Genomic DNA, 144179 nt, shown 5'->3' with positions numbered 1-144179 from the left:
CGCTGCTGAAAAATCAGCGATTAAATAAATTATATTTGAAAATATAAATAGAAAACTATATTCTTTCTATATTTTTCTTTTTCAAGAAACATTGTTATTATTGTTATTGAAATCATATTTTGTCAACAGCACATTTGAATGAAAATTGTTTAATTAACATTGCATTGGCCATTTTTCATCTCCTCTTCATTATTGTTGACAAAAATCCTAAAACTGTTTGTTAATGACTATATTTATCAAGACATTTACACTGGTTTGGGCCAATCTGTATATCTTGACATGTAATGTTGTCTCCCGTTACATTGGCATGACCAATAGAGGTGCAGATAAAACACTGTGCTTCTGAACAGTTCCCAAGTGAGTGTCCAAGTGATATCAAGCCACAGGACTAGTGCTGACAATTCCTGCAATCACTATATTTGTAGACAGTTAGCGTCTCAAGATGCCGTCAGGCTGAGGCGATAAGAGATTAACTGACCGACTGCATCTCTGTATGTGTGCGAGATACACAGGGTCACATGTAGCCCACAGACGCCCCAGCAGATGATAGCGGCATAGGATCAGAGACGGCTAACCGGTGGAAGGATGCTCTAACGGCCTGGGTCTCGCAGATTACAGGAGGAAATGGCCCCCAGGAGCTGTGGAGGCTCCTTGGCTCTCCTCCCCGCCTGTCAATGCCCTCCACGAATGATGGACTTTCTCCTCAATATTACAGTGCCTTTCTTATCCTGAAAGGTAATGAAATCAGGCCTGACAGCACACAGTGACATTATGCAGTGCTGCAGCATTATTGGCTAATAAACTCCCTCTTTTCTCTCTAGTCATGAGTCAGACAGGAAATACATTACGCCATGCTAATTTTATGAAAAGCACCGCCATAAAGTTTGAGCTTGCTGAATGGCCCGAAGGTAGAGAAATGACAACACTACAAATGGCTTGACCAGCACACAACCAGTGTATTACAGCGAAATACGGGAATAGGTCATGATAGTTGGTTAACCCATTTATCCGCAATCCCATTTCCTTTAAGTTAAACTCTCCTTTTTCCGTCATATAAGATGGATTTTGCACTTACGTTGTTAATTGATTTGGCTTCTGAGTGGATACATATTGTGCGAAAGTGAGCACTGATTTCCGAAACATTCTTAAAGGGATAGTCCACCCAGTTGTCATCCTTTTGCTCATATTATTCCAAACCCATATAACTTTCTATAAAAGAAGATATTGAATGACAACAGAATTTAAATTCTTGGGTGGACTATTTCTCTAATGTAATGTGAACTATAAGTGGACACTATGAAACGGGAACTTCTCTCTCACACTCCTGCTTTGTGTTATCAGTTTGTTTTTGGGATGGTGGGTGGGGGTGCTCAGGCCTGGTGTGGAGACGCTGTCGGCCCACTCCCCCCAAATGGAGCCAGGCTCGGTTGATAAGCCACGTCCCAGGCCTAGCAGGGAGCCAGGCCTATCTGAGCCCCCTGAGTGACTGGGTGACACGCTCTTCCTTGTTCCAGAGAGATAGACTGGCCAAAGGTACAGCACAGTGAGGAAGAGGAAGGAGGGGATAAGGATGGAGCCATCATCAATACCGCTGGAAATAATCTGCAGTTTTACCAATCTCTATGAACTTCTGGATTTGATTAGTCATGAAGGAGGGCAAATGGTCAGTCTTGGGTTGATAATTAAAGAGATTTGTTGTCATGATTTATTTACCCTTCTGCCATTCCAAACCTATGTGATTCTTTCCTGGAACACAAAAGGGTCCTACATTAGACTTTTTGACTTTTGTATAGTAAAACTTTTTTGTGTTTGTGAATTTCCCTTTTCTCCTTTTTTTATTTTTTTATCCACAGAAGAAAGTCAGAGTCAAAGTGGTTTGGAATGACATGTGACATTTTGTCAACTACCTGAGCAACCAGGCCAAAACACCAAACAATGATAATTTTCTAGTATATTGATTTTCAACCAAAGTGTATGATATTATAGATAGCACATCATATTGATTGTTCTGTATGATACTCTAGGTGTTCTCAAACTTTTTGAAGCCAAGGACCCCACATATGATGATCCCCTTATGAGGGATCCCTTCTTAACATATAAATCTATATATTTTCATTTATGCGTACCCATTTATCCATGTAGAAAATGGATATTATAAAGGAAACATGCTTTTTAAAAAGTTGCTTTATTTTGTTTTATAAATACATTTCAGTACATCAACAGAACAATTTACAAATATTACAATAATAGAATTTTCTGCATCATTACTTCAGTCTTCATTTGAAAATGATTCTTCAGAAATCATTCTAATATGATAGTTTTGACTGCTTAAAAACGGTTGTGCTTTTTAATATTTTTTGTGGAAGGAGTGATGCATTTTCAGTTCTTTGATGAATATATATTTCAAAAGAAAAGTGTGCATTTAAAATAAAAATATTTTGTAACATGAAAAGTTTTTTTTTACTGTCATTTGATCAGTTTAATACATCCCTGATGAATTTCTTTAAAAAAAATTTTTTTTACTGACCTCAAACTTTTGAACATTATTGTACATGTACTTACTGTTTTTATAGTATCACACAACTACTAACAGTATATATAAATATATATATATTTATATATATATGTGTGTGTGTAGTGTTTATATATATATATATATATATATATATATATATATATATATATACTGTTAGTAGTTGTGTGATACTATAAAAACAGTAAGTACATGTACTTAGTACATGTACTATATATATAGTACATGTACTATATATATATATATATAGTGCTGTGTTGATGGCATGCTACTACTACTACTACTGTATGTGATAGTGTATACAAGTTTAAAATAAAAAAGCAGTGTCTTAATCAACTATGATGATCTACAAATGTACAACAGATTAGTCTTCCCTTTAGGTTTGCTATACACTGCTGGCCGTATCTGAACAGAAGCAGGGTGGTCCGCAGACATGTACATCAGTTTGTTTCTCACACATTTGAAGTGCAGAGCAGAACAGAGCTCCCACACTTACAATGTGACGTAACACAGGAAGATGACAGCTCAGCGCTGACTGAGCCGTACATGGCAGCTCTTGTCTGTTGGCCGAGTTTGTGAAAGGGAGGGAATGTGGGTGGTCAGGGGACATTGTGTGTCCTTTTGTGTGTTATGTGTGTGTAAGCAAAACCAAACCAGACTGGGTGAAATTCGGTATCCGCGGTGGAAGACCACACATTTGTGTCAGAGTGACCAAAACTGTTTTGTCTGTTCAGTGACAAGAAGTGAGATTGTTTTGGATTGGTTACAGAGTACTGATAAAGTCTCCTGCTAATGTTTATGGGGACGAAACATGTATGTGTTAAATAATGCTACTGAACTAGTTTGTAAATGTTGTGGATAAGATGATATCCAGTGGTTTTAAAACTAGTTTGATGTTGCTTTTTGTTAGTATGTGTACTTGTATCATTATTTGTGACACACACTAACTTTTTTAAAACTTGTGGTTGGTAAAATGTTATTCAAATATCTATTCTGCTCAGCAAAGCTACATTGATCAAATATACAGTAAAAACAGTGATTTTGTGAAACATTAAAATAACAGTGTCTATTTTAATATATTTTATATGTAATTTATTCCTTTATGCAAAGCTGAATTTTCAGCATCATTTATCCAGTCTTCAGTGTCACATGATTTTTTATTTTATTTTTTACTTTAAAAGAACATAATTAATTTAAAATAGAAATATTTTTTTTAATGTCTTGTGCTGCTTAATGTTTTTGTGGAAAACAAAATTAATTTGAAATATATATATTTTTTCTAAGAGTGTAAAACTCTTTACTGTCACTTTTGCTCTTCTGCATCCTTGCTCAATAAAAGTATCTTTCAAAAAAATAAAAAAAGGAAAAGGAAAAACGCATACTGACCCCTTACTTTTAAATGAAAATACCACATAATAAGCACAATTTCCCCCTTTGTTATAGACAGAACAGAGAAGAGAAAGGAAATTGATACTAATGAAACAATTACTTTTAGCCAGTATTGTGTATGTATGTGTGTCTGTGCACACTATGAGCTCTGAGACACTGTGCAGAGCCGCAGCGCTCCCTCACACTCTGTCTGATAGTGTGCAAAGAACACCAGGCCAATCCCAAGAGAGTCTATGAAAAGCCAAAAAGAGGGCGAGTGCTTTACCGCAATGTTATGCTGGACTATAGTGGGGCAGCAGACAAAAGAAAGAGAAATAGTTCCAGAGAGAGAGAATGTGGAATGGTAGACGGTTAGAGAATGACTGGAGCAGAGTTTGATAGGAGCCGGCAGGGGGAGGTCTGCTCTGATAAGAGAGAGACAGGCAGGCTGGAGAGGGAAGCAGCAGCACTGATAGAACGAAGCCTCTCACACACAGGCCAGTGCTCCGTTTAGGACTTAGTTATGGTTAGAACTACAAACGAATTTTGATCTAATTTCCTTTCTCTTCTTTGTTCTCTCCAAAACAAAGGGGGGAGCTTTGCTCAATATGTTGTATTTTCTTGTTGAAACACTATCGCTTAAACATTTGGGTCAGTGTTTGTGTGTGTGTGTGTGTTTTAAAGAAATTAAAACTTTTACCCAGCAAGTAAAATGTATTTTACTTTAAGTTTAAAATATATCCAAATAGAAACATGTACACACACACACACACACACACACACTCACACATCATATAATTATCACATTAATATATCTGTGGCGTCAAGAATTAACATTTTTCCCATCTTAGGCTATATGACCTGTCTTGTGATGGTCTTGTTTGGCATACTATTATTATATTATATTATACTATGGTTTGCCATTTTTCTCAAATTCAAATAAATTCAAATTTATTTGTATAGTGCTTTTCATGATACAAATCGTTATATTAGCTATACTGAAAATTAAGTTTCTAGAATATATTTAGTTTATTATAGGTTTAAATCACGCTAAAAAAAATTTATTTTGGCAATATTTATAATGAAGCTCGCAGGCAGCTATGGCAAGGGGCATGACATTTCCTGCCAATCAAAACACACACTGGCCAAGCTAACCAATCACAGCACATTTCATATTTCAAAAGACGAGCCTTCATTTGATACAGGAACTATTCGAGCCGTTCTTGCCAGACTGGTGAGAGCGGTGTAATAATGTAAAATATGTGGAAAGTAATGTATTTTTCGAACAACCTAGTATGAGAGCCTGTTCTACTACACCCCCAAAACAAAATCAAGACTTTGTAAAAGAGCATAATAGGACCCCTTCAATATGTAGACAGTGCAGAGACTGTAAAATTGGGGTATCATGGTCATATTTTCTTGACCTGGCTAGGACTCTAGCCGCTGCCTTTTGGACTACCTGTAGCTTGTTTATTGAGGTTGCAGGACAACCACCTAGCAGTGCACTACAATCATCCAGTTTAGAGGTCATGAATGCATGAACTAGCTTTTCTGCATCAGAAAAAGTTAACATGTTTTGTAGCTTGGCAAAGTTTCTAAGATTGAAGAATGCTGTTTTTGTAACATGGGAAATAAGATTTTCGAAAGACTGTCTCTTGCTGTCTAATATAACACCCAGATATTTGATGTAGAGGAAGTAACAGTAGATCCGTCTAGTTGCAAATTGTAATCCAAGAGATTCTGTGTGCTTCTGTTGTTTTTTGGTCCAATAAGTAATATCTCTATCTTATCCAAATACAATAGGAGAAAATTATTGGTCATCCAATATTTTACATTTTCAACATGCTCTGTTAGTTTAGATAATTTAGAAGTTTAATTTGGTCTTGTTGAGATATATATTTGAGTATCATCAGCATAACAGTGGAAACTAATTCCATATTTTCTAATAATATTACAGTGGAGCAACATGTAAATTGAAAATAGCAGAGAACCTAGGACAGATCCTTGTGGCACTCCATTCATTACAGGTGATAACTGAAATGACTCCCCGTTTAAATAAAGAAAGTAGTAGTGATTGGACAGGTAGGATCTAAACCATTTTAAAGCCTGCCCTTGAATACCTGCAAAGTTTTGTAATCGATCTATGAGCATGTCATGATCTATAGATCTTTTTGCAAGAAGGAGCGTAATTGACAAGGAGCAGACACAACTTTTTCTAAAATTTTAATTGTTATTGTAATTATAATTTTGTGGTTTCTTAATACGAGGCTTAATAACCGCCAACTTGAATGATTTTGGGACTTGACCAATAGATAACAATGAGTTAATAATATTGAGCAGTTCTTCTGTTACAGGTAACAACTCTTGTAGTTATTTAGTGGGTACAGGATCTAATAGGCATGATGTTGGTTTAGATGCAGTGATAAGTTTATTTAGCTCTTCCTGTCCTATATTTTAAAAAGAGTTCAGTTTTTCTTTGGGTGCAATAAATGAAGCTGAAGTACTAGACGCTGTAGAATCTAAATTTGTTCTTGTATTTCTGATGTTAACTATTTTATCAGTGAAGAAATTCAGTCAAGTCATTACTATTAAACTGTGAGGGAATATTTAGATCAGGTCACACGTCCAGTGTTATCACAGTTATTGCTTTTTGGTGGGACTTATGTCCCTGTGCTTTTTAGAAAAAGTCATCTGGGTAACACATGTTGCTTGTAACAGGCTACAGCTAACACTGTATGATTGTGGCTTTTTCCACAAAGCTGGATTTCATGAGGCCGTGTGAAGTTCATTCACTTTTTGTCTCAGCTTGTCACATTCATCATCCTCTGGCATCTGTCAAGTCAGTCACATTTCACTTTATCTCCTCACATCATAGTGAAAGAGGCTTCAAGAGCTCCAATTCACCAAATTAGTCTACAACTACAGATAAGGAATATGATGTGCGTATATTTGTGTGGGAGCATTTGTGCACCATAATGATCAACATTATGTCTGTGATTAGTTTATAGATAGATACCTGATAGATAGATTAATTTTCTTTATTTCTGTGGGGAGTTTGTGGAGTGTTATTAAAGAGCTGTCATAGTCAATGAGGAGCCACCAATAAGAAATCTTAGACTGGCAAGTGAGGGGAAATCTGTAGTGGGAATTAGATTATAATGGCCGACAATGTTGACAATTAGTAATTTACTAGATTTATGCTTAGCTATAAACATGTTGGCTGTCATGAGCCTTTATTTTATCAAAGCTGCCAAGAGCATTATTGAATAAATTAAATTGATTTATTTAAATAAAAAAGTTTAGAGTTGTATTAGATTAAAAAGGAATTCTAAAAAAGATTTAAAGAAAAAAAATATATATATATAAAAACTAATCATATTTGAAGAAATGGGATATTGTCACACTATTTACTTGCATGACAGGAAGTGGGTATGCTATTTATTGTAAATTTATTGTAATGTAAATAAATCTGATGTTATAGTATAGTTGACTACTTGCATACAATACATATAAATATCAGTTCTTGCTTTATATCTTCTAATATGTTTATGATGGCATTTAAATGCTTAGCTTTATGATTAATGACTCTGTTGTTTAAATAGTGTGGGCAAAATAATTCATAAAATAAATACTTTCAGTGAGGTGTACAAATAAATGATCTTCAAAAGTCTGATGTGTCATATTTGACAATCACATTTTAACATGTTTTAAATGATGCACTGATAATCAAGTAAATCGAAGGTTTTTCAGTAGAGTAAGTGCTCATCTTGAAATATTACCAACGTAAGATTTACAGCAAAAGAAGCTGGTGTCTGGTATGGTTTAAGAATTACACTCAGTTTCATTTACAAAAAAAGTATAAACTGTTGGAATGCAGATTTTGTGCAACAGGTTTTTAATCAAAGTTTTGGTCATTTAGAGGCCTTAGAAATTTGTGTATCAGATATGATACAGTAGGATTAAATATGAAGTGTGCAATTTCATCTCCACAAGCAGCAACCCCACACCCCCACCACCACCCCCAGAGTTTTAGCTGCTGTGTCACATCACCTGTCTGATTTCTTGTTTTGCACATTTCCTATTAATAATACATGACTGTTTCCTTCGCTGGCCAAAACTGTTATCTCTTCTCTTTAACTGTTTAGCAATTAGTGAGTGGATAATGGGTGCACAGCCACACCAGACACTGCTGGTCCTCATACACACCAAGCCTGGTTCTGTCAATGACGCACAATCAGTAACCTCATCCTGTGTGTTTGGAGAGCAGGTGCAGCTGTCATGGAGAGAGTTCTGCAAGAACCGGGTCTGCAAGTTTGTTTTGGACAGAGAGAGTGTCACGGCCCTTAGGGCTTCACTGTCCAAAATCACAATCAACGGTGCTTTTGTTTAACCCAGGTCTGTTTTTAATGAAGATGTTGGGGGGGGGGGGGTATCTCTATAAAGAGCTGCAAATGCTTTGTGAATTAAGAAACCCTCAGTATATCACAACAAGTTGATGTTTCCGTGTTTAAATCAAACCCATGTGCTGGAATAAGCTGGTCTTTTTAGGAGGATTGCTCTTAAGCAGGGCTTTTCAAACTGGGTTCCAGAGCCAAGAAGAGGTGACCCTGTAAAAAAAATAAATAAATAAATAAAAAAATAAATAATAATAATAATAATAACAGATCATTATTATTAAAAGATTGGTTTAATTTTATTTATTTTATTTTATTTCAAGCCAAACTAAAAATCTTTCTAATTCATTCTGCTTTTTAAAGTTTTGGTTAGGAATCTTGAAATTGTGATCAATTTGTTCTGTTATTATTTGTTTTGGGGCTAGTGAAAATGTTGACTTGTAAAATGTTGAATTGTTAAAAATGTTGGATTTTAAATAATAATAAACTATTTAAAAAGTATAAATGCAAATATAAAATTACATTTTTTTTAAAGAATCATTTCTTTGAGTTAATTTTTTTTGTTTCAAAATAATATTTTAATAATTTACTTTAGTTAACTGTAAACATAAAAGACACCTTTAACAGAAAGTATTTTTTTCATTCTGAAAGCAATTATTTAATTTAGTTATTATTTAAATTTAGTTATTATTAATTTAGACGAATTAGAGCAATTCTGTTAATTTGTCTAATTCTAATTCTAAGTTCATAGTTTTGTTCTGTTGACAGCTGTGGATTTAACCATTATAAAGTCTGCATATCTAGCTTTTTCATAATATTGTTAAAACTAAACTTAATAAAAATGAAATTTCCCAGATAATATTAAACATTTTAAGTAAAATTACAATATAAAAGTTATTTAATTTTGAAAAATACTAAATACTAAATGTACAATATTACAGTATTTATCTCACAGAATCAATGTTTTAATATATTTAGGAAGGGGATCCCTTGCAAAGGGATTGTCATATTTGAGGGTCTTTGTTTGAAAGTTTTAAAACCCCAGTTTTAAAGAACATACAAATGTTGACAAAGGCAAGGATCACTGACAGCAGAAGAATGCATCGTCAGCTGTAATGATGGATAAAAGCCATCGTGATGATTTTTCTCTCTGCTCTGTGGTGCTACTGTGGTGAAAAGGCTTTGAGTTTGGAATGTCTTGTTTAGGTTTAGGGTGATTTAGGGCTATGGAGATGAGTGCTGAGGATGCTCTTTACTGCTCTGTCATATGTCAGTAGTAGAGGGAGAGAGAGAGAAGACCATGGTACATTAGCTCTACCCAGCTCAACTTTAGAGATCCTGATGAGAGCCAGGGATTAACTTTGGCTCCTGACTCCAGATTCCACTGGCTGGGGGTTTGGAGGTCTGGGGTCACTGACTGATTGGATGAGACGTGGTGTCTGCTCTTGACCCATCTCTGGCATGGTAACATTAAAGGGTAAATTCACAAAAAGGAGCCACTTTAAATGCATACTATTTCAATGCATAAACCAATGCCTCATTTATTAACCATCTGAAAGTAAGTTATTTTCTGTTCAGCACAGACACGTCTGCTTCTGAATGTAAATTAGGCCTGTTACTTGTGCCAGAAAGTGTTTATGGTTGTGTTTGGAGTTTTATGAACATAAATTGTAAATAAACATTTTAAGATTATGTAATCATTTTCCAGTATAAATAAAATTATACAGTTAAATTAATTGTAAAAAATTAAATGTATAATTTGTAGTTTTGGGGCTTTTAAAATAAAAAGTTGACAGGGACCGTATCTGAACAAGTTGAAAAAAAGAAATTTTATTAGTTTATTTTTATTAAGTTATGATTGTATTGTTTATAAGTATAAATGTAAATATAACCTCTTAAATTTAAGTGCAAAAAATGAATAGAAATCTAGCAGATTTTTTATTTGTTAAGCCCTCAAAATAATATCTGTACAAATATATACTTGGACTGTACATTTGTTATGCAGTTCATAAGTCATTTCGTTTGCAGATACCAGATTTTCCAAAACCAGCTGATCATGTCAGACTAAGTGGTGCGTTAAAAACATCTCTGTTCTTCTCTGACCTCTCTTTACGGGTCTCCATAATTTGCAGAAGCCCTCCTGACTCTGAACATCTTCCCGAACTATCACTCAGCAGTGAGATCAAAAGAGCGTGTGCTGGTCATGATGAATGTAGGAGCGCTGCAGACTCTAATCCTGTCCAGCCTCTCTGTCCCCACAATGAAGGAGGAAGAAAAGCACAGGAGATGGAGAAAGTGGAAACAGGCCTGCTTTCCCAGACTGTGGCGATAGACTTATCTGCTACAGGACAGTCAGGCTGGCCTGGCCAAGCTTATAGGTTCTCATCAGGAGCGGCCAGCCAATAAAAGATAAGTCTGAGAGGATCCAGCCAATAAAAGATAAGACTGTGAGCATATCTGTGACTGACTTTGCAGAGAGTAGACTAATGTTCTCGCTGCAGATATTATGTCACAACTGCTCTTGTGCCACTAGTATCGCCAAACAGACTTATCTCAGGTCCCATATACCTTCTTCCTTTTCCTAAAATACAGCTTGGAACCAAGAAGTGCTTAAAAAATGTTTGAACCTTTGTTCCTATAAAGCATTCTTGTGTGTGATGCAGAAAAATATACATCTAAAAAAAATCAATGCCAAATAAGTAATCACATTTATTTATAGTAATAATCAAAATATACTGTATATATAATTTATTTTTCTTTTTTTTCTGTGAAGCTATTGGTCTGTGGCAATTGATGTTGATATTAGTATTCAATTTTACAGTGACGTTGAATGTGCAAAGCATCCACCCTGCTTGTTTAACATCTTAGACCAGCCATAACTGGTTTCAATCAGCAAATCAGATTAAGTTGGTTGAAAAATGTCATTTTTTTCTCCCCTGCACATCATGTGCATGGCTCCATCGGTTCCCATTGACTTCCATTATATTGACAAAAATACCATGGAAGTCAAAGAGGACTGAAAACGTTTGTTTACTGACATTCTTCAAAATATCTTCTTTCATATTCCACAGAAGAAAGACAGTTTTGCAATGACATAATGGTGGGTAACTACTTCATGGACTTCATGGTACAACATTTTTTGTTTAGCATTTTTGTTTGGCATATATTTAATGTCAATACAGGTCCTTCTAAAAAATTAGCATATTGTGATAAAAGTTCATTATTTTCCATAATGTAATGATAAAAATTAAACTTTCATATATTTTAGATTCATTGCACACCAACTGAAATATTTCAGGTCTTTTATTGTTTTAATACTGATGATTTTGGCATACAGCTCATGATTTTTTAATACAAAAAAAGTCAACCTTCAAATAATTATGTTCAGTTATGCACTCAATACTTGGTCGGGAATCCCTTTGCGGAAATGACTGCTTCAATGCGGCGTGGCATGGAGGCAATCAGCCTGTGGCACTGCTGAGGTGTTATGGAGGCCCAGGATGCTTCGATAGCGCCTTAAGCTCATCCAGAGAGTTGGGTCTTGCGTCTCTCAACTTTCTCTTCACAATATCCCACAGATTCTTTATGGGGTTCAGGTCAGGAGAGTTGGCAGGCCAATTGAGCACAGTAATACCATGGTCCGTAAACCATTTACCAGTGGTTTTGGCACTGTGAGCAGGTGCCAGGTCGTGCTGAAAAACAAAATCTTCATCTCCATAGAGCTTTTCAGCAGATGGAAGCATGAAGTGCTCCAAAATCTCCTGATAGCTAGCTGCATTGACCCTGCCCTTGATAAAACACAGTGGACCAACACCAGCAGCTGACACGGCACCCCAGACCATCACTGACTGTGGGTACTTGACACTGGACTTCAGGCATTTTGGCATTTCCTTCTCCCCAGTCTTCCTCCAGACTCTGGCACCTTGATTTCCGAATGACATGCAAAATTTGCTTTCATCCGAAAAAAGTACTTTGGACCACTGAGCAACAGTCCAGTGCTGCTTCTCTGTAGCCCAGGTCAGGCGCTTCTGCCGCTGTTTCTGGTTCAAAAGTGGCTTGACCTGGGGAATGAGGCACCTGTAGCCCATTTCCTGCACACGCCTGTGCACGGTGGCTCTGGATGTTTCTACTCCAGACTCAGTCCACTGCTTCCGCAGGTCCCCCAAGGTCTGTAATCGGTCCTTCTCCACAATCTTCCTTAGGGTCCGGTCACCTCTTCTCGTTGTGCAGCATTTTTTGCCACACTTTTTCCTTCCCACAGACTTCCCACTGAGGTGCCTTGATACAGCACTCTGGGAACAGCCTATTCGTTCAGAAATTTCTTTCTGTAGCTTACCCTCTCGCTTGAGGGTGTCAATGATGGCCTTCTGGACAGCAGTCAGGTCAGCAGTCTTACCCATGATTGCGGTTTTGAGTAATGAACCAGGCTGGGAGTTTTTAAAAGCCTCAGGAATCTTTTGCAGGTGTTTAGAGTTAATTAGTTGATTCAGATGATTAGGTTAATAGCTCGTTTAGAGAACCTTCTCATGATATGCTAATTTTTTGAGATAGGAATTTTGGGTTTTCATGAGCTGTATGCCAAAGTCATCAGTATTAAAACAATAAAAGACCTGAAATATTTCACTTGGTGTGCAATAAATCTAAAATATATGAAAGTTAAATTTTTATCATTACATTATGGAAAATAATGAACTTTATCACAATATGCACATTTTTTGAGAAGGACCTGTATATATATAATGTTTAAAAAGGTAATTGTGACTTTTTATCTCACAAGTCAGACTTTTTCTAACAATTCTGAGTTCATGTCTCACAATTTGGACTTTTTTTCTCTAAATTCAAAATGTACATCTTGCAATCATGTTTTTTCTGCCGCAGAAAAAAATCTATTGTGACGTAAAGAGCAGAAGAGACATAAACTAGCAATTCTGAAAAAATAAATAATTAAATAAAAAACAGACCTGCTAGTTAAATTCTCTGAGAAAAAATGAAATGGGAAATGCGAAAACTGTTAGATAAAAAGTCGCAAACCCTTTTTATTTTTTACCCAGTGGTGGAAACAAGCTTCCATAATTACTGATATGCATATGTATATGCCGCCTCTAAAAAACCTGTGAAAAGTCAATGAAAAGTCAGTTTAAATTATGAATATATGATAAAAATAAAATGCACGGCTCTGTTAATTAGTCATTTTTATGATATTTTTCTTTAGAATTCCTGTCAAATTGTGTTGGGCTGATCCAGTCTTGTTAGTCACGTCCCCAGGGCAGGACCAATGCACTGGGAATAGTTATATCAGGTCACGGAGACTCAATCCTGTTACTGATGAAAATGTAGCTCTTATTGATCCTGCAGACTTGTATTGATTTCAGTCTTTTCTTGTTTCATCTTCCCCTCCTGCATGTTCTTCGCTTACCTTTTCCAATTTTTCCATTCTCCTGTCATTCGCTCTATTGTCTAACTGTTGTCTGCTCATTCGGTCTCTCTCTCTTTTTCTCTTTTGATTTTCCTGTATGGATTCCTCAGTCAATTTGTTTACTGACCACTGTAACTATATCCATTAGTCTGACCCTAAGAGCTTGAGGACAGCCCTGTGACAGCCATCCGACTAATGCAGCTCTGACACAATAATTACACAATGACCTAAAGAAAGGGCCCTGCTGTCCCGTTGTATGCGCGGCAAGCAAACCTGGTTACCACAGCATTTAAGGTTTTGACCACCGCCACCCCCATAACCCAGCAGCTCCAACAAAGCCGCCCGGAGACGCATGTGTTTGTGTGACAAAGGAGAAATGAGGCTGTATGATGATCACTTCTTGTTTTACTAAAAAGATTGATCATGGCCTGATTAGTTTTACTTAAAGTATTCACAGTTGTTTCCTCTGTCACTGTAAGTGACTGTAAGTTCAGTTCAGATTTAGCTAGGATCAGCCGAATTCAGGGACGCTGGATTCAAGTCTGTTATAATGAAGGCCTTGTGTTTCAGTGATTTTTAAAGAGATGTTTTTAAACACAACCCAAAACAAAATTACAAACGTACTGTACATAAAATATTTTCAACCCCAAAAATACACACAACAGTTGTAATGTATATCGTTGCATTCAATTCAGTGCAAGTAAGACTTTGCTATTTGTTTATTTATTCAAAACATTTACAGTTTCAATTATTAACCACACAAATGAGCCTCATTTTTTTTTACCGGTGCAAAACCCTGCATTCATTTGTTTTATTGCTTTTATTAAAAAATATATAATTAATTTGTTTTTATAAATGAGATATTAACAAATGTTTATTTATACAATAAAATTGTATGATATTAATCACAAAAATAAACAAGCCTTATTTTGTACAATTATTTTTTTATTGTGAATAGAATTCAATTATTGTTTAAATATTGCTTATATATATATATTGTTTAGTTTAACTGTGTTTATACTTTATATTATGGTGGATAAACGTTAATATTCAGTTGATGTACTGTCACAGGTTTGTTTATCAGCTATTTTACAGAGACTTTGAATATGCAACTCATCCACCCTGCTGTGAAAACATCTTGCTTAAGAACATGCTAGCCTTTAAATCAGGTTTTATATTGATTTCCATCTGTTTATAAGTGACTGTAAATAATCATGAAACTTAAATGGTTTCATCGTATTTTCCATCACTGAAAAATAGGGCACAATGTACTGTGTTAATATGAATACATTTTTTGTATTGATCTCTCACAGTTGTTTTACCTGTATTTTAATTTGCGCATTGCATTTTGTTTTAGGGTTCAAGGAAATGTCTTTAAACTTAATGGATCCTGTCCTGGCAGAAAACAGTGCACCGTATCCAAACATGTCCTTTGCGGTTCTATTTTCACCTGTGTGTCTCCTTGTTCTCTGATCTTTACCTCTGCTATGAGGTATGAGCCCCCTCTCAGCACTCGCTAATGACGGACAGCTGAAGGCACACTCTCAGGACTCCAATCAAATTTACAGCCTTCTAATTGGATTAGAGGAAGCCGGGGGGAGGGCTTTTATATCAGTGTCTCCCTCTCTCTTTTTGTCCTCTTGTTTGCGCTTTGGCCTGTGTGCCGGGGTGGCTTGCAGTAGTCTGAGTGATGCACAAAAGGAGGAGCTGTCAGCGTGCTGGGGGTTCGAGCCGAGCCAACGAGGGCCAGATCCGCAGAGGCATGGCTGCTACACTCAATTGTGATGGGTGACAATGTTTCGTCTGCAGGCTGGGGATCTGTCCACAGAGCAGCTGAATGAGAGGACACTTCCCACAGATGACACTGAGAGCGGAAAGCAAAAAGGCAGGGCAAAGAGTGAAACATCACTTAGCTCATTCCCGCACTGCCAGCGCATCCATTCTCCTGTAGCACGGGTTCAATGCCAGACAAAGCATGTCACTTCTTGTTTCTCTAGTGCAAACAGCAGAACTAAAAATAGAAACCAACATCAGCTGGGTAGAGATTGTACATTAAGGGCTGTTGTACAATAGAAACTTTAGTGTATTGAAAACAAGAAAGGATTTTACAGCCATTTCATTAAAAGTTGACAGTGCAAAATGTACTTTATGGTTCAAAAGTTTGGGGTCAGTGAGATTGAGTGAGTAATTAATACTTTTATTATATTCTGCAAGGACTAATTAAATGGATCAAAAAGTGATAGTGAAGTCATTTCTAATAAAAAAAAAACACACTTTTGAACTTTATCCTCGTATACAAAAATAAATAAATAAATAAATAAAGTAGCACAACTGTTTTCAACATTGATAATAACAATAATGAGAAGAAATGTTTCTTAAGTAGCAAATCAGGGCTGTGTCCAGCCCGACAAAATGATGCAAATCATTTTTTAAACGGAAACGGTGGTGTGTTGAACACCTTGTTCTGATGACGCAAGAGTTGCAACTGTGGCAGCTGAAAAGACCATTCATTGTGTTCTTTTTGAAGAATTTTCAGAGCCTGATGAAATCGTTATAAATACGTGTTTAATACTGCACAATGCGCTCAATGTTACTGTCACTGCCCTTGTACTCCAGAATAAAAGAGATCTCAGTCGAGTGAAGAGATTTGTGGAAACCGTGGTTTCTAATGATTGTGATGCAACATTTGCCTCCCATTTCAGGATTAAAAGACAAACATTTCAGATGAAGGATAATCCACTTCTTACCTCCGAGACTGTTATGATCTATATGACTTTGTTATTTTTATTGTGAGTATTATGCTTATCATTATTGCTGATCAATATAATATTTACCATTATATAATCAGAGGGGTATAGAAAAGTTTATGAAAGTGTCACTCCATAATACAATAGCAACATAGTATATTTGTTACATTAAATGTAATTATCAATGAAGATTCGGGAGGAGCGCGTCAGATACTTAGCCTAATCATCACAGGTGGACCACAATCAAGTAATGAATCCCACAGTATAAATATCGCTGACTTACCTCTATCCATTGACGGTTTATCAGCATGCTGGTTCGCTTCGTCAGTCACCTTATCACAGACCCAATTTTCGTACCAACGAAGAGCGCTAAACAGGGGATTTATAAGACCTGCTGCTTTTGCCGGACCCGAGATCATTTCTACCCAGCCAAACACGGCCGTCGAGCAGCATTAAGCGTCATCGCGACAGCTGCTATCCTCGCCAAGCCACACATCGTGGCCAATAGACCGTGCAACTCCGAGCTCGTCTTGCTCGATACACGATCGTGCCGCCCGAGACCGAGCTCTCGTCGAGCGCTGGATTGCAGCAGAAAGAATCCAACCACGGCTCAGTCTTTCACCACGGCGTTCCGGCCGAGTGGCAGTTTGAGGCCACTTCCTCTAGCGGCGCAGACTAATACATTTCCAGGCGAAGACGCTAAAAAACAGGTTCTTCTTTTTCTTCATTGGATTTTTACGGCAGTTCGCATTCAAAGTGTTGCATCTAAAAGCAGTTTTGCGGCTAAAGTTTTGTTAAACTACGTCTTGACGTAGTTCTGTCTTCTTCTAGTAGCGTTTTATGGCGGTTTTGGCAAACCAACGTAAAGGTGCATTACCGCCACCCGCTGATCCGGGGTGTGGATCCCGCATAGATTTGGACTACAGATCCACCGTTCCGTCGGATGATGACGCCACTTTTAACCACGAAGCCAAAGGCATTAGGTTAGATTATCGTAATGCCTCGTTCTCAGGCCTTCCAGCTAAATCGTTGAGCAAGCTTCAGTATTCTGCCGCACGCTTGTACTTCTCCTCGCGAACACATTACACCGGTTCTTTCACAATTACACGGGCTTCCCGTAAACGTGAGAATTGTTTTTAAAATTTCCATCTTAACATACTAGGCACTTCATGGGACTGCACCTGAGCATCTTTGTGAACTCATCAGTCCTTATATTCCATCACGCTCTCTTCGCTCTACTTACTCTCTTTCACTTCACCAGCCATGATGTGAGCTAAAGACCATGGGGCAAAGAGCCTTTTCATATGAAGCCCCTAAGCTATGGAATGTACTTCTTCTGCACGTCAGATATGCACCTATGTTGGACGATTTTAAAAAAAGTTGATTAAGTCACATTTATTCAAGACTGTCTGTCTTTAATGAATTGTTGTATTGCTTTTGGCGTTTGTTTCTACAAATAAAATGCATTCTTATTATTATTTATTATTATTATTGTTACATTCGCCTTACCGCGCACGTTTAAACCTCGCCGAAATGATACAGACATAAGTTCAAAAAAAAAAAAACCTTAAGTCTCTGGATAAAAGCGCCTGCTAAATGCTTAATTTAATTTTAAAATTTTAATTTCCATGCAAGTCTCCTGGTTGGACCAAATCATTTAGGGACCTATTTTACCATTCACTGGCGTGATCACTCAAAATTAATCTAAAACGCATCTGCCCTCGTGTTTAGATGCAGGATAGCAAGTGTGAGTAAAATTACCATCGCCTTTTAAGGACCGTAATACGAAAAAACCGGAAAGTAAATCTCTTTAGAAACCACTTGGAAGCGAATAGCACATAACTGCTGTTAACCCATTTGCTGGAAGCATCGCCAACGCCCCCAGCCTACGTTTCATTTTTACAGCACGTTAAACATCACTCTCTTACTTGATCTGGATAAACCGCGCATCAATTGAAGTCCAAAGACTTTGGCTTTTATATTTGACCAATATTTCGATAAAACATAATTCCAGTGATTAATTTTCCATCATGTCAGGAAAACTATTCCTATTCCTGAACGGTAAACGTCAAAGTGTTAGCTCATGGACAAATGTTGATCATGGATCTAGTCAGAAAGAATCATGAACAGAAACATCTTTATTTTGGGTATATAATTTCTGCCTCCATGCCAAAAATGGGGGGTGTCTGGTAAGGGGTTAACGTTACTGCTATAATCATGTCTTTCGGTACAACGCCTCAAAAAGACTAAACATGCTCAATCGTTTCCAAAAGCCTCTGTTTCCACAGTCCATAATACAACGTGAAAACAGCGTTCCAAACGTATCCGCTCGGGAGTCCGTCTAAAGAGCCCGAAGGCCAAATGAGAGGAAAGATGCTTTTCCAACAGGAACATAATAAGGTGGACAAGGCCTGAGGAATTGTCAAATCAGGCAACAAATTGCTAAGCTGGTAACACAGTAGGCTACCCATCCATTTTTAGCTTGCCCCATCAAATATTACTAACACTTTTTACTCTTCCCACAGCCAACATCTACAGCAGCCGAAGCAAGTAGCCTTTTATGTACCTCCTCACTGCCGCAGCAGTGTCTGCTCCCGCAGAAGCCTTTCCTGCATCTCCCCACCGCCGCTGCAGTGTCTGCTCCCGCAGGAGCCTTTCCTGTACCTCCCCACCACCACTGCAGTGTCTGCTCCCGCAGGAGCCTTTCCTGTATCTCCCCACCGCCGCTGCAGTGTCTGCTCCCGCAGGAGCCTTTCCTGTATCTCCCCACTGCCGCTGCAGTGTCTGCTCCCGCAGGAGCCTTTCCCGTATCTCCCCACTGCCGCAACAGTATCTGCTCCCGCAGGAGCCTTTCCCGTTCTCCCCACTGCCGCAGCAGTGTCTGCCCCCGCAGGAGCCTTTCCTATACCTCCTCACTGCCGCGCAGTGTCTGCTCCCGCAGGAGCCTTCCTACACCTCCTCACTGCCGCGCAGTATCTGCTCCCGCAGGAGCCTTTCCCGTTCTCCCCACTGCCGCAGCAGTGTCTGCCCCCGCAGGAGCCTTTCCTACACCTCCTCACTGCCGCGCAGTGTCTGCTCCCGCAGGAGCCTTCCTACACCTCCTCACTGCCGCGCAGTATCTGCCCCCGCAGGAGCCTTTCCTATACCTCCTCACTGCCGCGCAGTATCTGCCCCCGCAGGAGCCTTTCCTATACCTCCTCACTGCCGCGCAGTATCTGCCCCCGCAGGAGCCTTCCTACACCTCCTCACTGCCGCGCAGTGTCTGCTCCCGCAGGAGCCTTTCCTATACCTCCACACTGCCGTAGCAGTGTCTGCTCCCGCAGGAGCCTTTCCCGTTCTCCCCACTGCTGTAGCAGCGTCTGCTCCCGCAGGAGCCTTTCCTGTACCTCCCCACCACCACTGCAGTGTCTGCTCCCGCAGGAGCCTTTCCTGTATCTCCCCACCGCCGCTGCAGTGTCTGCTCCCGCAGGAGCCTTTCCTGTATCTCCCCACTGCCGCTGCAGTGTCTGCTCCCGCAGGAGCCTTTCCCGTATCTCCCCACTGCCGCAACAGTATCTGCTCCCGCAGGAGCCTTTCCCGTTCTCCCCACTGCCGCAGCAGTGTCTGCCCCCGCAGGAGCCTTTCCTATACCTCCTCACTGCCGCGCAGTGTCTGCTCCCGCAGGAGCCTTCCTACACCTCCTCACTGCCGCGCAGTATCTGCTCCCGCAGGAGCCTTTCCCGTTCTCCCCACTGCCGCAGCAGTGTCTGCCCCCGCAGGAGCCTTTCCTACACCTCCTCACTGCCGCGCAGTGTCTGCTCCCGCAGGAGCCTTCCTACACCTCCTCACTGCCGCGCAGTATCTGCCCCCGCAGGAGCCTTTCCTATACCTCCTCACTGCCGCGCAGTATCTGCCCCCGCAGGAGCCTTTCCTATACCTCCTCACTGCCGCGCAGTATCTGCCCCCGCAGGAGCCTTCCTACACCTCCTCACTGCCGCGCAGTGTCTGCTCCCGCAGGAGCCTTTCCTATACCTCCACACTGCCGTAGCAGTGTCTGCTCCCGCAGGAGCCTTTCCCGTTCTCCCCACTGCTGTAGCAGCGTCTGCTCCCGCAGGAGCCTTTCCTACACCTAAATATATATATAAAAAAAATAATAATAAATACCACACATCACCTCTGCCTAAAGGCATGCAATGCATCCGAGCTTGCGGTGATAGCATCATGTATCGACAATAGCCAAGACGATATTAGGCCCATTTTCCCACCAACGTTTTTTATAATAATCATTAGGCGGCCTACCTTAAATCGGCTATCAAACTGCTCCGTTTTCCCATCTCAGCACTGCATTTCCCGCTCGCCCGTGCTCTCAAAGGATGATGTGAGCCCATAGGTTTAAAAAAAAAAAAAAAAAAAAAAAAACCACTGGACAAGCGAGATGACCGTAGTGCCGACTACATGAACTAGCAGTATTTAAATATAGTACTTATACTTAATACCAGTGTATCAGTACGTCCGAAAGTATATATTTTTTTGACTATTGGTGATTCCATAGGCTCTTTTCGTGCACCTGCATGGTCAAAATGGTAAATAGTAAGCTCAGAAAGTATAAAGAATCTTTCTCTTACTCCACCCATGCACGATTACATCGTCGATATGTACCATCGATCTCACGTGCTGACAATGACCACATTGCCGATACATGGCACCTATTTGGGGTACACTGGCACAGGAAATCCAATTTATTTTTGCACTCTTAATTTCGGATACTATGACTGCACCAAGATTTTTTCGGACTCATTATCGGAAGCAGCTCATTGGATTTGCTAAACAATTATTCAAGTAAGCCTCACAGCGTCTACCCTCGTAGACAAATAAATCATCTTTAGTATCGAACTCCCTGCCAGGCCCTGCAAGAGGGCTCCCGGTTGAACCAACCTTTGCCTTCTCCATTCAACTATCAGCAAAGCTTACTCGTTTGACATCGCAAGTATTACAATCCTGCCAGATGCTTTCCCACTTAATCAATCTTGGACTTTCCATCCGACCACCAGCGAAGCTTACCCGATTAAAATAGGCCGATTAACAAAAAATAAAAAAAATAAAAAAAAAATAAATAACGACATTTACCTATCGAACACCAATGAGTACATTGCAGCCCAAACAAATTTTCCCTCCGATGGCAAGATGTACCCATCCAATACCGCAAGTTACGCTTTCGCCGAACACTAACGAGCTCTTCGCAGATAAAACAATCTCAATTTTCCCTCCGATGGCTGGAGAGACTACCCATCTGGTGTCGCAATTTTAATAAATATAATAAATAAAAATAAAAATAAATATAGAAAATAAATAAATAAATGATAAATAAAAAGACACCGGATGCTGGCCATAGCCTCCCGACCAGATAACCTTACCTTTTTCAATCCTATGGCCGGCAAGGCTTCTCTCTTCGATGCCAAGAGCTTGAGCTCCCATCGGATGCTGACGAGAGCCTCCCGGCCAGACAACCTCATCTTTTCCATTCTGCGGCCAGCAAGGCTTACCCGTTCGTTGCCAGGAGCTCACACTCCCTTCGGACGTAGGTGAAAGCCCCCGGCTACCTGCTTTGCCATTCTGTCTTACGTACGGAGAGGTTTACCCATCCAATGCACGGAGTCAGGGCTCCCATTGAATGTAGGTGAGAGCTTCCCGGCTAGACAACCTTACCTTTTCCGTCCTTTGGCCAGCGAGGCTTAACCGTTCTATCCGGGAGCTAAGCTCCTGTCGGACGAAGGTAAGAGCCTCCCGGCCGGACAACCTTTTCCGTCCTTCAGCCAGAGAGGTTTACCCGTTCGATTCCTGGAGCTAAGCTCCTATCGGACGTCGGTCCGAGCCTCCTGGCTAGACAACCTGACCTTTTCCACCCTTGGCCAGCGAGGCTTACCCGTCTGATGTGAGTGCTCCCATCGGACGCCGGCGACAGCCTCCTGGCCAGCCAACCACGACCCTACTGTGTGGTTCAGGTTACTAACCTACAAGCAAGCTGCTTAAATGCTGCAAGTACCTAACACACAATAAACTCTCCTTCCTTCCTATGGTCACCAAGGCTAAACCGTCTCTTGCCAGGAGTAGCAAACTCCCTTAAACGCCGACGACAGCCTAACGACCACGCAAACTTACCTTTTCCATCCTACGGCCTGCGAGGCTCACCCAGTTTGTCCCCGCCGGACGCTGGCAAGAGCCTCCTGGCCACCTATCGTTACCTTTTCTGTCCGCCATCCGGAGAGGCTTACCCGTTCGATGCGCGTGCTCCCTTCGGACGCCGGCGAGAGCCTCCCGGTTAGACAACCTTACCTTTTCCTTTTCTATGGTCAGCGAGGCTTACCCGTTCGATGTGTGTGCTCCCTTCGGACGCTGGCGAGAGCCTCCTGGACAGACTTGCTTTACGTTTCCACCCTACGGTCGGCGAGGCTTACCCGTTCGATGTGTGTGCTCCCTTCGAACGTCGGCAACAGTCTCTCGGCCACACAACTTACCTTTCCATTTGACGGTAGGCGAGGCTTAACCGTCCGACGCCACGAGTCTCGTCCTCTCGCCAAATCCTGCAAAAAAAAAAAAAGCTACCCTCAGCTACTCTCACATCTTTTAACCCCGTCTGGCGAGGCTTACCCGTTCGATGTTCTGAGTTTGAGGCCCCATCGGATGCTGCGAGAGTCCTCCCAGTCGGGTTTTCCTTTCCAACCCTCCCCGTCCGCCGAGGCTTACCCGTCTGTCGCGTGCGCTCCCTTCAGACGTCTGGCGAGAGTCTCCCGGACGGGCCTATGCTTGCCAGCCGCAAGTGAATCTCATCCAGCCGATGCCGTGAGTCGGGATCTCCCTTTGGATGTTGCCAGAGTCCTCCTTGTCGGCTGGCCCAAAAGCTTTTTATCTGCCTAACCGAGAGGACCCAGACGTCCGTCATCCTGAGTCTCAATCTCCTGTCGGAGGCTTCATGGGCCCTCTCGGTCAGCGTTAGGCCCTTCACCCACTGAATAGCAGGGGCTATCAGCCAGTAGGGCCCGTACGCCGACACCGTGACCTATTCCGGTCGAGGCAACTCGGGTCCTCCCGGTCGGGCACCACAAACACGCTGCTCCTCCTCATCGGCCGGTAGGGCTCACCGTTCCAACGCCAAAAAGCTCCAGTTGAGCATCGGCCCGAGCCCTACCGACCGGGCGCCAACAACCACGTAGTTCACTAGCTGCAGCCGGTAGGGCCTACTCTCCCAACTCCCATGTCGCTCCCTCCGGAGTACGTAGGCCCTTCCAGCCTGCCAACGAGATGACTTCTCAGAAACCAAATCAGCCCCCGCCAGTACTCTGCTTTTTTGGGGGGGCATTCTTTAAACTGGCGGCTGTCCTCTTGTACATTTGCCTTATTGGGGGGTACTCTAGGTTCGGGCAATTCCCGAGCTCGGAGCCCTTCCCCGGACAGCACGCCAAATACGCATACCATACCTCAGCTAATTATATGTAAGCGTGAACTAGTGAAATGTAATTATCAATGAAGATTCGGGAGGAGCGCGTCAGATACTTAGCCTAATCATCACAGGTGGACCACAATCAAGTAATGAATCCCACAGTATAAATATCGCTGACTTACCTCTATCCATTGACGGTTTATCAGCATCCCTCCTCCACCCCATCTCCTCACTTCAAGTTCACTTTACAATATACGGGGAAGGGGGGGTACTCTAGGTTCGGGCAATTCCCGAGCTCGGAGCCCTTCCCCGGACAGCACGCCAAATACGCATACCATACCTCAGCTAATTATATGTAAGCGTGAACTAGTGAATCAGTGTTTAGCACACCTTCCTAAGGAAATGATATGGACCAGAAGACATTGCAATTACTAAATGATATTTAGACAGACTTGAAGTTTCAGATCTAAATAATTTTATTTATTTTGCCTTTGATGTAAATGAACGTGTAAACAATACATTTGCTCTTGTGAATTTATTTTGATGTGAATTACATTGTCTCTTTAATACCGTGTGGTTTATACACATGTTGCTGCTGATTGGGCTGACATGTTTGACATCCATCAAACAAGAGAAAATGTATCTAAAGCCCCATTGCACACTGTTTCCAGGAATCATGTCGTTCAAACCGGAAACTGTAGCAAAACGGTGCACATCGGGTTGAGCTTGAACTTGCCCCAGTACTAAATGATTTCTGAAGGATCATGTGACACTGAAGACTGGAGAAATCATGCTGAAATATCAGGAATAAAATATATTATAATAGAATTTAAAAATATATTACAAAGAAATAGTTCATTTAAATGTTTGTTTAATAAAATCTTTAAAATACTTGAAAAGCCACTGTAGAATGGTTAGGTTTTATACTCTCTATATATTTTTTATACTCTTTTGTTAGTTTTGATTGCTTCTGTTTTTCTCACTTGTAAATGGCTTTGGATGACTACATTTTGACTAAATGACTACATTTTTTAAGTGACTATAAATAATAATGAAATTTGAATTTTTTCAGCACTGATAAAATAGCAGGTAACCCCTGTAAAAAAACTTTCATATCAACACTTACATTGTGAACTACTTTTGTGTAATATTTCCCAATATTACTGTTTTTACTGCATTTCTGATCAACTCAATTGTGAACATGAGACTAAAACTTTCTCAAACTTTTGAACAGTATTGTGTATTTGCAGAGTTCACTGGTGCTTATTCTCAAAATCAATGGCCTCTGGAAACACATACACATGAAGCAGTCGACTGACCTCATGGTGACTGTCTTCCTGTCAGTGATTTGTTCTGTTTCCTTCCAGGTTTTATGATCAAAGTGTGCAGAAAAGGCCATCAGCACCTCTATTAAATTAGTTTGAGAGGTTACATAGAACAGCCATTGGAGACCACAGCTACCGCGCGGCTGGGGTGTGTGTGCATGTAAACACACACGCGAGGGCCTTGCTTTGCCCCTGTAGAAAGGTGACAGCAAACACACTTGTCACTTTCTGCATTGTCAGCAGTGTTGCTGGCGTTCCTGACACTCTAGCGTATGTTTTTTGGGCTGGTCTGTGGGAATGAGCAGGAATAGCTTCCTCTATCAGTTAGTTCACACAGGATCCTGTCATCTTCCTCATCACACACCTTACTGCTGCCATTCTTATCCCAGCAGGGCCCATGCTGATCGCTGCATGCCACTATATGGACATTATCCATGCTGACCACAGGACCAGAAACCCAGAGCACTGTGAGGGCCACCATAGATAAGAAACTGCACTCTGCTGCCCGACAGCTTAAAATGAGGACTGCCTCAGTGTACATCAGTGAAAACTTTAACTCGTACTTTTGACAAACAGAATGTTTAAATGAATGTACGTGCATAAAATCAAGGTAAACCCATTTTATTTTACATCAGGGTAGTCCACCATGTCACATGACCAGCTGATTAAAGAACCAGCTGTGGAATTAATTATTAATTGACACGAAAATGAATACATTTGACAAACCCTACAGTGAATAAAAATATAATAATTTTACAAACAAAGTGGGGTTAATAAAATGCTAATCATTCATTATTTAATGATATATATAATTGAATAATATAAAAATAAAGTAGTAAATAATACAAATCATTTAATTAAATAAATTATAACATTTAATAATTTATATATTTATAAAATATATGAAATAATTTAAAATATTTTATTTGTTTATCTGCATGTCACATGACCAGATGATTAAATAAACAGCTGTGGAATAAACTAATAATAAATAATAATAAAAAAAAAATCCAAAAAAGTAAAAAGCAAATATTTAATTAGTAAATTATGAAAATGTATGAATTTATTGAAGATAAGTTAATAAAATAAATAACTAATATTAAAAATAATCAAAGTCTCTCTCTCTATCTATATATATATATATTATTATGATATTATTAGATACAATTATTGAAATATTAACTTAAAATATAAAATGGTACATCAAATAATTATAATAGGTCAGTGTCTAAAAAATCTAAAACCACTGTTTTATTGGTTGTTAAAAAAAGAATATATATATATATATATATATATATATATATATATATATATATATATATATATATATATATATATATATATATAGTCAACATTGTAATCCTGTTATGTGACTTTACCTGAAAAAATATATGTAGAGTTGGACTTGATCATGAAAAGTGTCCTCTATATGACAGGATTATTATTATTTTTTTAATGTCAGCAAAAATATTCTAATTTGTCAACAAAAAAAAACCTATATTGACACATTAACGGTAAGACTGATAAGAAAGTAAATATGATCAGTATTTATTGCATGTTGACCTAAGGCTGAATTGTACATCACATTTGAAGAGATATGAGTGTTTGAACCCTGAGCGTCTCTGCGTGTGAACCGCTGAGCTGTCTGCATACAGCTGAAAACAAACAGAGCGTCGGAGCAGGACTCCTGTTGATAAACACTTCAGCAGCTGCCATTCTGCCATGTAGACCCTCAGACAGACTCAAGACAGCTTAATCCCGTCCCACTTATCTTCATCCCTCGCTTTCAATCTCTCTCTCCATTTAACTCCACCCCTTTACCCTCCCGCTCTCCGTTCGTCTTCATGAAAATCACTCCAGGTAAGCTCTGGAAACCTCCGTGCCCTGACACCACAGCTAACGTGCCACAAAAACAGACTTACCTGCAGAGGTCAAATGACATCCGGACCGGTCCAATATGGCCGATTCAAAATACTACTGTAATCCTTGTAATATTTCGGACATCTCTTTATGCTCTAACGAATTCAGCTGAAGCTATCTTACAACTTACTGAATACTGCAAACTTTATACAGTTTACTGCATACTGTTTATTTTTAAAATAGCAAGTGAAATAGGAGTTATGTACATCATTGTCCATTATATATATATATATATATATATATATATATATATATATATATATATATATATATATATATATGTGTGTGTGTGTGTGTGTGTGTGTGTGTGTGTGTGTGTGTGTGTGTGTGTATAAAATTAAATAAATGTGGGTCATTGAGATTTTTGAAAATAAATTGCTACTTTTAATTTTTTACTTTCTGTTAATCTGAGAATCCTAAAAAACAACACAAAAATAGTAAGCAGCACAACTGTTTTTAAAATTGCTAATAGGCTTACAAGAAATGTTTGTTGAGCATCAAATCAGCGGTGACAGCAGCAGCAATCCACCTGTCACTCAAGTGGCCACGCCCTTGATCATGTAAGTTTTAAGGCTTAATATAATTTAAACGGATGAGTTATAAAGAAATTCACCCCCTCACAGTTGTCATGAAGGGCAAAATTATCTATATAGACCAAAATAATTTTTGGTACCAGGATGTAAATATGTTTTTTTCTGCTGTAAAGTTGGGCATTTTAACATGGGGAGTCTATGAGACTGACTCTCTTTTGCAGCCAGCTGACAAATTGAGTTTTAGTCACTTCCTTGTTGGCTTCACGAGAGAGAGTGGGAGGTTGCCGCTTGGTAATGATGCTGAAAATTCAGCTTTGCCATCACAGGAATAAATTGCATTTAAAAATATATTTCAGTAGAAAAAAAGTAATTTTAAATTATAAAAATATTTCCTTTTTTTACTGTATTGATTAAATACATGCAGCCTTGATGTGCACAGAAGACTTATTTCAAAAACGCGTATATTGCAGACATAGTAAGAATAATATGCTTGTATGCTGTTCCAAATGTAGCTCTCATCCCGATCCAGACCCTCTTATTCGATAGCAGAGCGGGATGCCTGAGGATTAGCGGCGAGTGCAGAGTGGCGGCTCTGTTTTCTGTCCTGATCTCCCACCATCCACAGACGTTTAAGTACCTGGGATCGTGCTGCTGGTAATAAATACGCGGAGGCTTTAGTGTAGTGTAAACACGTCCCTTGTACCAGAAGGTGTAAACCTCCACTCAGTTCGTTATGGGGTGGGGGGTGGGGGTTAAAAAGATGAAGTGTACTCGATGAGAAACCTGTCTCCACCTTGTTGCTTTACGGTGTGTTTGTTAACCTGTGACGTCCATGCGCTCACATGAGCACCTTGACCTCTCTCAGGTGTTTATGTCTCTGCATGGATGAATGTGAGTGTAAGCATTTCTGAGTGCACTTGAAAGTTTTTCCCACATAGATCTTTGTGATTTAGCATTAGCTCATTGGTACTGCAGACCATGGCGTGAGCAAAAGGCATTACGGGATGTAATAGGCCTTTTAACCCCTAACTTATCTCGTGCATAAATGCTGTGCATCACTCCACTGAATGTTGGTGATTGGAGGCCATGACCAAGAGCAATGGCCGTCCTTCTACTGGAATGTACCCTTGTCCTCATTCTACCCATTAGCCGGGAATCAGTAGTCTGGTGCCCCTAAAATATGCTTGGGATTTGGCCAGGATTAGTCCGTTACAGTTTGTGATTCTGACTGATTCTCATTAGGCTGCTAATGGAGACAGGAGTCGAGCCTTTAGCATGACACGTCTTTACTTTAGTAAAGTTACTGTCGCCATTAACGTTCTTCCAGAAAGCATAATGCTTTCAGAAAGAACACGGAATCAGGCAAACGTTACTATATTACTGTTGCACACGCTGGTGGTCAGTGTTGGGAAGGTTTCTTTGTAAATGTAATAGGATACCGTTTACAAGTTCTAAAATGTAATAAGTAGTGTAACTATTACAGTTACTTTTTTAAAGTAATGTAACTGATTACATTTGATTGCTTTGCTAAGTTTCTAAGGTTTTCAACTGTTAATCATTCTGAAACATTTAAAGCAGGCAGGGTTAACCTTAAAGTAGTATTCAACACTGATTACTGTCACTTTTGAAATCCTTCATCACTTGAATTAAGATTATTATAATTTAATTTTAAACCACAGCCACCACAAAATCAGGCTAACTTTGAGATCATTCTGAGGTATATTCAAATACAGATTCAAAACCATAACAAGATATAGTTATAGCTATAGTACTGTTTTTGAAATCAAATCTCTCCATATGTCAGGAAACACTGACAGTAGCTGTAACTGATTACAATTTATTTTGTAATTAAATTACGTAATTTTGTTTCATGTAACTAGTTAATTCCTACTTCCTATCATTGCTTATGGTTATGGATTTGAACAAACCCCTAATCCTAAGCATTAAACTTGGGCTCATATCTCAACCAGCCCTGTTTGTGCCATATTAATTTTTTTTTTTTTTTTTTTTGCGCATGACAGACAATAAAACGGGCAAAATATACATATAGTGTAACTGAAGGAAGGATTCAATCCATATCTAAAGAACAGAATGTCAACAGATCATGTTCCATGAAGATATTTTGTAAATTCCCTACTGTATTATAAAATATATGATAATATATTGATTAGTAATATATATATATATATATATATATATATATATATATATAAGGTTTTGTGGTCCTGAGTCACATACAGTATAATCTACTAACCACCCAGAACCCAAGTTTTTTTTTAATGTGTTTTGTCTTTACTAAAGCATAAAAATACCATAAAATATTTGCAGATATTTATGAAACATGCTAAGCTGGCATACTTATTTCTCTGAAAAACAAAGCTCAAAATGTACATTCCGTGTCTGAATATCTGTTTTTGTTTTTGGTCTGTGTGATTCTGCCCTCTGCCAATTTATCCACTTGTATTTCAACACCCCAGGTTGCCAGTTTGCAGAAAAACATCAGCATATTGCTGCCATGGAAGCATGCAAATGATCTGTCTCAGAGATTGCAGATTCTACCCGACCTAAAATGCCTTGCCATCCATCTAAAAACCACTATGAACAGAGGAATCTTAACGCGTGGTTAAATTAACTCATTAACTTCATCAATCTGGCAAGCCAGATATTAGTTCAAATGATTAATTATTAAAATATCAAATTATATATTACATTAATAATTAAATTGATTGTTTTTTTAAATTGACAGAACCGTAAAATGAAATTTCAAACCGTTTTTAAATATTAGGCAGAAGTTCTCAGCAGGTGTGACTCGACGTAATGCGTGTATACGTGATGCATACCCTCTACCTCCCCTCTGTGAATGACGTCTGTCCCATTAGCGGCTTTACTTTGTGCCATTTTAATCAGATGAAAGTAGCAGATAATGCCCCCCTCCACAGCTCCATCAGTCTTGCCTGCCGGGTGGGATTTTAATTGGCCACAACTGGTCCGAGATTAACAGAGGAGACCTGCAGTCGCACCCCTCTCTGATGGCTATCAGACGTTATTACCTCTCCTCATGCAACACACTCTTTCCATAATTTCCCATAATCTCCAGGTGTCAGCATTAAATCACCTGAGCTTCTCACACAGGTAAAATTCGGTTCTTGGCTTAAACACGAAGATCGGATACTCCTCACAACCTGAGGTGCAGTTTTAAAGTGAATGCTCACAATTACGAGACCAAAGTGTCCAGATGGATCATCTCAAAAGCGAAGTTTATTTGCCCTGTCCTGGGGGCCTTAGCGAGGAGAGGAAATTTAAACTGTGCTTTTGTGTGAGAAAGTGCAAAGAGAAGTGCAAAGTGCGCTTCATTATTGTCTCCAAATCCTCCCAAAGCTTCAGCTGTCATTACCCTGTTTCTTTCTGTGTAAATGGCATAATTCCATACATCAAAGACTTCGAATGGAAATGATGACAGTCGGAATCACGGGCAGCTTATGTTCTTACTGAAAGTGAACGTGACCCCTGAGGCACAGCAGAAATGTGATTCATATAAGGACATCTGAAGTCTAATCTTTTCTTCCAGTACAACAAAGATGAATATGAAAGCAAAAGTTCATCTATTGTAACCGTCAGAAATAAAATAAATGGGCTGCTTGTATCCATCAATTAACACTTATGATGAGAAGGATCTGTTAAAAGCAACTAACATCCTGTCAGGAATGACTTTTTTGTGGTTTGGTTTCAGAGGTGTGCCATATAAAACTGTATTCTTGTCAATACACAGATTTCTAAGTGCTCAGGGCAGTGTGGAAAGCCAAATGCTATAATTACTCAGCAGCTTTCACTTCTGTTATTCCGCAATTTAAAGACAATTTTCCCTCTATTCATTCAAACACTTTATTGTGGTGAGTTTAGACTTCATTTCATTGGAAAATAATTTCTTAAAGGAATAGCTGACCAAGGAAAATAAATTCCATTATTTACTAATCCTATTAGAGCATTTACGTGCATTGTAAAGGCAAAGTTGTAAATAAAATAAAGATCATTAGAGCAGGATTTACAGGAAAATGCTATTTCAGTATTTCTGATTCATCATTTCACATTCAATTCAATGTGTTACTTTACATTTCTTTGTAATTAGTTGTGAAATTTAGTCAATTATGAGTTTTTTTTTCAAAAGGAATATTTTTTAAAAACTTTTCCATACTCTTTTGCAGTTTTCATTACAATGCATGTGTATTTGAGCTTTCAAGCTTTTAAAAAAGAGCTGTAAAGTATCATTAAATTGCTCTAAATGAACCATGCATTATATTCCAAGTATGATGCCATATGATATATTTGTGTTAAAGTTCACAAAACCACTCTGAATGATTAGTTTAGGAATCAAACTGATCTGACTCAATATTAATATTATCAGTGAATAACAATTCGTCTGTTTCTCACACAAAGCTATACCAAATTATATTAGATGAACTACTTTTACACTTAGAATACTTTTATGGTGCTTTGCCGTCATTTTTTGAAGCTTGCAATCTTCAGCCCCCATTCATTGTAGTTGCATAGAAAAGGACAACCAGCATTCATAAGTTGTTATGAAATGAGGGTGAGTAGACAATGACAAAATGACATTTTTGCATAAATGCTTACTTAAAAAAAATGTATGCTTTCAGTGATTATCCTGCCAGAGGAAAGCAGCCTGCTCTTTTCCCATTGAGGAACAGCTAATTTTGCTCCTGGCCATTTAGTTAAGGAACTGTCAAGTTCAGAACAAAAGAGAGCATTAACAAGGTTATTGACACAGGGCACTTTCTGTTCCTTAGCAAAACAGTGTTGTTAAAAGGTTTAAGGCAACATTCACAAACATTAAGTAGCATGTAAAAGCAGCAGCCTTTTCATTCATACTCTGGGAAATCGGATGTTGTATTTTACTTCGAGGTTATTTTCATGTCAGCCTGGGTATTCACAGCGTTTTTCCTCCAGCCTGGCATGGGACTGTAAGTCATGAACTATTTTTGCCTATTGAGTGCACGAATGGCACATAAAACTCTCCTTTACACCACACTGTTATTTGTCATTCTTTTTTCTTGTCAAGGGATAGTTGTCAGAGCTTGAATGTTTTACAAATAAAATAAAGTGTTTTATTTGCACTAATGCTGAATTTATTTGGTCAAAAATACAGTAGAAACAGTAGAATATTGTGAAAGATTATTACAACGTAAAATGATGGTTTTCTATTATAATATATTTTCTAATTTGATGTATTTCTGTGTTGGCAAAGCTTTTAACTTTCAGCATCATTACTCCAGTCTTAAGTGTCACATGATCCTTCAGAAATCATTCTAAGCTTTGATTTTGAGCAGATTTGTTGCTCAAGAAACATTATTATCAATGTTGAAACCAGTGCCACTTAATATATATATTTTTTACATAAACTGAGATACATTCTTTGATCTAAAGAACAGCATTTATTTAAAATATGTAATATGTTATTTCAATGTCTTTTAATCAAGGAATTTTTTTAATTAATCATCTTTAAAAAAAAAAAAATCTTTAATATATGTACATTGGTGTGTAAATATGAAGGTTTTCTAAAATAAGTAACATGTACAGTTTGATTTTCATAGCCAACATTCGTAATTTATCTATAATGCTAAGATTGCTGTTTATATTCCACTGTCACCACTTACGAGCAAGAAACAATGGCTCAAAATGGAAAATGTAGATTTCACTACTGCCAGTCTTTGTAATGAATTAGTACTGTATGACTGTTGCATGTGTGTGTTGTAGCGTGAGTGTTTAAGCGTGGTAGGAGGCACTGAGAGATGTGAGGAATGCAAACAGACAGTCAGTTTTATAACTCTTTGGCTCCAGCTCTTATCTCCCTGCCTTTGAATTTACCCCAGTGTAGCAGGACCAGAGAAACACGCAGTCCGAGTATGTGAGCAGGGTTAGGGTTCATATTCTGACCATCAGCCTGATGATCTCCTTCTTCCAGAACAGTAGCACTTGTGTCTGGCTTTCGCACCCTTGCAGAGGTTCTTGGCCTGTAAAATGCTGAAGAACTCTGGATGACGTAACACAAGTTTCATCAAATGCATTACAATGCAACATTTCTCATGACTATAGGACCTGTTGCTGTGCCATAAATCGTAGAACTTGTTTTTTGCACCAGGACTGTTCTTTTCCCATGCAGATTCTTTGCATATGGACTATCACTCTTGTTCTGCTCAAGATGATGTCACCAGAGAAGGCCTTCCAGTGTGAGTCATCTGGGAGCGCCTGTTTGCTCCTCAGAAGGTGGATTTGGATCCCAGGTCCAGCTGACCTCTGGAGCTTCTCACCCAAACTGTTTGTGGAGCCAGACTTGAGATTAGAGCGGCTGCGTTTCTCTGCTCCCTTGACTTGCTTTCTTTTCTTTCTGCTGAACTTGTCCATCGCCCCTTCCTCCCTCCCACAGCTCATGCTTTCCAGACATGTCACTCCAGCAGGGATATAAAGTACATGAATAATTTTACTTTATTTTCTAGCTTATGTATTTTAGGGGGATTTGTACTTAGCTTGATTCCTATTGAAAGTGAATTATACTTCTGCTGAATCATATTTCTGTTTTTTTTTATATTTATTTATTTTATTTATTTTTTGATGCTTTCAGGTGCATCTTGGACACAGTGAACAAATAAATAATGGACAATGTGAATAATTGTTGTACCAGTGATCCAGTATACTGTTACAGTATATACATTTTATACCAATTTTACACTACATATAGGATTTATTGATGCATGGTATCTAACACATAATTTATTAAGTTACATAAGGAAGATATTATGAAGATATTAGACTCTATTTTGTTATAACAGTTCTGTTCTAACTTCTTATTTACTTATTTTTCTCTTTCTGATTAAATATATTTGAGTTTATTTCTGCTATCTTGCCATCAATCGGACACCACCCTTCCAATGTTACAATTCAACAACACAGATATATGCTTATTAATATAAAAATTGATCAATAATTATAAAAAAATATATAAAATATTTTATAAATCAATATATTTATTTGTAATAGTGTATTAATTTAAATATGTACTAATAGCATTATATAGAAATATTACATTTAAACATTTGCACATTTATTGATTTATTTATTTACCTACCAATGAAATCCATCTCAAAATTACAAAATGTATTTAATTTATGTGCTTTCACTCAAATATGTTTTTGGCTGGATATTTTACTTGCATTAATTTCTCGGTATTTTTTACTGACTTGTGTGCCAAGGACACAAAGGCTGTAGTAATTAGATTTTCCGTGACTCCAACCAAACTTATGTTTAAAAGAGAAAGTGTGTTTGTGTGTGTGTGTGTGTGTGTGTGTGTGTGTGCTGGCCTGTAAATGCATCTGTTGGCTTAATTAAAAGAAGTGAGATTTCTGTGGCATTAACTTGTGCGCACCTCTGTCCTCAAATAAGTGGCTGTGTTGATTTATACCATCATTTTTGTGTTAGATATTAGTGATCCTGCATGCCGGGTAACAAATAATATCTGCAGAGGCTAATGAGTATTTCCTATTAATTATCAAACACTGTTCCCAGCATTAAAACGTCTGTGTCCAGTGTTTGACTGTTACTGGTGCAAGAGAAAAGCGATATAGCTTTTGTGTGTATGAGATTGTGAGAGCGAATAACTAGGATAAGAAGAGGGTCTTGGCGCCGCTGTGTTGATCTTTTTGTTCAGTCTTTCCTGACACCCTTCCTTCTGTAATGCCAGTATCTAAGTACTGTACAACAGATCTTACAACTACTCATCATTCAGCTTCCCCATTTTTAGGGGGCACAGCTTCAAAGCTTTCCCATGCTGACATACCAGCTCAAGAGACCACATATCTTCAAACACACACACGAAAAAAAAAAAAAAACACTCACTCATGGCTGTCTTGATACGAGAGCTCGCAATGGTAACCTGGCAAGGAAGTTAATTTTCCCTAATACACCACACAAATCAACTTGTTGTTCATTAAAGCCCTAGACGCCACTGGATACCGGCCGTTTGAGAATCAACACAGATAATCACCACGACAGTGAGCACGTGTAGAGCCCAATCGATAGCCGGAGCTCACACCAAGGTCACACCGTGACATGCAAACAAGCCTCGGCATTCCCGTCTCGCATGCTAAGTAGCTGTGACTGCTACTTGGGAGATGTTTGTCTCTCGGGAAAGGCATTGCAGCGGCATTGTTTGTGAAATCTAATAGGCTTGTGTTGTGTTCGCTGGCTTTATGCTGAGCAGTGGGCTTTATTCCCTCGTCGCTTCAGCAGCCTGTTTGTCCATTAATGCTCCATTAGGGAAATTAGTGCTGTAATTGGGGAGGCGAGAAGAGATCGGGAGACTAAAGTGAAGGAGACGTGACTGTAAGTCTTAAACCGCTGCTGGATGTGGTGTGAGCAGAACCTGTGAGATTTTTGAGGGATCTAACAAAATTGATTTACTCTGAAGCTGACACTGAATGTTAGAGGAACGTTGAGGAAATGTAATAACAAAAGCTACATTATCTTAAGATCGCGTTTGATTTAAAAAAACTCTGCAATATACACAAAATATAAGATGCGAGTGGCCACAAAAAGAATTTGGACATGTAAGGCACATTTGAAATCTATGAATGTCATTGCTAACAATATCAAATCTAATAGTATTTAATTTAAAGAAAGATAACACGTGATTGAAGTTAGGTTTTAAAGAAAAAATATATAGTCTTTACGTTAATTTTGGTTAGCTTTGAAACATTTACATACTAGTGAAGTACTATTATTATTATTTTTTTGCAGATGAAAAAATACATTCTAAAAATGTATGAATTTTAAATATACAAGCTATTATCTAACTATTTTAAGGGGTTTCAGATGGATCAGAAAAATTGATGCCACGTAATATTTTGTCATCTAATTCAGTGAAATTCATACATTATTAAATTACTGTTCAAAGGTTTTGGGTCTGAATTTTTTAATACTATTATGTATCAGCATGATTAAAAGTGACTGTAAAGACAAAATTGTAAATTGCTTTTCTTTTAAATGTTCTATTCATCAAATAAACCAGAGAAATGTATTGGGTTCCATATATTCCCAGTAATTAAGTAGAACATCTGTTTTCAACATTGATAAAAAGAAACGTTTCTTGAGCGTATTAGACTGATTTCTGAAGAATGACACTGAAGACTGGAGTAATGATGCTGAAAATTCAGCTTTCCCATCACAGAAATCAATTACATTTTAAAATGTATTCAAATAGAAAACAATTGTTTTAAATGTAATTAATATTTCAATATATAACTGTTTTCCTATGCTTAATACCAAACCCAAACTTTTGAACGGTAGTGTAAGTCTCCAGTCATGAAGTAAATATTAATTTATGATATGTTTATTTAACAAAACAGAGGAGGCAGAGGGAAGGAGGGAGGATAGCGTGTATGTGTGTGTGTGTGTGTTTCAGGGTGTCTGTTTGTGTGAACTTGTCTGAAATTCTCCAGGTCTGACCTCTTTGTTATAAGTGTTCTTAAAGTAGCTGGCACAAAAGTGCTCTTTTCGATAAGCTGCACATTGAAAGCTATTTTATAGTAATCCCCACTTACAGATGCTGGGATTTGTTGCTGTAGTAACATCAATTCTGACCTGAAACCTGAGTTTGATCAATTTCAGCATTGGAAGAGCAACATCATTTTTAACATCACCTTTTTCTGTCTATTAATACAGCATACTCTCTTTAAAATAATGGTTCCAGATGTTTTTTTGTTTTTTTAGGAATGCAATAGAAGAGCCATTTTGGCTTTCACAAGCCAAACCTTTCAGAGAACCATTCGTAAAGAACGTTAGTATCTTAATAACTATTTTTTTGCACTAGGAAGAACATTTAATGGAAAAGCTCCAGTTTTCACATGGTTCTCCAGATTTTTTGTCTTATTCATTAGAGAACAGCAGAACAATTCTCCTTTTTGTATTCATGGAAGCAAATGGATGTCAGTGAATTATGAATTTTTCATCTCTGTGTGAACATTTTGGCTGCTAACCATGCGCTTATGAGGTAAATGAAGGTTATTGACTCTTTCAAATGTACTATCACTGATTCTCTCAGGTCACTGCTCGCTGCCCGGTAACCATTACTGTGTGAAAGGGAGTCGGACCCCCGTGGCTTCCTGACAGACTAATTTCCTCAGGCTCTTCCTGAACAAGACATTAATAGCAGATTTGAAATGAATTACAACCGCTTCTTCCTTTGCCTGGTGGTGGCATGCTTAAAATAGCACATCTGGTGTCACCAGTTTGTCCTGCCACCCTCGTGCATGGCCAGAACCCCCGTACATGATGATTCATGCTCTGTTTTCTCTCGAAACAGCTCAGCATCCTGGCATTGTGAGGACGGCCTGAACCTCGGCTCGACAGAAGCATGAAGACCGTGGATATGGATTTTCCCGGGTGGTCGTGGAGTCTGTCTGTCACCGTGCCAGAAAATGATTTCTACTCATGACAGCTCATTTCCATCCTGCTGTTTATTTGTTCTACTGTGGTTTTTTTTTTTTTTTTTTACCCCAGATCAGTGCTCCTAAAGTTAACTGAACCCCCTTTCACCTGTCTTGTCCCGGGGACTTTTAACACCTCACATTTGGAAGCTATTGATGAGCCACTAAAGGGATTAGTAGCATAAAGGGTAACTGTATTCACATATGATCATTCCCGAGCAGTACCTGCAGGATTGAGACGTGTCAAGTCACATCGTTCGATAAGGCCTCCGTTAATCCCCCTTCATAGACAGCAGCATAACAAGTCATCTGAATGCACATCTCCTCATCATCTTTCCTTTGTGAATAGATTCTGCACATACTATGACTTTATAATGACTTTTAATTCATTTCATTCATTTTTATTTTAATTAACAGGTTTACTATAGAATATGCACTCGAACATGTACAACTATATACAATAAATAAATTATAATAATAAATACATTTATTATAATAAATAATACATTTAATTGTAAATCACTTACAACGTAAATCTTAAAAATAAAAACATTAACTATTTTATTATTAATTTTTTTTTAAATCTGAATATAATATAAAGGAAATTCTATTTTATTATTGTGTTAAATAATATGCGGTTGCTTTTTGTCCCAATTCTCTTTAATATTCCGATCTCTACTTTTGGCTCTGGTCCCTCTTTCAGTGTAAGTTTATGGGAAATGGTCACATTGGTCTTTGCCGAGTAATGTTTTTAAAATGGAGAGGGGGAGTTTGGGTAAGGCCCTGCCACTTTGATTCCATTAGATGATGACAAAAGGGATTATGTGTTAAGAGGAGTGCCATTGGAAGGATATCAGCCATTAGACCCTTTTCACTTTTACTGTCCAGTTTGCTGATTCTGTGAAATGCTATTAGGGGGTTTGGTGGCAACACTCACCACACGGGTCTTCACTAAACTGTGTGAGGGCAACAGAGCTGTAATTACGGGTGTGAATAGGGAGATTATTCTATATCTGACCTTTTTGTGAGATGGGGTAAAAATTATAGGAGCCTTTCTGAGGTCAGAGTTTAGGTAAAGGATAAAGGATTCGTCTGATTTCTATGGAAGATTGTATTCAGCATGGAATTTAAAAATGTTGACGCTTTATATCGAAAGCTTCAGACTTTTTTTTTTTTTTTTACAAGGCTAAATGTATATATTAAAAAGTCTGAATTGTGCAATAAAAAGTTGCATTACCTTTTCAATTTTGTATTCCATGACAGAAGACTTTTTTCACAATTGCAAGTTTATATCTTACAGATTTCCAACTAACTTTTCTACTCAGAAAATCTACTTGAAATAAGACTTTCATGTTAACTCACAATTGTGACTTTTTACCTCATGACCAAAAGTTAAGGTCTCACAATTGCTACTTTTTTCTTAGAATTGTGGGGAAAAAATTAATTATGAGATAAATCCAGTATTTAAAGGAAAAAAGTCAAATTTGTGAGATTTTTTTTATGGCAGTAAAACGTTTCCATTGATTTCAGCATTATACATATTGTTATAAAAAAACTATTTATTCATACAATAGACAGATGCAATGTTCCACTAAATGTATGCACAGATCACCAGTGATTGTGATTAACCTTTTCTATTAATATTAGCAGCATGGTAAATATAAAAGTCTTCCTCTCTTTCAAGAGATCTTAAAGTCCATTTCGATTTAATGTTGACTTTTAAGACATGTAACATTTATCTTCATTTATCATCCAGATTCCCGTTTCATACACAACATCACCATTCCACTGCAGACAAATGGAGGATGGCTGTGATCCCAGATGTGCAGCCGTCATAAGGATAAAGGTGCAATTCTGCCATGCTCTTGTAATAGAATAACTCAATCCCTATAAAAGCAATTGTAAGGTTATTATCTTCTTAGGGTCCCATTTGGTAGTGAGTAGCACTTAGGGAAGGAGAACTGGAGTCTAATCTCATAGTTGGGTTTCTTAGTCATCAGATTTACCTTCTGCCAGCCACAGTGAATGTCACTGTGGTTCTCATCCGTCGCTAATTTTCGTGGAACGTTAGTGATAGTGGGAAGGTGAACAGTAGTGGATGATCCTGCCGAGGTGTGAAGGTGTGGTGTGTTGTATGTGGGAATTTCTTTCTGCTTATAATATTTTAAATTCATTAAGTTGCACCACTTTGCATTTCATTCTTTGTGAATTTCATCTTCTCACACAGTAATGTTTCAATGAGAGAATGAGAGAACTAAGGTTTAAGCTTTCTTTTAAAAATACAGAATGTGCTAGCTTGAGTGTACTAGCTTCCCTAATATCTAATGGTAATGTATTCCTTAATTTTGGAACATAATTTACAAAGGCTGCATCACCAATTATTTTTCCTTATAGAACTGGATACCTAAAACAAACCAGTATTAGATGATCATAAAGTTCTTGATGGAATATAATTAACAAGAGAACTAGTAATGTAATTAGGTCCTTGCCCATTACGTGCTTTAGATGTAATAAGAAGGACTTCATAATCTATTCTACATTTTATAGGAATCCAGTGCAGAGTAGCTTAAACAGGTGTAATATGCTCTCTTTTTTTAGTTGTAGTCAATAGCTGAGCTGCCAAATTTGGATAAGATGAAGTCTATTAATTGATTTTTGTGAAAGAGCAGTAAAAAGTGCATTGTAGTAGTCAAGTCTACTTGAGATGAAAGCATGAATTAATTTTTCTGCATCGTTTTGGTTTAAAAAAGGTTGGATTTTAGCAGTGTTTCTTAAATGAAAAATATTTGTTATCACCTTATTAACATGAGAATTAAAACTTAGATCTGAGTCAAGAGTTTCAACTAGACTTGTGACCTCTGGGCGAATGCAAGGAGTCAGTTTAACCAATTTCTTATACACCATTTCTCTTATAGGGCCAACCAATAGAATATCAGTTTTATCCTTATTTAATTTTACAAAATTGTTACTCATCCAGTTATTTACTTCCATAAGGCAGGATGTGTTGGAGTTCATATTCACAGTGTCATATGGCTCAACAGAAATGTATAGCTGTGTATCATCAGCATAACTGTGAAAAGTTCCATTGTTTTGTTTTTTTCTGATGATGTCATCAAGTGGCAACATATATAATGAAAATAATAAAGGGCCAAGATGTGTCTCAGACACATAATTTCCAAGTTGAACAGAGAAATTTCTCCCCTTAAGTTTTAAACCAATTGAATACATTATCAGAAAGACCTACCAATTATTCCAAACGCTTTAGTGAAATGTCATGGACAGTTGTGTCAAATGCTGCACTCAAATCTAAAATTACAAGAATTGAAACTTTATTTTCATCAGAATGAACTCGAAGGTCACTTATTATTTTTATAAGAGCAGTTTTGATACTGTGGTACTTTCTATAGCTGGACTTATGAAACGTTCATAATTAGATTTCTCTTCCAAAAAATATTTTTTACTAATAAATGAGAGATTTGATATTGGTCTTTTATTAATCAAAACATTACTGTCCAGATTAGGCTTTTTAGTACAGGCTTTACCACAGCAGTTTTAAAAACATCAGGAAAATAGCCTATCTGCAAGGATGTATTCATAATATATACAATTTTACTTGTTACAGAATCAAACACCTGTTAAAAAAAATAAATAAATAAAAAGGGTCCGTGCATGAAAGTAGTAGAATTAAATTTGTTGACAACCTTCCAAGCTCAGTTAATGTCATACAAGTAAATTAACCCATAATTACATCTCTTTCATTGGATTTATTAACTATATTTAAATTAGCAACAATACTAGTTCTTAATGATGATATTTTGCAATGTCAAAAAACAATGCAAGTTTTTCACATTTTGATGCTTAATTTTTTTGCATTATGGAGAATAGTGTTCTGGAATTACCAGAATTGTCTGTAATAATTTTGGAAAAATAATCCTTTCTTGCTGTACGTTTTATTATAAGTAATCAATGCTTCTTTATATATGTTCTAATTTTCCTCAATTTTATTTCAGCAGCTGACAACTTTTCTTAGCTTCTTTCACATTATTCATATTTAACCATGGAGAGATTTTAAATGAAGACCCCTTTTTGCCCTTAAGTGGAGCAACAACATTTACAACAGATGACAGCGTTATAAATATTAAACGTTTATTTTAATTACATATTTATTTATTTACATTTTAGTACGTTTCAGAGTAGGAGTGCTTATTAGAAACCAACAAAGCAACACCACAACTACGATTTAATCATTTGTCAGTATTAGTGGGGCATTATACTCTAAAATGTTGTGTCCATACAAACAATTAACATTTGTATGTTTAGAACTTTATATATTTATATATTAATACAAGTTTAAAAAAAATCAGTACAAAAACACATTATTATTTGGGCATGTTGCCATGTTTGTCATGTTTTTTTGTTTTCCTTGAAAAACTAGAAATGTTATTAAGCAATATTCCATTATTTTTCCTTCAACATTTCTTATTAAATCTACTTTTTATTTCCTGTATATAATGTGCTGTTTTAATTGAACTCGCTGCTCGTATCCTGCAGTCCTGTGTTCTGCTCTTAAGGACCGGGGCCGTCACAGGGGCTTTTACAGACGATGGATGTCACAAGTGTCAGACTAAATAAACGGAGGGCAGCGCTGCTTATTTGTATGGCGTTAACAGGCGCGCAAAACCCCAAAGAGCCACGAAAGAGCCGGGCCGCCACCCAACAAGCAGGTAAGCATGGGAGATGGCCAATTCCCACACACAGAAGAATTCACTGGCAAAATATACAGTGGGCAAACGCGCACCCACGCATACACACGTTTTAGCAAATAAAAAAGGCCTATGAGCGGGCCAGCTCGTATTGATCTTTTAACATAGGATTATACAGTCTGGCTCTATGGGCTTACCCGCTTTGATTCCCTCACAAAATAGATAGACTGACTTTGGCTCTATACATATATGGATCAATGCAAATGTACTTATGCCCCCATGGTTCAATTTTAAACGAATTCCATTAGCCATAAGTAAAAGTTTTCTAGGGTAATGTGATTAGGGTCCCCCTCACCAGCAGACTTTCTACTCTGCAAGCGGTGAAATGTTTCTCTTTTTTTCCCTCGCGCCAGGAGCAATATCCCTCTGAGGGATGCTCCTGTGATTGCGGTAGTAGCGGCGTAAACGCCACCTGTCTCCTCTTCTCTCTCTTCCTCTTTTTGAAACACCACTTCCACTCAGTCGCACAGGCTCTCCGGTGTCCTCTTCGCTTATTTCCCAATCAGACTTCCCTGATGGCATCATCTAATAAAAGCTACCGGCGTGCAGCCTCTCTCCTTCCCTAAAAACTAGACTTCATTATTAGATGAATTGCATGAGTTGGATGTCAGCTGGCATCTTTGCCTCCATCTTAAATGCTAAAACACTGAGCTGGTGTGACAAGTGAGACACAGAGCAAAGCTCGATCTAACTATGAAAATGGCTGTGCACGTTTTATATCTAGAGTGTATTTCTAATCTTGTAGGGGAATATTTATTGGTGTTTTCAATTGATTTCATCAGAGAGGAAATACTATATAAAATCTAAATTGGTCTAAGAATACCTAACTTTTCATTTTTAGTACAGAGGAAATATTAGCATCATAACATTTAAGGTGATCTAAGAAAATCTAACTTATAACATCTCCAAATTATTTGTTTGTTTGCATTTCTATTTAAATGTATTTAAATATATTTTATTACATTTTATTAGTACTTATTGATTAAGTTGTTGTTTTTTCAGATGTATTTATTTTAACCTTTTCATTTATTTTCTTTTATGTAATTTCTTCTTTTATTTTATTAGGCTCTGTAGTGTTTTTGTCTGATTAAAAAAAAGTTGGAAGTTAATGGAATCATAAAATTCTACTTCACAAAAATGGGTTATGTAGTTTTTCAGATGTATTTATTAGAACTTTTTCTTTTCTTTATTTTTTATTTATTTAATGTTTATTCGTATTTTCTATTGATTTCCGCAGATAGGAAATAATGCCAACCTAAAATCATACTTAGTCATTAGTTTTATTAGTATTAAAACCTTGTCATAAAACCGCTCCAAAATATTTAATTATAGTTTGTTTGTTTATTCAAATTTATTTACTTACATTTACTATTTGAATTATTTTCTATGCATTTATCCCCCCACCCCCCACACATCTTTAGGCTTTACTTTATTTATTAGTGTTTATGACCAATTTCAGCAGACAGGAAATCTTGCCAACATTAAATCTAAATTAATCATAAAACCTTTAATATAACATTTATTTATTTAAACCTAAATTTATTAATTAGCTTATTTTTCATTACTTCTTGAATTAAATTGCCCATAATTAAACACTTTTTAAATTATTTTCTGTTGCTTTCTGCGCCTGCCTGCATTTGCTTTATTTTTACATAACTTAATCTTAATAATTTCACATAGTGAATTATATCTGACAGATTTGTTATTTATCTATTGCTGATTAGATCACAAAGTATATTTTCCCTTTTGAAAGTGTTGATCATTATGGACCCGATTATGATCAGTTCAATCACAAATGCGTCATCAACGCGTTACTCGCACGCTTAACCCTAATCCTGTCATGACATCAGACGAGTGGCTTGTTTAACAGCAGCTGCCAAGGCATACAACTAACCACTGTTCGTTGTCCCCGGCAACTCCACAAATTAAAATAAACAGTCCAGAGGGAAGCTCTCCCGCCCTCCCGGGCCCTCGGCCTGACCCGGAGCGAGAGACACAGAGAGACTGAGAGAGAGAGAGATGCTGCTGCAGATGATGATGATGATGATGATGATGGCTGTAATAAGAGCTACTGTGCTCTGCAACATACAGGCCTGCAAAAAAGCTCATTGTCATCGCCAGAAAAACAGGAGACAGCCATTCAGTTATAAAAATTTGCTGACAAGGAACATTGTCTCCGTTTGAGTAGAGAGGATAAATGTGAAGATGGATTCAAGTCATTAGGCTCAACATAATCAAATCACTTTTGGCAATTCATAGCTCCTCGAGCTTCTTGAGTGATGCAAACAATTGAAAATAATTTTCTCCCTACATCAAACGCATGCCAAATTGTTAAAAGGAATGAAGAATAATTTTCTCCTATTTACTAAATTAATCCACACCACGACATTTTCTCCCTCTTTTGACAGACAATCAAGGGTTTCTTTTTCTGCAGTAAATATCAGAGGTAGAAACATGCCTCTTTTTGACACTAAAGTACTGTATAGTCACTCAAACGTGAGACATTTATAGCATAGTTTGTCTTTTATTGTGCTGTTACGGTCATTGGTTTTGTTGCTCTGGTCTCAGTTAAACATCACTTGTAAAGAAAATGGCTCATTCCTGTGATTCAGTACATTTTTGTCACATATATCTTAATATACTGGATAAAATATTAAACTCGGTTTATAATGAATAGTTCTTTATCCCGATATCACAATAAAAATGGTCTTAATGGTTCCATTGTATTTAATTTCACTACTTTGGTTTAAGCATGTTGCAATTGTTGGCATGTTCCACCATCTATGAAAATTGTCAATTTATTAAAATGATTCCTGTATCTGGTGTTTTTTCTTTATTGATTCAAAAAAGTATAATAATCTTAATGGCATTATTGTTCAGTACCTGATGGCTATTTTATTTTATTTTATTTTTAGAGCAGCGTATAGTGAAACTATAATGATTTTTTAAATAGTCATGTTGTTTTTTGTTTTAGTTTGCTTGTCTCACTTTTAAAACATTCCTTTTTGTTTGATTGAAATTCAAAAATCAGTTTGATAATTTCATTCATCAAAAGATTAATAAATGAATGAATGAATGAGGCACTTTAATGAACTCCCTATAAATTATATCCATCTATCTAAAAATGTCATCTTAAGCTATATAACTGAGATATGAAGCAATATTCAGCAGTCTCAATTTTGAGCTCTACCTCTTTTTCTGTTTTCTTTTCTCTTGTTCAGTCCACAGTATCTGTGTCCAGTGTGAGAGCAGTCTCCACCCAGAGTTTCTGGCATTTCTCTGCAATATAAACACCACACTAACCCAAACTCCACTCCGCCTGTGATTCTGTTCACTAATGTTCATTACTATTTATATTAGCCATTTATCTCCTAACATATACTTTTGTCTTGCATGCATCCCTGCAGCTTTTGGCTGCATACAATTTTTCCTTTTCACCGAACATATATGTGTCTCTGCAAGATTTAGAATTAGCAATTGTGCAAAAACACACACACGATGACCCACGAAACACCACATCCAAATGCGACCGTACCCGGCCAGAGGTTTATGTGGCTGAAGATGTATACCCGTAATTCTGATGTTGTGTGTGTGTGTTTCTGAGAAAGGTGCAGGTCCAGCTGCGGGTGTTTGTTTGTCTTTGGTCTGTGTGACCCGGGACACTGACAGACGGCTGAGGCTGGTGGACGCCCGTGTGCTGTGGCCATGAGAGATATATGGTTTTGTGAACTCGGGTTCACAGCAAGCCCCGCTGGGTTCGGACCAGCGCATGTGTTCATCAGCACGTCGGGTGTCCGCACAGTGTAGCCAAGGTGTGAGTGTGTTTTATTTTGACATTTACAGTCTCTGTAAAATGTTGCCGTTTTATGATGCCATTGTTCAGGTTTCTGTGAACCTGGGAAGTGGGAAGTGGCTGTTGTCGACAGTTGCATATTGACAATCAGATCCACAGAATAGTGTACAGTATATCGATCCGCAGCAGTTTGGGCCTCATATTTCAAACTGTCAGAAGTACACAATAGATCCTACTATGCCAAAAAACACAGATTCTGTCACAAAACAACCAGGAAGAGTAAAAGCTTGCTGTTTTAAAGTAGATTATGTAATATACTTAACATTATAAATGTATACTAAGAGGCTAAATCAGCACTGAAAAGAAAATATTTAATTGTAGTAATATTTTTTATGTTATACGTTTTTATATTCAGGTAGTTTGTTATATCTGTATTTTATAGTATGATATATTTATACTATTATTTTCACGTTTATTTTTATTTAAAAAAAAAAAAATCATATAATTGATATAAACATACATATGTACTTAAATAAGATTTTTATATATATATTTTTTTATATATATAGTATTGCTGAAGAGAGTAAGTTATATATGTGTTTATGTGTGAGTGTGTGTAAACATACGTTTAATTAAAAATGTACATTTCAGTCTCTTCAGCTAAAGTGTGCGTGTATGCGTGTGTGTGTGTGTGTGTGTGTGTGTGTGTGTGCATGCGTGCGTGCATGTGTGTATGCATACACAATAATATTGTTCCTGTGGCTCAAGAGGTAGCGCATTGCGTTAGCAGCGCAAGGTTGTGTGTTCAATTCGCAGGTAAAAACTGTTAGCCTGAATGCACTGTATGTTGCTTTCGATAAAAGTGTCTGCTAAATGTGTAAATTTAATATATATATATATATATATATATATATATATATATATATATATATATATATATACACATACATAGTATATATTATATATAATTTTTTATATTTTATGTTTTTTTTATACATTTACATGTTGTGACTAATTTTTATTTGAGAATATGATATAAAAAGGAATACATTTGGCAAAAAGTTACTACAATATGCAAGGTGTAGTTTACCTTAGGTGAAGGTTCACTTTCCAAATTAACATTTGTGTATGATAATAGTGGAGAAGAAAAAAATGTCCTTATTGATTTCATTTGTAATAAATGGCTTAAAAGGAGATATAATTTGCTCTTAAACACTATATGGGCGCCTTCTATCCTTTTTGTGGGCTTGATAATTAATACTAATCACCTCAGTTGTCAGTGCCAGTAATTTCATAATAGGCTTCAGAGGACACGCTCATTTATTTTGGAGAATTAATTAGCGTCTGATATTGTATTAATTACACGTCAATATTCTGAGCAAAAAAAGAGCATCTCTCGGACTGTTTCTTATATGTTAGTGTGGGTTCGAAAAACGAGACAGGCAGTTTTTCACCCTCCCATATAAACGGGACGGCCAGATAAATGAGTGCGGTGAATTCATACACAGGGAAATAGCCTGTGTTCCGGGAACAGCTGTAATCTGTTTCTCTTTATCATTCGTCCGGAATGACACCGTTTAGCATTGCTCCCCGTTTGGAAGGATTCAGGGACTCAGAATTCCAGGGCCGGCGATCCGCCTTCAGACGGCAAAACTAAATAAAGATGTTTAGTGACAGGCTAATGAACAAATGGGCCCTCTTGATTTAACCTTGATGAATGGTTCGGCCAGGTGTTTTCAATAACGACAATAAGCACTGCAAGCCACAGGCCCACTGATACTGGTATAATGCATTATTAGACCATTAGAGGCTGGGGATGGGAGACCACTTACGCGCTGCCCTATCAATAATGCTGTGTCCCAGTCTGCATTTAGGCCCGGGGAATTAGTCATACTGATATTCTATTTAATAAAAAATCACGAGAAGACGCATAAAGAATCTCATTACATTTTAACAGGGTTACAGTAACCCGGGAGGACCGCAAGTTTAATTTTCATAAGAGCATCCATTCTTCAATTATGTCAAGCAGAGAAAATGTAAATGGCAAATGGAATGCTAACAATATCTCTACAAGCGCATTGGCAGATAGAAGCCCGGGTTCGGACGGAGAGGGACGGACGGTGTGTGCGTCTGTGTACGTGTTTATGTGAACGCGTTTCAGAGACAGGACGGACAAGTGCATCGCTTGCATCAGAACACACTGTTTTTAGTACAGTTAGAGACTAGACATTAAAAGAATAGCATGCAAGAAAGGTGTTCAGCGACGGTGTAAGAGAGAGGTGTCAGTCCCTTAATTTGAAGCCCCCGCTCGCGGGCGACAGCGTTTACCCCCGAAGTGTCAGTAGCAGTATTGGCATGTGGCTATCAGCGCCCGGTGCTGTGGGGCCTCTGCAATAATAAACTGCTAATTGAAAGGCGCTCTCAGAGCAGGCCTGTTAGCGGGGAGCCAAGCTGCTGAAAGATTACTGCAGCACGCCGCCTCGCTTAGGTGCTGAAAGAGGCTATTACGCCTCTGCTCTCTACCTGTGAGGAGTGTTAATACAAACCTGTGCTCTCACTTTCTCACTTCTTTTAGAGGAGGCCAACAAGTGAGTCTAGTGTCAGGATGGAAACTGGGAGTAATGTGGCACTGTTTTCATACACAGATTTATGCTGAGACTCAACACGTGCTGACACTAATATTTTTAGTACACATGAGTATATAAACACATAATTCTGAGATTTCTGTTGCTTTGATTGCTTAAAAATTATTGGTTTATATGTACAAAACCTAATTTTTTAAAATAAAATGTATAATTTATATTTATAAATTCTTACCAATCAATTAATTTTCAATTAAACACCTTTTCCCATACAGATTGCTAAACTTATAGACAAGCTACAAAATTATAACATTATCTTAAAAATGTATAGATTATTTGTTGAAATAATGAATTTATATATGTGTAGAGGTAAAAAATAGAAGTATTGTTGCTATATATGTTGCTGAAATCATATTTTCAAAACAATTCAAATTTTTAGCTTTGCCACATTATTGTCATGGCAGTTAAGTACCTATAGTATTTAGAAAAATGAATATAATTATAAATATATATACACACAGTATATACAGTATACAGTGTGTGTGTGTGTGTGTAGGTATATATAATTTGATTTATTTCAGAATTTATATTTATTCGTATTTATTTCATTTTATAGGTTTTTAGTGTTTAATAAATATTGCCTTTGTGGTGATTTAAATAATAATAATAATAATAATAATAATAATAATAATAATAATAATTGTTTTATTTTAAAAACATTATTTGAAATGATAGGTCTAACAACCCCCCCCCCCAAAAAAAAAAACAATTTATTTGTTTGTTTGTTTAACTGAAAATAACATCAAAAATACAATTAACTGTAATGTTCATAAAATGGCCATTATTCTCTACATTCTAAATATAATTTCACATTTTTGTGACCAGAGCATATTTCCGTGTGACACTCTCACACTCTAGCCACCTGAAGTTGAACTCAAAGCCCGGTCACCCGCCTCGCCTGGGCCTCCTCCACATGTGCCGGGGAATTTAGAAAGCTGCAAAACAAGGGACTGTGTGCCATCCATCCATGCAGAAAGCTCATAATCTTCTAATACGCACTAAGGAAGGAAAGATTAAAACATTTGGGTGTTGACAAGTGACGGGAGTCTCTTCTAGTGTGTAAAGCATTCCGAAGGCTTCACACACCAAGGGGTTCAAGATCATCCCAGGCCCTCCGCTTTAATTAAAGTAATTGGTTTTCCACATGTCTGTCTATAGACGATCAGGTATACCTTTGACTAAGAGGCTTAAAACGAAAATATTTCGCATAATTAGCTGCTATGCGCAGTAGGACTCCATCGGCTGGATCATATGTCAGACAAATGATTGATTTCAAATCGAAATCCTCTGCGTCTGCGCCACCCTGCTACTTAACAGTTTGTTTTCTGCGCTTGTTCTTTTTATTAACTAAAGAGGAGCAGCTGCGACTTTTTGGAAAACCTTCTGTGTATTGTGTCGGGTTTGAATGAAAAGAGATCTTGTAGGAGTAATTGCATTACAGGCCCAGTGTGTCTCAGCTGTGGTGCCATATGTGTTTCTGTGTGTGTAGGGAGGAGGTTCTGTGCTATTTCAACAAATAATATTGTCGTAGGCTGCTGACAGAAATATCTTTGCTTTTGCGGCATCAGGCCCAATGTTAATATCTTCTGGTAAATTATGTTGGGTTTTTACTGCTCTCTCCCAGTAATTACCCTGTCTCTCGCAAAGCCTGTTGCAGTTCATTTCTCTTTATGCTCACACCCACTGACGGCCTGTGGCATAAGCCCATCACATGACAGCATGTTCTGCACATCGGTCTAATCATATGGAAGAGATGATCACAGGGCAGGAAATCGCTGAACGGGGCCAAAGGAAACAATCTTTCTGCACTGGACTAAGCCAATCATGTCCTCTCCAACCTCCAGCCAAATATTACCCACAAAGTGCTTTTGATATATCTCTGATTAAATGCTTGAATGAAAGCAGCCTGCATTTATTAACACAATGTGTGTATTCATCAGAATGTTTGATGTATGTAAGTGCCACAGATTGTAGCGAGTCTGGTAAAGCTTAGTTAAATTTAATGGAATAGTTCACCCAACAATTAAAGTCCTGTCATAAGTTATTCTCACACCTCCAAAGTATGTTGTTTTGCAAAACACAAAAGGTGTGTGTATATGTATTTGTGTGTGTGTGTGTGTGTGTGTGTGTGAATATATTGTGTGTAATATAATGATAATAATAATAAAATGTAATTCTTAAAAAAATGAATTGCTATTTTATGGCAATCAAAATCATTAGTAAAAATAAAAGGACTAACAAAGAAACTCATTCATGATTCAGTTTCACCTGACCCCTAAAAAAAAAAAAATCTAATAATCTCTTCATCTAATAAAGTTAAAGATTGTTTGATTATTTGATAAACTGTCTTGATGTAGTTTTGTTTTTTAATTATTTATTTATTTATTTATTTATTGTACTTTTTAATTATTAAAAAAAATATATTATGGTATATTATGGTAGTGAGAATCAATATTAAAATAATAGGTCTAACCAAAAACAAAAACTATGAAAGCTAATTTAAGTTTTACCCGAAAGTCATTTTCAAAATTATTCATTCCCCCATTCCAAAACAACACTGACCCCTAAAGAATGATATATTATAAAAAATTATAAATAAATGGAAATATAGATCATCAGTTAAAGATTGTTTTAGTATTTGATGTTGATTTAGTACTTAATGTTGAGTTTATTTAAGATTTTAATCATAAAAAAAGTATTGTGTTAGTGAGCAGTGAGAATCACTATTAAAAAAATAATAAAATGAACAAAAATGAATTTAAATGGGCTTTCATTGTAGACAAAAAACCCAAAACTTGTTATATACAGTATATTTTGAATAAGATAATTAATAATTTAAAAAAATATAATTAAAGGTAGTGAGAATCCTTATGAAGAAATATAGTTCTGACACATTTAAATTTACTTTCATTGTATAGACAAATATATATATATATATATATATATATATATATATATATTTGTACTCTGTAGAAATCAACATATCATATCTATGCATACAAAGAAAGGAAGTATGGTAGCATTTGTCAAAAATAAAGATGATAACAATGTTCACGTCTTCTCAAATAGACACAATTTGAAAGTTATCTTTGCATCTGTGTATTTTAGCTGAACCTTTATGATGATTTGAAGAACATGAAACCACCATAAGGACAAGCTGCTTTACAGAACACCCTTTCCTCTTTGCTCAAAAGCCCATAATGGTCATCCTGATATGTATCTTGGGGATAAAGCAGGGACTGCAGCAGGTGACTGTAAGATAGTGAGAGGAGAGAGCAGCTGTAATCCTGAGAGCGCTGGATCGGGATTAAAGCAAGGTCTGCAGCTTTACGTCACTCTGAGCAGGTGTGTCTGGATAGACCAGAGCAGATAGGGACCTTAAAGGAATAGTTCATGCTAAAATCATCATTCTATCATTATTTATTCACAAAAGGATCACTTTTGAAGATCATAGTTTAATAATCAAATGAATAATACATAAAGCGTGTCGTAAAGGGAATTAGGCACAGACACACTTTTCTTGTGCTTTGCTCAGACAGCTGATAAACTCTCAGTGTGATTGATGCTCTGTTCTCTCAGATAAATGGCATCTGTGGGGCCCAGGAGGGCTCTAATTGAATTGGTTTCCAGAGAATACTAATGGGGCGTAATGTTGAGATAACTGAAGCCCTAAGAATAAGTGATCATTGACAGCATGTGTTTCTTGCCAGTAATAAACATGTCACGCAGACGGGCAGTCAGTAGCTGCAACGCAATTACCTCACTGCACCACACACACACACACACACACAAGATACACTGCACTCCAAACACAAAGATCTTATAGAGAATCAAACAACAAAATAATTTCAGAAACAAACTTGACCAAAAGTGTGCAAAAATAGTTTGGGGTCAATAAGATTTGTAATGTTTTTGAAGAAAGTCTCTTATGCTCACCAAGGCTACATTTATTTGATCAGAAGGGAAGTAATAAAATTAATATTGGGAAACATCATTATGCAGATTTGGTGCTCAAAAAACATTTACTGATTTCTTTATCAATGCTGAAAACAGTGCTGCTTAATATCTGGATATTTTCTGCTTTCATGTTAGTTTTATTTAAAGTTTTAGCAATTTTGTTTTGTCATTTTTTATTTTTTTATATTTCTATACAGTTTTTTTATTCATCTTGAATTTATATTTTTTTGTTTCTTATACACACACACACACACACACACACACACACACACACACACACATATATATATATATATATATATATATATATATATATATATATATATATAGGTCATTTTTGTCATGTTTATATTAATTTTTAAGTTATATATATGTATATACACACACACACACACAAACAGTATATTCACACATTTTATGGTAACATTACAACATTTCTTTTGTTGTTCCATAGTTTTTATTACCTGGATTTGACTGTACTCATGCATTAAACTCTTTTGACACTCACATTCATACTTATAAACTTAGCTCAGCGAGTGAGTGAGAGAAAGTGAGCCAATTTTCACTGTCCCATGATTATACTGGCACGTCTTTAGCCCATCTGGGAGATATTTGTGCAGAGTTTTGGGGAACCTTCAGGGCACAGAAAGCCCTTTACATAAACACTGATCCCTGATTCACACTTTAACCAGCCAGGCCTTTCATACATGTGGTCAGTGGGTGGCTTTGCTGAATCTCCTTTTGATAATAATACATTTTATGATCAAAATGAACTCAAATGTTGTGTCATCACCTTTTGTGTGTGTTTCAACAGAACAGATTAGAAGAAGAGGGTTATTTGGTGATGTATATATAAAAAAAAACATTAGCAAATACTACGATTTGTCATGCATTTAATTATGCATCACTTTTAAATCTAACACAAAAATGTGAATAAATAGCCTCTCATCCAACATGCCTTCCTTCCAAGAGATGACGCAGCTGCATCTGCTTGTTGGCTTTCATGATGGGCCAAGTGTACTGGCAACCCGAGCGGCTGGACAGGAGGTGTCATCAGCTAACAGCAGAACCTACGCTCTCACCCTCCAAACGGCCAGATCTCAGCTCTGTTTGGTGAAAAAACAAATTCCCTCAGTGTGGCCACAAGCTGTGCTAACACCACAGACATTTCAGTGGCACCCCTAACCATAACTTTCAAGATGGGCAGCAAGTCTCGTTATTTTATTTAGGTTATGTCTAGCACCAATGATTCACTCAGAGGCCATGAAGGGCCGTGGTGAGATCGGTACAATGGCAGAACACAATTCATCGCTTGGCACCTGAGACCATCATAGTACAGGACTGTCTGCACCAGCTCCGCTCATGCATTATTATGTGAATTAGACTCTGATTTGATCATTATCACCTAGCGGTATGTGAGATGAGAAAAAAAGAAGTCAAAAAGTCAAGTCAAAGAGATTAAGAAATTTAGTAATCTAATATAGCTATATATATATATATATATATATATATATATATATATATATACACAAATTCTTAATAATTATATATTATATATATACATTAATATTGTTAAATTGGATAATATAATTGTTAATTATATATAATTATTTTAATAAAGTTTTATATTTTAATAAAGTAATTAACAATTTTCTAATAACTATAATAATATATAATTATTATATATGATTATATATTACATATAATACATATACTGTTTTAAATAAAAACAGGTTTTATAATATAAAACATATTCTATTTTGGATCATCGTTATTTTTATTTTTATTTTTTTCTGTGGGAAGCAGACAAACTGTGTAAGTCATTGTATCTGTCAGGTTCTCATGCATGCTTTCCAGTGAAAGTAAAGCTTCTTTCTGATCCCAAGGTCTAGAAGTAAAAAGGAACAGTGAAAACAAACTGTTCCCCCTTTAGATGCCCTGCTGAGAAGTGTGCTCTGGCCTTGTTTCTTGAGATGAAGAGAAATGGTTGTGATGTCACAGCCCTAATTCTCAGCATGTTCCAAACCAAACAGATTCCTGTTGCTTTAGTTCCATCAGATCCTTGCCCACTTCAAGAACTCAATCCAACTTATTGTGGTACCATCAAAAACGACACAGTAAACCCACCACTTATTATAGGAGCACACTTTCACACAAAGTATTTGCACACTTGAGCCACACTTAAAATGTGTATTCGAATGCATTAAAAATAAATGGCCAAATGAAACCAAATGGCCTTTTTAAACAAATGATTCTAGACATTTTCTCAGCCCTAAATGTACTTTTTAAGCAATTTTACTATTACAAAAAACAATCATTTGAGTGGCTGTAGACTCTAAATGTATTGTTTTTGGTCATTTAAAAGCCAACACACATGTGAAATAACTTGCTATTTTTTAATGCAACAACATTAATGAATTTTAAGTGTGCAACTTTAATTGTCTCAGTACTTTTTGGTGCAAATGTAAGTTTTACTAACCATACTTTATATATATAAAACTTTGCGTTTAAATCAACAAGTTAACTATGAATTCATATTATATAAATGACTTATAGCCTACTTTCAAAGTGTGCTAAAGTCGTCGTGCTCACAGGCTCACAGCGACATCATGCGGTTGCTCTCATCTTAACACATGGCTTCGAAGAAGAGACAGGATTCTGATTCCCGAACAAATGACTCTTGTGAGTAGGATCTTTTTAGTGAATCAAAACATGAAGTCTGATTCAGGAACGAATGACTTGTAAGAGTCGGTTCATTTGAGTGAATCCAAAAACAGCGCGCGACCACTTGTGTAGTTAAATTCTCGAACTCTTTAGATCCTGTTCTTTAATGAACGAGTCAATGAATTCGTATCCTCGTATCATATTTCTATATGGAAAAAATATTAAGATTCGTAAGATATATTGCTATTCCGAATTCAGCCATTTATTGTTTGTTCAGTATTTATTTAATATTTAGTTAGGTCCAATTACTGGATTACTTTTATGCAGCCTAAAAAGATATTCAAATCTCTTTAAACGTCTATGTAAACATACTTTTTAGTATGAACGATATTATTTGGCAAAAGTATAAAGTATAAAATATACTGTATTTTTGTAGGCTCACACTGGCAGCTGTTAACCTTAACATAAAAAATAAACCCATTAATAAGTACATTAAAATGCTTAATTGTATGTACAGTTAAGTTAACGTTAACGTTACTCATAAACTTGACCACTTCAACGTCAATGCAAAAGTGTTAAACACAAGTGAACCCTACAGCTGTTCTGGAATTACTAATAAATAGCTATCTAATCGAAATACATTAACTGGACAGTAAAGAATGTGAATTTGTAATTTTTCTTGACATTTGCCCACATTACTAACCTTTTTGTAATGAAGAAAGAGAGAGAGTGAAGACTGAAGACTCAGTCGCCGTGGCAACTCTTTTCTCAACTGCCACTTAGTATGTAGAAAATGCAACTTTGATCTCTTTGATATTCACTTATGACAATATATGATAAGTGCTTAACTTAAGACAAGTTATGCACATCAACCATAACTCCTTCAAAACTCCTTCAACACTACTGACAAAGGGCATCTCAGGAACTGCACTCCAGTGGTTTGAGTCTTACCTCTTATCACATAGGTCCTTTAAAGTATCTTGGAGAGGTGAGGTGTCCAAATCGCAACATCTCACTACTGGGGTGCCTCAGGGCTCAGTTCTTGGACCACTTCTCATCTCTGTCTACATGGCATCATTAGGTTCTGTCATTCAGAAACATGGCTTTTCATACCACTGCTATGCTGATGACACTCAACTCTACCTCTCATTTCATCCTGATGATCCAAAAGTAGCTATCTACTTTTTTCACCATCAATTTAGGCACATCAACCATAACTCCTTTCAAAAATAGCCAGAAACCTTGGAGTTATGATTGACGATCAGCTAACTTTCTCAGATCACATTGCTAAAACTGTCTGGTCCTGCAGATTTGCTTTATTCAACATTAAGAAGATCAGGCCCTTTCTTTCGGAACATGCTGCACAACTCCTTGTTCAAGCTCCTGTTCTGTCCAGGCTGGACTATTTCAATGCCCTCTTGGCAGGTCTTCCAGTCAGTTCTATCAAACCTTTACAATTAATCCAGATCGTGGCAGCAAGATGAATTTTTAATGAGCCGAAAAGAATACACGTTACACCTCTGTTTATCAATTTGAAGTGGCTACCAATAGCTGCTTGCATAAAATTCAAGGCATTGATGTTTGCATACAAAACCACCACTGGCTCTGCAAATTCATTACCTCAGACTTGTGCCTGAAGCTTGCTTCTGCAAGTGAATGTCGCTTCATTTCACAGACTTTTAAATTAAATGTTCCCTCCTGGTGGAATGAGCTGCCCAACTTAATCCAAGGAGCTGAGTCCTTAGCCATTTTTTCAAGAATAATCTTAAAAGACATCTCTTCCATCTTTATTTGACCCTCCAACTTTAGCACTCACTATTCTAATTCTGTTCTTAAAAAAAAATATCAAACTACCTTTCTAATATTTTTTAATTCTATTTTCTTTTTATTTATTATACAGTTATATAAAAAAGACATCTAACGCTAGCTTGCTCTATCTGTTTTCTTTTTAGTTATTGTATTATTTAAAAGCCCTTGCTATGTGTACTGCGTCTAAAGGGGGGGGTGAAATGCTCGTTTTCACTCAATATCCTGTTAATCTTGAGTACCTATAGAGTAGTACTGCATCCTTCATAACTCCAAAAAGTCTTTAGTTTTATTATATTCATAAGAGAAAGATAGTCTGTACCGTTTTTTCCCGGAAAAACACAACCGGCTGGAGGCGTGACATGTGGGCAGAGCTAAAGAATCAGGAGCGCCAGTAGGCTTTTGCGTTGAGAGCACGTGGAAGCTGTGACTTTACCGTGAGGAAAAACAAACCATGGCTAACAGTCAGATTCAGCGTATATTTATGATCCAGAATCAGATCCAGAGGCTGAAAATTAACAAGAGCAGCATCAGCAACAACATCTCTATGTGGTATGTACTGAAACTGAATATATTTGCTTAGCGGTTTTGGAAAATGACTAAGTTCCACTTTGTCTCTTTTTTTATTTTTTTATTTTTTTTTAAGCTGTACATGTGGAAAGTGCAGTTTGATGACAACATCGCATGTTGTTTACTTGATGTGCTTACACGCCGATAGCTAAGTTAACAACATAGATATTTGAAGCCGTTTTATTCACCGCACGCGGTTCCAACACACGATCGTGACCCTTTTTCGTTGGGACTGCATCATCCTTAAGAAATAAACGATGTGCAAATCCGGTGTCAAACTGGGCCTTGTTTGTAAAACAAGCATCTTCGAAATGCAGGGAACAAACAAAAACACTTGCACAACTCCATTGATGCTCTGTAAAAATAAACTCCATCCACTGGTCCCTTAATGCTGTTTTTTTTTTTTTTTTTTTTTTTTTGGTAATCTGTGCAGGGTTATCTTGTCCACTCCTGGCAACCAAAAACACACTTCTTCTGTGACTTTTCGCGACGCTCTCGCTCTGATCAGTGAAGTCTGTTGTGCTCTCAGTGCTCTGCTATATGGGAGCTCACGCTCTTCCGGCAGAAGTGCCCTCAGGACCCATATAAGGAAATTCCGCTCCATCCAACCTCACACAGAGCCATACTCGAAAAAAACTTTCCGAAACTTGTGACAAACCGGAAGGAGTATTTTTGGAACAGAAATACTCCTTCAAACGTACAACTTAATTTTTGAAACTTTGTCCATGTTTAGCATGGGAATCCAACTCTTTAACAGTGTAAAAAAAACTCAGTATGCATGAAATAGCATTTCACCCCCTTAACTGAGACTTGTTATAGCACTTATATATCATTGCTCTTTTTGGTTTTTGTTTTATTACTTCCAATGCACTCATCTGTAAGTCGCTTTGGATAAAAGCGTCTGCTAAAAGACTAAATGTAAATGTAAATTGTAACGGGCTAATTTAATACGTTGTCATGGTTCCTCGTCCATCCAAGCGTGAGCGTCGCGTCCAGAAGGGGGCGATGGCGACTTCATTCAACAGATCAGTGAAGTCCCACAGCGCTCAAACTGTGCTGGACTACAGATGTGAGGCTCTCGGAAGAGTCAAACATCTGGTTTCATCGCGTATCTACGCTCCTGTCGCTTACCTGCTACAGACAGAAATATGAAAACATGGCAGTTAAAGCCAGAAAATCAAATGCCAAGGACCAGAGCAGCGAGAAGGACAGGAGTCAGTCCGCGTCGGGGAAAAGCAAGCGTGCCAAAGATGGGAAGGGCTCGGCTTCCCAGAGTAAAAACGGACTTTTTCCAGGGTTAATTAGAAGCAAAGTAGGTTTGAGCCCCTCCGCTTTTGCAAGAGGAATATCAGTTTTGGTTCTCGGTAAGGCTTTGTTTCTTAGCCGCTAACGTTAGGAAGCTAACGGTTATTCACATGATTAGCATCTAGCATATTCTCAGTATTATAGAATCTCGCTCGTAAACAACAAAGTTGAGTAGAGCTCATATATCCTTTATCGATTTTATTCCTGAATAACTCCAAGTGACCAGTTTAATCTTCAGGTTTTTGGTAAATGCTCACGTTTACTAGCAACCAATCGAATTTCATTCATTTCACTCATTAATGCAACATTAATGCATTTATGGTTTGTCAGTACATGTGAACTATCCACAGACGTTACTTGATTAAAATAGTGTAGCAGAGTTCTTTCTTTTTATTTTTTTCTAAGTAGGCGACTCTTAGCACATTTTGTAATAGCCACTGGTTCTGTATGGTCAGATAAGAGTCCTTCAGTGTGGCCACGTAGCGTTCTGTCTCTGGACAAAGTCACATAACCTGATGTGTTTATTTCCACAGCTATTATTGTGGGATTTTTACACTGGTAAGTAGCTATACATCTTTAAAATATTAACATAATATTCCTCTTATTGTGACTAAAATAACTAATGTACATTATCCTGTGTTTCTTAGGTATCATCTCTCACATCTGTTTGAAAATGACAGACATTTTTCACACATGTCGTCTTTGGAAAAGGAGATGGCCTTTCGAACAGAAATGGTTATTATCCCCCCCCCCCCAATATGATAACTACATAATTTACTGTGTCTAGAGATGTTAAATTGGGAGTCATTTTGCTATTACTTTGCTGTTGTCTTGAGTTTACTATCTATATAGCTCTCCTTCACCCTGCAACTAATTTAGTTAAATACTGAGCTTGAACTTTAATTGATATCTTGCTGATTTAGATCATTGTCTCACAGTGGCATATGCTATTTTGTCTTTTAAGGGACTATATTACTCCTACTTCAAGACCATCATTAAGGCTCCTTCTTTCATGGACGGTCTTTATAAAATCATGAACGATCGTCTCACTGAATATCCTCTGGTGATAAACACTCTGAAGAGGTTTAACTTGTACCCTGAGGTGACATGAGCTCTTTGGCATCTTCTGAATATCAGTGAAATCCCTTTATTTCACACTGTTTGCTTGAGTTCTGAAGTCGACCATCTTTTTTGCTCTCTTGCACTGCAGGTGGTCTTGGCCAGCTGGTACAGAGCATACACTAGCACAATGGATTTCTTTGGGATCCCTACCAAGATGTGTTGGACCATCAACAGAGGGGAGGGTCTAGATCCGGTGGAGAGCTGTGAAGGTATTAGAGAAGCCAAACATCAAATAAGTATCCATTATTTGACCCATACATCTATGTGTTGTTTAATCTTAGAGCATTTGCAGTTCAGTACATTGTAAAGCCCCACACATGACATTCAAACAACTTGTTTTAGTTAAATTGTGGCCCATGAATTAAGTATTCATGACTTGTTAATTCATTCCCTTGTTCTTTATATAACAGTCATCTTTATTTTTATTTTGGAAACATTGTAGGTACATTTAGGTCTGAGAAAATGTCTAGAATCATTTGTTTACAGAGGCCATTTGGTTTCATTTGGCCATTTATTTTTAATGCATTCATTGTATTTTCTACATTGTAGATTTAATTAAAAATACATGCTTCAGGAATAACTCTTGAACCTCTTTTTTTGTACTCGCTGACTTTTCACTCCTGCTAACACACACATGAGGGGTGATTTTTTATAAAGTTTTATTGAGGTGGAGAATAAATGCTGTTTCATTCACTGTGTGACTGGCAGTCAAGTGTTTTTCATTTCACATGTATTTTACTTACTCGAGTGGCTTTTCCACAGGTCTGGGGGATCCTGCTTACTTTTATGTCACATTTGTGTTCCTGTTAAATGGGGCAATGATGAGCCTCTTCTTCATTTATGGAACATATCTGAGGTAATTCAGCCTAGAATAAACATCTTAGTCCTTTAATCGATACCAAAGAAAGTGCAAATTTGAGTTTATAATTGGATTGCAAATATGTTGATTCTGTTGAAGCATCATTTCAAAAGTTAGATCATAACGTAATCGTTATTTTTTGGCTGTTCTTGTAGTGGCAGTCGACTGGGTGGCACTGTTACAGTTCTGTGTTTCTTCTTTAATCATGGAGAGGTAAAGCAGACCGTTTTCTTAAGCATCTTGGAGAATTTTTATTTTAGAATTTTTTTTTTGTTTTTGCTACTTAAGAGTTTTTGTGTCTCTTTTACACCCTTGAATCCCAGAGTACTCGGGTCATGTGGACACCACCTCTGAGAGAGAGCTTCTCCTACCCCTTCCTGGTTCTGCAGATGCTTCTGCTCACTTACATCCTCCGGTAACTTGCTTTCTTCCCTAAGTTTGCATCCCAAATCATAGTAATTGAATGTTTATATCCAGTCTTTCATTCACGTTCACTCTTTTTGTTCATACTTTGAGATGACTTAAGATCTTTTAAGTATTATGTGGTCAATGTTTTGTGTATTTAGGCTGCATATGTGTACATTGTTTATGATTATACACACAACCGTGGGTTATTCTGTGCAATTAAAATGTATTTTGTTTTAAGGACAAGGAACCCAAGCAAGAATACCATGATGGCTCTGGGGATCTCCAATATTTTTTTCATGCTGCCATGGCAGTTTGCTCAGTTTGTCTTGCTTACCCAGGTGAGTGATGGAAGAGACAAGAAGATCACAAACATGCTGACCCAATCACTTGTTTAATGCTGATATTGATAGGAAGTAGAGAAAGAAGCTAAATGTAACATCCACATTAACAGGGTGAAGTATTTTTACAATTTAAAATAATGTTTCTATGATAACGTAATTAAGTTGATTTTCATTCTAATATGCTAAGTTAGTCCCTTAGAAAACATTATAAGTGTTGAAAGAAAATATTCAGAATTTCATAATTCTTATACCAATATAAAGTTCAAAATAATAATTTATTTGGAACTTAAATTTTTTTGTTCCATGTTTTCACTGTTACTTTTGATTAATGTTATTATTCATTCTTGCTGATTGAAAGTTTTCACTTCTTCTCTCAAAACAAAAAAATCTCGTACAGACCTCAAACTTTTGAACCATGTTGACAGTTTCCTAATAGACACGTAATGCAGTTCCGCTCCAGAGACAGTCATTTGTAATGATATTTTGCCTGAAGAAGACCTAGAAAAGCCTAACATGATTGCATGCCTCAGGAATATTTTGCAATCCAATTTTAAATTTGAACTGTTATGAGAAAAATGTTTTGCAGCAGGATAGCAAGGATGCTATGACAATAATCTTTGTGTGTTTTACAGGTGGCATCCCTTTTTGCTTCATATATCCTGGGATATCTGAGTCCAGCAAAAATGCAGTCTGTCTTAGTAACTCACATGGTAATGTATTAATAGAGCTACAGTATTGCTCATGTTGTGTTTCTGATTCACTGATGAACTGACTGTTCCTCACAGATCTCCTTGGTCGTCTGTTTTTTTTTAATGTTCGGGAACTCAATGCTCTTGACATCCTTCTACGCCTCTTCACTGATCTCCATCTGGGTGAGTTGCTGTACTCATTAGCTACTTGCTCAGGAAAGCACACTGTGGTATAGTCGGTTCCTAGGACACCATGCAGGCTAAATGGTTCCATAGTCTGACCAAATAAGTATCCATGACTAAGTACAAAGTACATACAAATAGATGACCTCAAACACAAACATACTGTGAAGAAACATGCCAGCTTTACTGGCTGGTCTGCTTTCATTTCAGGGGGTAATTGCACTCAGGGGTTGTTTGGTTGGTATATTCAAACCTGGACTCTTCACATGGGTAAGAGCACAAGCAGAACTGAGTAGTACTGTCTGATGCAGCAGTAAAATGTGCCTGAAGTGACTTTTTGTGTTTTTGTTAGGTCATGCAGTGCCTTGCATGGGTGGTCTCCACTGTCATTCTGAAGTTCATGCTTTCAGTGGTCTTTGGGGCATCAGATGATGTGAGTAAAATCAGAACAGTGCTATGAAGATCAGTTAGATTTAGGGCTCTGTTGAAATGTAAATGTTGTTTTGAATTCTAGGCCCACATCAGCAGTCTGATCAAATCCAAGTTCACAAGCTACAAAGACTTTGACACGATGATGTACACGTGTGCTGCTGAGTTTGACTTCATCGAAACAGAGGTGGGTAATGTGATCTATTTCCTTGCAGTCAGTCATCATTTTCCCCTTAAAGCTCCGTTTTTATAAGACCTAATGTGTTTGCAGACTCTCATCCGGTACATCAAAACCATGCTGCTTCCAGTTAACCTGCTGATTGTGGGTTTTATCGCTGGAAGGGTGAGTTGTTTTCACTTGGGTAATGGATGATTTACCCCTCCTACATTTTGGTGTGCATGTCCTGCTTTGATCTATTTGCAGCAATATTCTAGTTACAGGTTTCTGTCAGTTTGGTGTTTATCCGTTGGTTTAGTGTCAGAAGCGTTTTTGTAGAAGTAATCGACACACTAAAGTTCCCTCTATTTCTTCCTCCTTTTGCTTCCTGAGTTCAGGCTATAAAGGACATTGTGTTTCTCAGAAATAAAACTGCAGAAAAGTCAGAGGATGATGAAATGGAGCAGTAAGTATTCTATATCTACTGGCATGATTGTTGTGAACATGAACCGTGAACAGGATATGTGGAAAATGTTACATAAAAGTACACAATAATTTTTTTTTATAAATTATATTTAATCAATACTTTTTTGCTTTGTTTTATTAAAGCCTCTTAGGTTCACCAAGGCTGAATTTATTTAGGCAAAAATACTGTAATATTACAGTTATATTACAATTTATGTACTTGCAAAATTATTGCAGTAATTATTTTTCTTTCATTCTTTCAATAAAAAAAAATCTTATTGACCCCTAACTTTTTAATAGTAGAATATATTTACATTTCTTTGAATAATAATGGATAATAAATTCCTAAATGTTGTTCTTCCATTTTTCAGGAGCCAGATGTTGGCGAAGGGAGTGGTAAGTGTCTGTAATTTCATGTGTAACTTTTTATGCTTCATGCTTTTTTCCCCTTAATTAATGTATATATTGCACTGTACATTCAGAAAGTATCATTTTTTTCAATTTCACGTTGCAGCCTAAAACTACAATTGTTTAAATTCATTTTGTTTTCATTAATCTAAAGAAAACCTTGTGAAAAAGTAAAAAACAAAATTTTAGAAATGTCTGTAAATTCATTAAAAATAAGAAACTGAAATATCACATTTACTTAAGTATTCAGACCATTTGCAAAAACACATGAAATTTAGGATCTGAATGCAAAGAATGTGACCCATGGTGTACAAGTGGCTGTATTTATCTTGTGTTGTTTGTGTAGTTGGTGTATCACAGTCTGCAGCTGGTGGCGTTTGCAGTGCTGGCTGTGCTCATCATGAGACTGAAGCTCTTCCTCACTCCTCACATGTGCATCATGTCCTGTCTGATCTGCTCCAGACAGGTGACCCAACTATTCATTCTCCATAACTCGCCCCACAATTTCCATAACGCAAGGATCCTGATTTGAGCAAAAACTCTTAAAATGTGGTGTGACTAATGTTTCGATTTCACCTGCAGCTGTTTGGCTGGGTAGGAGAGAAGTTTAAACTTCAGCTGACGGTCGTGGGAATATTATCCATCATGGCAGTCCAAGGAGTCGCCAACCTGCAGAGTCAATGGGGCATCATAGGAGAATTCAGTAACTTTCCTCAAGAAGAGCTCCTGGAGTGGGTCAAAGACAACACAAGCCCTAGTGAGAAACTTTTGCTGTTCACAACACCTCACTTCATGTGACCAGTGTCTGACTCCTGCATCCATGCAATGTTCCTGTAGATGCTGTGTTTGCTGGTGCAATGCCCACCATGGCGAGTGTGAAACTGTCCACAGGAAGAGCCATAGTGAACCACCCACACTATGAAGACGCAGGATTGAGGTACACGTGATTTAACATACGTGTTATATCTGTATTACAGTACAGTATTGAATTCTCACAATGTTTTGTCAATGTAAAGCATTTGATTTAATTTGTCCTTATTCAGAGAAAGAACAAAGATGGTGTATGCCATGTACAGCCGAAAGCCAGCTGAGGTAGTGAAGCGAAACTTAATAAAGCTGCAGGTGGACTATTTCATCCTTGAAGACTCGTGGTGCACCAGACGCTCCAAGTAAATGCTGCATACTTTAAATGAAAACCGCTGTCTGATCAGTTCATTTATCTCACATGCGTTTCTTCTTCATCTCCAGGCCTGGTTGCAGCATGCCTGAGATCTGGGACGTGGAGGATGCACAAAATGCAGGGAAAGTGCCACTTTGCACTCTCATGTGGAGGGATTCACGTCCTCACTTCTCCACCGTCTTTCACAACGACATTTACAAAGTCCTGCGAGTTCCCAAAACAGTGAGAGATATGAGATAACAGAAGTTATCCCCTTACCTTATTGTTTTCCTGTCTTTGATATGTGCGTGTGTGTGTACACAGCAAGGATTATTTTTGTAAAGGTCAGATGTGTTTTTCTTGAGCCCTGGACTTGGGTGTCTGTTTTGTTTTGATAAGCTGTTAGAGATGTTGGAACCACTGTGAGAGTCGATAAGTATTGAATCACCCCTTTTTACTGAAAGGATTAGTTCACCCAAAAATGAATTAGCTGAAAATGAGCTCCATCTAAGATGTAGATGAGTTTGTTTCTTCATCAGAACAGATTTGTCCATACAGACTTCTGTTATTTCTGATGGCACCCATTCACTGCAGAGGAAACATTGGTGAGCAAGTGATGAAATGCTTAATTACTCCAAATCTGTTCTGATGAAGGAGCAAACTCGTCTATGCCTTGGATGGCTTGAGGGTGAGTCAGTTTTAAACCTATTTTATTATTATTAACTATTCCTTTAAAGGGGGGGTGAAATGCTCATTTTCACTCAATATCCTGTTAATTTTGAGTACCTATAGAGTAGTACTGCATCCTTCATAACTGCAAAAAGTCTTTAGTTTTATTATATTCATAAGAGAAAGATAGTCTGTACCGATTTTTCCCGGAAAAACACGAGCCGCTGGAGGCGTGACGTGTGGGCGGAGCTAAAGAATCAAGAGCGCCAGTAGGCTTTTGTGTTGAGAGCACGTGGAAACTGTGACATTACCGTGAGGGAAAAACCATCATCCAAAATAAACCATGGCTAACAGTCAGATTCAGCCGTTTATTTATGATCCAGAATCAGATCCCGAGGCTGAAACTGAACGAGAGCAGCAGCAGCAACGACTCGCTCCGAGCAGGGCTTGAACCCGGGTCTCGGCATGGGAGGCGGACGCACTAACAAGGAGGCAGAGATATTTGAAGCCGTTTTACTCACCGCCTGCGGTTCCAACACACGATCGTGACCCTTTTTCGTTGGGACTGCATCATCCTTAAGAAATAAACGATGTGCAAATCCGTCGTCAAACTGGGCCTTGTTTGTAAAACAAGCATCTTCGAAATGCAGGGAACAAACAAAAACACTTGCACAACTCCATTGATGCTCTGTAAAAATAAACTCCATCCACTGGTCCCTTAATTTTTGTAATCTGTGCAGGGTTGTCTTGCCCTGGCAACCAAAAATACACTTCTTTTGCGACATTTTGCGACGCTCTCGCTCTGATCAGTGAATCGCTCTGATCAATGAAATGCATAGACAGTAAAAGTGAAATGTCTGTGCTCAGCCTCGCTGTACGGGAGCTGTGCGCTCTTCCGGCAGAAGTGCCCTAGGACCCATATAAGGAAATTCCGCTCCATCTAACGTCACACAGAGCCATACTCGAAAAAAACTTTCCGAAACTTGTGACAAACCGGAAGTAGTATTTTGGGAACAAAAATACTCCTTCAAACGTACAACTTAATTTTTGAAACTTTGTCCATGTTTAGCATGGGAATCCAACTCTTTAACAGTGTAAAAAACTCAGTATGCATGAAATAGCATTTCACCCCCCCTTTAATTATCTGTTCTCATTCTTGTTAAAATGACTTTTATTAGTTTAACTGTGATTTTTGCCATCAATGGTGCTGCTGTTGGCCGGTTGCATATGGTCCAGACAATTGTTTACTTAAATCATTTCACTTTTTGTGCATAAAATATTTTTACACTCTTGGATTTTCAACCTGTGACGTTTTGTAAAACTCTGTGTATAGTTTTCACATTTACATTTGCTTTGGGCAGATGCTCTCACCAAAGTGACCTATAAAAAGTTATATCGTTTGAGGGAGGATTATTATAGTCTCTAGTGTTATTATTTTTTTATCATTATCTGCAAACTTAATTTTATTAGTCAATGGTTGTAAAAAAAAAATAATAACTGCTTGTTACTCTCTGGTGTGTGTAAATCATGATCAGTATTAGCAATCATATTTTTTAATTATGTTTTTAAAAATGTATTGCTCGGCTGTATTTTCATTTGGATCATGTTGGTTTCTTTACTGAAGTTTACCATTGCTAGTGTTGCGCTCATTTTCCAAGAGTAAAGAAATGGCAACAGACAAGGTTTTTTCCAATTCCAAAGTTTTGACATCATGTAGTAAAAATAGTCCTTTAAAAAAACAAGCTGAAGGACTGTAATCACTGCCGTAGTATTATTAAAGATATCAATTTGTAGCATGTGTTCTGTTGGAATTCAGAAGTGTCCTTTACATTTCAATTGACATGCATGTAAAGTGTTCAAGAACTTTTTTTTTTCTTTTCATTTTATCAGATGTATGGAACTTTTTATTTTACCAATTAAATTTTTTTTTTTTTTTGTCAATCATTGGCTCTTTTTGTTGTTTTTAATTAATGTTGATGTGAATTTTAAAAGGCACAATGTATGTTTTCATCAACTGATCTGTATAGTATGGTCATATTTAGCGAGATGGTCCTCGCTGCAGTGGTTGGATCCAGATCCAACTCCTTCCACCTTACACGTCATATACCTAAACCCGTCTCCACCCCTAGATGTGAATCCAACCATGCCCCTTGGATCTTGTACTCTGCAGTGAGGGGCTACTGTATTTAACTGGTGAAGAGGTCTACTTTTTGTGTTTGTAAATTGTTAATAAGAGCATATATAACTTTCATTTTCTTTGATTCGTCCCTATTCACACTTCAGAAAAAAACCTATTTGGTTAGTGTTGGTGTGCTGTAAAAAAAATTATCATTTGAAACAACCACTTTAAAGCCATGTAACATTCGGCGGCCCTCTAGCGGTTAAAAAAATAAGTGCATATGTCATTCTGAAGGTGTGGCGGTTGCTCTTGTGCTCTGAATGTGCTTCGAGGCACCGGTGAACGCGTGGTTCATTTTATCAGAAAAGGTTTTAAATGTACTGTTTTTAATGTTCTATAGTCGATTTTTCTCGTTCGTTATGACACTTTCAGATTGATCCTACTCGCGCTGTAACACTTCTCTGTGTAGGGACATGACGTATGCATGCAATTTCCCGCGAAATCCGTCCTTACAGATCTAAAAATAAACCTCTATTTTATTTATTTTTTTAGCTTTATTATTATGCAGAGAAAAACGGTAGAATAAATACATCAGACATTTTTTTCTTCATTATTTTCTTTAATGACTTCAACATTACAAAAGACAGCTCTCTCCCCTGTGTGTATGTATTGTCCAAATTCAAAACTTTATGTCTAACATTATCTTAAATCTTGATTTGGCTAGTTCACAAGGTAAACAGCTATCTGAACTGGGCAGAATTCAGTGAAAGTACATGTACATTGTGCAGACAGAAGCTCAGAACACCATGGCAGCAATACTTGTTCAGAGTCTAACTGTGAGGCTAACAAAGGAAGATATGAACCGGCGCACATGACTAAAAACCATCTTCTGGATATGAAATTTTTATTCTCACCCACAGACTCCAGCATTTACTGATCACATTTAACAAGCAACTTGTTGCAAGAGTGAAAATGTACAGAACGAACCTAGTGATTTACAAATCAAGGAGTGCTTCCATATAATAGTCAGAGGTATTTCATTGTAACTGTGGGATCTAAGTGCTGTGTGAGCATGAGGGCAGTGAGCTAGCTTACTACTGCAAACAAATTACTCAATTTAACTGAACTATACTTGGCAACTCCTAAAGCTATAGAAGTTTCCACCATAAAATAAGGTAATTCTGAGTATATATATCTCACATTTCAGATTTTGTCACCTCAGAAGCGCAAAAAAAAAAAAAAAAAACCTTAAAAGCCACGATTACCTTGTTTTATTTTTTATCCCATGGTGGAAATAAACTTCTTAACGGTATAAACCAGGTCAAATAAATTTGATAATGAATAAAATAAAATAACTGACAATTGCTCTTTTGACATCTATAGATATAAAAATGTTTTCAGCATGAACAAAACATAACAAGGCAACTTTTTTGTCCAGAAATGAAAAGCAGAAAGGAGGACATGTGATTTTTTTTTTCAAACAGAGTAGTGTGGGGAAAGAGTGCAAAAAGGAGTTTCCTGAGACTGCTCTAGATTAAATAAGTTGTTGTCAGGCCTACAGCTGTGATGGCAAGCCTACCTAAAGTGCACATTAACACCAGTAACAGAAGAGGAAATAAATGACAGGCCAACAACACTGCAGCAGTCCTTCTGCCAGATCATGCCTCTGCGCCGCCTACTTGACCATTAAATGACCATTAATAAATTAGTTGATTAACACATCGCAAAAATCATCCATACTAACAATACAAAAATCTATAACACTAAAAAGAGAAACAATGTAAACACATGAATGAATGAATGAATGAGTGGGGGGGGGCTCTTTTAACACAATCTCGTTACTTAATTTCTTACTAATTATTTTCAGAGTGCAAGAGTTGATCTGTTTGTTCTCTTTCTGCACTGTTTTCTTTTAATATAGTATTTGTAAATAAATCAAGTAATCTGTCAGACCATCATTGGGAATTAAAAAGTACAATAATAATAATAATTTACTTTGTATTTATGTCCTTCATGACAGTTTGAAGTGTTAGCTTTGCACACTCTTTTTCTAGTAGGTCAGTCATGCAGCCTAATGTCTACACCTTTGGTCTCAACGAGACATTTTCTCTTATATTCTTTTTTTTTGTTTTTTTTTTTTTAAAGCAGCACTCTTCAACAGCTTTTTAATATACTGAAAGAAATATATCTTAGGTGATGATTTGAAAACTGTGGCACTGTGAAGACAGTATTTTAGCGTGTTAAATAATCTTAAAAAGACTTTTGTCTTCATTATTTTGAGAAAAATAAAATAAAAATATTAAATCTAAGTTAAAGTCTGTAGAGTTCTTCATAACATACTCTAAATGTCTGAAATCATGGTGCTTTATTTATATTAAAAACAAATTGTACAAAATAAAAAAGGGTTTGTTGGTGTGATTAAAAATAGAAACTTAGATAAATATACCTGGAAGTCATTTCTCAGCCCTCTATCGGGTGTCTCTACCTTTGGCTTGACTTTGGCAGGTTGGAAGGGCACACAGAAGACTAGAGGATTCTGGGAAGGGCCCTGCATGTGTCCACAGTGAGCTCTCAAAGTCTGTCTCTCATAATGACGTCTCTGTATCCACACATGTATCTCCCTGCTCATCCTCCACATTGATCTTAATACAAGCCTTCTTCTCTTCACTGTAAAACAAAGAGAAGAGATGAAGCAAAAATTAACTCAAAGGAGGTGCCCAGCTAAATTGTTCTAAATGTTAATATTGCCATACTTGCAACTAACAGTATCGGATTCAATAAAGCACACACATTATATAAGCAAAAGCAAACCCACAAGCATTGGTTTTAAACAACCGATAAAGGCCTGGTCACACGAAGATTAAAGAACGAAAACTAATAAATTTGATCAAATCTAAATTTTGTAATAAAAATAATTTCTAAAATAAATAAACAATATTTTATATATATATTATATGTTATATTATCTATATAAATAAATTATTGTTTCCTTTATGTTATAAATAAAACAATTATGCATTATAATTATTTTCATTTATTATTATACAAAGTATATATTTGTTTTACAAATATATATTATGTATAAATACACACATACAGTGTATATTTAAAAAATATTGTATGTATAACAAGTATATATTTATATTCATATACATTTATATGATATATAAATATATTTCAAATATAAACATAACTTATTTTTCTTAAATATATACATGCATGTGTATTTATATATGCATAATATACACATACCACCAAACATATATTATGTAAACAAAAACTTTTAATGTTTTTGGATGCGATTAACTGCAGTAATTTATATATATTAATATATAAATAGTACACCAGGACTAATTTGCAATAATTAACTTAAATTATTCATAAACATACATAAGAAGTTGCACTGAATCCAGTTTAACAATATAGGTTAAAATGAAAACTGGGACAAACAGGCCTTTACTGGTTCGAATCTTACATCTATGCAGGAAAAACAGGCTGTGCGTTATGCGCAGTGAGAGGAAACAGAGCGCTATGAAAACCAGGGAAGATGTTAGAGGAACAGGGCTACCTGGCACTAGGTTTCAATAGTTTGGCACTGTCAGAGCTCATGGCAACAGATTTCCACACAGCAGTTTTGGCCATCTCATCAGATATGTTAACCACAGAGGGGTCAGTGCTGCAGAAAAGACACATCAGAGCACTTACAGCTGGTCGCACACACTGTTAACATACACATTGCTCTTCCTGTTCACCAGCACAGTGCCTGATGGCCATTTGATTAATAAAGCATGAAAATCACATCAGATAAACCAAAGACAAACCTTCCCAGCGCAGACCCTGTGTGTTATTTCAGAGAAGAGCATTTGATGTTGTTGTGATGTAGTTCATGAGTAATATGTCATGTTAGTAATCAAAGCACCTTTCAGTCAGACAAAGTTTTACTTGCTCACTTGCTGAAAGCTAAAAATCAACCTTATGGAATTGTTTTTGTTCTATAAGACCAAACTGGATAAGATAAAGTAACCATGAAATGGACACTAAGCAGATATGAGACAAAACGGACTAAACTTGCCAAACAAGAACAACAAAATCAATCGTTGAGTTACCAAAACAAAATCCACATTCACAGAGCAACCTGGAACTAAAGAAGTGGTTCAAAAATGCCAAACCATTTAAACATTTGAGGTCGGTAAGATATTCTTTTTACGTTTTTGAGATACATCTTATCAAGACTGCATTTGTTTGATAAAAAAACACAGTAATAATACAGTAAACAGTAGTAATATTGTTAAAATTATAACAATTATAAAAACATTCTGTTCAGTATATTTTTAAATATTATTTATTTTATCTGATGGCAAAGCTGAACAATATATTTAAACCAGCTTTTTGTGGAAACTGTGCCTTTTCTTATGATTATTTAATTAATAGAAAGTTCAAAATAACACCATTTATTAGAAAAAGTAAAGCCATTAAAACCTTAAAAATGATTTCTGTCACTTAGGATTAATTTATTTCATCCTTGCCAAATAAATGTTAATTTCTTCTTTAATGTGAAATTCTTCTTACTGACCCTAAACTTTTTAAGAGTAATGTATGACTAAATTGTGTATAATCATGGCGAAAACAACAACAGGGGTTTGAGCACATTAATTATTGACGATTAGTCCTGTTGAGTAATTATATAAAATATCTGACCACAATTCCAGAGAGCCACTATTAATGTAGATTACACTTTTCTTGAGGCAAGAAAATGTCAAGATATTGTCTTCAGCTGTCATTTAAAGGCTAAATGGGTCACTGCTGTAATATTAATATCCCTTATATTAATGTAATGAGAGTTAGTGCTCCGAAAATGCTCTTGTAACCTGTTAGTGAAGCCTAACAAGTGTACAGGTCAATGACACAGCTGTCTGTCAATGAGATGGCCCTGGTTAATTTATTTAGATATTACTGAGCTCTAGGTTCACACATGAACTGTCAATTACCAGACATACAAGGTAAATTATGAGCAACAATCATCATCTGAAGCTCTTCTGCATTGGGAAAGGATGAGCTGAATGAGGTGCATCAATAACTTCAGCCGATGCAGAACTGTCAGAGGAAGATTACGACTCGTAACCACGCACTCACATCGTGATGTGCAAAATACTTTGCATTAAATAAAGGTAAGTGAGGATTAAAGCTGGAAAGAGGGTGTATGGGGCGTTAACCAGGACTCAAGCAGGCCTGAGAGTAGACAAAAGACCAACCACTCCGCTCGTGTCTTCCTCATATGAGGTGTCGGAGACTACGCTGTCAGATCTGTCTCAAAACAAACAGGTCAAAATGTACTGAATGAGGCTAACACAGGGTGTTTAAGAGAAACCCACATCAAGAAAGGCCTTAGCTCATACAGGATAGATTTCACAGGATGTATTGTATACTACAGCTGTGAACCTTTACTAACCTGACTTTAAGGGTCTTCACAGGGATTTCCAGGTGGTCCCCATTATCATAAGGGATCTCTATTCCTCCTTCAGCCTCCATCATGCGCTGTGCTTCCTGGGTAGACAGAAGAAATGTGTGCTGATAGAAATATTCAAAGTATATATTAGAAATTATCAAGAGAAGATAAACAAAGCATCATAATGATGTTCAATGCCCATAAAGGGGTAGAGGAGAACCAGCTTCAAAGTTTCACTTCACATCCTAAACAAGTACCTCTTTTGCCTTTTTCTTTTTGTCGTCTTCTTTTTTCTTCTTGCTTTCTGGCATTAGGTCATCCAACCAGCTAAGCTCCCTATTCGTGAAGCAGAAATCCAGAAGCTTCCTCACAAATACCAGAGCAAGAACCTACAAAAGGCAAATACAACACCTGAGAAAAATACATGCAACAATGGATGATGTGCATAATAATAAATAAATAAAAATAAAATTTATATATATATATATATATATATATATATATATATATATATATACATATACATACACACACACACACACACACACACAGTATATATTTTCTAAATGTAATCTACGAGCATGCAGAGACGGAAACAAATTTCTTTGCAAAATTTTGGGTAAAATTTGCAGTAAAGACAAGCAGCGCAGATTGTACTAAAATGTCAAGTACATAATAAGTTTGCTTAAAATTTTACTTTTTTATATTAAAAAAGCTACACAAATAATATGCAATAATAAGGATATGCTGCAAACGGTCATATACTGTACCTTCACATCTTGCGATGTGAAAAAGACATTTAATCAACATTGTAGGATTTTTCTGGACTTAAAATGCAATATTTCTACCACAAAATAACTATTTTAAACCTTTTCACATTAACATTCTTTGAATTGTTTGTAAAGAAAAAATCAGTGTTTAAAAATTCAGAAAATTCAGTTACAATTAGTTTAAATTAAGGTGTAAATGTGACCTATGACGTACCATCATAGGGAAGACCACGGCGGCAGCAGACGCTTTGATGACCCACAGCAGCACCAGGCAGGTGAGCTGAACTATTGTGAATATGTGAACCTTCCACAGCGGCACATATCTCAGGTAGATCAGGTCAGGCTGGTGCTTTGCCGGCATCCCAAACAGCTTAATACGGTCAAAGAACTGCAGTGCAATGAATACACAAACAACATGACCACACATTTATCATAGCCTTAGTTTGACCGGCTTGTATAAACAAGACAGAAATCAATCCTGTAACTAGATCAAATATTGCGAAAATGAAAGTGTGCTAACCTGTATGCCTTTGAGTGAGGAGACACCCATGTAGAGGAACACTCCATACAACACGGGCATTGGGATAAACTATAGAGAAATAAAATTTTTTTTTTTTTTTAGAAAAATAACAATTACAATTAAAAACACAGTTAACCCTGTAAAGCCAGACATGTGGTCTTTTTATTATTTTTTAAATGTATATTATTTATTTCTTTATTGCAATGGAAGAGTAAACTGAACCTTTAGACAAAATATAAAACAATAAGAATGGCATATTTGTTTTATTTTTATTAGATATACATCTCATATAGCATGATATAGTAGAATATGGAGCTAATACTCCAAGAGGAAAAAAATCTAAGGCCCTAACCAAGTTAAATATGTGATGTTATATATTTATAAATATTTACTTGGCAAAAAGTAAGATCAAATTTTGATAGCTTGAAAAGTAAATCAGTGTGATCTCCACACTGGCAATTTTTTTTTTTTTTTTGCACTACAAACTTTGTCATACCTTTAGAATGGATGTCATGAAGACAGACAGACCCATAAGTACAAAGATCATGAGCCCAGTAACCCTCTGCTCACGAATTCCCAAAAACTTGGGCTGCTCTCCCGGGGCTGAGCACTCCGACTCCACCTTCAAACTGTTGACGTGAGAGATGGAGAGGACAGTGGCAGCGACGAACCAGGGCAAGCCCATCACAGAACACACGCCCAGCATCACAGCCACCACCAGGAGGTCCAGATGATACCCACAGCCTTTCTGCAGAAGAACAGAATCATGAGCCCCAGGACGGCTGCAGTGCTCTGACAGACCGGATCAGGTGTCAGACTGACCTTGAGCTTGTGTTCTTTACGGTTGATGATGACAGCGGTGATCTGCTGATCCATGAAGATGAGGATGGTGCACAGGAGGGCAGGGATGGCTGCTGCAAACAACGTCCATGTGGGGTTATCACCCAGAGGTGAGATCAGCCAGCCACGGTTCTTAGAGGTGGGCTATTGGACAGAAGAAATACACTTTAAATAATAAACGGAGCAATTCCACGAGGGTCCTCGCACCACCGGTGCTCGGGGCCTAATTATATTAAACATAAAATTGAATGTATTGGGGATGAACAATTTTTGTGTCATTTTACTTTTCAGTCTATATTAGAGAATGCTTCATTTATTGGTATCTGTATTGTATTGCTGACATTCTTATTTCTCCTATTTTTACATTTAGATAATCTTTGCCAATATCTAATGCTCAAATAAAGCTTTTTTTTTTAGGTAACACAATCTTTTGCAATCTCAAAATTAATATTCATATTTCATACTGTACATTTTAATGTTGTGATGCCCTATATTCACTTGCAGCATTTGACTGGTTTTAGTTAGTCACTAGTTTTTTAGGCAAAATAGTACAGAATTTTACTACCAGTCATATGTGTATCCCTTTACAAAAGGAATTTACAAAAAAAATTATGCTTTAGAGTGTCCAAAGACAAAATTAACAGCATCCAAGAAGCACATACTTTTATTTTTAGTCTCACAAGAGACACCAAAGCTGAATTTTTGCCTCGATTTGATCAAAAATACAACAAAAACAAAATTAATGTGAAATATTCAGTGTCACTGATTTGTTGCTCAAGAAACATTTCCTATTAATATCAATGTTGAAAATAATTCTGCTGCTTTTTGAGGAAACCGTGATGCACGATGACTATAAAGTTCAAATGAAAAGCATTTATTTGAAATTGAACTAGCTTTTGTAACTTATTTCACCTTTTAATCAATTTAATGTGTCCTGAATAAAAGTTCTAATTTCTTACATTTCAAACATTTTAAAAATTATTACACTTTTGAGCATAACTAACGGCAATACTTGCACAAGAGTGCAGCACCTGGTTCTTAGGCTTTATAGAAAACAGTTAAAGGAGAGAAGTTAAATCAATATCCAAAGCCCAGCAGGATAACAGAAAACAGGAACAGCTGGAGTGGTTTAGAGTCAACTGAACCCCGCTAAGTGTGTTTTCTGTTTATTTTGTATTATTTATATAAGTTTGGCCTCCATTCACATGATGGTACACTCATTTTAACTGTTTTTGATGATATAAAGCTGTGCAAGTTAAGCTTTTCGAGAAATACTGATTCCAAATCTTACTTTGTGAAAACTTTTAGGCGAATTTAGAAGAGTGGAAACCAAAGGTCAAAAGTCCAGAAACCCTAAAACCAGCCAAACATGAACTGTTGAATCTAGCTTAAGAACAAAAACAAATTAATTACAGAAAATGACATTTATAGTACCTCAAAAGTATCTGGGACGTGTAGTTTAGGAGAGGGGATGCCCACCAAGTAATCAACCATGACCATAATCATGATGGTTAGAAAAACTGCAAAGTCACTGATTGAAGAGCGGACCTGGAGGACAGAAACTAAACGTTAGAGTAAATAACACTATCAGCACATGATCAGAGCATGACTCTACTGACCTTAGTGGGGAAATAGTTCTTGGTCTTGAACTGCTTGAGGAAGGATGAAAGGAAGAAAGTGGTGAAGAAGAGAATGACAGACCAGAACAAAACATCAGGGATGTACGGGCCATTGTGTCCACAAGCAGGACCCACAAACTCGCCATGGAGGTTCTTGCAATTCTTTAAAAAGATAGAGTGAAAAAAACAAGTAATAATTAAATATATTTTATAACTTTGATGTGAATACAAGTGCATCTAAAAATTATAAATAAATAAATAAAAGACCTTGCATGTTACACCTTACAACAAGATTTTTTTTTTTTTACTTTTGTTAAAAGTTCTATATGCATTTGATTCAGAAACATGCTGTTTAGAAGTTGTTTATTTATTATTTATTGATAAACTATTGTCTGGCAACTGGACAACTTTGATGCTGCACTTTTTCTCCCTGTCCAACTTATTCTGAACTTGGACATAAAAATAAAATAAAAAGTGAACAATTAAAATGTTAAGTTTATGTGTATTGCCGTTAAACATATTTCTCCTATTAATGTTAACTTTGGCAGCACTATTAAAAACACTTTGTGAAGAACAGAAATGCTTACTGGCACATCAAGGTCACTCCAGTTTATGGTGTCGGGGTTAAAACCTGACTGATTCCATGCCTGTACCATCTTCTCTGTGATATTAGATGGAGGTGAACACTGACATCTAAAAAAAAGATCAGTAAATTAACTTATAATAAACATGAAGCATAATACCATAAACAACAAGGTGAATATTTCCTTACGTGTAAAATGTGAGGTTATCCAAATTGTCGTGCATGTTGAAAGGGAACATCTCCCCCAGCTGGAAGAGTTTCTCTAAGGCCTCATAGATGAAAATGATGCAGATGAGAGCAGCGAAGGCTTCCTCCGTGAATCTTGTTATATAGCACACTAGAGAGCTGGCATCTGTGGCAACCAACACGATACATAAGAAGGCCGTCCACAGGCCAATGCTAGTGCGCAGAGAGAGGTAGGACAGACCATAGTCACTGAGGAGAGACAAACAGACATGTTATACATCACAACATACCTGGATAAAATCATCTGCTAAATGAACAAACATAAACCTCATCTGTGTATTTCATATAATCAGCAATTTGTTTTTGTATAGAGAACGGATAAACAGAATTTTGATACCAAGCAATTATGCAATTTTATATTTGCACTGCTGCAAAAAAACATATAGACACTGATGGTTTTGGACATTTAAAATGTATGTTGTATTTTTCAGAGCGCTGCACCACTCTTTCCCGCACCAGTAGATGGCGCTATGGTACTTACAGCTTAAAAATCAATCTTTCATAAAAGGAAACAATCTGAATTGAATTTCACTTTTTAAACTTTAATTTGGTTGTGGCTAGAAGGGATACAGCAAAAACTGACAGCTAATTTTCTTCCTAGTTTATTGCGTTTTATTAACATCTACAACCCTAATCAAACCCCTTACAATAATGCAAAAATATTAATTATTGTTGTACAGTGTGAGAAAAATTACACTATATTGATGTGTGCATGCCCAGTAGTTTTTGCTGTATGCCTTGTAGCCTTAACACTGTAGTTGACATTGAAATTCAACCACCGACTGGAATGTGACATGTTATACTTCAATTTTATCAACTTTAACTTTTTTAAACAATAGGTAAATTGACTGGACTAACAGCATTACAGGAGTGCTGATATTTCATAAAATATCAGGGTAAAGAACTCAACATTCATTCCTTTATAAGTTTGCATGCAAAATAAAATAATCCAATTAATCATAATGATTTTCATTAGCTTTTTATTTGCACACTGTAAGTTGGTACTGTAATCAAACTGTAAGTTTGATTTATTTAGTTCTATGAACTCAGTCCAAACTGTTAATTTGAATTAATCCAATATATTTTAGTCTTAATGAATCAAAAACTTTTTTTTTTTTTTTTTTATAAATTGCCCGTTTCTCAGTACGAAGAAAATACATAAGGGAGAGGATGAGGAACACTGTGACACTCTACTGAAAGTGAGTCTCCCTCACCTGCAGAACTTGAAAAGAATCTTCTCAAAAACTAGAACTGGCCCAGTGCTTCCCAGGATAGTGAGAGGCTGACCAGAAAACAGAGAGAAGGCCACACCGGTCAGCGAAGCTCCAAACAGAGACTCAATGGCACTCTAAAACAAACCCAGACAAAAGAGATGTTATCAACAATGTTTCAAACAAAGAATAAACACATTCTTTGGAAGCAGAAACCATATATTTTAAAGCATAAGGAAAGATTATGCTTAATAAACACTCTTGATTCCAGTGAATCTGAATCATATTCAGACTGTCTGTTCCACTCAGATTTAATCCGCCATTATTTTTTCCAGATAGATCCAAGTCTGCAGGTCTGACTCACTATGTTGTTTTTGGTGGTTTCCCCCAGAAGGCCTCCGAAGGTGATGACAGGGGACATGCAGGCACAGTAGAGGAAAAGGATAGAGGCCAAGCACTGAAGGCTAAGAGCGTCCCGCACATCACTCCAGTAAAACGGAGCTTTCCGCTTAACGTCCAGCACCAGTCCACCAAATATCCTGTGATGAAAGAAGAAAATAAAAGGATAAATTCTATCAGGACATACTCACAAAAGCAACCAAATTCAGAGTTAAATAATTTGCAGTATTTAACTAATAATAATAGATATTGCTGTTAAATATTTGGTATTAACAATCCACGTTTTCTAATAAAACAGAAATTATTAATGACTGTTGGGTCTAACAGTGAAGTTAACCAAGTCCCTACATTAATGGAAATAAAATTAGTAAATGTATTTGGAATTGATATTATAAGGGCATCTCATTTTGTCCTAATGGCTGCTTAGGGTGTGCTGTATTTTCAGAGCGCTCAGGGGTTCTTAAAACACATCTTAATGGACGGCTCTCTTACACAACTGTCTCCAGCTGGCCATTTAAAGCTACAAATCAAAGGATAGGCGCCACTGTTAAATATACCGCTTTTATTCAATACCTCCAACATGAAAGTCTCACAAAATTTGCACCATAAAAACATTATTACCCCCCTCCATTTAATGCTCGTTTCATAAGGTCCTCCTTCATTAAGAGACTTCACCGAAACAAAATCCCCCCCCCCCCCACCTTCTCTCTCTCACAAACACGGTGTTCAGCCAGGGTTCAGTTTGACACACATTATACATGTCCTTAAAGTCCAGACAACTTAATGGCCTAATGCAAGAGCACAACATGTCTAAGTATGTCATATAATCCCATCAGCCATATTTAGGGCATGATATAATAGAATCTCTCGGTTTTAATATATGCTCTGCTTTGCATACCTCTACCTACATTTATAGACCAACTCAACAATAATATAGTTGAGGTATGCAAGAAAAAAAAAGTATGCAGCCAATAAATGTTGGAGGTTAGATGATCTCTGACCGTCCTGTCCTCTGGAGTTCAGGTCCGGCGTGGTGTTCCTCTTCTTTGATAATGTCTGATAGTGGAGCAGAGCCATTAGGCGTAGAAGGCATCTTCCTCTTCTCCTGCAGACATAAAAAATGGCAACAAAACCCCCATTAACCCAGTGGCTGGCTTTTTCCAGAGACTAAACCAGCAAACTACTGGTTACCACCATCTCTGGGGTATGATTACCTGCGACGGGACACACTTTGGCGGCTCGATTCGTATCGTGGGGTCCCATTCTCCTGGAGGCAGCACTGTCACCTGGTCCAAGAACTCGTCTATGCCAGACAGAAGGTCATTCCTGTCTTTGGCTTTGTACGCTACATCATGAAAGATCTGTCATGATGATAGAGAAGACATGAAACTGAAAATGTAGTTTTGCAAACTGAACTGCTGCAATCTTAAAATTAAGATTAGGAGTAAAGACAAGCTGAGCTTCCTTCAATTACTTCTTTACAATACAATTGAAGTGAAATTTTTAAATGTTTCTGAAGTCTCTTTTGCTCATTAATGCTGCATTTTTATCAAAAACATCAAACAGTAATGTTGTGAAAAATGTTTACAATTGAAATTAGATGTTTTCTGTTTAGAAATAGAATTTGTAAAGTAGAATTTTTAGTATCATTACTTCAGTGTCACATGATCCTTCAGAAACTGTTCTAAATTGCTCAACAAATATTTCTTAATATTATCAATGTTGACCATTATCTTTGTGTAAACGGACCATTGTTTAGGATTCTTTGATGAACATTCAAAAGAACTTGCTCTACCTTATTCAGAATGGATGCCTCACCTCATCTGTCATTAAAGTAGCTATCGACCTGCCAATCTCATGGTATTGGCCCCCTTTCCCGAAAGGCCCCAACAGCAAGAAGAGAAACCTTTAGAAAAAAGTAAAAAAAAAAAAAAAAAAAAGATTGATGAAACAAAACTTCAGGAAGTAGTTGCATAAAAGGCTTCACATACAATTCCAGCCGTAAGAGACCTACTGAAGCCATTTATGTAAAAACAAGGGATGTTTTCAGGGGTGCCGGAGCGCTACCTTGTTGGAACAGGCACTTCGGTCAGTCCGGTGAGAAGAACAGCAGGTGAGAGACGGATGAAGGCAATGATTGGACACTCAAGGAAATCAACCTCCCCCACCAAAACATTTGAAGCCTCAGCACCCGGAGGAATTTTCTTCATGAAATTCATGTCCACCTTAAGTACACAGATAAGTAGAAGATCAGATAAGCAGTGTCACTTTAGATGTTTATGTACCTCAAGAATGGTGTTTTGGTTTACCGGGAGTATGTGGTTGTAGATTCCACAGTATTACAAAACCAAACAGAAATCAAACTAGTCTATTAGCAAATCTATGCAGGATATTTGATGATATGATTTATGGTTATCATGCATTAACTAAAACAGGTTTCAAGACTGCAGGAACTAAATTTCTGCCAAACTCAGGTTACGCCAGTTTAACGTGATGATCAACGATCATTACATGAATTATAAAACACAAAAAATATAAATCATGGGAAACAATTCTACGATAAATCATTGACAATGAACAAAAGCAACAGTTGCACACCCACATAACACACCAAACCACTGACACATGAGAGAGGAATGATATTTCACAATCCACAGGACGGCAGAATCTAGTCCAGTTTGGTCTGGAGAAATGTTTTTCCTCTTAGCGAGGTCACATTTTTCTAACCAGGATCAGGATTCGTGGGAAGATGTCACTTAACACCTAACAAAATAAGGCTTCACCTGAAGTTCAGGATCAATTGCAGTAACAAAAACTATCAAATAGAACCAAGTAAAAAACCCTGTCCATCTTCCACAAGTGATTACATTCATCCAGAACCAGATAGACATTTGTTAAAAAACAAGACAAAAAAAAATATGTCTAGAGTTTCTGTTTTATTTTAAAACAAACCTGTCATATAAAAATAAAAACTGTGAGAACTTGTTCAAACCAATACTTCACTATATTTTAACAGAAACTAAGCTGTAATGGCATCTCACTAGAATACAGCAGAAAGAAAGACTGTCTGATGATCACATATTAAGGACACAGATATAGGAATATTGTGAAGGACTGCAACATCGAAAAAGGAACATTGTTCCTTCTCCTAAGAGACTTCAAACATCATTTAAATCACAACACACCATACAATAATCAAAGCATGGTTAAGCACTCAAGACATCACAGAAGACCAAAGTCACAAACACAACGTCATGAAACACTTGATGAAGACACACCGGAAGACAGGTTATGAGTTATAACAGTGTAGAGACTTACAGTAGGCCTTTTGCCGCCCCCTCCCAGAGAGCCGCAACTACAGTGAAAAGGGGATTGGCTGTCCTGATACCAACCAGACAGACACAGAGTGTGTTCAGTGTGTAGAAAATACCTGCCATCTTGCCATGAGACTCTTATGGTCAGAACAATCTCACGCCAGTAATTAAACTGGTCATTTGATCCACTTACAATGTTAGTGCTTTGCACCAAAAAACAGTCATAATCTCCAATTAAAATTTGTACCCTATCCTTTACAATCTGCTTTGCTTGCAAAACCTGAATTACATTATGACATGTTAGTGAAAATAATATTTCAAAACAGTTTTCTGAGACTGAGAACTTGAGGAACTGAAAAAAAATAAATAAATAAAAACTCTCTCACTCTTTATTTATAAATAAGTCTATAAATAAATATTTTTTAAACATTACTATAAAATCTAAATATATAGTGTGTGTGTGTGTGTGTGTATGTATGTATGTATGTATGTGTGTGTGTATGTATGTATATATACACACAAACACACACATACATATAAACATTTTATTCTGATCTATCAGATCTAATAAAACCTCTCACCTTGGAAGTCCAAAAAGTGCTTTATATTACAAGGAGAATCATGCACAAATTAACTTAAAATGTTTTATACAGGTAAATGTACTATGAAGCACTGGAATACAGAAATGCTACATGTGTAATGGCCAGTTTTGAACCTCATCTACATGTGCTCAGCAATGTACTGTAGGATCCCAAGATCATTTAGGAATCATTTTAATCACATAGATAATTTTTATATGTGTAATATAAAATATTTAATGGTCTTTTTCTTATTTTTTGCACCTTGACAGTTCCTGGTCACTGTTTATTTTATTTGCATGAAAAAAACAGCATCACTCCTCACTAAAGATCTCTAATCTTTACTGTCTTTCAATGCCAAGAAAGAGAAATTAATGAGAAAATGACAAAAATTTCATTTTTGTGGAACTATTCCTTTGAGTGACAACCATCAACAATATTTACAATAGGTCATGATGTAGAGGGAGCTCACCTTGCTGAAGTCCACAGTGCTGTTTTCCCTGCTGCCACCAGCGCCGTTCATACGGCTTTCACTGGGCTTACTGTTCTCCAGGCCCCCCGGGGCCGACTGGGGGGATGCAAGAAGACCTGTTAGGATGAGAAATGGGGAAAGTTGTGGAGGAAGACAGTGGTTAGATGTATAATTATGATTCAAAGCTTTGATATACAGGGAAGGTTAACTGCACACTCATTGTGTGGTCTGGAGTGTGGACATGCAGAGTAAGTCACATGCTTTCTGGATAACATCACATTGCAGTGTGTAAATTCATAGACTCTTTGCTGTAAGTTGGTTGCATTTTAAACATTTAGAATGTGATATTCCCAGAGAATCTGATAATTCCCATTGCATAACAAACTGTTCCTGGCTTCTGGGTGAGGATTTTTGCTTCACACAGCACAGTGATCAAAAACCATCTCCCGTTATCCTTAAAGAGGCACTGTAAAACTGTGTAGGCCTGGGATGACATTTCGTGGAAACAAGCTCTGCTGCTATCTGAGCCTGCTGCTTGACGTCAAGCAAACTTAAAAATAAAGGGAGCAAAAAGACCCTCCTTCTATGGTCTTCCCTGTAAACACGTGGAATAGACAAATCAGTCACTGCCATTGTTTAATGTCAGTCGCTAGAGCCTGGTCAGGTTTGCAAGCACACAAGCTGCATGCTCTGCCAACACGAATGTGGCAAAGTACAAGATGGAGCATTGCCATATGACATCACCCACTCCCATTTCAACGGGCTCGGTTTACACCTCTGGAATTAAGTGTATTCCAAGAGGGCGATGACCTAAAGCGTCAAGGGAAGCTTTCTGATCCTTAGCATGACATCATTTATTACCACCTGTGAGGTACTACCACCCTTCGTAGTGTGCTTCATTTGTGGTGATTCATTTTATTGACCTGGTTTCTGGTGTGCACGTGCTCCAATAGCTAGAGTAGAAACCTGTGACCTCATTAAGTTCAGAAGACTTTTAACAGACCCAGACTTCTTGATTATGGCAACAGAATGCTTACATGTCAAGTCTAAAAGAGCCACACACTAATATCTGAACCACAATATGAATATTATGCTTCTGGACGTTCTGTATGTATTCACAGAGAAGGATAAAATGATAAAACAGTGCCAAGTTGAAATGTCTCATATCGACAGCCAAGATCTCATGGAAGCTCTCGCGAAAACTTCTGATGGATTGGTCATGGTGAAACTCAAGGAAAACAAGTGGGGACAGAGTGAGACAAAAAGACATTTAAAATGGTTCAGGGTGACAGAGGGCAGGGTGTGAGAGACAGGTTTGAGAAAGAGAAAGGAGAGAGGTTTTGCATTGAAAGTAGCATGCGTTACATAATAAGATTGTTATTTTTCTATTTATTAAAATCTTTTTCATGTATTACTAAAGTTTTGTTTTTGTAATTAATGGATTTTTTTTTTTGTAAATTAATATTTTATGGTTACATTTTAATGCATAAACATACACTATTCTACTCTAAGTCTGAGCTTAGTAAGTTGTTGCAGGTTTACATATGAAATGTATAAAATATTGCAAAATAATATGTTTTGTTCCAAATATTTGTTATTATTTTAAAACCATTACAAGGAAATGTAAACAAAAAAAAGTTTGAGGTCGGAAAGATTTTGTAAAAGTTTTGAAAGGAGTCTCTCATGTTCACCAAGGCTGCATTTATTTGACTAAAAATGCAGTAAAGCGGTAATACCTGTAAAATATTATTAAATCACTCCTGTCTTCAATGTAATTTGAAGATCCTTCAGAAATAATTTTAACATGCGTATTTGTTTCTCAATAAACATTTCTTATTATCATCAGTGTTAAAGCAGTTGTACTGTATGATATTTTTAATGAAGCAGATTTTTTAAATTCTAAAAGTATTTAATGTCTCATTTGATGCACTCAATGCAACTTTGTTGAAACAAGTATTAATTTATTTAAAAATAAATATTTATTTAAAAAAATTATATATATATATATATATATTTTTTTTTTTTATTATGTAATTGGTGACTTTTTTTCTGGGTTCAAACACTCATGACAAACATAGTGAGAGTCCGAGCACATGTTTCATGCAGGTGACACATCATGCTGATGGGCTGGATATTTGCCTGACTGCGGTAGGGGCAAGAGCTGTGCCGGCCTGCCCGGGTCATGCGCCACCTGCTCTTCCTGAGTGGCTGAAAACAGTGAGTGTGGTTCCTCCTCCTCCTCGGGTGGGAACACCACAACTTCTGGAATGTCCTCTTTCAATCCCCGTGCCACCAGCAGCTCGGGTCCCTGCTGAGAGGGTCCTGGGGAGCGGAGAGATGATGAAGCACGGTGGGCGGTGGGGGGTGTGTTTTGAGGGGTGGTGAAAGGGGAGGCATTGGGGGAGATGGAAACAGATGCGTTGGCACTCGGCAGAAGCTGGTTGAGAATGATGGAGGAACGGGAACCACGGGACTCTCTGGAGGGACGGCGTGATCTGGGGGGACTGGAGGTGGAGGAGGTACGTCTAAGGAGGGACAGACGGGAGGCTGAGAGACCCTCCCCTGATGGGACCAGAGCAGCGGGTCACGAAAGGATGAGGGAAAAGTATGAAGAGAGGAAAAGAAAGTAAACAGACTGCAGATGGAATAAAATAACATTGATGAATAAAATAAAAAGCAAGTATGTTGTGATGAGAGAGCTGGGAGTGTTAGAATGAAGTGAGGAGACTGCAAAAAAACGGACAGTGCAAATCAGTCCAATGATTCAACACCCAAAGACATGACCATCACACGCTGATCATTAATCTTTTGATTAACTTTGCAAGCTTGTTTTTTTGCTGTAAACCATCACAGAACAACTGGGTAAGGCCTGTTTCACAGAAATGTATACTTTTTCCTATGAAATCAAAAATACTTAAAATTGTTTGCTTGGTTTAAAGAAAGTTCAACATGCAGTGACCTGAACATGCAGCATTTTCCATTCTGTAAATCCAGGTGATTCAAGCTAGAATTTGGGATCGGAGTTTCAACCAATGTAGATTAATCAGTTAAAAACTTTCCCATGCGTGCCATTTGAAACAGGCCTTAGGCACGCAATGACAACACCATGACTTCAGCTCTTTCTTAAGGATGTTGTGGTGCGAGTAAAGACAGGAAGTGCAGTCAACACAGCACACAGCGATGGCCTGAAATCAGTCAATGAAACATGCCATGCACATGTCAAATACGCTGAAAGAAATGGCGGATCTAGTCACATATACTTCCTGTCGGATGTCTAATAATAACTGCTCGCCACACACTCAAGGACCCTGTGAACCCCTACTTCCGTCATTTCTTGTTTTTGAGTGGAAAAAAAAGTTTCAATAAGTGGTGGTTTTAATAGAATCTTGTTCAAAAGTGTTAGGTTCTTTTGAGTAAATATTCAAAAGAAAAAGTCAAGCACAGCAAAAGCTCTCACCATTCCTCTCAAGCAAGTGCGGGTCTGAATGTTTCTTGCCTATGTCGGCGAAGGAGCGTACGAGTGGGATGCGATTACTGAGTTTCTTCTCATTCTGGTGGTGATGTCTCTTCAGCACAGCATCCCGCACCTTCTCCCTCAAACTCTCATCCAGCTGCTCGGATGCCACCATGTTGTCTAATACCATGTCTGGGAACAAGGAGAGACATTCATTTTTCAGACATTCATTTTGTTTGTACTGAGATATAAGGGTTTATCTATCGGCCAAACATTACCTGTTATCTCCTCAATGGTGTTTGCTCTCATGTCCAGCATGACTGTGCCATTGAGAATGCAGCTCCGTAACTCAAACAGGCTGTGCAGGGAAAGCGTGGCGACGTAGGGCTTACTCCAACGCTCTCCTCCATCCTCTACATCCTCCTCGAACTTCAACCACCTGCACCAAATAGGATTCAAAGTTAACCGAGTATTAAAACAAGTATTCTGACACTGCCTGGTGGTCAAACAGTCAGGTTTTCTATAGTGTATATGAAGAACTATACCTTGAAAGGAATACGCACATGTAAACATCACACATAAAAATAGTTGAAACCAGCTGGTTTAAAGTCATTGTGAAAATGGCTACAAAAATCTTCTCATAGAATGTCAAGCATTATGTTGTTAGCAGATGCCACATGGTTTGATATTTTATATTTTGTATTTTAAATAAAAAAATTCTGAAATTAAATGCATTTTACATATTAAATGTTTTACACCATATTCGTAGTTATAACTGAGCTGTCATTCCTGTAGCTCAGTGGTAGAGCATTGTGTTAGCGGCACAAAAGGTTGTCTGCTAAAAAAAAAAAAATCATAAATAAATTTAAATGTAATAACTGAAAAATACTAAACTTGCTTAATCAGTCAATGCAAATAATGTCAAGATGGCCCATTATTATGGAACAATTTGACACACTAAATTAATAAAATTAATATAATTAAATAAATATAAAAACGAAATGATTAGATACACCATGGAATGTTAATAAATAAAAGTACAATAACATAATAACAAATCAATAAGAGAAAATGAGAAAACTAATTTAATGTTAAATGAAATACACTTTGAAAAATATAAAACAGGCAACATACATCAAATCAGTATTAAATCACAAAATAACTGAATACATAAATATTTAAAATCAATACATATAAGCCTAATGAAAGGGTTATTCACACCTTATTTATTCATACTTACATTTTATTGTACTTTTATTGCACCATTCCATGACATATTAAACAACTTCATTCAAATTGTATTTAATTCAGTGTTGATGTTCACTCCATCTTTGTCTGCTAATAAATCATTTGTGCTATATCCTGTACACACAAAAACAACACCTACACACAGTGTTGTCCTTACCTGGCCGTCTCTTTCCACTCGTAAGCCTGTCCGCCACGGAAAGACAGCTCATCGAGCTCCGTGAAGAGGTCATGAGGAATATGTTCCTCATCATCATCCTCAGTGCCGAGGATAAACTGGACCCTCTGTGAAGGAGTGTCTGTAGACATGAGTTAGAAAAAAAACACAGCCAATGTGTCAAGATACTCAAACCAAAACAGGAAATTATTGATTAAATTAGTTGGATTGAGACGTTTTAGACTGTTATTCTTACCGTACGTTGGTGATTCTCTCCCATCCTCTCGCTCGGACTCTCTGTCCTTCCTTTTCCGATGGTGCTTGTGGCCACGGTGACGATGCCTACGTCTGCTCTGTCTTCCTAAAGGTACGTGTACACCCACGTAAACTGCCCTGTGACCTATAAAGAGAAGGGCTTTATTACTCTTTCCTGTACTGCAAGTGAGAGGAAGTCCTTTTTAAGTCCATTATGGACAGGAAAAGGAACAGATCAAATACAACATACAAACAGTGCTCCAGACACACAAGATGAATTATTAATTGTCTGAACTGTCTATCTTAGGAGTAAACCACCAGTATCCAGTATCTGAACCACATTTCTATGCACAAAAAGAAAAACAATGTTGACATAAACTGAACAAATAAATGGACCATCCACTAATACTAAGAACATGTTTATCTTATTGGTGTGTAAGAGCATTATTTTGAGGTTTGAAAAAGGATCTATTGCTAACATATCTTTATTACAAAAAAATTAATAAGTAAACAAAAAAACACAAAAAAACTGAAATCTATCAAATCTTTGACAGAGAGTGGGGCAGATGTGGCCTAAAGGTTAGAGAGTTGGACTTGTAACCCAAAAGTCGCAGGTTCAAGTCTAGGAGCTAGCATGAGTTGGGGCAGGTTAATAAACAGTGCTCTCTTCCACCCTCAGTACCCATGGCTGAGGTGCCCTTGAGCAAGGCACTGAACCCTCAGTTGCTCCCCGGGCACTGGCGATAAGCGCGCTCATAATGGAAGCAACGCACTCGTTTTTTCCAGACGCGTCCGCACCGCATCGAGTTAAAAACATCTCAACTTTTCAGAATGCCACAAGCGCAAGAATATCAGACCTGAACCAGGAAGTTGGTCACCAGATCACACGGTAACCAGTTAAACCATAACACCGGAGAGCACCAAGATGTTTTCCTCTGAGGTGCTCGCGCATCGCAGTTGTGCTGCCGTGGTTCACCATATCGGTTTTACAAAGGGAACAAAGGGCCATTTTATTTGTCCTCTGTTTAAAGTATTCACATACTTTTGATAACAATGGTCTCTGTTTTTGTGATAGAATGCAACTTTCTCCATTCCCAGTATGCCATTACGCGAGATGTAAACAAACAGTGTGACGCGTCGACGCATTTCACGCACGTCGACGTATTTTTGTAGTCGACGTAATCGATGACGTCGACGCGTTGTTGCAGCACTAATACTGATAGATAACCAACATGGTACCGATATATCCACCCAGGACAATCTAGACATGTTTTACATTAGGATTTTTAAAACAACACCCGTAGAGTAAAAAAAGTGTTCGTACACACACATATTCCAAACTTCTGCTGAGCAGCCCTCTTAAACTCCACGTAAACCAATCTGACACTGTGAACAAACTGTGCTAGAAAACCGGTGTGCTTTTAACAAACACAGAAATAGCATCTTAACTGTCTCTGGTATGCTTTAGGGAAAGCTTAAAAGTTAAATCTGCCACCCATGCTTGACCTATTGTGTTGAAGGTAGGCTTCTGGGAAGCCAAAGCTGCTTGCGTCACAAGAACGGTGTGAACAAGGAAAGAAAACACCAAGCAATTTCAAGCTAACTTCATTCAGCCGTCTCGTAGTGTGAGGGAGGGACATGTGTGAACTCATGTGTGGTCTGTGTAAACGTCTGCTGTGTATATACCAATTTCACCCGCTTGTCTGCGCAGAGAATGCAAGGGAGGCTGAGAGGAGAGTAAAGTGTTTGTCAGTCACAACAACTCACAAAGACATCGAGACACACAGAGGCAATGCATTATCTTCACTATCTGTCACTGCTGACTTCCATATACACCGAGGTTAAAGGTCTTCAAGGACATAATTAAATAAATGAAACACTAATGGCAATTACAGGTTTTAGTTTATATGGAAAACATATTTAGACAGAGAAGGAAACAGCAGTGCAGATATAAAGCAACACATCGTGAGCAATTAGGAATTGGAGGGTGGTGGAGGTGGGTTGACCAATACTAAAGCTTCCACCCATATTATCTTGACACTCCCCTAAACACCAGCTTCAAAACAACAGCTCTGTGCAAAGCTACATGCCTGTGAAACCCCATCCTGGTCCTTACTAATTACAATAATCAGCCAAGTTACTCAGATGGCAGGAAAAACAAGAAAATGATAAAGATATCAAAGCACATTAAGCTTAGGGGTTTAAACTGGCACTAAAAAGACTTGACTCACTGATCTACGTCTGTTACGATTAGATCGTTGTATGTGTCTAGCATAAAGGCATGAACAAAGATAGCAAGAATCCTATCTGAGATCTAAAACATAAAGCAGTATAAAAAAAGAAAAAAAAAAGAAATAAATGGATCACAAAAGTAGATGTTTCTGTACACTAAAAGTAAAAGGTGACTAGGTCTGTCAAGCTCCAAAAAGGTAAATGAAAGTAGTCCGTAGGATTCATGCACTATATTCCAAGTGTTCTGAAGCAGCACAATAGCTTTGTGTGAGGAACAGACCAACATTTAAAATCATTCATTGAAAACACTGGTTTGAAAATCTTTCTTGACAGCCATGGTCACCATTTACTTGAAAAAGAGCAGCTTAAAAGTCGTTCAAAACCTTTATGAGTGAGTTTCCTTCTGTTGGACACAAAATAAAATATTTTGAAGAACGTTGGTACAGTTACTGGTAGGTATTTTATTTCATACCGCAGAAGTCAATGGCTACCATTAACAGTTTGGTTACCACATTTTTAAAACCAAATTTTTTTGGTGAACTATCCCTTCAAACATCAGGTTTAAAAAAATATTTTGTGTTTCACAAAAGTAAGCAGTCATGAAATGATATAAGTGAGGAAATTACAGAACTTTCATTTTTAAGGTGAACTATGCCTTTCACAGATTCCATTGATTAAATATTCCAGTAAATTTAACCAACTCCATTTGTGAAATATGCTTCATCATGCTGAATAAAGCATATGGCTTCCTGTGACATCCCTTAAAATGACATCGGCTGTTAAATAGAAAGTGAAAGGGGACAAACAAGAATGTTTAGGGCAGGATAATGTTTTACGTGAGGAACAGAGCATGCAGTTAATGCTGGTGGGACCGAATGCATGACCCGAGCAAGCACAGTTTAATTAATCAGGTCTTGAGCTGTTGTCTAATCCATCTTAATGCTATTAAAGTAAGCGGGAGGCCAGTGCAGCGGCCTGTACTGTACATGTTACTTTTAACAAGTTCACTCAGTACAATAATATTAGAATTATATTAAACCTGTATGACGCAGCACTTGAGGTTTAAACCAGTCATTAAACAAGAGTTCAAACAAAATAAACCTTCTAATGGACCTTAGTCTGAGTAGCCATTTTCTCCAGACGAGAACACAAATGAAAATAAGGCTGTTATGGACAGAAGAACATGTAATTCAAATTTGAGAAGCAAATCACCAAATTAGAATGATTTCTGAACACTCTTGTGTCTAGAAACAGATTGGTTAGAGTGAAATGTGTGTGTGTGTGTATAAAATATGAATTATTATAATATTAAATACATTAAAACAGTGTTACAAATTTTAAATATTTTTTAATGATTTGTATCATTAACAGGAGTTTGTTTGATTTAAGTAATTGTCTAATTTGAATTATTTACATATTAATCAGTACATATCTGTCAACCACTACTTCAACAACAACAACAACACTTCACTACGACGACTTCTCCAGTACTACTTACTCCAAATTAAATACACCATTTATATTGGCTAAAGTGTGTTCAACTCTCATTCTAGTAAGGGAATCAGTTCACAGACTAGAATGCCGTAATTGTAATATGTAGGTCAGATGTCCCCTCTCACTATGCACAAGTCACTTGAATGAGTTCTTGTGAGTTCGAGTCATTTCTTGCCTTACTCATGTTACCAAACACCAAGTGCCTCCTTTGCAAGAGGCACAAGCTTCCAGAACACATGCAGAAGGTTGACAGTGGAATCGGATCACCTGGAAACATAGCGTTCACCCGTGGGAGAGCCATCAGAGAGGAAGGGGATGGGGGAGGGGGTGGTTTAAGACACGTTTAAGGTCAAAAACCTCAATGAACTCAGCCAGAGAGTGAAATTAGGTTGAGGGGGAGGAATGGTTTCAATCATTGTGCTTTAACGCACACCCAAAGTAATGTGTGAAAACACTGAAGACATTTACTGTACTCCTCCATGTGCAAAAAGACCAGATGGTATGCTCGAGGATAAGAAAAAAACTATGCAAGTTACTATAAAGGGTAAATAAAGAAGGGGGATATGTGAATGAAAGGACTTACTTTCAAGTTCCTCTTTTTCAAAATTTGTGTTGATGGTACAGCTGGTTTTCCCATGATCAACAACAGCTTCCTCATCATTGCCCTGAATAGAGAGAGATAAAGAAAGATGAAATTATGACACACCAGAGTAAACAAACAGTTACTGCTGCCTGCGTCTAGCTATAATTGAGAATTGTGCAAGAGTTTATACCATAAGTGGGCTTAAGACTTTTGTTTTTGACAATATGCTTCTGGGCACAAAACTGAAGGGAACAGGTCACAGAATAAACAACTTGAGTTCATTTTGCGTCAAATGTACCAAAACTCTGGAACAACACTATTACCTCAGCCAACATGAACATAGTAGATCAGAATCAAAATACAAACTGCACATCCACATAAATATAAACATAAATAGTGATTCTTGTTCAGGCATTGTGGCTCATATTAACAGTTAGGGATCGGAACAAACTTAAAATATTAAACTTTGGAATGGACTGTAACTGTAGCTTTAGAAATAAATAGGCAAATTAAATAACAGTCAATTACAAGAATTCTAAATAAAATCAATGATGAATGTTTGGGATTTTGTAGTTATCATAGCACTAATAATAACAACAACAACAACAACATTTATTTGTGCATTTCTTTTTAAGATGATTTATTGTAATGATAAATTTCTTATTGTAACAAAAAGCTGAAAAAAGGTTGCTGCTTATCAGTTATTGGACACTTAAATTTAAATATAAAAAATATGATGAATGGCCATCAGTCACCATCAAAGCATCGTCAGGAAGTAAAAAAATAATAATCTAGTATTTTTTTTTTTTTACCTGTGCTAATAATAACACATCTCTAAAATAAAACGTGCTTTGAAACTCTATTATCATCTAACAGCTGCCGTCTCTTGGCACATGTCTTTGTGTGCAAAGAGACAGGATCTGAATCACGGAGGGGACACAATAAGGCAATGTCTTTGAAAAATAATGATTATCTCCTATAAAGTGAGGGGGACATGTCCCCCTTAAATAATAATGGTTTCTACACCCTTGCTTATAGATGCTCCATCATGAGGGTCTAGGACACAGGACATTCCAATAATGTATAATTTTGTCTAAGACAGGGCTTGGACTAAACTTTAAATGCATGCTGCAGATGTCCACTTCCAGTCTATAATACATCTACTGCACAATATTTTTCAAAATATTGAAAAATATGGACTATGCCCGAGGTTGAGTGACATTTGGAGACTATATACTGTAAATGAGTGACTATAATTGTTATGCCACCCACTCACTTTATACAAAGACTTTTTTTATATAAAGCTTTAATTGGGCCCAAACAAAGTTAACTCCATGTCCTCCATTATCAGGACCAAGCCACAATCTACGGGCACCATAATTATTGTGAATTGCGAAATGAGAAACATTTTCCACTTGCATCCTAGAAGAGATCCTAAAGTACTCTTGGGACACAAAAGTGCACCAGACAACGTTGTCCCAAATTTCCCAAGAGAAATCTGCATGTCTGTGAGAACATTTTGCTGGTTGCTGTAGAAGGAGCTGGTGTATTAGACATGGTGATTGTGCGACATTTTTCCAGATGCGACCCAGGGTATTCTCAGGACTACGCCTGAGTCCCTCGATTGCATATTTGTTTAAGTTCCCCAGACAATAATCCAATTCCCACAGTTCCCTACCATTGTTAATACACAGGCCAAATCTCCAAACAGAAAACTAGATAGATCTGTGAGAAAATAAAGTAATCTCTTTCATTACGGTGACAAAAAAAATGAAAACTTTTCAAAACTGGCTAAACAACTAAATCTCTCAGGAGTGATGACATTACTGCGCCGAGGTCGAAGTGCTGCAAAGTGCTCTTCCACCATATATTATAGTTTAAATTTTTTATCCGCTTAGAAAATTGTCATGTTTTATTTCGTTTCACCATACCTACTCGTGTAACTACTCTTGTCTTTAAATAGGGAAAACATAGAAGTGTTTGGGGGCTTCTAAATGCACCCTGTTTGGATCCTAAGGAATGAATGGTGCTAAGATAAACATACATTTATTAACAAATACTTTTATATGCGATTAATCATTTGACAGCGCTAATATATATTTTATAATACATATTTTTAGAGTATTGAGTTGTTTTGAGTTTATTGGGAATTATTTTAATTATAATTAACTCTCTAATTTTGATACCTATTCCAGTGACTGTGTCATGTGACGAACAGATTGTTTAAATGAACTCTGAGTGGGTTTGTGAATAGACACCCTGATGAAGGAGAGTTAGCCGCAATTTGCCGGTGCACAAATGTGTGGTTTAAAATTTTAAAGTTACATGAATAAAGGCTTTTAAAAAATGTTACACTACTTGAGTGCCTTGAATATGAGTATTTTGATGATACAAAAGAAGCCTGCATACCAAAAAGCGATTTATGGATTTTTACATCCCAGCAGCAGTGTTTGCATAGTTCTGAATGTCTGAACAACTAGTTAACTAATCAGGACTGTGTTAGAAGTAATTGGAATGAATCACCTAAAAAGGAATATTTGCTTAAAATGAATGAATGTGAGCATGATTGTATTCGATGCAATTGTAAATATATGCTGACTTTTTATTTCATGACTTTTTCTAAGAAAGAAATCCTTATGCACAGAGGCACAGAATGATGTCAGTATGGTAATATGTTAAAGTATATCTAAACTTTTACATAAAAATAATTTAGAACAATTAATCAACTAGTTTGATGTTGAACAACTATTTGGCTATCATTGCACATTCCAGCTCAGAACTATAAGCCAAACAATAGATGCAACTATGTCCTGTGGGCAGCTGCGTGACATGGATGATGTAACTATAGTCAGATCACATTCACAGCTATTCTTACCCCGAAACTATTTCAGGAGACATTTTTCTGAGCTCACTCAAAAGGAGCAGGGGGTAAAAATAAAATCAATCCATAATCAGCTGACATTTGCAGAATACATTGGAAATCATGACGTTAGAAAATGTGGTACAATCGTACCAGGGCTGCCAAATGTCCGGAAACATCCATGAGGTTAAATACCTGTAAGTAGTACATCACAACAGAGACAAGACCTGCAAAATGTCCACATGGACATTCATTTTTTTTTTTTAAACCTTACAAGAACTGGATCATCATTGTATCTCTGAGACCTTAATATTCAGTAATATTGAATTGACTACACCGTGGATAAGAAAACTGTTCTTAGCTGGGCAATGACAGTTGCATGTGGGAATTTTCTCATTTCTGTGCATATCTCTACAAACAACGCAACTGTTAAATTTAGTTACTTCAAAAACAGCAATTTTACCTCCTTGTTGCTTAGAAATATAGTGTAGCAATTCAGTGTCAAAGTTATGTTCCAGGATGTTTCTGTAAGAGTGCAGCGCAATCTCAGATATCTGTGTGCAAGTGATGTGTGTGTTTGTGTTCATCAATTAAAGCAGCACATTAAAGAACAGTGATTAAACTAACTAAGAACTACCTCTGCATTAAACGGTTTTATACTACAGGCTGAAAAATGCTTGACGAAGGTGTGCAAATATTTTCAGGGAAGCACATGGCGAAAGTAGTTCCAGACAGGTATTGATGAGAGACACAGAGACTCTCTATCTCTCTAATAACTTATTAACTGCATTATTATAATTGCATTTATCAACAGTTCAAGCCCCGTTACTTTTTGGAATTAGCAACAGAGGCATTGGATGAGATGTGTAATAAATGAATCTTACTGACAACAGTGTTTTAAAAAAAAACTTTGACTTGAAAGCCTTGAAATCATCTGATCGATTTCTGTCTAAATACTTGATTTTGATTGGCTTTGCATCTTGGCAACACCTCGGGTGTGCATTATTTTTCTAATAATTCAACAGCCAGTTGTCAATTTTCTCACGTAGGCTAATGCATATACCTGCCAGCCAATCAGAATCACGTATTTAGGCAGACCATGGTATAAATATATATACATATAGCTAGACTATGCGCAGGCAGTGAGATGTGAGATGAGTATGTCTCTTCCAGTACATTTACAGAGAGTCCTGTGTATTTAAAAACAAAAAAAGACAAGAGTCCCGTCCTGCCACGAGACTCTGTCCAAGCATTCCTGAGTGCCATGGCATCAGATATCACCCAAAGGGCAAAACACACGAAAGGGTACAATGTGGATTTAGAGTTTAAAACTGTCACGACACGTGACGGACAAGGTGTCTTGTAACCACTGACACGCGTTACCTCTTTCAATGAAACGACACCAGATTTCACTTCTGTAAATTAAATTTCACACTAAATACACTATACTGTGTTCACAACTCCCAAGTCAATGTTATAAAACATAACATAACATGATGAGTAAACACTAACAACAAGCCAAAGGATATTCAATGAGCTACATAGAACCTGAATTAGGGATGTTCATTTCGGTTATTTTTCCTAACCGAGAACCGACGCTTGTTAACTATTAAGCAACAAGATTATTTTAAATTAGAATATAATTAAATTAGAAAGGTCTAATTACCCGTGTAAGGTGTCTGTTACCCGTTAAAAATACTAACATTTGTTTCCTGGGGAATCATTTTACATGCGCAAAAAGCAACAAACAACAGCACATGAGTGCTTCTGCGAGCGGAGAAAAACATAATAAAGCTAGGCTATAAATAGCGAACTGAAAGGATTTGTTGTGGAGTGAGGGGAACTATAATAGCATAGCTATGTTTAGAGTGTTTATCATAATGTTTGTAAACATTTTGCATCTGCATTAGGCCTATTTCTGAATTAAATAATAAAATGTGACTTATTAATAGGCTATGCGACATGTTTGTTTTTCTCACTCTCTAAGAAACAACCAATTTTATACATGTAGTGTAGCCTATTTTAACAATGCAGCAAAGCTTTTTAAATATTTTTTATAAATTACTGAAAATAAATAAATAAATGACATTTTAAAGAGTTAAACTGTTTGTATTAATCAGTCAAAATTTCTTAATGGTTGGTTGACAGTTAACTGGTTAAAATGAACATGCCTAATCTGAATCATGCTCCAACATCAAGAAAAACTGAATTAGGTCAGACAGTGAGCCCAAAAACATACCGAGAATATTGTAGCTCCTCTGGTGGTCCTCATATTCACAATGTCTCCCCAGAAGTCCTGCATCATTCACAGACCCTGGGGAGGGACTTTAAAACTTTGTCACTTGGTGAAAATCCGACAGCACTTAAGACTCCAAGAGCTTAAATGATAAGATCCAGAAATATTGATCATTCAGCCAGCTCATTAATACAGTCTGCTACTAGAGCTATAACGGTGAGAAACAATCAAAGGTCAACCTGAGGCAAAAAGTAGTGACAAGCTACAATCAGGATCTGCAGAAGAGGAAGTCTCCACACACTTCCTTCAAGCAGCAGTCTGCTTCTACCAAGATCAGGAGCTAAAGCATCTATGTCACAAAGACTAGGAAGCAGAAGTGAGAGAGAATCCTGCAAGATGCTGCCAGTGCACTGTTCTCTTGCTGATGTCGGACGGGTCTCACTCCTGATTGCAAAGACCTAAACATAAAGTGTTATTTATATCTGAGTATGAGGGTGTGTTATTGTGAGCATGCATGTGTTTTTCCACGAGCAGGAGTGAGCGCTTGGGTTCCAACAGCACTGGAGCTATACATTGCCTGAATGTTGGGAAGCTGCCGATACAGCGTGCCATTCCCCTGAGGTGTTAAAGGACATTCAGGGTTTGAAATAAAAAAAAGCAATATCATAGGCTACTACTAAAGCTAGTATAATCACATTATAATCAATGAATCTGTCTACACTGCACAATGAAGATTATTATTTACATGGTGTCAATGTCTTTTTGATTATTATGGGGTGTTCTATTTTTGTAGCATTGCTTCAGTGTAAAGTATATTGGAAGTTACATCACTGCAAGCAAATGTGTGACAAGTACCAAATATAAAATCAGATTGCTAACTAGACTAATTGAAATTCCCCTTACTGACCATTTCATTGCACTTAGTCATCATTGCATTGTCTTTAAAAACTCAGCACCTTAAAGGGATAGTTCACTCAATTCATTTTTTGCATTAAGTATTATTTTTCTGTAATAGTTTCTTCAAGTTAAACCGAACTTTTATTTTGACGGTTCGCTGTGAAGATCTTTAGGTTTCGGTCTATGATATGACGAAAATGTTTTCTCAAAAGACTTAAAATTCCGTCAATGTTTCCACACTGAAGAAATCATCGGGCCCTACAATGGCTACCAGCAACTGTTTGGTTATCAACATTCTTCAAATGGTGATATTTTCTGCTCAACAGAATAAATAAACTCATACAACTTGAAGGTGAGTTTTGATGACAATTTTCATTTTTGGGTGAACTATACCTGTAAGCTAGCTAAATGAATGTGGCAAAAATGTTAGAGAGAAGAAATTATTTACATTTCTTTCCATAAAAGCACAAATAGCAATTAGTTTCATGTACATAAGCATGTAGTAGGCAAGCACACTGATACTATGCTCAGGAAAAGGAAGAACGCATACCTGTTGGCCCTGACAACAGAGTAACCTTTGTGGTCATTCAGCCAGTGAAGCTGTTAATACCTGTAATTAAATCTGAGAAGCTACACAATCTATATGAATGAAGAGGGATTATGTAAAGAATAATCAAATAAAATAAACCATTGTTAGATGGATTGTCTGAAAGAAAAGGAAATGTGGATGCTTCAAGAATTCACTCTTTCATAATAAGTGAACTATTATTAGTTGTAGAACTGGGTGATTTTTCTGATTTTGATTGAAATTTTTTGATCGAAAACAACAAGAGATGTCTGTAGAAATTGCCACTTCTACTGTGCTTATTTATTTTTAATGTGTGTGTGTGTGTGTGAGCACAGTCTGACCTGTGATTGTCTAATCTTAAATTTCTGATGTTTTCAGTATTTACTGTAGTAGCTCTATGGATGAAGCAGTGTGGTAAAGGAGTGTGTTATAATGCTGAATGACATTCATTCACAAGCCAGTGAGTTTGCATGGGAATATCTTTTCCTTATTTGGTTGCGCCCTGGCCTGTTACACCATAAGCATTGTAAATCTAATTCAGCTATTTATGAAAACAATACTGCTGTAACATTTACTAATCTAAAAGACTTTCTCAGATAAGCTTCTAAAAACATAAACATACTAATATTAAGAATTGGCAAACTTTGCACTGCTCAACAGTCTCAACCCCTCATCTAAGATTAACAAAATATTTTATGATGCAAAACATGCACTTTAAAAGCCACCTCTGAAGAAATGCTTTGACTGTTTTTTAAATGTAATCAGATATTTTGTCATTTATAAAAATCCCACACATTCTGTGCTTATTTATTAAATATTTGCAGCTATGAATGCATGCATGGAATGCAATCCTGAGGTAGCATACACTTTTTTTTTATCAATTTCTCTGATAAGATCACAAAAACATAAAATAGATTAAGCTAATGCTAATACCAATACTTATCTAATAATAAGCAAACAGATTTTGCACTGTTGAACAACCCCAAGATTAGTAAAATATATTTTAAATGCACAACAACAAAATAAATGCTTTAACATGCTAAGTAGAACTAAGAAACTACAAAGTAGTTTTGCTTTCACAACGAAACACACAGCATCTCCACAAATTGGCGGTGGCGGCAACAGCAAGAATAAAAGCTCTGCTTTGAAAAGATAAATCAAATGTAACAATATTCACCCTGCTAACTTGAATGTAAATAAAACAGTTCTAAAATGATTTTTTTTAATTCATCCTTAAGGTTAAGCATATATTAAGTGTTGTAATATTTATAGTTGTTACGATTAATGTTTCTTAAAGATGATATAGTACTGTTCTTATGTAAATATACACAAGCATTGAAAGCCTATTGAGGCTATTAATATCTATTGACAGCGCAAATGATTTGGTAAGGGAAGGAAATATTTACTGAAGTCATTATGCATGGAAATTAAGTTTCTGAGGAATAATAGAGAGGGACAAAGGAAAGAGCACACTTACTCATACATATATGTAATGAATAATAGCAAGAGTGAGAGAATAATCAATTGTTTACTATACAAATTCATGTTAACTAAGCTGACATTTCAAGATAGTCTCCCACTCACCAAAAGGTCTTCAATGTCAAGTGTTCATATCCTGAAAGGATATCATTATGACTTCTTTATTTAAAATAATAGAATAGAACGTCATTTTAAAAAGGTAACAGTTACAAACTGAGGACACAGTTTCTGTTTTTAAATAGCTTTCTTTCTTTGCGTGAACATTTGGGCAGTGATATGCAAATCTTCCCACATTGTGATGTAGACATATGGCGTTTGTTATAATGAACCATTTTAGAGGGCATGGTTGACTCTAACTTTTATAAAGAACACCTCTTTGGATTTGAGACTTTAGTCTCAAAGTCTGCAACTTCATAGATCTTCTCCATGTATCAAGAGCTTGTAACACTCCAAGGAGAAAGGAAAAATTGAAATCACATCATATGACCCCTTCAACTAATTTGGTGACAAAATAACCTTTGCACAAATAAAACTGCAGTACTCTAATCTCCATTTAATCCAATCTGCATATTCTCCCCCAAAACTAAATGTTTCCAGTTCCCTCTAGGCCTAGTTAACGCACATATCGTGTCAACATAACGCCTGATCAATACGGAGTAAATGAATTGCATTTTCAAAGAATCACTCTCAACAGTTGTCAACAAGTGGGACCAGAAAGACTTGTTGGGAATTAGTTGTAGCAGAGCAACTGTGTTGACTACTGCACGCTGACAGGTCACAGAACCTCATACTACTGTCCCCGACTACTCCAAACCTGCTGAGCTTTCGGCTGTGCCCTCTGTGGCTTTATCAACAGCATTGTCTGCTGGGTCCCAGCACCCCTGAGAGCTGCTGATCCTCTAGCCAGAGAACAATGACAAACTTCCTGTCTAATCTTCCATCTGAACCAGTGCAGTAACGTTACGATACCGTACACTCAACAAACCATGAAATCTTCCCTCATCACCAATCACCAATATCCAGACAGAGTGACGGCAGAGAACAGAGGACCATCATCATCCTGAAGACACCTGAGTGATGGATAGCAGTGAACTACAGGTGAAAATCACAACAAGCCTCTTTGTAACGTAACAGGAACTGGCCATTTGCAACATTTTTAGATAAATAGAAAGCTAACTTTGTTTAGTGACATCTAAACAATATACATAATTATGCAATAACCCACAGCCATTTCCTCATCTGGATTCCAGTCTTAGACTCAGATTTGCCATTTGGACATTAAACAGCATTACATAATATTCACAACATACACTGTTGTGTAAGCTGTAAATAAATCAAAGATTAATAGATTAGCTTTTATAAGAAAAAGTCACTTTTCAGCTTCCAAATTTCATGTTTAATTCAATGTTAGCCATGGCCATGTCTTCATAAATTAATAGGAAAATTTGTAAAAAAAAAAAAATATATACATAAAAATACAATTCAGTGTACCTGCATCAACATGTATGCTTGTAACCTTATTTTCCAATGGAATAAAAATAGAATAAAAAGAAATAAACATGGTATCTGTGACTTTTTTCAGAACTGCAAGTTTATATGTAACAATTACGACTTTTTCGAAATTCTATATTTTAAATCACACAATTCTGACTTTTTCCATAGACTGTAAAAAAATATGGACGTAGTGTCCGTGACGTCACCCATAGACCCCTCAATAGTGGTTTTGAAGCCTAAAGTGTGCAGAGCGGGTCGTCGCCATCTTGGCAGCGCGTCACCGCGCGACTCTCCCGGATAATCGAAAATGGGCAAAAAGGCGGGAGCTGATTGCTGAAGCCACGCCCACCTAGCGCGACGCCATTGTCAACAGCGGCAATCCTGTCATTCAAGTGGCCACGCCCTTAATTATGCAGAACTTTAAGGCTTAATATAATTTAAACGGATGAGTTATAAAAAAATTCACCCCTCTCACAGTTGTCGTGAAGGGCAAAATTAGCAATATAGACCAAAATCATTTTTTGAACCAGGCTGTAAACATGTTTTTTTCTGCTGTAAAGTTGGGCATTTTAACATGGGGAGTGTATGGGACGGACTCCCTTTTGCAGCCAGCCTCAAGCGGCCAGTCGATGAATTGCAGTTTTAGTCACTTTCTTATTGGCCTCACGAGAGAGAGTGGGAGGTTGCCGCTCGACTTTTTCTCACAGAAGTCGGAGTTTACATCTCACAATTCTGATTTATAAAAAAAATTAAAAATAAAAGTAAAAAAAACCTGACCTCTTTTTTCAAAATTGTGATTTTATATTTCACAATACTGACTTTTCTTCTCAGATTTCAAATTTATATTCCACAATTCTTAGCTTATATCTCACAATTGTGAGTTTATATCTAAAAATTCTTTCTTTCTCAGAATGACCTTTTGTATTTTCTATTCCGTGGCAAAAATAAGCTTCCATAAACAGACTCGCAATTGTGGAAAGAGAGTAGAAAGTAGCAAGACAGAGATTGTTATCTTGAGGTTTTGCTAATATTAACCACACCATACTTCTGTATCAGTAATGCATTGTCTGTAGAGGGAAAAACAGCATAACAAGGACCCACTGCCTACTGTTTATATGGAAACACAAGCCCATATGTTCTGCTTTGAAAAGATAAATCAAAAGTAACAATTTTCACCCTGCTTACTTGAATGTAAATAAAACAATTATAATAATTATAACAAAAAAAATAATTAATTCATCCTTAAGGTTAAGCATATATTAAGTGTTGTAATTTTAATAGTTGTTCCGATTATTGTTACTTGTAGATAATATAGTACTGTTTTTATGTAAATATACACAAGCATTGAAAGAGCATTAAGAAAGAGCAAATGATTTGTTGAAGGAAGGAAATATTTACTTAAGTCATTATGTCTACATGGAAATTAAGCTTCTGAGGAATAAAAAAAGAGGGACAGAGGAAATAATAATAGCAAGAGAGAGAGAGAATAATCAAATGTTTACTATACAAATTCATGTTAACTAAGCTGACATTTCAAGATGAAGTGAAGTATGAATTATTCAGCCAAGTATGGTGACCCATGCTCAGAATTTGTGCTCTGCATTTAACCCATCCGAAATGCACACACACAGAGCAGTGAACACACACACACTGTGAGCACACACCCAGAGCAGTGGGCAGCCATTTATCCTGCGGTGCCCGGGGAGCAGTTGGGGGTTCGATGCCTTGCTCAAGGGCACCTAAGTTGTGGTATTGAAGGTGGAGAGAGAGCTGTTCATGCACTACCCCCACCCACAATTCCGTCCGGCCCGAGACTAGAACTCACAACCCTTCGATTGGGAGTCAAACCCTCTAACCATTAGGCCACGACTTCCCCAGATAGTCTCACTCACCAGAATAAATTATAAAAATGAGAGGACTTCTATGTCAAGCTTTCATATGCTGAAAGGATGTCATTATGACTTCTTTGTTTAAATGTATAGAATAGAACGTCATTTTAAAAAGGAAAATATAACGGTAACGTGACAGTTGGACACGGACTGTGGACACAGTTTCTGTTTTTTCTGTTGTCAGCTAAAATCTAAATGCATACAGACACAATATAAACCAAACTCATGCTTTAATGTTTTATATAAAAAATATATATTATGTGGAAAGAAAATAAAACATTAAACAAAAGTTATAACGTGTATATTTCGTGCCAGAGAGAGAGAGAGAGAGAGAGAGAGAGATTCACAGTGTACTGGGCTCGTCTTTCACCGTTATTGTGACGCAATGATCTAAACGACACTTCCTGGCAAAAGCGTGCTCACCCCAAAACAATGAAAGTACAATTCCACTGCCATACAACCTTAAAACAAACACCTCTAAAGTGCACTAAGACGACGTGGCTGCTCCTGGGGTCGTTAACAACCCCGAGGAAGTGATGCTTTAAGCCAGTCCGCATCCATATCCCTCATCCCTGTCCCTTTCCTTTCTTTGAAATGAACGCGCGAAGAAACGCTCCAGACTCCCGCAAAAACTCAAATCTGAGGAGACAACAACTTTATACTTACTGTGGTCAGTAGGGGTTTCATCTGTTCAGCGCTATCTTCCTCCATTTGTTCAAAATGTGCACTTTCTTCCGTCCCTCGCCGGAGACTGATTTGAATATGATATTTCGAAAAGCCCCTTCGCTCGTGTCACAGCCACTGAGAGCGTGTGAATGGTATTTTTACATATATATGGGCTTGTCAAATCCCGCCCCTTTTGAAGATTGACAGGTGAATTCATCCGCTCACTCTCGAGCGACCGGCTTTTTTGTAGCCAATAACGTCGTCGGAACGACGCTAGTATATGAATATTAATGAGAAGAGGAAGAGTTGATTGACTATTGGTTGGCCTGCAAAATCCACTGGGGAAAACAAAGAACCCCTAGTGGTGAGGATGAGCGTGTGCGTGGAAAACTGACAGTTTTGAAAGACGCATTATGCGAACTGAGAATGCATTTTTATCCTTGTGCTGAGGCACCCCCTAGTGGTTGAGAAGTTCTCTGTTGCAACATTTAATTATTTAGTTATTTTGAATGATTATAATTTAAATAAAGGCATTTAAATTAGGCTCCCTGTGTTGTTTTTATTTTTTTATTTTTTTTTTGTATTTGATTTTATCTATAAAAAAATACATTTACATTATGATGTTGAATCACTTATTTATCACTTATTTAATCGTGTGAATTATTTATTCTGAAACCGAACCAGGGACTTCAATAAAAAATATCTTTGCTTCCTCAATTGCATAATGTGCCATGCTAACTTTTGCGTTCTTTTGCTTATTGAGTTGAACCCTTTGACTTAACATTCCTCAATATCAGCAAGACTCTCTAAAAAACAGCAAGCAATTATGATATTTATTCCTATTCTGTAAAATCCTATCTGTATAACCGGAATTCACCCAGTGTTTACATGTGACGTTTCAGAAGTATTCTCTTCATATTTTGTGGAGGTGGAGTCCTGTGAGCAGTATGACTTTTTACTAGGAAAACAAATTGAAAAACAAATAGAAAATGAGTCCAGATAAACACACCACACACATCAATAACGATTAATTTCACATCTTCACATACTAATAATCTGAATGGATTTTAAGTTGGGGGCTGAAAATTTGTTACACAAATTCTCTCTCTTTCTGTGTGTGTGTGTGAGTTAGGTAAAAGCTTGACTAAGAAGCTTGTATTGCAAAAAATACCATTGCAAACTTTTGTATAAAATAGTGTCATCTCCTGTGCCATTATATTATGTTGTACTTTTAAGTTGCATTAAAAAAAAAAAACATGATGTCTAAATCAGCTGTCTTTGCCAATACTGTTTGAGTACCTAGTGATGTGTCGCCTGAGCAACTCTTCCAGTAAATCCTGATTTTCAGATGTGAGAATGCACACAGTGACGTTTGTTTCCTCTTCCTTTTAGTTTACAGTAAAAAGAAAAGCATACTTTAACTTATGTAGGGAGCATATTAGTATATTTGCACAACTATGCATAGCCACTAATATTACTGATTATTATAGCCACTGTGGCTAACTTTGAGGCCACTGACTACAAATGTCTACCTTCTGTCTTAACTCTTTAGCCACATCCTACTTTAAGTGTGTTTAGTTGTCTGGAATCTGACCTAGTTAAAGTGAATAACTCACTTCTGTCTGGCATTTATCCAAGGTCTTTAAAAATTCTAAAGAAAAGCGACCCGAATAACTCAGTTTTGAACTTCTATAGACCAATCAAGATTAACAATGTATTAGGTTTTCAATGGACTCAAATGACTATTTAGACTACTTCTGATCTGGTTTCCAAAATAAATTACAGCACAGAGACATCACTGATTAATATAATATTCACCTAAATTCTGATGCTAGCATTTGTATTGATCTCAGTGCTGCATTTGATACCTGTGACCACAATATGCTCCTCACCAGACTGGAACAGGACTATCTGAGATATTTTCCACATTGGTCTTACACATCCTGATGTTAAAAGTGGCCTTATCATTTACTTACATTCTAAACTAAAGCTGGTGTGTCTAGTCCTGTCACTACAAAGACATTGTGTCAGAAGTGGGATTCAAACCCATGACTTTCAGAGGTCATGGCAGGATGTGAAGGATACACTTGATGATTGCTTTCTGGTGCCATACTAAGCAACAATTAATAAAAAAATAATGCTTTTAAAATCCTTTGAGTTTATCATTGACTCTAAAAGCTTTAAGATCAACAAGTATCATGTATAATAAGTATAATGCAAAGTTTGCATCTTAAAACAGTGTGACGTTTAAGAACAATTCTCTTCATATTTTGTGGAGGTGGAGTCTTTCAGTCTGAGCTAAAAGACTTCTTACTAGGAAAAACAAAAAGAAAATGACTCCTGACACATAGCCTGTATAATTATTCATAAGTACCATATCTTCACATTCTACATGGATTTTAATTTGGGAGCTGAAAAAATATTACTTAGTGTAAGTATTCTGCTAAGCTGTCTGTGTTTGTGGGTTAGGTAAAAGCTGGAACAAGCAGTTAGAACTAAATATTTGCTAACTATCCTGTATAAATCCTTTATCTGTTCAATGTGTACTTAGTGTGGTTATTGCAAAAATAGTTGCAATGTAGTTGTATGTTTTATAAGTTCATGATGATCTTATATGTTGTGACAGGCAGGGTCAAGTACTGTACATCATTCTGAATTTGGTTTGGACCACCAGAAAACTTTGACTTCTCCTTAAAAAGAAAAAAACCCTCAAACTCTAAATCAGATGTGACTGCCAACACTGTTTGCTTACCTTGTCATATTTTGTCTAAACTAATCTTCCAGTAAAACCTGATTTTCAGCTGCATGTGACAATGTTGGTTCCTCTCCTTTTTGGTTGATAGTAAAAAGAAAAGCATGCTTTTAACTTCTGTACAGGGTTCAAAAACATGAGTACATGAGTATCAATTTTTACAGCTTACAGTTTGTAACTAAAAAAGTTAGTATCTTACAATCCTAATACCAACACATATTTCTTTCAGTGCATTTAAAGATGCCTAGACGTGATGATATGACCAGCTTTCTGCAGCAGTCAGTGTCACTTTTTGTCCAACGTGTGGTGTCTAAATTCCAGATCAGGCCAAAGATTCTGGGGGTAAAAACTGACACACTTGAAGTAATGTTTTTTTTTTTTTTTTTGAGGGGAATGAGGAAACAGATGCTGTCTTGTTTTATATCTTACAGGTTTTGGAAATATCAATAGCTATAACGATGTTAATCTTAGCAATCTGGACAGGATTTTTATATCTCCTCTGGTCATGTTTAATTGTAAGTATTTAATGTCAACATCATAACAGCATTGTGCATTTAAAATATGCTGAATAATATTCATTATCTGCACTGCAGTCAATTTTAACCGGATCTGTGACGGTGTTAGCTGCATGTACACGTAACACATGTTGGGTGGGTCTGCATACCTAATAAACATTATTTAACATTTTATTAGATTATAATGTATTAAATTTTCCCCATTGTTCCCATTTCAGGTCAGAATCTCGCAATTTCTAAACTGTTTCAATGCCATAGCAGCTGCTATCTCCGTCCCATTTCACTGTCTTGACAGTGATGTAAGTGTCTGTATAGATGTCCTGCCTTCATTCTTACAAAATTAAAACATATCATATATTTATAACTAATAATAAAAAAAAATGTCTAATGTCTGTGTACTCACTCAGGGTGTGACTCTAATTCTCTTGGTTTTCTGTGATGCTCTGGTCTTCATCATCTCTGTTATAGTTGCATCGTCTTCCTGTGACTGCTGCAGGATGAAGGTAAGATCTTACTTTTGTCAATATTCACTAAGCCTCATGCCATTGCAAACCCATATTTTTATTAAGTGGAACACATAATGAAAAAGAATAAGGACTGGCTCTTTATCTAAAAAAATAAATAAATAAATAAATGTGGTACACATGTTCATGCTATATATTATATTATAATTATATATTATTCTAATATTACATGTTATAAGCCATCTTATGACATAGGATAAAGCAAAGTCTGCCTTAGCTCTTCTTTTGAAAATTATTATATTTATTATTAAATTATATTTATTATCAGTTATTCAAATTAGCTTACAAAAACTCCCAAAAGCCATAAAAACAGTGACATTTAATGATTGTTTTATACACTTAAGAAGCCACTGATTCAGCCAACAATTAAATAAGAGGTTGTTTATTTCAAAACGAATTATAAGAAGTTAGCCACAATCAATTTTGTAATAATTTATTTCTAAATGTGGAAATGTGGAAACATATTACCACTTTCATTCACACAGAAAGAGGCCATTTTTATTTCTCATCTTTATGATTATGTTACTGCATTTTTTGACAGAAGCAACCTAATTTGCCTGTCCATTCTGATTCGGTTAATTAACTTTATTGCTTAATTGCTGGCACTAGGTGTCACTATACATCCCCTTTAAATTTACATGCAATAATGAATGCAACACAATAATGATGTCCTATTATTTTTGTGTTCTCTGTCTCTTTTTAAGTCAAGACATGTTGCAGTCAGTTACATAATCCGAGATGTGCCTTATATGACTGACAACAATATTGTGCAACCGGGCCCTTTTGCACCTGATCTGAGTCCTTTACAGCATCAACCAAAATACCTTCCAAGTCCTCTTGCACCACCACCAAATTACCATCCATATCCTATACATCCAGCAAACTACAACCCAAGTTCTTCAGCACAGCCACCAAATGACCATCCAAGTCCTTCTGCACCTCCTCCAATCTATGATCAAAGTCCTTCAGTACCTCCACCAAACTATGATCAAAGTCCTTCAGTACCTCCACCAATCTATGATCAAAGTCCTTCAGTACCACCACCAAACTATGATCAAAGTCCTTCAGTACCTCCACCAAACTATGATCAAAGTCCTTCAGTACCTCCACCAAACTATGATCAAAGTCCTTCAGGACCTCCACCAATCTATGATCAAAGTCCTTCTGTACCTCCACCAATCTATGATCAAAGTCCTTCTGTACCTCCACCAAATTATGATGCAAGTCCTCCACCAAGCTACAATCCATGTCCTTCTGCAACTTCAGTGAACTATTAGGTAATTAAGAGAAATCAGCTTCTTTTTTCCAACCAAGACTTTTTCAGACTCTCACTCTTAAAACATTGTGACAGCTCCATATTATCAGCATTCATTTGTGTTACCTCATAAGCATTACTTATAGATGCACAAGTTTACAACTGTAAAAACATTTTTTTCATTGTTTGTATAACCTTAAATTTGAGTTAGAAATTCTGTTATAATTGGAATGTCACAGAAACTGACATTAAGAGATTATATTGGATTTAATATTGTAATGTTAAACACACTGCTATTTACTATAATTATTAGATGTATGTGTGTGATTACAAGATATTAGTCATCATAAAACAGTATCAAAAAGAGTCTGCCAGCTCTTTCAAGTGTTTGGTGTTTTCTGACTTTTAATCAAAATAGCAGATATGAAAAGAGACATAATGCTGCATACTGTAGGCTATAGTAGGCTATACATCCCAGATGTTTCAGAAACTTCCATCCATCCATATTCCAAACCTCGATCCTAATGAGTTATGGGGATGCTGGAAATTCTCAAATGTCTCATGGAAAAACTGTGATACACCATATAACACCAGTCTTAAGCATTTTAAAATATAGCTCACATGTTGATCTGGAGTCTCTCCTGGATTTAGCATGTAAATCATACTGGATGCAGTTGTTTTTTACAGACAGGCTATGTTACTGTAAATATTGCTTTGAATGGCTGTGTTTACAAAAGTTAATCAAATTGTCACTGTATCTTTACTTTACTTTTATCAAAGCATCTTTCCAATTGTAATCGTGTGTATTTGATTATATTGTAATTATGGAAATACTTTTGCTGCATGTCATGTGAGAGAAACCTCAGGACTGGGTGGAGTTAGAGGGCTTTCTTGCTGTGAGATGACAGAGCCACTGGTCACTGCCACCAGTAGCAGGAGAAACATGCATAAATACAGGCTACTTGGGAGGTGGAGTCTTATAAACTGATTCTTTCCTAGATTAAACTACAACTTGAAAAGAAATTTAAAAAAAAAATGAAAATGACAAGACCTAAGACAAGAGCAACATAAAGGTAAAGTAATATCCTAATATATTGATTATTTTCCTCAGATTGTAAAACAAATCTTTCATAGTCCTACTGCCAATCCGACTACACAAAGTTGGCAGAAGATACTAGCCTATTATTTATTGTGCATTTTGTGGGAAAAAAAATGTAATTACTAATATAACCTTAGTTTAGACCTTTAGATATATTTATAAATGAAAATGAAATGTAAAATAACTATTTTTACTGCTCATGCAAAATATTGTAGTTTATACTTTCTGAATTAATTTTAGGTGGAGTCTCATAAACTGACTACAACTGTAAAAGAAAGAGAAAATAAAAATGACAAGACATGAGACAAGTTAAATCAATAAATTATTTTGCTCATATTACATAGTAGTATAGCACATATTATAGTACTGATCTGAGTGGAAAGGAATCTTAGATGAAGATATAAACTATCAAGTATCATGCTTCATTTAAAAGAGGTTTACATTTTGTATCTTTATTTGTGTTGATGTAGCCCAGTTGTGGTGATTTAAAATAAATATGTAAAGTTGTGTAAAAGGTAAAAATAAATAAATTTAAAATTAATGATATTGCATGATCATGTTTATAATTTTTTGGAAATCTATAAAATAATGGCATCTTTAAAGCCTTATTTTTAATTTATACTCTGACTTGCTTCTGCTAAAATAGCAACCAAATAAATTAACTATTTATTTTCACATTCCCACATTGCTTCATTGCCTTCTCATGTATCAACTGTAAGAACGAAAGTGAAATGACTGATGAAATAGATCTAATATACGTTTATAAATAATATACGTTTAATATAATATACGTTTTGATCTTTAAGAGCTATCAAAAGGGTATTTAGCTTCTTTTGCTAATCTTGACGACAATACTTTCGCTTTGATTTACAATCACTGAACATACGCTTTCTCAAAATGTTGAATTACTGTTGCTCATGTTTAAAGGAAAACATTTCATGAAACAAGAATGTGCAGGTGTGTTGTATCCATGCACTCCAGCAGAGGGTGTACAGGGGGCAAATAACTCGTTATTTGAAGCATGGATACATTATCATGTTAGCAGATATTATAATGTCTCAGTTCAGGGGCTTTGTGATCTGTACTGTGCTGTCTCACGGCTGGGTGTGTGTGTGTGTGTGTATTAGGGTGTATTAGGGTTGCCACATTCAGCGAATCAAAATAAGCGACACCCATTTATTAACCAGCGTCCTGCAGATAATCAAGGATGACCCGGAACACTAGGCCTACATCATGGTCTTGGAGTGGCCCATGCCCTGTATGTGTGTTTAATTGAATTTAATCTAGTGAATCTCAAAGGCTCGATGAGAAGATGGCAAGACATGTTATGTGGCAGGTCATTCATGCTACTGCCACTTGCTGTGAGCGTTACATCTTCCACCGAGATATAAACTTGGAGAACCTCCTGGAGATCCTGGACACATTGGAGGTCAAGTTGATCGACTTCGGGTGCCTACATGACATTCAATATATGATATATGCTTGATGATTTGCTAGCAGGTTGTTTAACTCACTGACTTGCTGTAAATGACTTCGAAATTAATTAAATATCAAAATCTCTTTCCTTTAGGCGCAGACATGTTCTGTCCACTGGAGTTTTTAATTTTGATGGCAAGTACCATGCATAGCTTGGTTTGGTTGGGGTGCTGCTGTTCATGATGGTGTGCGGGCATTGTCCAGATGAGAAAGACCTGCACAGGATCAGTAAGTACGACTGGTCTGACCCTGACCTGTCACGAGGTGAGATCTTCACCAAAGAACAAAGTCGAACAATATGAATTCGAAATATGAAAGTATACCATTTGAAATCTAAATATAAAAGGTGTAACATAATGTATTAGTTAATAATCAGACATCTCGCTCATCTTTTTGGACAGAATGCTGCCAGATGATCCATAATTGTCTGCAGCCTGATCCACAGCAGAGACTCATCCTGGATGAGACGCAGCTCCGTGATTGGTTCATGGTACTATGATTAGAGTCTATGATTTGCTAAATATTTGTTCATATAATGAGTCAAATTATTAAATCAGGCCACACTGTTGTTTTCCATCCTTCCACTTTGGCATCTTGTGTCCTGATAGCTCCTGGCATTTTAAATATTATTTATATTTATAATATGTTCTATTAGGATAATTGCATTTGTATTATAAGGAATGTGTAATGTGTAATTGTAACTTCTGTAATATAATAATAGAATAAGTATATTAGAATAGGTATTATGTATTCAAAATTTATTAAGATAAAGATATTTGCATTTGTTTTAAGATATTTATGCAGTTATATTAGCAGTGTGACTGTAATAAGAAATACTAGTCTTCCATTCATCACTATACACAAAATGCTAGTGTACAGTGTACATAAATGTTCAAGAAAAAAAATCTTCACTTCACACAAAAACGCATCCTATATTAACCTGACAGAATTGTTTTATTTAACTGTAATAAGTACTAACTATAAGATTAATAAAGCAATTTGGCCTAGTGTGTTTACTGTCCGTTCAATTTACATATAGAAACAACCTTATGATGACCAGATTTAAAATGTCATGATGTGTCAATTCAAAGACCAACATTTCCCAAAAGAAAAATTCACAGTCATAAGTGAATACTGAGCACTGACTCTCCAAAGTTTTTCATTAGCATTTAACATAGTTTTTTCCCCCATGTCTGCAACCCTTTTAGAAAAAACCTTAAACATACCAGTTGAGAACTATTGGTATAAAATAAATTGATGACTGAGTCATGCAATTTATTTAAAGCAATTAAAAGACATCGCCTCAGAGAAATAGCACAACAGCATTTTGTTTTAAATAATTTAATACTTTTTTTTCATTATTTGGTTTACTACATTTGACCTGTGTATCACATTAAACATACAAAATAACAAGAAATATTTAATCTATAATCCATTAAATGATGCATTGATAGGATAACGGTGACCTTTCTATGTGAATGGAGAGCAGTACGGCTCAAACTACCCAAGGACAGTGTAGCACAGACGGAGGTCCATTGTGTACAGCACCTAAAACACCCTTTACACTATTAACATCTTTTTAGATACACTTGAACATAATTTCAACTCATTTAAATAGATGTTTTTGTACAGCAGGTCAGAAATATTAGAGATACTTACTGTAGATAGAAACATATTTAGAAACAAATCTTGCTTGTGTGTTAAATGAAAAGAGGAAAATCACTAAAGTCAATGAATACACAGCAAAGTGCCAAGATTCTCCTAATCGCATCAGGATGGCAAAGGGCTAGGTAATCAGAGATCTGGATTTCAGTCCGTTGGTTTAACAGGTGACGGTTGGGTTTTATTGCAATCGTTTTCAGGAAGATTGCTATAGCCACTGAGCTCCGGCTGCTCATATATTATTTCCTACAAACGTCCTGGAACACAAAAGCTACCATCAAAGTGAAACTGCACCACCAACAATTTGGTATTAAACATACATTTTTCAATAAAAATAAAAAACAACAGGAATAAAACCCTACAGGCATAAAAAAATATTCCTCTTTTTGTTTTCATAATACATTTCAAGTACACTAAGTTTAATTCACATCAAGTTTAGAACATCTCAAAGCAGAAGCACTATATTCACTCACATCATAAGCTTGAGTTGAACTATGTGTTTGACACGGACACACTGTGCACTGCAGCTCTTTAAGGAAATTTATTCTCATGTATTTTGTGCAGAGATTCCTCCTCTGAATGTAAACTGAGCTCCCAGCTCGTCTTGAACTATTTACTGCAGCATGTTACCACAGACACACGTCAGAGTGATTGTTCACATTCACGATAATAATATGTAATCCGTGCTGAGGCAGCACAGAATATTGCACTTTCAAAAGCTTGAGACAGAATTGTACTCTGTACAGTATGTACACAATATCTGTGCTCTGTGTCTCCAGAGGGAGTGTGCGGTAGGCAAGTGGTTTCTCTCTCCCTCTCCACTGAGTCGGGTCAGGTTGGATCTCTGTGGTTTTGGATGGGCTTTGTAGAGTTTCTTTGGGATTTTGAGTTTCAAGAATTGCACTTTTTGTATCACTCATAAGAGTTTAAGAAAGATAAACGACCCATCCAAAATTCCTAAAACATGCAATTTGTCGTACCATTTTGTTTTATAGTAGTTATATAGCTTTTTAAATCCTTTTATGTTAATTGATTCCTGTAATATTTTATTGCATTTTCATTATGCAATAAAATGTTCTTCATGAATGTGTTCATCATCTAACACTATCATTTGTTCCAGGAATATTTAGCAGTCATTCATCTCCAATACTCTCTAGTGTACATCCTGTGGAAAAAAAATCAGGTTGCCATTGCTTAATTAAAAGTCAAGAACTCAAGGACTACATTTCTTAACCCTCAGTGCAAAACAAACACGCAGAAATAATATTGCATTAAAAAGACTTGAGCACTATTATTTACAAGTAAATTATCACTTTTAAATTCAGTTTTAATAAAACTACTCAATTTAGCTGTACTGTAATGGCTGAAGAAATACATTTGAGAGTTTTGAACTTCACTTGATGTTGTTTCCAAAAGAAAACAGATGGGTGCATTTTTTCAGGAATATTAAGAGTATTAACCCAATTATTCCACAGGACCATCACAAAAAAAATTGCAAAAATTGTACCTTAAGGGTTACACCAGTATGTACCCTATTGGGTACTATTTGTGCCTTATTTACCCAGCAAAGATGCATATTAGTACCTTAAAGGGAACATATGTTTTAACTATTCTAAGGTACAAATATGCAACTTTTATTGGTAGATAAAGTACAAATTTGTTATTTCAATGGTAGTGCCCCATCAACAACTAGCTGTGCCCCTAAAGGTACAATTTGGTCATATTTGTTTTCAGACAGTGCACAACATTAAGAAGGCTGTAAGCCATAACAGCGCTAATACTTAGAGAAACCTGTAGAATCCAAAATCTGTGAGGTTTCATCGGAGGGTTGCAGCAATTTCAAACAAAAACAGCACTTCCACTGACACCAGTGGGTCCATCTTCAAGCATTCTTGATGATCAAGGAATAATGCCAAATAACATTTAAATGGTTTCCAAATTTGGAATAGCTGATCCCTTTTATGATCTTGAGTGACTGTGACTCATTTTCACTTTCATTGTTTGGATTTGAAGATGGTTTTGAATCCACAATGCATATTTTTGAGCTGAACTGGACCAGAGCATGTTTGCCTCAAAGATGATGTAGATGAACCCAGTAATGAAAACTCTCAGCCAGCACTGACTCTCTCTCATTCTCCTTCCCTCTTGCTCTCAATCTCCATTTATCTCCATCACCTTTTCTGTGAGGATTTCCCGGAAGGTCGAAAGCTGCTTCATCTGCTCCGTCTGCATCGAGTGCCGTCTCATCAGTTTCTTCTTCATCTTGAAGTCTGGTCCACGCTTTGGTGACGATGGTGCGACAGGCAGCAGGATCTTGCTCCCTGAGTGAACAGGAGATGTGGGCTTTCCGTTGGCACGGATATCAGGAATGGGTCGATGAGGGTTGACGTTAAGAGGAGGAAGGAACCCAGGTCTTGTGTGGGAGATGTGGTCCAAAAGGAGAGTGCCTGATCCCCGCCGTTCCAACAGTCCTGTTGGACGCCGCCTCATTGTGATAGGAGACACCGAGTTGGGAATGCTCTCCAGAGACTCTCGAGAAGAGCTGGTGAGCAGTGACAAGGGAGAGGCATTGTATTTGCGGCGCTCCACTGAGACACGCCCAGAATCTGGAGATCCAGGGATGGAGGCAGGGCACAGGTGGGTGTCTGACTCGTAGTGTTCCATGCGTGTTAGTTTGGGGTGTGGTAAGCCACGGATTCCGGTCGGTGCCTGAGCCACACTGTCCTGAGTCTCAGGGGCCGTGTTCCGACGATACAGTGACTGGTGCTGATGGATTTTATCCGCCCAGGAAGAGCCACACAGTGCTGCACAGTCTTCTGAACAGGACCGGTCCATCAGTTTTGGAGAAGTTGGGTCATGGGTCTCTATACTGTGCCTTCGGGACAGGAGAGGTCTGCCTGGACCAGAAACTGTCATCCCATTCATCTCCGAGACCAACTTGTCCTCCTCGGCTAAATCGCACTCGATCCGCTCCGCTCTCTCAGCAAGTACTGAAGGAGCCACAAGACCCCATGGCTCAGAGTTCAGTCTTTTCAGAAGCTTACGGGGCGGTGGTCTCCTCTCCCCTTGTGGTCTGCTGGAGGGTAGTGGGAGTGCTGAGGTCATGGCGAAGCTGAAGATACCTTCCTCCTCCTCACCGGGGGCAGAGCCAGAGGTATGGATCTCTACCTCAGATGGAGACATGCAAGCAGGGGAAAGCTTATCCACTATACCCGGAGATGGTGGGGAGTTCAGGTATTGTTTGGTCTTTTTAGTGCCAGAGGGAGATGTATCGGTGGTAATTATGATGACCTCTTTACCTTTGGCTTTGCAGGCATCCAGTAGGACCTGAAGAGTGTCCCTGTCGCCCTTATTGATGGCGTGTACGAGTGCAGAGGCACCAGAATAGTCTTTCAAGCTGGGATCGGCGCCATTTTCCAGCAGCAGCGACACCACCTCTTTGCCTGCCTGTTCTGCACACGCATGCATCAGGGCAGTCCGACCAGATTTGTCAGGGATATTTGGGTCAGCTCCCTTCTCAAGCAGGTATCTCACCATTCTCTGCCGGGTTTGCGGATCATCGTATCCCGCCAGACAGGCAGCTATGACCGGCGTCTCCCCTCGATCGTTCCCTTCATTGATATAGGCTCCGCCCTCCAGGAGGAGGCGAGCAAGGCGGAGCTTGCCCTGGAACACTGCTTTCAGAAGGGCATTGCCCTCCGTATGCAAGGCCCCTCCATCACCCATGATGTCTTATTCTCCACCTCTAGAACCCCAGAATCCCCCAACCCTCTCCTCCTCCGGCCTCAGCAATGTTGGGACATCCAGGCTCAGATTCTGGTGAACCTAAAACAAAAACAAAAAAAGTATTTTACCATAGGGGTTGTTTGATATTTGAATATTTCAAAAGAACACTTCCAACTCCAAAATCACAGACACTAATCTGATGCCTAGGTTCCACAAAATTTGCAACTTTCAGTTAAGTGTGAATTCATAGAACTGGTCACACCCAACAGGAGATTAATACAAATCTGATTTGAAAAAAAGAGTAAGAGGATCTATCTATCCCTTTAAATGAGGCTTTGTAAAGCTGACATTTAAAGATTGACATCCTTTGCTTTTCTAGTTAACTGTTACTGATATATGAATTTCTCTTTTTTCTCTTTTTTACTTTTAGATCCTTACATTCAAATTAGGGGTATCAAAGCAATTTATCACGATTAATCGAATTCAAAATAAAAGTTTGTTTACATGTTAATGTATGTGTGTGATGTGTATATATTTATATGTATATATAAATACACACACACAAATAAATATATATATTTAAGAATTATTTACATGTAGGATATATATTCATATTTACATTATATATTATTTTTATTTATACAAGTAAATATATATTGTATACAGTAATATAAAGTTATATACAGTAAATATACACAGTAGACACACATGTATTATGTAAACAAACTTTTATTTTGGATCCTATTAATCGTGATTAATCAATTTGACAGCCCTAATTCAAATGCAATTCTGAATTGGAATTTAACAGGCAATCTCTATACAGTTCTGAGATCAATCAAACAAAGTCTGTAATCTAAAATCACATTATTATAATCAGACTCAATCCACACCACTCAAAACTCTCTAGTATCTCTATATTGTCTCACTAATAACACCCAATGGATTAACTAAAGCTAATGTGTTCAACCTTATGGTAAAGTGTTGGTGTCTTAGTTGTGTTCTGAACACTGTGTCCTGTGCGCTGACACTTTGTACAACCCTGCACTCTTTAACACAGTCTCCTCTCCATCTTCTCTGTAACGAAGGCAGGAGAGGGATGATAATGACAGTCCAGTAAAGAAAAGAAAATTGAATTCCTGAGTGGTGCAAAGAGCATAAAAACATGTGACAAGCTCAGTCAGCACTGCACACATACAAATGATTTATGACATGCATTCATCTTACACACAGATACCAGGCATTTACTAACACAAAAATTGTTGTTCGAAATTAAGTTTCTTTTGGTACCTGATGTATTGCAAGGTATGCCAAATAAATCATATTTCCAATGTTCAAATATTGTTCTTGACATTACCTGAAATATCCAAAGCCACATCTTCTCAAACAAAAGCTGATGAGCTAACCAAATGGGGAGGAAAGGAGAATGAAATTGGTTTGACTACATGCGGTCAATCATGTATTGTCATGGAGGGTTGTCAGGTAATGTTAAATGAATTACCTGAGGTCAGTGGTGGAAAGGAGAAACTAATTGCACATGGACAAAACTAATATGTTGTACTGGATTCTCTTGCTATTTATGTTCTTATTCCTTCACAGTCTGATTAATTGAAGACATGGTGACTCTTTATCTTTCATATATAATTAGTTTGATTTATTCCTAGTGGTTTTCCTCTCGCTGCGCTCCTGAGCTCTGGTGATATAAAGCAGCGATATGCCGAGATGTACTGGGACTAAAAAAAGCCCAGGACCCATGCTGACCCAGAACAACACATAACAGATATCAACCAACTACAGTCTATGTACACTACCATTAAAATGCTTGGGGTCAGTAATTTTATTATCATTATTATTATTATTATTATTATTTTAATTCATACTTTTATTTAGCAAGGATGCATGCACTAAATTCATTTTTAAAAAATTACAGCTTAGACAATTAATTTTTTTTACAAATTTAGCATTTTTTACATTGTTTCCACAGAAAAAAAAAAAAAAAAGTTTTCACCATTGGTAATAATAAGAAGTGCTCCTTGAGCAGCAAATTAGCATAGAATCATTTCTTAAGGATCATCTGACATTGAAGACTGGAGTAATGATGCTGATAATTCAGCTTTGCATTAATACAATACTATTTTTGATCAAATATTGGCAGCTTTGATGATCATAAGTGATTCTTTCTAAAACATTAAAAAAGAAAGAAAAAAAAACTTACCAACCCCAAACCTTTGAACAGTTGTACAGTATATAATACAATGCATTGGCTAATAAATTACCATTCTTATATACACTGAAAATAACAGTGCTTTGATAGGCTTTAAATAACTGATATATAAAAACAGCACAATTATTTAAAAATCAGCTTTTTTATATTAATTAATTCTACTTGTATAGAATGGTTTCCTTACCATATGTTCAGTCTAGAAAGTGAAGTGACGTGCTACACCCAGTGCTGCATTTCTAAACGTTGCCTTTATCATCTGCGTACGCCAGGATCTGTGGCTTAAAAGAGATGGCCTGAGGATGGACAAATTAATTTTTCCTTTAAACCTTTTTATATATTTTTTTTTTTAACTTGGCTTCAACATCCCCAAAATCGGCCAGCCCCCAGAAGAGACCCTGTTGCTCCCTAGTCTATCTCTGGCGATACGAAGAACATTGGGAACGTCAAGAGTGTGTAGAAGCTGTGCAGAATTCACATCCTCCTGCATCACACCAATACACCCACAGACCCGAACTGCTCCTCCTGCCTGCCTTCTTAAGAAATTCTCTGTAATTTCCGAGCCAGCTCAGCCCAGGAAAGCAAGAGGAACGCTGTTTTTGCATACCGATTATGGGAGGTGGAGAGGAACATGGAGAAATGAACTGTTCTTTGAAAGTGTAATCACAAAAAAATGTGTCTTTAAGAGGTTTCTGGGATTCAAGACGGCGAGGTTAATCTCCTGTCTCACAAACACGGGGCAGCATGGATGACTCATCTCCATGATAGACTCACTGGAGAGATGTGGCAGGCATCGTCTCTCAGGAGATCAGCCCGCTGAAACCCACAGACGTCCTTACATGTATCCTGACCTGACATGTGCGTTGTGACCAGCCTGTTTTAAACGCTCAAGTGAAAATTATAGGGTGATTAAAATCATTTAGGGTACATTTACATGACAATGATGTTCTAAAAATAGAAAAGCTTTTCTTTTGTGTTTTTAAAAAGGTTAGATGACAACATAGTCGAAATAATCCCAATTCAAACATACCAGCAAAAATGGCTGCATTATGCATGGCAGGCTAGTAGTTTTTTTCATCCATACAATGAAAGTCAGTGATATCCAGTATAGGTTGGAATTATATAGACAGTACATAACAGTACATAAACAGTACTATCCTTTAAAGGACACCAGACAGGGCTTTGGTTCTAGATAATTAGAAATATTTCAAAATATAAAAAAAATAATATATTTCTGTGCAGTTTTTTACGGAAACTGCATGGCATTGTCTGCAAATATTGCTGGCTCAGAGACAATTTGCGTATGCTCAAAAGTTGTTTTGGATAAAAGCGTCTGCTAAATGCACGAACGTTAATGTTAATGTCAAGACCTTTATTTTGAAATTTAATTTTATTGCTCGTGTCTGTAATCATAATTCAAAGGTGTTCTTTGCTTAATCATACGTCATGATATTAAGAATCAAAGTGCTGTTTATTTAGTGATTTTCATTTCAGTTTACATGTAGACAGCTTACCAGATTTTGGAGCAGAGCTAATATGTACGGATATATGGATAAAAGATGCATACAGATATGTATATACATGCAGCTATTGCAATTCTACTCCAACATCTGTGATTTCTAATAAAATAAATTGTACACTGGTGCAATTAGCATACTTTATAGATACTCTAGAACCACAACTATTTATATTTATATACAGACTGATTAAACAAGCAACACCTGGTACAATTCAGGGAGGGACTGTGAACATTACATTTGCCAGATGCTTTTTCGCAAAGTGACTTATGTTGCATTAAAGGTATACATTGTACCAGTTTTGTATTTGACCCCACAAAACACAAGCCTAAAAGGACTAAACGGAAACAAGACTTTTTTGAATAAAAAGAAAATAGAAAATAAAAGATGTCTAATTCTCCAAAATGGTCCAAACTGCACATCATCTGCACATCATCTGTGTAGCAGTTTCTGTATAACATCTCTACACATCATCTGTGTAGTAGTTTAATATTTTGTGTATATTTCATTATTTGTATTTAATTTTCTCAAATTTTTGCACAGTCTAATTTATCATGTAGCCCTATGAGCTTCCATAAATGATTCTCTTATTTTCCTGTTTATCACTATTAAGCTGCTTTGACAATCTATGTATAAAACGCCATTGGAATAAAGGTGACTAGACTCATTTTCTCATGCATCCGTTATGTATTGAAGGACGTCAACATGACCAGTCAATATTTGGTGTGTGTGTAAATATATCAGATATTGCCTTCGCTGTTTGAACAAGCACATCCTATTTTAATCACTTGAAAAATAACAGACAAGCAGACAGCTCCCAAGATTGAATCTGATAGATAAATCAGACTTATGTGCCATCTGAACAAAGCCCTTGCTCTTCACAGTATCCCCTATAGATCTTAGAGTGTGTACAAATCAACGTAGTAAAGAGTCGTTCAACATGACCAAACAAAACTAGCCAATTTTTCAGCATGTTGAAGAGCTCTTTCAGAGGGTCTGCGTTTCAACTCCGCGCCGGAGGAGAGAGGTGACGTACCGAGCTCTCTTGTTGGGACAAATCATATCTGATTCTCTATCCTCTCCCGACAGATGATGGAAATTAATATTATGTCTTCATTCTCACACCTCTGAGAGCCCCCAACCCTGGCTTTCTGTTTTACGTAACAGCAGTGTGTGTGTGACTCAAGGCTGCTTCTAAGGTTGCGTGAGGGGGCCCGTGACCAGAAGGGGCTGCGCAGTCATTTTGAGCCAATGTTTGCCTCATTAGATCACACCGATCGAGGCAGGTGCAATCACTTTTACAGCAGCTGAGAGAACAGCATCCATCAGCAGTGCTTCGATGACCCTTTGACCCAGTTGCATCAGAACTGCTGAGGAAATTCATCACTCACATTGGCAGCTTCAAAGAGAGCCATCCTGCAGAGGAGCAATGAGATTATCTCCTTCATATTAAATGTCCTAAGTGTTCCTGACACATCTTCTGCACTTCCTTGTGTTTAATCCGTATTGGTTACTGTGGCATGTTTAGATCTTGCTGTCATTTTCAATGCCACACATGTCGGGGCAAGTTCGTTTTTCTCCTACACTTGGTCTGTAATGAGATGAATGACAACAAAACCACTTGACTCGACTAGACTGAGTGTTCAGTGATTTACAGAGATGAGAATGAATTCTCCTCCAATTCGATAGCAATCTGTGTGTCTCCTTTCACATAACTGCACACAACCACATACCAATGCATTCTTATCTCCCCTCGAACTGCAGATGTCAGAAATAAAATATGGTTATATGCAAACAGAAAAACCAACTTCATGAAATCATTGCAGAAATCTGATGATTTTTATACTGTCCAGCATATAGGGGATATGTCTTTTGTTTAGGATCATTATGTTCAGTTTTTTTTCAATGTGATATTGTTTTCAGAACAAATGATCTAAAACAACAAATAATCTAATAGCATGATAAATAAACTATTAAAATTTTCACATGGGAGTAATAGCTAAGTATTTTATGATGACAACTGGGGTGAAAAATGTAACTATCAAGAAAATCTATAATCTCAATTGTTTTAAAATTAGGCTTAATTTTCTATATGCAAAATACAGTTTCTTTTGTGGAGTGGAGTGTGATTATTTTTTAGCAAGAATCTGCTTCATACTTTATACTAAAAGAATGTGGCATGGTATTTTAAATAGTGCTTCAAAAAAACTCCATGGTACACGTCCAAAAACATGGTATTGTCATTGCTATGTTCAAAAACCTTGCCAATAACATTATTATTGCAGCAGAATGGTATTATTTCCTCCTAATATAACCAGGTTAGAAAATAAACAACAGCAATACTCATTTTTTGATTTTGCAAGTGGAAATATTACATAAATCAAACGAGTAAATGCTGAATGTATGTCGCTGTCCGCGGTGCTGAACGTCATTCGCAAAACGGAGCAGTTACGGATTTTGATGCGTTACAGACTCGATTCACACTGCCAGCTGCAAATATCTTCAGCTCAGGACTATTTTTAGTCTTGAAGCATCAAATTTGGTGTCTATTCACGTCAGCTCTCTGCCTGACGCAAAGCTTCAGTGTCCACAAATGAACTTCCAAACAGCAGACACACACACTTCAAGTCTCCGTTACAGCAAACGAGCAGCAATCGCCACAGGGACACTCATATTTTAAGTTTTGGTGAAGTGAGACAATGAATATTACAGCAGCATACATATCAGTCTTACACCTTCTCCTTTAGACATCCAGCAAATCTTCAGAGATCCAACTGAGTGCAACTGAGAATCCGACTTGCGGTGCATGAATTCGCAACGAACGTTCATAAAGCATTATGAACAGCTGCAGCCACATGCACGTCGTTTCTTCAATAAAACATTTGCTTTTAGCTTCAACAACTCACACCAAATGTGCAGCCAGCAACAATTTCTGATCAGCGCACATGCCAGCACAAAATAATTAACATCGAACGACTCGAAAATCGCTCAGTAAAAATGATGAAATATCAATAATAAGTAAGTGCAATGGAATGTTAAGATATCGCTGCAATATGAAGGACTGAAGTCTGCTTAGTTATGGCCATGCTCAGCTGACAAAAACAAAATATAAACGAAATAATAATAATTAGAATAACAGTAAATGTTATCCTAAACACGAATGGCATTTTGAAAGTAACATTTGCAGGAGACTATGTCGAAAGAGTCTCACCGTGTATCTGCTGTCTTCACTCCATCAGAGCGGCTGATTTTAGCCCGAGAATCCAGCTGCTGTCTGCTGATCCCCGTGTCTTATATCCCCCACATCAGCTCTCCTCCTGCGACCGAGATTTTGGGGGACTCTGCGGGGGTGTGGAGTGGGCAGTGAGCTGATGCGAGGCTCCCACGATCACGCACAGACGCACTGAGGTCCAGCTTCACCGAGCAAACCACTGACTTACTGACTGTTCACATGCACATGGCCATCTCTGCTTTCCACTAGGGGGAAACTTATTCAATTATTTTTATTATTTGATCATTTTAAGTTTATCCCTGGTTTTCTGACGCACCCCTGCATTTGTGTGCCATGGTGTGCTGTTTCTCACAAGCAGTAGAGAATACAATTTGATGCAGAACAATTCAATGAGTTTACCATTACAAAACAATAATAATAATAACAACCATTTAATAATAATAATAATAATAATATTGTCTAAGAAATAGAACAAATTTTGTATGCTGTGATTTGATGCATGGTAACATTTAAGCAATGTGTGCAAGTGCTTTACATAGTCAAATTGACGCTGCTCTGAGCAGGCTCTGTGCCTGCTCTAAATTCTGCATATAGACGCAACTGCGCATTAAACCCATGCAAAAATATAAAATATGCCAGCCTTGACCCACTTAAGCACCCATTGATGAATGTAAATGATGCAGCATTGGTGCAGCCTTGCTGTCATGACAGAGCATTTATTTTAGAATCTTTTTTATTCATATTTTATTTTTAAAGTACTTTAATGATATATTTGTGCAGTCTGTGTAAATGCATGTATGCAACCTGTGTGCCGCTTTTGCATAGTAAAGATGGCGTGTATTTGGTCAATGCTAAAATGCACTTAACACACATTTGCATAGGTGCATATTCTCCCTCAGCATAAATCTAGATTTTTGCTTGCATTTTTTTTTCTTCTCGTTTTTGGGGCTAAATATATATCAAGGCCCTCTCTGTACGAAAGCAGGGGGTGTGAAACAATTCTCAGACTGCATAAATACTAATTTAGTGACTATGGCTATTATTGAACACAGTTTCTATGGCAACTGATTCAGTGAATTCCGACAGAAGCGTTCCCACAGTGACATGCACATGCTGCAGAATAGAGAGGGGGGGGGGGGGGCAGAGAGAAAGAGAGAGAGAGAGAGAGAGAGAGAGATTATAGGCCATGTTTAGATTTAATTACAGTTTGAATGTTACGTCTCAATATTTCAATTATTGTTTTCAGGTTTTATGTTGTGTTTTCTTAAAATGAGTTTACCTTATTGAAATGAGCTCATGCCTAATTTCTCTCTCATACTCACACACATATTTTCTGATTTTGACGGGGGAGGCTGTGAGTCAGCAATATCACGGATAGGTTTCCTTTCATGTTTTTTTTTAACATATGCAGATTTAGCTGAATTTTAACTGGTTTCAGGTTTTCTAGAAAAGTATTTCAGTGCAGTTCAGCTTCGTCAGAACACATTAGAATGGAACTGTAGTGATAAATATGGATGCTTTTAGAAAATAAACTTTCAAATTAAATCCCATTAGTAAATTACTTTTGACTAATAAAAAAAGTCAAATTATACACATGCAACACATTTTTCTGAAATGTCATAAACATTTCCACAACATTTTAAATATCTGTGTTTGATAATATTCTAAAATGACATTTTAAACAATAAACAGGTGACATGCTAAGGCATTTTTATAGCTAAATTTTCTGTATGATAAACACATTTTAATAATATTTTCACATTTTTTTCTTCACATTTCGACAAAATTCTAGCTTGATGCATAATACAATATTTAACCTAATTTTTCATCTTCATTAAACATCTTCATGTTTAATGACGAGAATGCTTTTCCCAAACACTTTTGTGTCCCATGGTAGCAAAGTACACTAACTTTGAAGAAAATTTTATTGTGAGGCAAAATTGTTGGACATGATAGAAAAAATCTGTAGGATGAACAGAAAATTTCACCCAGTTTTTAGGTAAATAATAATAATTTTTTAAAATATATATAACCATAGTTTCACAGTAATAATTAGTAATAATTCATATATTTATGTTGTTTTGTTTGTTTTTTACCATTGGAAGCGGTTGAAGGAACGAGGATGAAAAGTAATATTTATAGCAATATAACTGAAAAGCATAAAATATATTAAATCATGGTAAAACGAAGAAACGTATGATTTTTAAAAATAAAAATCAGCCATTGGAACATAATGCAGATGGAAAAAAACATCGTTTTGTTTTTTGTCCACCATTAGAGCTGTTTATATATATATATATATATATATATATATATATATATATATATATATATATATATATATATATATATATATATATATATATATATATTATTATTATTATTATTATTATTATTTTTTTTTTTTTTTTTTTTTTTATGAGTTTTTCGTTCTGCATGACTCATTTTTAGAAGGATTAGATTAATTTAACATCAGACAGAAGCGGAACCATAAGTGAACGCGCGCTCGTTTCTGGAAGGAACATTTTCCGCAGCGGGCAAAAACAAACATGCAGATGTTTGGCGGGTGATTTTACTGCTCAATTCTACAACAATAAAACCTACATTTCCATGAAAACCAACTGCGTGTAATATCTACGGATTATCTAATAAATGCTTTGCACAATGAAATTAAGTTATAAATAAAGAGGGATTTCATCGCATTTTTCTCTGTGAGTGAGCGAGGCGTGTTTAAATATTGTATTTAAATAAAAAACATAATATGTACACTATGTAAAATATTAATAACAGTTTGGTCTTAATGTCTATTTTTGCAGCGGAATTCGATATGATATGAATTAAATATGAAATAAATATGCTATATCAGATGTATGATTAATTATGTGATATGTGGTGATTGTGTCTAAGATAATGGCAGGAAGGGGCAGAGGGCAGCTCACTTTCTCCGTGGAGATCGTTGGAATCGGCAAAGGAGAAAATCTCCCTCCATCCTCCGTCCAGCCGACCCCTCTATTCCCTGTGAGTGTTTAAAAATGAAATAAAACCTCATCGAACTGATACTCATTATAACACATATAAATGCACTTATGCAGACGATTTTACCTTAAGTCGCTTACACTGTTTTCATGCTTGCATTACATGAGAGTCGAACCCAGGACTTTAGCGTTGCTGGCATCGTGCGCTACAGTTTGAGCTACAGAAATCACAGCCAACGACTTGTATTGTACACAACTTGTCAGTAGCGAGTCATCACAAGACAAAATCATTTAAAAAAGATAGCACACGTTAATAAAATATAAATTACATTTTAATAAAAGAGCACAAGCAAAACGTATTTAGAAACATAAGTGCAGGTTTAAATTATTTAAAAATACTGTTCTTAATTAAGACAAACGTGGTTGTTAGACATTACTGAAACATAATTAAGACATTACTAAATGTTTAAGAATAGTGAAGTGAGTTATGATAAGCATAAAGTACAGATATCCATCATATATCCCTTATTTAGCTCATGTATGTGAATGGATGTTTAATTTAGTGAAGCGTTAACCAGAGTTCAGACAAAGTACACAACTCCATTACTTGAAAGTACAGATACTGCTGATCAAATATTACTCCATTACTAGTGAAAGTACCTATTTTTACTGATGTAAAAGTATAGAAGTACTTTCTTTTAAAAGTACTTGAGTACCAAAAATAAATTTCCTTTTTTTATGTCAATGCACTGTTTTATTATTGGTTTATGTAATACTTGCAATACAATACTCTGAAACAACTTACAATACATTACACCTGCTGAATACACTGACTAGCGTGTATCTTTGGAATAAAGAGCTTTTAGAATGTTGAAAGCCTATGGGGAAAACAACAACAACAAGAATAATTTAACACCCCCACAAAAGCAGGGTGGTAGTGATCTCACAACAGGGTGAATTCCGAAACTGCTATATTTGTGCCTTTCAAAAATACACTTCAGGAAGTGGATGCTATTTGTAGGGACATTTCGAATTAAAATACAAATTGAATCCCTTCACGAAGGTCCCTTGCAGAAGTCCGTTAGTGAAGGGAACATGTGTGTGATACTTCACAGAAGTGATTTCTGTTTGTTATCATGTGGTCTTCAGTTTGGAGCTCTTGCGATGGTTTTTAAAGCAAAGATGGGGTTGATTTCGACTCTGCATACAAACGTAAATAGAATAGGCTGATTAAATTTGTCTTTAATGTGATACAATTTATTTTTTGTCAGTGACAGAAATATGATTTAAGACTGAAGTGTAAGCAAGTTTAAGCACGTTTAGTTTGAAAAAGTTTAATAGTAAATAAGACACAATGAGACGATATTTAACAACTGATGGAGTGCTGAATGCTGCAGGCATGCGCAGCATTGTCATTGTAAACGTTTGGTCAGTCATTCCCTTCGCCAAGGAACTTCCAAATGCTTCTACGAGACAGTAATGCCCTACACCCTTAAAAGAAAAGGTAGTAGGGCATAGGGATGCTCACTTGTGTTTGGAATTCACCCAGAGTGTGACAACATCTATGTGTAGCCATTCATCCACATTTGAACTGAGTGGACAGTGAAATTGCTGTTAATAGAGAGTGATAAGTAAGAAAAAAAACTGCTTTAAAACCCAGCAACACAACTGTAGCTCTATAACTTTACAACAGCAACACTGCTTTAACAAAACATCAAAACAGCAAGACTTATTTCACATCAAAACAAAATAGTTAAAAATGCTATTTACAAATTGTTGTAAATAAATATCACATTTGCAACTGGTCAGTGTTCAAAAAATGTTGGGAAATCACTTCATGTAGCCCTACAAGAGCGATTACTGATAAACTGTCTGAAAAAAAGAAAGTCGCATTTTAGAGAAGAAAAAAATCATCCACTGACTTTCAAAGCTGCTACATAGAAACGACTTACTACTTCAAGGACCTTGATAGAAATGTAGTGGAGTGAAAAGCACAAATTTGTCTTTCAAATGTAGTGAAGTTAAAGTCATAAGTTTCCAGAAAAAATTTATACTCAAGGACAGACACTCAAAAGTGTACTTAAGTACAATACTCAAGTAAATGTATTTAGTTAGTGTCTGCCTCTGGAGTTAACTGTACCAGCAAGTGCTTGTTTGACCCCTGATACTAGCCAGATGTGTATCAGCTGTCCCTCCTCACTTCTGTTTGATGTTTCAGCCTTTGGATCAGAAGCCGGTGCCCCTGCAGACGGGTGAGGAGGCTGAGTACATGCTGGCTCTCAAACAAGAGTTCAGAGGAGCCATGAAGACGCTCCCCTTTTACATCCGTCCAGCTGCGCCCAAGAAAGGTCAGTCCGGCGTCAAAGATGAGCTCTGGCATCTTTAAGACATCCTGCATTTCTTTGCTGTACAGACTTTAGGAAGACACAATGCTGTGTTTTTGAGAGAGAGAGAGATTTGTATTCCAAGTTTCAGACTGTAATTTATAAAATTTTTGAAATGATTTAAATTTTCCTTTTTTTAACAGATCTAAGATATAAAACATACAGAATTTTCTTCCCTTTATCTAAATTAGTCTATACTCTATAATAAAGCATAAAAGAATTCCACAATAAGTGTGAAGACCCCTTTCTGTCGACAGATGTTGAGCGTTACTCTGACAAATACCAGAAAATTGAAACCTCTGACCACAGTTTGGAATGGAAGCCAGGTGAGCGATTTATCTCAAGCAATTCACTTCAGTGCTATTTTAATATTATTTAGATGCTAATACTTATTACAGCTTTGCTATAGCTTTATTATAGTTATTAATAGTAAGCTTTATTATAGTTTAATTATATTTTAAATTAGTTTTTATACGTATTTAACAGTTTTCGTTTAAAAAATTTCTTTTTTAATTTTCCATTCATATGCTTTTGTCATTTTTGTGTATTGTTGATTTCCAAAAAATATTATTTCGATAAGTTCCTCCTTTTATTTACCAAATAAGGTAAAAAAAAATAAAAATCTGGGTTACAGTAAGATACTCACAATGAAGGTGAATCCATAACTGTTAAAAAACACTGTTTTAATAATATAGCCACAAGATTTAAACAATATGCTTGTATATAAATCACTAAGCTTTTCTGTGTGTAGTTAGAGTATATGCAATTTTTATAACTTTGCTTTCATGACAACATAAAGCCTAAACAGTAAAACTGTAAAAATCATGAGAACATTTTCACAGATCATATAATACACATTATTATACAAACAAACTAAATAGTATTTAAAGATGTATTTTTATTTTAACAGTGTCAATTAGTACATATTCAGTTATTAACTGTATCATTTCAGTTATCAATTTCACTACTTAATCTTTTTTCAGTTAGTAGACATTTTCTAAATGTATTTCATTTTAATTTTTTAAATATTTATATATATTTTCAGCTTAATTTCCGTTAACAAAAATGTTTTTAATAGCTTTAGTTATCAAAATCTGACACGGTTTCACTTGCGTCTCTGCTCACTTGTGTTGTCCTTTATCTACCGTTGTGTGTTTTAGATTGGAGGCGTTTTCCGAAGGAGCTGCGCGTGAGAGAGAAGAGACCCCTGAGAGACAGTGAGTGTGTCTGATGCTGTTAACTGGATCTGGACACTGTGTTCTGCTGCGATCGAGCAGAGACGCCCAGTCCAGGAAGCATGCGTTTGTAAATGTGCTCTTTTAAAGCCCAGATAAGGGAGCAGGTGAGGCTGATGTGCTCATGAATGAGTGTGTAAAGACGAGCCGAACCGGCAGGTCTGCACTTCGCTCTCTGACTCATCTGAGTCTCTGGGGAAATCAGAGAGACGACTCTCAGCCACGCTGCACACACATCTCCAAAATGAAAGGATGGAGAGAAAAGAGGAGATGAGAGAGGGATGAAGGTTTAGGCTTGAAGAGCGTCTGTCACCAAGAGAGGAGAGACAAGATTATTTTTAGTCCTTGTGTGTCTTTTGTCAGAAGAGCTGTGATCAATGAGTTGATGTTATTGTGGGAGGATGTTGCTGATGTCATTTCCACAGGCACAAACACGGTTTTGCTTATGTGGTTGCAGAGAGCCCAGCTGTTCCCAAACAACCCAAACAGCCACGCGTGGACAAAGAAGAGATCATACGCAAACTGGAGGTGCACACAAATACCTCTTTAGAGAGAAATTAAAGCTTTAACCTCTAAAAAAGTGTTTTAATCTACTTTGTTACACAGTCATATGTATTATGTGCATATGAACAGAATGTGTGTGTTTCTATTCAGACTCTGGAGCAGAAAGAGGAAGACGGGAGTTCTGATGAAGAGGAGGGAGAGAAAAAGAAGCCACAAGAGGAAGAGGCTGAAGGAGAGGAAGAGTATGATGAAGAGGAATTTGAGGATGTAAGTTATTCTATCCTGTTGTGATATTAAGCCAGTATGTTTGATCAAGATCAACAGTAAAGAAATAGAAAAAAGGACCGGCAGTTTACAATTTAATACATTTATCATTTAATTAAAATTCAAAGTCGCTTGGATAAAGCATCTGTAAAATGCAAAAAAAAAATCATTTTAAATTTAATTTAAGTCCAGTTGATTATAACTTAAAGGAATATTCTACGTTTAATACCAGAAAGCCTCAACTGGCAGCAGTTATTTTAGTATTTTGATTTACTTTTATACTAGGATTTATCGGTGACACTTCACACTAAGATTCCATTAGTTAACACTGGTTACTGCAGTAACTAACATTAACTAGCAGTAAGTATGAGATTGTTACAGAGTTCATTTTTCATCTTTGTTATGGGTAGTTAATAAAATAAAAATATAACTTCATTGTAAGTTCATGTTAGCTCAGGTCATTTAAATTTTATTAACAGAAGTTTTGATTTGTTATTGTTGGTTAGTAAAGGCTTTAGAAGTATTTTTCACTGTATACTAATATAATTACCTAATGTTAATGAAATAAATGTATTGTAAAATGTAACCAATTATTAATATTTTGAATTGTTTTATTTTTGTTTTAATTTTTTATTTTGGTAATTTTAGGTGCTGTTGTCTTTTTTACATGTATGGATTTATGTATGTATATGTACAAAAAGTTTAAGTAATTTTAGCACTTCAGATAAAACTTATTTTATTCCGGTTAGTGGCTAAGGCCACATTTCATTATATTTAATTTCAGCTTTATTTAAAAGAATGAGTTGTAGTTTAAAATAATAGATTGACCGTTTGTGTGGTAAATGTTCTGCAAAATAATAGTTTCGACTTGACCTTTCTTTTATTGACCAAATAAGTTCATAAATTCATAAACATTTAAATACTCAATAGTTTAATATTATAGCTGCAATAATACACAATTGTTAAAAGAAAAAAATAATCTGTGTGCTGTTAAAACCTCAAAAAAAAAAAAAAATTCCCCGTTAACTTCCTCAGGATAACCTTGATTTTGTCCTTTTAGAATACAAAGGATGAACTGAAAGTGTGTAGTAATCAATATTATACCACAAATGCTATTAACTGATGTGAACCTGTATTAAACAAACATTCATTATACATTTTAGCCAATTAATCCTATGTATGTGTTTAACAGGAAACAGATTACATCATGTCCTACTTTGACAATGGGGAGGAGTTTGGAGGAGACAGTGATGAGAACGTGGATGAAGCGATTTACTGAAGCAGGTGACGGAGGCTCCATAGCGCCCTCCTCCGGCCAGTGAGTGTCGCTGGAACTGCTCTGTCCCTCAGGATCATTATGTTTGGCAGCTGATGTTGAAATCTGTATGCAGTGGATTTCCTCTCATCCGATCGGAATGGAAGGGCGGCTGATTGCTGACGAAGAGCGTTTAAATCCGAGGGTAACGTCTGGAGGACACAGAGAAGACACTGAGGCACAAACTTCTCTCTTAATGCAGCTATAGGTTCTTAGAGCTTTGTAAATAATTTTTAGTTCACAACTGAAATAATATTTTAGAATCGTATTTTCAAACATGTTTTAGTATAGACAGTTGCATTTGTCTAAATAGCTTTTATACTTTTTAGATTTGTGAAAAAGACCAGTAAATGTAGATTGCTTATTTTGGATGATAATCGCAAAATATTTTGTAAAGTCTCAAGTCATGTGGTTGTAAATAGTATTCATGTTATTGCCGTATTATGTAATGAAGTCACACTGTGTCAAGACTTTTTCTGATAGATGGATGAGCAGTTCTGTCATGTGGCCTGTAGGAGGTGTGATACTACATTAAAGTACATGTGGCACAATCATTTTGTGTGTGTGTGTGTGTGTGTGTGTGTGTGTGTGTGTGTGTCTTTTAAAGTATAACAGTAAATGTCCTTGGTTAAGTTGAATCACAGGTCTCACTCTCTTTACCTTTGATTTACAGTGTATGAATCTTTCTTTCACATCTCTGGAATCTCATTTGACCAGATACACCTGAAAATTATCCTAACGGAAAGAAAATATGTTCTTTTGAGCAAATGATCAACAGAGGAGAAAAAAAGAGATGTTTTTGACGTGACTCTTCATCTTGAGAACACTCCACTGGTTGGGTAAATTTACTGAATATGAATTTAGTAGCTGACTCAGGCATGCTTTACAGAGGACAGGCAGAGGAATCCTTCCAGGAATAAGTCTGGGCTTTTATTCAAGGAAGCGGATAGCAGGTCATCTCTAGTGGAAGATTACAGCAGCCGGAGATGACTGACATAAGAGCAGTCAAATTAAGGCGCTGCAGTGGCTTATTCACACTTAATGCTAACAATCAGAGAGGAGAAATATAGAATGCTCAGTTAAGTCAGATGTAGTCTAGCTATATTGAGTTTAGGGTTAATGACAGATGTCAGTAATAATGTACAGCATGTTTATGTTAAGGAAATAGTGCCATTTTTAGAAGAAAATGTAGGGACCACCACCATAAAAGGGCAAAATTCAATGGTCAAACAATACAAATTGTCCAATCTGTTTCCCTAGTCATATGTCTACAGCCTAACAGTCTATCAATAGTTTAATATATTATTTTTATATGTATCAAATTAAAATATTTCTTAAGTATAATTGCACCATACCACATAATTATAACAAAGAACTACTGAGAACAAAATGGCCAAAAATCTGACATCAATGTGCTATGTTTTTATGTTTACAATTTTTTATTAAATTAAGTGCATTAAAACCTCTCTGTTGTGATTTGCAAATAGGCTGATAATCTGAAATCAAAAATGTTTAAATCCTGTTTTATTTGAAAAAGATATTTTCCATTACATGGAGTTACAATACGTCAAATAAAGTGTCAAATTCAGCATGCTTGCAAAGAAATGCCAAGATAATTGCATAAACCATTTACTTTGTTTCTCCTTGCATATCACAGACTAAAAACAGACAAATTACTAAAAATCATGCATAAGAATTTTTGCTTATTTTGTGTTACGCATTGTGAAGCAATACATTTTTGAAAAATCCCAAACAATTTTCAGCAATATCCATGAAACTCTTCAATTCCTCTGTTAATTGTTCGTTTGTGTTTAATGCCTTTTTGTGCTTCTGTGGCTATTTTCATGGTGATTTACATCATGTTTTTACAATTTGTTTTTGCTAAAAATTCCAAAACTGTATTTGGCTTAACTCTCTTCAAAAGAGTTAAATAAAAAGAGTTTAATAAAAAAGTTTTCTTGCAGAGTTAAAGCCAGCACAATCTAATAAAACATGCTAAATGGATGAAGGGATCCATTTCCTCTGTAAAGACTGCAAATGACCTCATAAACAGCAGGTGTGTAAACCAAGAGTGTACGTCTGCTGCCAGACCCTGAACTCCCATAGCAGAAGAGAAGTGATTACCAGGCCTAGACACAATCTGTCCACACAAAACTCACATTTCTTAAAAAGCTCAGCAGATTTCTGCAGAATCATTAAATACTTTGACTAATGTTAGAATGCTTTCAGCTAAGACTATAATATAATCCTTAAAGAAATAGTTCACCCAAAAATAAACATTTACTGAAAATGTACTCCCCCTCAGGACATCCAAGATGTAGAAGAACTTGTTTCTTCATCTGAACAGATTTGGAGAAATTTAGTATTACATCACTTTCCCACCAGTGGATCTTCTTCAGTGAATGGGTGCCGTCAGAATGAGTTTATAAAGCTCATTCCCTGTAGTCTTTTCACATCAAGATCCACCAACATATTTGTTTAGAACAGTTTCCACTTGTTAAGGGTGTGTATGTCTCTCGTGATTCAAAACGTTTTTAGTGCAGAGAGCAATAGTTGTTTAAGTTAAAAAAAAAACATCTCAGTATTGATTTGCTTATTACAAACAAAGCCTTTTCACTTCACAATATCTTAATTGGTGGAATGGGGTTGTGTGAACTACTTGTGGATTATTATGGTGTTTTTATCAGCTGTTTAGACTCTCACTTTGACGGCACCCATTCACTGCAGAGGATCCATTGGTGAGCAAGTGATGGAATGCTACATTTATATAAATCTCATCTCTTGAATTAAAAAAATGTTTTATAGCCTGAGGGATAATAAAGTTTAATCAAATATTCATGTTTTACTGAACTATTCCTTTAACACATTGTACTATGTTTAAACTCATTCTGCACACTTTCAATCGAAATTCTATCTAGGCCTGGCGAATACCCTGAGGATCCTTTTAAGCTAAAGTAAAGAAAAGCAAACACACACACGCACTTACCAGGCTAGTTATTCCAGCTAAAGTGGCGAGGAGATATCCTCTGTCCTTCAGCTCTGGTAATTAGGATGCAGCGCTCCGTCTGGATGGCCGTGTACTGAAAACAAAAGCAACATAAGAACCCTATACATAACAATCTCCAACCTGTCCTGCCCTCAGTAGAAGGGTGAATAATTAAGTTTTATACAAAGAACACTATAACACACACACTTATTTCAGGAACATGATTATTTTTGACACTTGAAGTCTTAGAGTGTAGGACACTGTGCATGGTAAAAGCTTTATCCACAATCACATCACCACTCATCCCATATGAATGAGGCTGAGAATATGAGGATCTGCTCACAGCTACAAATACTATATACTGCTAACATGTTTCAGGCAATTCATTATTAAACAGAACATCTCTTGTGGTGCATTCCCAAATATATGTTGCACACAGAAAACCCTTCTGAAGGAGACTGTCAAATTGATGCACTAACCAGCAAACAGAAAAGTGAGTCAGCAATCAACTCAGTATTAGTCCTGGATGAGCCTGTTACTGATGCAAAGGTCACAGAAACCTGATTCTAAGATAAAACAGGCCAGCCAATGCTATTAGCATCCAGATTTCCTCCCAGACATGGAGATCTTGAATTGAAACGCACTTGATGAACTCATGTTGATCCTTGCACAGATGCTGGACTAATCATTGGTTGAAAGGGTTTTTGTGTCTATATGAAAGGCTTATTATGTGATTATTTTTAAATGGCCTGATCGGCAACGCAACTGAAATGTTCCCAGGTCCTTCAAAATACACTGACATATTATCTATGCATTTTTACAAAATGCTTCACATTCTAGGCCACAGAGTGTAAAACAAATACCAAGGCCCATGTTGCATCTGTCAATCACAGCAGAGCCCCGCTCTCGCTGTTGGAAGCAGGCAGTGTTAGTCAGCAGGACAAACTCTACTTCTCTCACATAACAGTAAAGAAGCCATAGACAACTGGATTGTGGAAATGATTATTAGCTGATGGCTGGAGTAATTAATACTATGGCATCTTAATGTAACAGTTTGACATTTTCATTTTAATCTTCTCTACAAAAGCAAGAGTAAATGGCAGCTCATGCTGACAGTATGCAGTGCTTTTCATACAATATCACGTAATGGAATCACAGATTTGAATCTCACAGAAAAAGCTAAGACTAGGAGACACACCCTCTGCTTGGGTGTATTTCGGAAACTAGGCTAGAGTTCAAGCGGTGGGAACAGAGGGACATAAAGAGTACGTGAGGGAGGTCAGGAAAGACTCAGATCCTTTTTGAGAGTGCTCTATGAAAAGGAACAGCTGCACAGTGAGTAAACAACCATATCAGGTGTATGATTCTCTCAATTGATGTTTCCAGGATTGCTGATGTTGTCCTTGATGCAGTTCCAAACCAGCACGCATACTGTCCTGTACAAATGATTCTTGATGGGACGATTCCTCTGCCGTCCCACTGAAAGGTTTCATTTATTAACTGTGTTTGCTGGTAACCGTGTTAAAGGTGAAGTGTGTAATTTATTTAACACTATAATCTCCAAACAGATTTGCAATAACAAAAATAATCAGGTTTTCTCAAACCCCTCCCCCACTATTGGTTGACCAGAACAAAATAGTCACGCCCCAAACCCCTACCATTGGTTCACCCTATGTTGCTATACTTAAACAAAGCAATGTTTTGATTACACAGTGTCTGTGGTTTTCAAGGAAATCAACCTATAAATAGTTGATTTACATTTTGTAAAGGGAAAGTTCACCCAAAAAAAGAAAAGAAAATTCAAACAGCATTTACTAACCCTCATGTTGTTCCAGAACTGGGTGAGTTTCCTTCTTCTGTGAAACATAAAAGAAGATATTTTGAATAATGTTTGTAATCAAAAGATGAGAAAATAATTTAGAGTGGACAATCCCTTTAATTTAGAAAAGAAACACGTATTTCACCTAAGATTGTTTTGCAACATAGGACCCTACACTTATTATATGTTCCTTCTACCGCACAGGTGAGAGAAGACAATAAACAACTTTGACTTGAAGTATTAAGGCTCATATCATACCTGTCAATCACAGAATAGAGTCCCTGGTGGTAAGCAGCATGGTTTTTTTACAACAGAAAAAAAACAACAACAACACACAGAAGCTGTTTTTAAAAAGTAAGATTTAAGTTGAATTAATCATGATTAGTTGAACTGAACAGAAATGTCAATCAGATGTTAACGCAAATAAGAGCCTGCATTTCTTTTTAGGGATCAGAGATGCCTTCCTTCAGAGATTTTCTGACCTGTGCAGTGGGCTTCCACCACTGATTTATTTGTCTCACACAACATCATGCAATGGCATTACACAATTCACTCCAGCTTATAGAAACATATAGAAAAATCAAGGGAATGCGAGTCAACTCTGGATTTCTGAGCAAGGTTCAAGTTCAAGAGCTGGAAATGGAGCGAGTACGTAAGAGAGACAGTGGGGGGTCCGGAGAGGTACAGTTCTTTTTTGAGTGAGTGCTATAAAGAGGAACAGCTGCACGGTGAGTAAACAGCCGCATCAGGTTGCTTATGTCTGATTTAATGGTTCCAGGATTGCTGATCTCGGCCTTGTGTCAGTTCCATCCCTGCATGCATGGGTCCTGCATGGATGACCATGGACAAGGCAACTCCTTTCTGAGTTTTTTCACATACTGTATAAATAATGTTTTTGCATTGCATATATTAATTTAGAAACACATTTAAGAAAACAAAATCTTGGAAAAATACTAAATAGAAGATTTTCATTAGTGTAATTTTAGACCCCATCAAAATATGGTATCCATATTTTTATCCATATGAAAAACCAAACAATAAGCACAGCATAGCCTACTAGCCTAGTAAGTGTACTGTAGACATACTGTAGATGGTTACCAGCACGTCCACTTTGCCCAGTTGGATCTTACATAACTGAAATGCTATTCTGAACACACACCCATGGATGGAAGTGCTTTGCCCGTGAGAAAATAGCTCTTGAATATTTTCCAGCCAGAAAACACTCCCTTCAGACACACACAACAGATGCTACGTGTTTTTGTCTCCGGCTATCAACCTTTCCTCTGCATTCATCCTCATGAGTGCAGACAGACTCTGCGCTAATGCATTTACACACCGGATGTTCCATAAAACAAAACTACAATCTAACTTGGGAAAGACAGTGTTTGACTATGCATAGTACTCAGATATACAGTAAATTTACAGGACGGACAGGCATACAAACCAACCAACCAATGGACAGACATACAGACAGATAGATAGATAGACAGATAGATAGATAGATAGATAGATAGATAGATAGATAGATAGATAGATAGATAGATAGATAGATAGATAGATAGATAGATAGATAGATCTCATACAAATGACACTTGATTACATTTGATATTTAAATTTTTTATTGTATTCTGTAATGTTGTAAAAAAAAAAGTTCAAATAAAAAATTCAAGAGTACAAAATGCACATAACAATCAGTTTCAAATTTCAAAGTGGATTAACTTGACAGTAATACTCAATTATATACTATTAAAACTGACTATATACTGACTATATATGCATATTCTAATGTCTATATTAAATTAGAAATACACATGCTGCTAGGAAAGACTGTAATACTAGACTAACAGCAAACCAACAGCTCAGCAAACAACTCATAATGATATATAATTGTTTCCACTCATAGAACTGTATCACATTTTTGTGCATTACAAAAATATTGTCTCTCTAATCCAAAGGCTTTTCTACCACAAACACTTTTCAATTTGAAATAAGTGCAGACAGATTATTATGCCAATATGGCAAAATCATAAATGTAACAACTCTCTCAGATGCTGAGGATTCAAGTGGTGGGTTCTTACATCACCAAATCATTCCAGCTTCAGACGACTTCACCGACTTGCAATCAACCAGTTCTTGGCGTGACATAGCATTTCATAGTCCGCAACTCTGAAGTAAAGCGTGCATGCTCCATCAGCAATGTCATTCTGAGATCTGAAATCTGCATCTCCCTGCCTTTGATCTTACGTTGGAGTATCTTCTGATGCAGTATTAGTTTTGCTGTTTAATCAGATGAAAGACAGACACAATCCTCAGTGCAATCTTAACTATGGTTGAGGATTTGTTTATATATGTCTATTTATATGTGCATGTGTACCTCAGTGTATGCTGGGGGAGGGGGGAGTGCGTGAATGTGCATGAATATAGGACTGTCATCCTCGTCATAATCATCTAGGAGAGGAATGAAGGAACTATCAATGTGGTTTTCCCGGGAGATCTCGCTGTAGCTGGGTGGAGAAGACGGAAGTGACACGCAGGTGCTGGAGGTGCCACTGCCGTCCTGGCTGCTCATGCTGCTAGTGCGACTGTTCATGCCATTGTAGGGGATCGTCCCGATGACCAGAGGAAGATCTAGGATGAGTTTCTCACTTCCTGGGATATGCAAGTAGATCTGTGCCCGGGGAGAAAGAGATATTATACACTCTTAAAATATATAGGATGGTAAAGGTTCTTCATGACAATAGAGAACTTTATTTTTTCAAAGTGTAAGCTCAGATCCGCAGGCGGAGTCCAAAGCATCTGCATTGATTATCAAGAATATAACTCACCCTCAGACAATAGTCAACGTGGATAATGTCACAGCCCAGGATAGTTGGCTTCAGTTTTGGCACACGAAGCACTCTCCCCTGCCACACGTCACACATGCCAGAGATGATATGGTCTCCTCTGACAGAAGTGAGCTTCTCGTGAAACTCTTTGGTGCGGCCGTTTGCCCGATAAATGTGCTTGGCAAAGATGGCGGCTTTAGGAACGACAATCCGAGAGCAGGAGTTCTCGAACTGAGCATCGATGCATATGTCTTCTCCTTCACAGTAACCCTTCCGGCCTATGCGAGCGGCCACAGAAACACTCCCGTCGGGAATAAACATGCAGGTGACTTTCTTCAGTTTTGCTCCTGTAACTGGGGCCTGAGAGGAAGCAGAAAGGGCTTAATTACTCTCACGTTTCAGTCACATCCATTTCACAGAAATGTGTGTGAACTGTCTGGAGTTAATCACCATGAGTTCTTGGGTGTTGACATCAATGGGTTCCTCCACCTCGAAATATCGCTTGCATTCTGCATACTGGTGGCCTGATTTCTCTATGACGGCCTTCACGTAGTATCGGACAGAGCCAAACTTCCCCACATAGGAGGAAACAAGGCACCTGTTTGGGAGGGGTAGATCTTACATTAAAACTGTGGCTAAATTATTTGAACGCAAAAACAATGTTAATGGGAATTTTGAAATGAAACCCACCCTGTCTGTGGAAGTTCAAACCCAAACATGAACTCGTATCTGTTTCCAGGCCTGAGAATGATGGAGTCATCTGCATCTGAGAAGGAGAGACACTCAATTGTCATCATTTAATTATGCTCATGTCTTTCAAATTTTCAATTTAGGAAATATTTTTTCAATAAACATGTCTTAAACTTACATTCACACATTTTTTTAACTGTTCAACATATCTTTAAGATAGTTGTCGGTTAGTAAACTTGGCAAAAACAACTTACAATTCCCCACGGAAATGAATTCGCGCACCGAGTTAACCTAAGTTTGTGCCTCACCTGTTGGCTGGTGATCGAGGTGAAGAACTTCTTCATACTTCATGTACTCAATCTCATCCCTGCAGTGCATCTTTCCTTTATTATAATCGACTTTAGCGCATCCGATTCCGAGCAGTTTAACGGCGGAGATCTGCACCACCTCCGCCACCTCCACGATCACCCGCCCGGCCACTTTATCTCCGCCGCTGTACGCGCTCTTGTTCGGGTCACTAAACTGAACCTCGAAGGTCTTGGGTTTCTTTGTTAGTACACCCATGTTGCTGTTTTATTAACTATGCGAATATCAATTCTAATAATGCCACTAAACGTTGTATTAAATGCCTATTTATTAATGTAACTGAATGGATCAGTTGCGCATTAAGCTCACCAGTGCGGCTAGTTTTATTAACTATTTGAATATTATTAGATGTTTTGGTCGTTTGTTGGTGACTCAGATCTGTCAGTAAACACTGAGTGGGAGTGGGTGGTTATATAGTTCACTCGGCCGCTGTGCTGATGATGCGAGCTGGACACACATGGGCATCAGTGCTGCAGAGCCACATGCACCTCGTGGATCTCCCCACGCACATCTCTCTCATAGGACACACAGGCTGTTTGCGTCCACCCAGGCCAATGAGAGCCCGTACAGAGCGCGTGGACAACTCGTGGGTAAGGGGCAGTGGTTGAGGAGGTGGAGTAATTGTATGGAGCAGGGGTGGAGTATGAACGCGCATTGGAGACCTGCTCCAAAACAT

At 37.0% G+C, this 144179-nt stretch overlaps 6 protein-coding genes across 22 annotated transcripts; 3 read left to right on the top strand and 3 right to left on the bottom strand.

Annotated features, from left to right (window-relative positions):
- Positions 1–59154: 59154 nt before the first annotated feature.
- dpy19l1l (dpy-19-like 1, like (H. sapiens)) lies at positions 59155–66474 on the top strand. Its single transcript, XM_026283579.1, has 22 exons — positions 59155–59708; positions 60183–60207; positions 60297–60384; positions 60614–60751; positions 60860–60980; positions 61534–61627; positions 61786–61843; positions 61954–62045; positions 62277–62376; positions 63012–63089; positions 63165–63251; positions 63462–63521; positions 63604–63684; positions 63766–63867; positions 63952–64023; positions 64236–64303; positions 64674–64698; positions 65057–65176; positions 65293–65467; positions 65548–65647; positions 65754–65879; positions 65959–66474. The coding sequence occupies exons 1-22, from the start codon at positions 59501–59503 to the stop codon at positions 66128–66130; spliced, it is 2190 nt and encodes a 729-aa protein (XP_026139364.1). The 5' UTR covers positions 59155–59500; the 3' UTR covers positions 66131–66474.
- Positions 66475–70740: 4266 nt separating this feature from the next.
- On the bottom strand, positions 70741–106320 carry slc4a7 (solute carrier family 4 member 7). 12 transcript variants are annotated; one of them, XM_026283567.1, is made up of 28 exons: positions 99411–99590; positions 99175–99313; positions 94076–94157; positions 89768–89911; positions 89515–89653; positions 88388–88548; positions 88113–88301; positions 86795–87217; positions 84656–84771; positions 83610–83672; positions 82359–82516; positions 82110–82197; positions 81506–81652; positions 81293–81396; positions 80257–80431; positions 79896–80029; positions 78625–78870; positions 78440–78545; positions 77853–78014; positions 77668–77781; positions 76216–76377; positions 75890–76141; positions 75394–75462; positions 75088–75261; positions 74361–74492; positions 74107–74201; positions 72226–72333; positions 70741–71324 (listed from the first exon to the last, which is right to left on the bottom strand). In XM_026283567.1, the coding sequence occupies exons 2-28, from the start codon at positions 99238–99240 to the stop codon at positions 71243–71245; spliced, it is 3891 nt and encodes a 1296-aa protein (XP_026139352.1). In that variant the 5' UTR covers positions 99241–99313; positions 99411–99590; the 3' UTR covers positions 70741–71242. The 12 variants fall into 12 exon arrangements, with proteins under 12 accessions (XP_026139352.1, XP_026139353.1, XP_026139357.1 ...); XM_026283568.1 differs by lacking the exons at positions 99175–99313; positions 99411–99590 and adding an exon at positions 106165–106320; XM_026283572.1 differs by lacking the exon at positions 72226–72333 and adding an exon at positions 73910–73961 and having other exon boundaries at positions 99175–99592.
- A 2487-nt stretch (positions 106321–108807) lies between these two features.
- Positions 108808–111696, top strand: LOC113115875 (extensin). 3 transcript variants are annotated; one of them, XM_026283563.1, is made up of 6 exons: positions 108808–109258; positions 109348–109431; positions 109510–109566; positions 109650–109730; positions 109839–109934; positions 110660–111696. In XM_026283563.1, exons 1-6 carry the CDS (start codon positions 109157–109159, stop codon positions 111230–111232), a joined length of 993 nt encoding a protein of 330 aa, XP_026139348.1. In that variant the 5' UTR covers positions 108808–109156; the 3' UTR covers positions 111233–111696. The 3 variants fall into 3 exon arrangements, with proteins under 3 accessions (XP_026139348.1, XP_026139349.1, XP_026139350.1); XM_026283564.1 differs by lacking the exon at positions 109510–109566; XM_026283565.1 differs by lacking the exons at positions 109348–109431; positions 109510–109566.
- A 3414-nt stretch (positions 111697–115110) lies between these two features.
- ankrd34a (ankyrin repeat domain 34A) lies at positions 115111–126448 on the bottom strand. Its single transcript, XM_026283562.1, has 2 exons — positions 126120–126448; positions 115111–119272 (listed from the first exon to the last, which is right to left on the bottom strand). The coding sequence occupies exon 2, from the start codon at positions 119171–119173 to the stop codon at positions 117599–117601; it is 1575 nt and encodes a 524-aa protein (XP_026139347.1). The 5' UTR covers positions 119174–119272; positions 126120–126448; the 3' UTR covers positions 115111–117598.
- Positions 126449–128658: 2210 nt separating this feature from the next.
- On the top strand, positions 128659–135371 carry polr3glb (RNA polymerase III subunit GL b). 3 transcript variants are annotated; one of them, XM_026283561.1, is made up of 9 exons: positions 128659–128851; positions 129048–129158; positions 131334–131463; positions 131757–131825; positions 132660–132716; positions 133192–133262; positions 133389–133505; positions 134695–134820; positions 134894–135371. In XM_026283561.1, the coding sequence occupies exons 2-8, from the start codon at positions 129051–129053 to the stop codon at positions 134779–134781; spliced, it is 639 nt and encodes a 212-aa protein (XP_026139346.1). In that variant the 5' UTR covers positions 128659–128851; positions 129048–129050; the 3' UTR covers positions 134782–134820; positions 134894–135371. The 3 variants fall into 3 exon arrangements, with proteins under 3 accessions (XP_026139346.1, XP_026139344.1, XP_026139345.1); XM_026283559.1 differs by having other exon boundaries at positions 134695–135371; XM_026283560.1 differs by having other exon boundaries at positions 128682–128706; positions 134695–135371.
- A 5915-nt stretch (positions 135372–141286) lies between these two features.
- On the bottom strand, positions 141287–143901 carry txnipb (thioredoxin interacting protein b). Of its 2 annotated transcripts, XM_026283555.1 has the most exons (6): positions 143446–143901; positions 143138–143213; positions 142898–143045; positions 142448–142807; positions 141997–142290; positions 141287–141899 (listed from the first exon to the last, which is right to left on the bottom strand). In XM_026283555.1, exons 1-6 carry the CDS (start codon positions 143699–143701, stop codon positions 141891–141893), a joined length of 1143 nt encoding a protein of 380 aa, XP_026139340.1. In that variant the 5' UTR covers positions 143702–143901; the 3' UTR covers positions 141287–141890. The 2 variants fall into 2 exon arrangements, with proteins under 2 accessions (XP_026139340.1, XP_026139339.1); XM_026283554.1 differs by having other exon boundaries at positions 141287–142290.
- Positions 143902–144179: the final 278 nt, after the last annotated feature.

Source organism: Carassius auratus, chromosome 16, assembly GCF_003368295.1.
Source record: "Carassius auratus strain Wakin chromosome 16, ASM336829v1, whole genome shotgun sequence".
Taxonomy (NCBI): domain Eukaryota; kingdom Metazoa; phylum Chordata; class Actinopteri; order Cypriniformes; family Cyprinidae; genus Carassius; species Carassius auratus.
The sequence above is the reverse complement of the archived record's forward strand: the minus strand, read 5'-3'. Positions and strand labels throughout refer to the sequence as shown.

Coding starts and splice junctions, on each gene's coding strand:
- dpy19l1l (XM_026283579.1), top strand. CDS start 59,501: ATGGCAGTTAAAGCCAGAAAATCAAATGCCAAGGACCAGAGCAGCGAG. Junction 61,628..61,785: donor ATTTATGGAACATATCTGAG/GTAATTCAGCCT, acceptor CTGTTCTTGTAG/TGGCAGTCGACTGGGTGGCA. Junction 63,090..63,164: donor CTGTCTTAGTAACTCACATG/GTAATGTATTAA, acceptor TGTTCCTCACAG/ATCTCCTTGGTCGTCTGTTT.
- slc4a7 (XM_026283566.1), bottom strand. CDS start 99,240: ATGATGCAGGACTTCTGGGGAGACATTGTGAATATGAGGACCACCAGA. Junction 89,654..89,767: donor GAGAGAATCACCAACGTACG/GTAAGAATAACA, acceptor TCATGTCTACAG/ACACTCCTTCACAGAGGGTC. Junction 83,673..84,655: donor GCACTGTGGACTTCAGCAAG/GTGAGCTCCCTC, acceptor GGTTGGTATCAG/GACAGCCAATCCCCTTTTCA.
- LOC113115875 (XM_026283563.1), top strand. CDS start 109,157: ATGCCTAGACGTGATGATATGACCAGCTTTCTGCAGCAGTCAGTGTCA. Junction 109,259..109,347: donor TCAGGCCAAAGATTCTGGGG/GTAAAAACTGAC, acceptor TATATCTTACAG/GTTTTGGAAATATCAATAGC. Junction 109,432..109,509: donor TCCTCTGGTCATGTTTAATT/GTAAGTATTTAA, acceptor TCTGCACTGCAG/TCAATTTTAACCGGATCTGT.
- ankrd34a (XM_026283562.1), bottom strand. CDS start 119,173: ATGGGTGATGGAGGGGCCTTGCATACGGAGGGCAATGCCCTTCTGAAA.
- polr3glb (XM_026283561.1), top strand. CDS start 129,051: ATGGCAGGAAGGGGCAGAGGGCAGCTCACTTTCTCCGTGGAGATCGTT. Junction 131,464..131,756: donor TCCAGCTGCGCCCAAGAAAG/GTCAGTCCGGCG, acceptor TTCTGTCGACAG/ATGTTGAGCGTTACTCTGAC. Junction 131,826..132,659: donor CAGTTTGGAATGGAAGCCAG/GTGAGCGATTTA, acceptor TGTGTGTTTTAG/ATTGGAGGCGTTTTCCGAAG.
- txnipb (XM_026283554.1), bottom strand. CDS start 143,701: ATGGGTGTACTAACAAAGAAACCCAAGACCTTCGAGGTTCAGTTTAGT. Junction 142,808..142,897: donor TCAACACCCAAGAACTCATG/GTGATTAACTCC, acceptor GCTTCCTCTCAG/GCCCCAGTTACAGGAGCAAA. Junction 142,291..142,447: donor ACGTTGACTATTGTCTGAGG/GTGAGTTATATT, acceptor CCCCGGGCACAG/ATCTACTTGCATATCCCAGG.